The 144,179-nt window shown below is 44.9% G+C and overlaps 1 protein-coding gene across 2 annotated transcripts; it reads right to left on the bottom strand.

Moving 5' to 3' along the window:
* Nucleotides 1-56,696: 56,696 nt before the first annotated feature.
* On the bottom strand, nucleotides 56,697-142,490 carry COL6A3 (collagen type VI alpha 3 chain). Of its 2 annotated transcripts, XM_060151766.1 has the most exons (43): nucleotides 142,285-142,490; nucleotides 126,267-126,384; nucleotides 118,105-118,707; nucleotides 113,926-114,510; nucleotides 111,646-112,245; nucleotides 109,787-110,359; nucleotides 107,758-108,366; nucleotides 104,422-105,027; nucleotides 102,442-103,056; nucleotides 100,609-101,208; nucleotides 99,629-99,966; nucleotides 98,461-98,539; nucleotides 97,316-97,461; nucleotides 95,666-95,758; nucleotides 95,101-95,154; nucleotides 93,928-93,999; nucleotides 92,756-92,782; nucleotides 92,621-92,665; nucleotides 92,448-92,501; nucleotides 91,932-91,994; nucleotides 91,268-91,333; nucleotides 90,780-90,833; nucleotides 88,550-88,585; nucleotides 87,890-87,952; nucleotides 87,333-87,395; nucleotides 85,945-86,007; nucleotides 84,994-85,056; nucleotides 83,510-83,560; nucleotides 83,285-83,320; nucleotides 82,742-82,804; nucleotides 81,424-81,486; nucleotides 80,127-80,159; nucleotides 80,009-80,045; nucleotides 79,894-79,905; nucleotides 79,303-79,796; nucleotides 77,589-77,685; nucleotides 76,271-76,969; nucleotides 74,974-75,076; nucleotides 71,977-72,488; nucleotides 70,333-70,611; nucleotides 69,200-69,298; nucleotides 58,249-58,413; nucleotides 56,697-57,487 (listed from the first exon to the last, which is right to left on the bottom strand). In XM_060151766.1, exons 2-43 carry the CDS (start codon nucleotides 126,352-126,354, stop codon nucleotides 57,447-57,449), a joined length of 9,042 nt encoding a protein of 3,013 aa, XP_060007749.1. In that variant the 5' UTR covers nucleotides 126,355-126,384; nucleotides 142,285-142,490; the 3' UTR covers nucleotides 56,697-57,446. The 2 variants fall into 2 exon arrangements, with proteins under 2 accessions (XP_060007749.1, XP_060007750.1); XM_060151767.1 differs by lacking the exons at nucleotides 111,646-112,245; nucleotides 118,105-118,707 and having other exon boundaries at nucleotides 142,285-142,489.
* Nucleotides 142,491-144,179: the final 1,689 nt, after the last annotated feature.

Raw genomic sequence — 144,179 nt, 5'->3', positions numbered from 1 at the left:
TGTTGATTTTTCAGATTTTCAAGCTTGTATTTGTTTTTACTCAAAACACTATTGACTATTAAAAAAAAGTTTAAGTAACATCTGTGCCAGGCTATGTTCTTGGTACTACATTTATTATCTTATAATCATAATCTCACCTGACAGGTAGGTATTAAACTCCATATTTTGCAGAATACCAAAGGGTCTAAGATGAACTTCTTATTTCTGTAAGCATGGTTCCAAGTTGGAAAAATAAAATAAGAAAGGGAAAAGGGGTTAAATTTGACTATATGGCTTAACAGACTTCTGAAAGCACTTTTTTTTATGATTCAGGCAAGTGCTGGGACAATCATGTATTAGAGTTGCCTTCAGTGGGAGTGATTTTATTAGCAGGGAATTTGGTAAAACAGATGTGGGCCAGGCTTCCACAGCCATCACAGACCCCAGACACGTCTTATCTCCAAAGTCTAGAGAAAAGTGTTTTTCATTCTATTTCTTTTGGGGGATAAAGGAGGAGAATGTCAAGAAGGAAGGAAAGAGGAAGAAGGAAGGCAGGGAAAGTAATTCTTTGATGTTTGCTAAATGTAGGATATCTTCCTACATGTTGCTAAGGACTCTCATCTCTGAGAGACTGAAGCACTTTCTAGGAATGGTAGAGCTGTAAAGTTATAACCTCAAGTCTGTCAGAGACCAGAACCCACTTTAATCCGGCGGGTGGTTGCTTGCATGGTTCGTTGGTTGGTTTTCTGGCTCCACAGCCATAATTTACATGGGATTCTCCACGCAGAGCTCTGCAAGTTTGAATCTTTCAGGATGACTTTAAATACAATATTTTAAAGTGAATGTAAGGCGAAGTTAAACACAGTAAAGAATTTATGGTTTTGTGCCCTGTGGGACTCAGCAAGAAGGTGGCCTTCCGAAAGCTAGGGAGGGACTTCCCTGGTGGTCCAGTGGTTAAGAATCTGCCTTCCAGTACAGGGAACCTGGGTTCAATCCCTGGTCAGGGAGCTAAGATCCCACATGCTGCCGGGCAACTAAGCCCACCCATGTGCTGCAGCTACTGAGCCAGTGGGCCACAACTAGAGAGAAGCCTGCTCGCCGCAACTAGAGAAGCCCATGCACCACAACGAAGAGCATGTGTGCCGCAAGTAAGACCTGATGCAGCCAAACAAATAAATAAAATTTTTTAAAAGTAATAATAAAAGCTAGGGAAAGAGCTCTCACTAGAACCCGACCGTGATTGCAGACTTCCATTCTCCAGTAGTCTGAGAATATAAACGTCTGTTGTTTAAGCCAGTATTTTATCACACAGCAGCCTGAGCTAATACAACTGTCTTCACAACTTTTCTGTAAATCTAAAACTATTCTAAAATTAGAAGTTTCTATTTCAAAAAATGTATAACCTAATCAACCTATTTCATCAGCCAGGAGTTCAAGCATAGACATAACTCTGGTTTTTCAAATTAGTTGTTTGCCACTCCTTTACCCTTATTGTCAGAAAAGCAGCTCTATCCTAAAGTCTGCTTCCAAACTCCAGGAGGAGAGACCTGGAAAGGCCATGTACACCCAGACCATGCTCCCTGTCCTGAAGTCTTGCTGTCGGATGCTGGCAGGCATCGCTCACAGATGCTCATCACTTGTCAGGGTGCTTCTACTCAGCCATACCCCTTCCAAGGTCCCCCAGCCACTTTAGGGGTGCTCTCTTGGGTCCCAGGTTCACACCCATTCCTTCTGCCATTGTTTCCCAAACACCAACACCCACAGACTGGGGGCTCCTCAGGGCTTCTAGCTCCAGGGACCCTGAGCCAGAGGTCACGACCTTGGATGTCTCCATGGCCAGGCAGGAAGGTAAATATGTAAAGGGGCCGGTGGGTAAGCCTCTGCCAAAGAACAAATTAGAACTTTGACTTTGCTGAGCCAAACTGCAACCAGACGATAACGATTTTAAAGTCTAAAGTTAAAAAATACGACTAGAAAAAGAGAAATCATCTTTTATTCAGTTGTTTATTTGAAATTTATTACTCTTTAATTTGGAATTAAAATCCTGATTTTTTTTCTGTCCTAAATTGTCAACAACAGGCATTGCATTTGGCGTTGCTTCTGAACACTGTATACTCTTGGTAGCACGGGACCTCTACCAGTGGAGTGGTGGAATTCAGGTGTTCCAAAGTTATCCTGTGGGATCATCAAGCATCCTTTGGTTTTCTATGCTAAATGGAATGGCGGTTCAACAACTCCTATCTCTGGCTTTTATGCACACTGCCATACAAACGAGGGAGGCACGCTGAATGATGGCAGGTCACATTCAGAAAGCTTGAAATCAGAAAACCTTTCCTGGGTCTCTGTGTTCATCCCTGCAGTTTGAGGGCTGCCATTCAGGCTGAGCTAAGGAAAATGGGCCATATCGTTCTACATGAGTTGCCCAAAGAAATGTTGCTCCAATATACAAACTGAATCTCAGATTTGTGTAACAACCTTTATGTCCCAGCAGAGACCAAAAACCCAAGTGTGATGTAGATTTGTTGAGTTTATGAGAAAGCTGAGTCTTGATTCCAAGTTTGCTCTTGGTGATACGGATTTTTCCGTGTAAGATGCTACCTTTTGAGTTTAAAACACCTTCTTGGCACCACATCCAGGCTAAAGCCCCTTAGGGTCCTATAGCACAGCCAACAGTGACGTTGCACATCAGTTCTGCAGTCCCCGTGGACAGCTGCCAGCGGGCCCAGTGCAGGAAAGCATGATATTTACTGAGTTAACTCTATGTCCGAGACACATCCTGCTTTAGCACAAAGCGTCTCCCGGGGAATGATGTAATGGACTAATCAAGTTCTTTCTTGGGGAAAGCACTGCCAGCTTGGGTTGAACAGCTTGGACTGGGTCACAAGCCCGGCATTTGGAGCAACTATGGAAGGAGCCTAGTGTGTGGTCACATATGTTAATTTTGACTAGTCTGTGCTAAACTGTAAGACTTTTCTCAATATTTCAAACCAAGTCACTTCTCAGATATCCAGGCTTTTTTGCACAAGAGGTCCGAAAGTTCTGTACTCACAAAGATCCTCCCTAACACCTGGAATCCATGCGGCTTACTGGGGAGCAGTATTTATATCTGGACTCTCATCAGTTACAAGAAAATAAGGCTACAAAATAAGGCTGGGATTCCCTGGTGGCGCAGTGGTTGAGAGTCTGCCTGCCGATGCAGGGGACACGGGTTCGTGCCCCGGTCCGGGAAGATCCCACATGCCGCGGAGCGGCTGGGCCCGTGAGCCATGGCCGCTGAGCCTGTGCGTCCGGAGCCTGTGCTCCGCAACGGGAGAGGCCACAACAGTGAGAGGCCCGCGTACCGCTAAAAAAAAAAAAAAAAAAAAAAAAAAATTTACAAATCATTAAGAAAGCGATAAATATATACAAATTGAAAAAGAGACAAATTGAGGAATTGCAAAGAAATAACACAAGGAACCAAAAAATACATTTAAAAGGTTTGAATTTAGTTTATCAAAGATTGATTTTAAAATAATTAAGATTAACACTTTTAAAATTCTAAGTGAAAAAAGAAACGAAGATTAACAAAACTCCTTTGTTGGCAAAAATGTAGAGAAGTAGGCTTATGACTCTGCTCCTGGGGGACGACAACTTGGTTTAAGGTTTTTAGAGAACAATCTGGTCACAGACCCTCTGGCCACTTGAAGGGCTTTAGGAAATCCTACTAAGGGGCAGTTAGTCATGCAGATAAAGTTGTTAATCACCTCACTGTTGTAATAATGAAATATTGGGAGAACTCTACATGCCCCAAAATAAACAATTGAAAAGCCAAGTAATGAGATTCCATATAACCATTACATGAATCATGTTGCAGGACAGTGTCTGATGGCACAAGGAAATACTTCCCCTTTAACTTTAAGTTAAAAATTGGTCCATTCACATAAACATCCATATATGGACAAACATTTGAAGATTTTATACCGAATATTAATGATGGCTATGGTTAGGCGATAGGCTGTAGCAAATTTAATGACATGGGAAAACATGCATATATAAATGTTACAGGAAGAAAAATACAAATTTATGAATGATTGTAATTTAGTAATATTTTAACTTTGTTTAGAATTATATACTTATTTTAATTTTGTTCAAAAACAGAAATAAAGAGTAGGCATAATATTAATATCCAGGGTACAACCGTAAGAGAAGAAAAGCAAAAATATTATATAAATTATTACACATTTCTTTAAAAACACAGAATGAGGAATAAAAGGAGTGAATAAAAGAATGGCACCTAGAGTCAAGGATAGATGTGGAAATTAGGCTTTATTTTCTCTTTTATGTTCTTCCTTCTTCCAGTGTTCTTCAAGGAATATTTATTACTTTTATAATAAAAATATTGTTAGGGCTTCCCTGGTGGCGCAGTGGTTGAGGGTCCGCCTGCCGATGCAGGGGACACGGGTTCATGCCCTGGTCCGGGAAGATCCCATGTGCCGCGGAGCGGCTGGGCCTGTGAGCCATGGCCGCTGAGCCTGCGCGTCCGGAGCCTGTGCTCCGTAACGGGAGAGGCCACAACAGTGAGAGGCCCGCGTACCACAAAAAAAAAAATTGTTAAAAATAGTTTTTGCCTTCACTTCTTTATAAAAGAAATGAAATATCCTTTGAAAGGACCCAGACAACATTTGAGTTTCATGGGAAACAAATTCTGCTGTTCGTATGTTTACAGGTTTCCTTTTCATCAAACAAATGTTATATTGCAACCTATAAATCATGGATCTCATTTTTCTTTGATATTCGATCATTATATTTCATCTGCAGTAAAATGATTAACGACTTTCTTTGGGAAGATCATTCAGATACGTAAGTGTAATAAGAATTTTATATACATAAAGGCAGAGAATCTTTAATTCTCCTGTTGACTGAGAGGAACACCTAAAAGTCACTTTATTCTGGAACGAACAAGATGTTTCTATTTCTGTCCCAAGTGACCTCATGCCGTTTCTCTGGTAAAGAGTCTGTATCAATGGAAATAGCTCTTTCATAGAACACTCAGGCTGCCCAGGTTCAATGTCACATCTATACTTGGTGTCCTTTTTGGAATTGTCACCAATGGGTGATGGTGAGTTTGGACCATCTACCAAGTACCGTCTGTCAAGGAAAATAACTCAGAAGCTGCCACATTGGACCAGGTGTTTGCCTATTTTGGAAGTTTCCAGACCTTATCTCTTGTATATCAAAGACAGCTTTTGGAATGGCTTCAGTTCTGACACTGGTGAAACTTTAGTCTCAGGGTCCTTTGTGTGCACAGGCCTCCTCCAGGGCACGGTCCATCTGGTCCACCCTCCCTCATCCCAAGCCCCATCTCCTCTTCCCCCCGGAACAGCTCTACCCCCGGTGCCCAGAGGCACAGCTCTGCCTTCTCTTTTGGCAGGTCTTCACTCTGCCCTCTCTTTTGTCACACGTGTCCTTTCTCCTGTCCTTTCAGCAGGTGCAGGGGAGAATCTCACAGCTCACTAGGACACCTTGCTTGCACGAGCTCCCAAAGAAGCAAAGAGCTTGGACTCTGGATCCACACAGACTGGGTTCGAATCCCTGATCGGCCCTCACTGGCTGTGGGGTCCTGGGGAAGCCCCTCACCTGCCCTGGAAAGCGGAACAGTGAAGGCACCAGGCTCCACAGAATTTGTGGGGGAAGAGAAGAGCTAATGCTTTTTGTCAACTGAAAAAGAAAAAGCAGAATGTGAGAGCTGTGAGTTAAGGTTTATTTGGGGCAAAATGAGGACTACAGCCCAGGAGACAGCGTCTCAGAGAGCTCTGGGGAGCTGCTCCAAAGGGATCGGGGGGCAGTATTACTTGTGATTTTAGTGGACAGGGACGTGCAGTCAGGCACACATGTTGGCAGAGGCTGGCTGCCCGTCACGAGGAGCGGACGTCACTGTTAATAATTTCAGTGCTTTTCCAGATACGAAGAGATGCAAGGAATTGAGCTCAAAAAATCTTCTCTTCAAAGTACCTATCTGAAGGCCTGTTCTGCCAGTTTTTCCCAGAGCACAGAGGGCCTCAGTCCTGATCTCCACCCTGCACTCCTTTCAGGGTGTGTTGAATGACTGCGGTGGCTAATGACTCAATCCCTGCAGAGCCAGGTGGCAAGTGCCCATTTTGAGTTGGCATCTCCAAGTGCTGAGCGTGGGGTCGGCAGATCCCGCACGTGGTGAAAAGAAGTAGGTAGCATCATTTCCCGAGCACCTGCTTACAGGTGTTGTATGTACGTCTCAGTTCATTCTTAGAACAATCTTCTGAAATGTACATTATCGATATAGGACTGAGGCTTAGAGAGGTTCTGCAGCACGCCGGCACTCCCGGGTACCAGGACTAATGGAGTCCCAAGCATTCCTCACTCCTCTCTGCTTTCCCAGGCCTTTCAACTCAAACGGTAAAGGAGACTCCCTCAACAGAGCATCTGCCTGAGCACTTCACTCTGTTATTTATTTATATAAATAAATAAATGAACCATCAATTCATTGGGTGCAATTACTGTGTGATTAGGTACTTTGATCTGTAGTGTTTATTCACATGGCTAAAAAACAATCACAACTAAATGAAAAAAAAAAAAAAAAACCCAGGGCTTCCCTGGTGGCGCAGTGGTTGAGAGTCCGCCTGCCGATGAAGGGGACGCGGGTTCGTGCCCCGGTCTGGGAGAATCCCACATGCCGCGGAGCGGCTGGGCCCGTGAGCCATGGCCGCTGAGCCTGCGCGTCCGGAGCCTGTGCTCCGCAACGGGAGAGGCCACAACAGTGAGAGGCCCGCGTACCGCAAAAAAAAAAAATTAATGAATATGTAAATGCAGCCACCTAGGAAACACAACGTGGGCTTATGTTTGAATGGCTTGAATAAATATCAGTATTTCTGCCTATGAACATAGACAAAGAGGGCTACCGAGTTCCCTGTGGCTTTTCCCTTGCCCTTTCATTTGGCAAAGGTTGGTTTCAGAACTTGAAATTGGAGTTTGAATTTTTTTTCCATACTGGGCTGGTCACTGCCAACTGGGGAAAGGAGTTGGCCTCCCGATGCTGCCCGCCGGCAGAGGCCCTGGAGGCCAGGGTCCAGGCCGGGAGACGAGGGAGCACGCTCCGCCCTCCCCCGCTCCAGCAAGCTGGCAAGCGGGGCTCACGACCCGCTCTGTGTGTGTCGAGTCCAGGCAGCAGGCTCAGCCCCGCACGTGGGAGAGTGTGTGACGACTCCACGCAAGAGACAGGGCAGTCCTCGTCTTCCTTTCGAGTTTTCTGGAGCCAGGCAGGGAAGCAGCTGTGAGACTGCCCTGCGGATGAAGCCACAGACATCCACCCTGTGCCAGGCCTGACCCCCAGACTTTCGCCCAGTCCTCTGACTCTCCTGCAAGGGGGCTGCTGTTATATCTTCATATACCTTGATGTGATTATTCTCAAGTGGGATTAAGAGCTTTCCAGGGACGTGGCTTTGCAGAGTTCCAAGCCAAGGACCGCTCCCCACGCATCTTGTTTTCCTCCAGTACTGAGATGGCAGTTCGGCTGCCACGTCCAGCCTCATGGGTGTCAGGGTCCCTGGAGGAGCCCTGCATGTGCCCCACACTTGTTGCTTCCTCTGCTCTCTAGCAAGTGTCACACGAGTTTCCTGTCTAGGAGAGCCGGGGAGACTCCCTTTATCCCTCAGGGACGTGTTGGGGGACCCCTAAGCTGATCTGGTTAGAAAGGAAAGGCGGCAGTAGGCAGGGAATCTTCCTTCCGTTCAAGCCTGTGATGACAGTTACCTTAGTTTGGTGAACTACCCCAGTAGAGACTGCATGGATTTAGGGGACATAGGACTTTTATTGCCGTTACCAACTTTGTTCATAAGCTAGGGCCCAAGCACAGCAGCAGGTGATGGTACAAGAACCAGCCTATTTGCAGCCATTCCAGGCCTGGGTGACCCCGCTGCCCAGCATCCCACCACCTTGTAGCAAACTCCACTGAGATTCAATCCAAGTCCCCTGGGCCCTTGTGTCCTCGCAAACATGAACTCCTAGGACCACCGGGCTGATGACAATGGAGGGTCTTCTGACATCCAAAGGCAGTTTCTCAGGCTCCCCGGGGACCCCGCTCCCCTCACAGTGTGTCCCCCCCAGGGCGAGCACATCACTTGCAGAGCGACTGAGACCTTTATGTTGACTTGAGCCGAGCCCAGGAGAGGCCGCTCTGGCATCCAGCTATGCAGATCCCCGGGTTTCAAACTTCCATCCCCCACCCACTCACTCAGGGAAGGCAGGAGGCTCCCTCCACAACCCCGAGGGCCAGGGAAGTTTCCCAGAGAAGGCCGTGCTTAAGCTGAGGCTCAAAGCAGGGTAAACCCTGTGGGGGAAGAGCGTTCGCAGAGGGGAAGGAGGGTGAGCAGAGGTGAGGCAGTAGGCAGGGCCTGGCAGGACCAGGGGTGGCCAGCGGGCGTGATGGAGACAAGCTACAAAGCAGGGGTGGGAGGGGACACTGAGGACGGAGAGACTGTCAGAGCAGCAGTCCTGAGATGACCCCAGCGTCTAGGGTGGGAGGAGGGCATGGCAACCGTGACCATGACCTCTCCTGTCAGCCAGCCAGAGGTCGGACTCAGCCACTTTCTAGACCGTGTGACCACGGGTGGCTCACCGTCCTCTGTGAACCTCTGCTTCCTGTTGCAATAGAGGCCCCGGAGAAAAAGCAAAGGCATCTCAGCAAAGGATGGGGCCTGGGAGAAGGCAGAAGGGATCTTGGAAAAGGACAGGGACCCAGGAGAAGCCCTGCCTGTAGCAGTTTCTGATCTTTCTCTCTACCCATCTCTCCCTCCCTCCCTGGGCCATCTCCCTTCCTTCCACATTCCAGCACTCCTGGCCTCTCCTCCCAACTCCTTTCCCTTAAAAAAAAAAAAACAGTTTGCAAAGATAAACACCAGAATAGATTAAAACAAAAACTGAGTATGAGAGGGAAAAGAAAAATAATAACGATCCAGGAATAATAATAATAATGATAGAGAAAGAAAAATGATCAGGAGTGAAGTCAGCACCCAAGATGAAGCCTGTGAGGATCTCACACTCGATACAGTTGCGGTTAAACGTGGTTCTGCTCTTTCCAGCAGCAAGAGAGGAAAACTCGATTGAGTGCATGAATCAGAGTGTCCCTGAGGAGAAAATAAATGAAAAAGTTACTTTGACAGATGGGCAGTGATAGCTGGTTTTCCTCCTACAGTTCATCTTAGGTTTCATATCTATCTATCTATCCTTCTATCTACCATCTGTCCATTCAACCATTCATTCATTCATCTATCTATCTGTCATCTATCATCCATCTGTCCATCCCTCCCTCCCTCCGTCCATCCATCCAACATCCATCATCCCTCCCTTCCTCCCTCCATCCATCCATCATCCATCCATCCATCCATCCATCTATCATCTATCTGGATCTCTTGATTATCTATCCATCACACTTTCTATTTTCACAGAGAATGCAGGATCAGATTCAGTATACAGAAACTCCTACCCTTCCATACGTCCACCTTGGAAACTTTAATATCATGAAAAGACCTGTGACCTGAGCAGAAACTCCAGCTAGACCCTCCACCCACATGGGTAATGACAGTAATCTGTTTTGTGAGGCTCTGGACCCAAACACAACAGAACTTAAGGAAAGGAACCTGGATGTGTTTAGAAGACAGGACTGAATGCAAGCCTGAATTTCTAAGTCACAGTGCAGAACAGCCTGGTTTTAAAATTGTTCAGAACTTACACGGCTCAGCTTCTGGGAGCTGGAATGTTGACCTCCGTAGGGTGATTAGTATACAGTTATAGATCCTTAGACTTAAATGAAGCTGAACACATGAAATAATTGCCTATTTTTTTCCAGAAACTTACATTAGAGCATGAAAATGTTCGCAATCATTCCATAGGTTAGACAGATATTTGAAAACATACACTTTGACTCAGCTCTTATTTCGTCCAACTACTAGAAACACAGTAAGCAACAGGGAAGCTGCCACATGTTTGCTCTGTGTTCGGGGTAACAGTAGTTTGCTACTCCTTCGTGTTAATCATTTTAATAACTGATTAGTGGTGTACATCTCTCCTCCATCAGTCCTAATGAGGGATGAAATCTAGAATATCCTCTGTCTATATTTTTAGTAAGAAGAATCTAGCCAACAGAGAGAAAGGATGTTCTATCTTCCAACCATCGTTAGGACTGGTGGAGTCCGAGAGAAAGGATGTTCTATCTTCCATCCGTTGTTAGGACTGGGGAGTCCCACTTGTTCATTTCTGCTTTTGCTGCTTCTGCTTTTGGTATCATATTCAAGAAATCATCTCCAATCAAGAAGCAGAAGAGTTTTGTTTTTATAGGTGACCATGTGAAATATCACACAAATTTGACACATTGATCTTATCTGTTGAAATGAGTCACTTTTTTTTTTTTTGCAACTTGTTCAGTGGCCCAAATTACAAAGCCTTGCCCTAGACGTTTGATCTTTTTATTTTGTTTTGACAGCTCTCACTTGACTACCAGGCTTTCTGAGCCATGATGTGATCTGTAAAATCCCCTCACGGGACATGAATCTCATAGAAATTCATCACAATTGCTCACGGTTGGCCTGGCCTGATTTTAGTTAAATTAGTCCTGGTTACCAAATGAGGCCACTGCTTCCCGTTGCTCAGAAGTGTTACACCCAGCGATCACCAGAATGCCGACCAGTGATCCATTTTATGACCCACCTTGGAGAGAATGATTTTAAAGAAAAGAGATTGCCTACCCTGCTATCACTGTCAAAATAACCTCGTGACGTTGCTTTAGAATTGTTTAGCGGTGTATTTAAATATTGAATGAGCTTTAATTCATAGCCTAACCTACATTTGTAATCTGTATTTCCACACACGGAAGTCCTACTGCCTCTGCTAGGGCCTTGTTTACTTTAAATTGGAAGCAGTGACCCCTCTAATTTAACCTCTTACTGACTCTCAGATCCGAAGGCTGATTCCAGCTTGACCATCACCCCTCCCAAGGCCCCCGAATCACAACTATAGTGTGCACGCTCCTCTGTGTGTGTGATGCGGGGGAGGGGGGGGCGGTGGCAGGAAGCATTAGGGGGAGAACGAGAGGACACCAGAGACACAGACTCAGACCAGATCAGGCAGGACACTGCAGTGAATGGAAGGAAAACCAGGAGACAGTAGAGTCATGGCAGCTGAGGGAAGAAAGGTTTTCAAGGAGGTCAAGGTACTAAAAGCCCCAGCAGTTTAGGTAAGATGACAACAGAGTCATAGCCATGGAATTGGTAACATGGAGGGCACTGATGATCTGGGGAAAAGCCACTGCGGTGGGTACAGAAGCCTGGTTATAGTAGTTACATTATAGCCGATAGAAGGGGAGGCTTCACCGGGACATAGAGCTGAGAAGTGAGGCGGCTGGACAAGTTCGTGGAATGAAAAACAATGGACGATGTGGCTTGTTTTAGGCTCTACACACAGTAGACACTCAAAGCTATGCTTCTACTCAACTGTCAAATGAGACTGATAACATCTGTATCTGTATCACCAACCTCACCAGGTTATCGGGGGCACAAAGGAGAGACACTGCTGGGAGTCTTCGCAAACATGGACGTTCTCCAAAAGGTATATTGAGCCCTTTCTGAAATGTGTAACACCTCAAATAGGTTGGAAATAAGTTTCTAGTTGACTGAATTTGGGGGGTAATCAAATATTCTTTTTGTTTCAACCTATTTGGATGGGCCTAGAGTCTGTCATACAGAGTGAAGTGAGTCAGAAAGAGAAAAGCAAATATCGTCTATTAACGCAAATATGTGGAATCCAGGAAAATGGTACAGATGAACCTATTTCCAGGGCAGTAATAGAGACGCAGACATGGAGAACGGACATGTGGACACAGTGGGGGAAGGGGAGGAGGGGATGAATTGGGAGATTGGGATTGACATAAATACACTATCATGTGTAAAATAGATAGCTAGTGGGAACCTGTTGTATAGCACAGGGAGCTCAGCTCAGTGCTCTGTGATGACCTAGATGGGTGGGATGGAGGGTTGGGAAGGAGGTACAAGAGGGAGGGGATATATGTATACATATACCTGATTCACTTTGTTGTAGAGCAGAAACTGACACAACACTGTAAAGCAATTATACTCCAATAAAAAAAAGTTTCTAAAATGTATACATATACCTGATTCACTTTGTTGTAGAGCAGAAACTGACACAACACTGTAAAGCAATTATACTCCAATAAAAAAAAGTTTCTAAAATGTTTGTCCATGTTCATTCTTTAGTAACACCATCTGGGAGGCAAATTTTAGCCCCCTTGGCTGAGGGGTACAGGGTCAGGGGTGAAAGGTTGGAGCTGAACAGAAAGGATATTGGCCCCATTAGTATGTATGTTTCATTTCTAATCAATTTCCTGGCTGAGACAAGCTCCATGAAGACAGCAGTCATGTCTGCCTTGTTCACAACAGGATCCTTAGTAACCAACAAAGCATCTTACCTTCAGGAGGTGAACAATAGATATTTGTTACATGAAGAAGTTCCTGATATTAATCTTGTTTTTATTTCTTTTTCTTCCAAAGAGATAATAATTAATAAGATTGATGTTCTAATTGGTTGAAATAATTTAGGGTGTTACCATCTTCACAGAATAATAATTATCTTCAAATGGAAAATCAGAATGTTTAGAGAATGACCACTGATTGTTCTGTCTACATGTAATCAAAGCGTAAAGTGAATTAAGAACTTTGTAAAGCAACAATTCTAATGTCTATCATCCTGGTGGCAAAGCCCAGAGGCTCTCATTGGCTTGGGGCAGGACATAGGGTCCTGCAGGAGAGAGTAGGCAGAAGGATGAACATCAAGGAGATGGGTCAGGTTAATTATGAAGACTAGAAAAGTCCAGGACAAAAGAGGTTCCTCAGCAAGAAAAATTCTAGAGACCTAGACAAACGTGTCTACATCTCCTAATATCGTACAGACAAAATCACAATGAAATTACTGTAACTTTGAAACAACTTGAACCAAACAACAAAAATCTTGCCCTAAGTGTGCATGCGAAAAGGGTCCTGCCTTAGCTTCAGAGTTACTTCAATTTCCTTTTATTAACAAAGGTTCAGTGTAAAATATAATGTCATTTTTCTCCCAAAAGGATCTGACTCAATGGTAAGCGGTGATGGAGGTGGTAAGGCAGTGGATGAGTCTCTGACACTTGCCCTGGGGAGTAAATTGAATAGAGCTGGAGGCCTCTGTGACCACAGCCCAGGCAGAAACCCAGCCACTTCTCGATGGTAGGACTTCTCAGAAACAGGCTGGTTTGTGGGAGATCCCAGGAAAAGTGTTCCAAGTTCATTGACCTCAGTTTGGAAATCACTCATGTCTCGTCTCAAAGACAAAGGAGCCCACACACAGGGATATGGATGATAGGATTTACAAATCCAACCACAATTTAAATGCCAAAAGCTCTCTAGATCTGCAGTTTCAGTTATGTCTACAGGGATAATCATATATTAATGTGTGGAGCAGTGCATACCTTTGTGAAAAACACTTACTAGAGAAATGTTTGCAAGGGGAAATGGGGAGGGGACAAGAGGAGGCTGGGGAGCCGTCAGACCACGAGGAATGTTTGATGTTTTGTCAAGGAAAGAGGGCAGGAATGGAGGCCAGTGGAATAGTCAGAGACTGCAGTGCAGCTCAAGAAAGTTTGGTAAGGCCAATGGGGAGTTCCTGGGCCAAAATCAGCTTTCAGAAGAGTCAATCTCTCCTGGAACAGCATGCCTTAGAGTTCCTGCTCTGCCCACTTATGGAGAAGCATGGTTTCTGTAGGAACATGGTGTAGATTTCAGAGTGCAACAGCTAAGGCATCAGTTCACTAAGGTCCCCATCTTTGGAGATCTAAGAGGTACATTTTCAGTCTCCACAGCCTGCAGATCCTAAGGGAGACGTCCATACTAGCTCAAGACCCTACCTTAGAACTCCCATACCACCCAACACTCTTTCTTTATACAGCTCATTAGATATTTAATTGTTTACTTGTTTTAATATCTGTCTGCCCAGTCAGACTATAAGTTCCATGAGGGCAAGAATTACATCTGTTTGTTCTCTGGTAAATTCTCAGCACCCAGTAGAGAATCTGGACTAAGACGTCCTCAATGAAGATCTACCTTTTAATGAGTGAATAAATGGACAACAATACAAACACAGCCATAAAGAAAACAAATATCTGGGCTTGCCTGGTGGCGCAGTGGTTGAGACTCTTCCTGCCGATGCAGGGGACGTGGGTTCGTGCCTCAGTCCGGGAAGATCCCACATGCTGTGGAGCGGCTGGGCCTGTGGTCCATGGCCGCTAAGCCTGCATGTCCGGAGCCTGTGCTCTGCAGTGGGAGAGGCCACAACAGTGAGAGGCCCACATACCGCAAAAAAAAAAAAAAAGAAAAAGAATACAAACATCTCATAGGAATCCAGATCCCTGAAGTGCAGGCGGGACTCATAGATTTGACCAAGACAAGATTCAGGACTTTGTTGGATTTGGGGCAACTCCAGGAACTTGATCAAGCTGCTTCTTTGGCCTCTCAGTAGCAGAAGTCTACTCCACTCCTCCGTTTCCGCTTCTCTTTTGGGTGTGTTCCCTTCTCAAGGTTAACTTGTGAATTACCAAAATTTCTCAATTTAAATTCTGAGAGAAATGAGATGCTGCTTCAGCTTAGGATGGAGAAAGTAGGAAAGAGCACCAATCCCACCCTAACAACAAGAAAAGCCAGATAAATTACAAAGTCATAAACATCCTTCAACCAATCAGAGGGCTGAGGTTACAGGGAAATCAAGTGGCCTAAAATCCAAGGAAAAATTGGTCCCCCCCCCATAAAAGAAGCAGAATGCAAACACAGGAGGAAGACATTCCAGGTACAATGCAAGCAGATAAGAGGTATTCAGATAAATTTTGTAACACTTTTCTAAAGCAAAGTGTGGGGTGTGACAGTTAGGAGCTCCTGAGATTTCCAGATAAAAAGGGAGGTTGCCACCATCAGTGCTCTTATCCATGGACCTCCACCTGGTGTTCATTACTGAAACTGGGGGTGGGGGTGCATTACATCAACCACCTTGGGCTGATTCAGAACTGAAGGAAGGACTAGAACATGGTGCAAAAATTTTAAACCACTGTGGAAAGGGCAGAAACCACTGTCACCCTCAGGGTAAAGACCCATTGTACCTCTTGGAAGAGTAAGAAGAAATCCCTCTGTCCATGGGGAAGGTACAGAAAGAGTCCTGGTCCAGAATTCTATACCAATGTCATTAGATGTCTCCTGCTATTGGAGAAAGGGACAGGATACTAAAAAATTTGGCTGCCATGAGGAGGAGAAGAAGGACCACTGAGAAATACCCACCCCCAATACACACAGGGTCTGCTTAAGACTAAACCTGGACCAGGACAACAAAGAACTCCCATCATCTCCCCCACCAAGCTAGAAACCACCAAGAAATGAGAAATCGCAGTCTACAGCTTAGAGAAGGGCAAGGCCATGGACAGAGAGCCTGTCCAAGGATCAGTCTCACAGAGAAGGCTGAAAGCAGAGCAGGGATGTTGAGAAACACCCTTGAGCCCCACCTCTAAGCACAAAGGAATATTAGAGGAATTTGAAGCAGGAGGCTCACTGAAGGTAACCCAAGCAACAGCAAAGTCAAACTGTAGTTCAACTCCTGGCTAGACAGACTCAACTCCCAAACTAGTAGCCTATCTAAAGAAAAGGTATGCCCATTTCCAGGAATAAATAGTATTGACTCCACACTTTTCTGTTTTATACATGATATCTGGCATTTGATCAAAAATTACAAGATATAGATAAAAAAGCAAGACATAAACAACCCACCACCAAGAGACAAAATAATCAATAGAACCAGATTCAGAGATAACCCAGATGTTAAAACTATCAGAGAATTTAAAATAACTATGATTAACATATGAAAGGCTCTAGTGGAAAAAGTAGGCAGTATGCATGAGCAGATGAGCAATTTCAACAGAGAGATAGAAACTATAAAGAGTCAAGTGAAAATGCTGGAGAGGGAGGGAGGGACAGATTAGGAGTACGGCATTAACAGATACAGACTAGTATACATCAAATAGATAAGCAACAAGGATTTACTGTATAGCACAGGGAATTATATTCAAAATCTTGTAATAACCTATAACGGAATATAATCTGAAAAAAAACTGAATCACTATGCTGTACACCTGAAACTAACAAAATATTGTGAACCAACTCATCTTCCATTTTTTTAAAAAAGAAAATGCTGGAAACAAAAATATAATTGAAGAAAGTTTCCACAGGCTCTTCACTAGACTCAACACAACCAATGGAGGAAGACCTTCAAGATGGCGGAGGAGTAAGACATGGAGATCAGCTTCCTCCCCACAAATACATCAAAAAAACACCTACATGTGGAACAACTCCTACAGAACACCTACTGAATGCTGGTAGAAGAACTCAGACTTCCCAAAAGGCAAGAAGCTCCCTGGCTGACAGGGTCTTGGTGCTCTGACCGGGTGTCAGATCTGAGCCTCTGAGGTGGGAGAGCCGAATTCAGGACATTGGACCACGAGAGACCTCCTAACTCCACATAATATCAATTGACAAGAGCTCTCCCAGAGATCTCTGTCTCAACGCTAAGGTCCAGCTCCACACAATGACCAGCAAGCTCCAGTGCTGGACACCCCATGCCAAACAACTAGCAAGACAGGAACACAACCCCACCCATTAGCAGAGAGGCTGCCTAAAATCATACTAAGTTCAAAGATACCCCAAAACACACCACCAGATGCAATCCTGCCCACCAGAAAGACAAGAGTGAGCCTCATCCACCAGAGCACAGGCACCAGTCTCATCCACCAGGAAGCCTAAACAACCCACTGAACCAAACTTAGCCATTGGGGGCAGACACCAAAAACAATGGGAAGTATGAACGTGCAGCCTGTGAAAAGGACACCCCAAACACAGTAAGTTAAGCAAAATGAGAAGACAGAGAAATACGTAGCAGATGAAGGAGCAAAGTAAAAACCCACCAGACCAAACAAATGAAGAGGAAATAGGCAGTCTACCTGAAAAAGAATTCAGAGTAATGAGAGTAAAAATGATCCAAAATCTTGGAAATAGAATGGAGAAAATGCAAGAAACGTTTAACAAGGACCTAGAAGAACTAAAGAGCAAACAAACAATGATGAGCAACACAAGAAATGAAATTAAAATTTCTCTAGAAGGAATCAATAGCATAATAACTGAGGCAGAAGAATGGATAAGTGAGCTGGAAGATAAAATAGTGGAAATAAGTACCACAGAGCAAAAAAAGAAAAAAGAATGAAAAGAATTGAGGACAGTCTCAGAGACCTCTGGGACAACATTAAACCCACCAACATTTGAATTATAGGGGTCCCAGAAGAAGAAGACAAAAAAAAAAAGGGACTGAGAAAACGTTTGAAGAGATTATAGTTGAAAATTTCCCTAATATGGGAAAGGAAATAGTCAATCAAGTCCAGGAAGCACAGAGAATCCCAATCAGGATAAATCCAAGGAGAAACAGGCCAAGACACATATTAATCAAATATCAAAAATTAAATACAAAGAAAAAATATTAAAAGCCACAAGGGAAAAGCAACAAAAAATATACAAGGGAATCCCCATAAGGTTAACAGCTGATTTTTCAGTAGAAACTCTGCAAGCCAGAAGGGAGTGGCAGGACATATTTAAAGTGATGGAAGGGAAAAATCTACAACCAAGATTACTCAACCCAGCAGGATCACATTCAGATTCAGAGGAGGAATTAAAACCTTTACAGACAAGCAAAAGATAAGAGAATTCAACACCACCAAACCAGCTTTACAACACATGCTAAAGGAACTTCTCTAGGCAGGAAACACAAGAGAAGGAAAACACCTACAATAACAAACACAAAACAATTAAGAAAAGGTAATAGTAACATACATATCATAATTACCTTAAATGTGAATAGAATAAATGCTCCAACCAAAAGACATAGACTGGCTGAATGGATACAAAAACAAGACCCATATATAAGCCATCTACAAGAGACCCACTTCAGACCTAGGGGCACATACAGACTGAAAGTGAGGGGATGGAAAAAGATATGCCATGCAAATGGAAATCAAAAGAAAGCTGGAATAGCAATTCTCATATCAGACAAAATAGACTTTAAAATAAAGACTATTACAAGAGACAAAGAAGTACACTACATAGTGATCAAGGGATCAATCTAAGAAGATATAACAATTGTAAATATTTATGTATCCAACATAGGAGCACCTCAACACATAAGGCAAATGCTAACAGCTATAAAAGGGGAAATCGACAATAACACAATCATAGTAGGGGACTTTAACACCAGACTTTCACCAATGGACAGATCAACCAAAATGAAAATAGATAAGGAAACACAAGCTTTAAATGATACATTAAACAAGATGGACTTATGATATTTATAGGACATTTCATCCAAAAACAATGGAATACACTTGCTTCTCAAGTGCTCATGGAACATTCTCCAGGATAGATCATATCTTGGATCACAAATCAAGCATTGGTAAATTTAAGAAAATTGAAATCATATCAAGTATCTTTTCTGACTACAACACTATGAGACTAGATATCAATTACAGGAAAAAACTGTAGAAAATACAAAAACATGGAAGCTAAACAATACACTACTAAATAACCAAGAGATCACTAAAGAAATCAAAGAGGAAATCAAAAAATACCTAGGAACAAATGACAATGAAAACAGGACAGCCCAAAACCTATGGGATGCAGCAAAAGCAGTTCTAAGAGGGAAATTTATAGCAATACAATCCTACCTCAAGAAACAAGAAAAATCCCAAGTAAACAATCTAACCTTACACCTAAAGCAATTAGAGAAAGAAGAACAAAAATCTCCAAAATTAGCAGAAGGAAAGAAATCATAAACATCAGAGCAGAAATAAATGAAAAAGAAATGAAGGGAGCAATAACAAACATCAATAAAACTAAAAGCTGGTTCTTTGAGAAGATAAACAAAATTGATAAACCATTAGCCAGACTCATCAAGAAAAAAAGGGAGAAGACTGAAATCAACAGAATTAGAATTGAAAAAGGAGAAGTAACAACTGACACTGCAGAAATACAAAGGATCATGAGAGATTACTACAAGCAACTATATGCCAATAAAATGGACAACTTGGAAGAAATGGACAAATTCTTAGAAAAGCAAGACCTTCTGAGACTGAACCAGGAAGAAATAGAAAATATAAACAGACCAATCACAAGCACTGAAATTGAAATTGTGATTAAAACTCTTCTAACATACAAAAGCCCAGGACCAGATGGCTTCACAGGAGAATTCTCTCAAACATTTAAGGAAGAGCTAATATCTATCCTTCTCAAACTCTTCCAAAATATAGCAGAGGGAGGAACACTCCCAAAATCATTCTATGAGGCCACCATCACCCTGATACCAGACAAAGATGTCTCAAAAAAGTAAACTACATAGATGAGCATAGATGCAAAAATCCTCAACCAGATACTAGCAAACAGAATCCAACAGCACATTAAAAGGATCATACACCATGATCAAGTGGGGTTTAACCCAGGAATGCAAGAATTATTCAATATATGCAAATCAATCAATGTGATACACCATGTTAACAAATTGAAGGAGAAAAACCATACGATCATCTCAATAGATGCAGAAAAAGCTTTCAACAAAATTCAACACCGATTTATGATAAAAAAAAAAAACTCTCCAGAAAATAGGCATAGAGGGAATTACCTCAACATAATAAAGGCCATATATGACAAACCCACAGCCAGCATTGTTCTCAGTGGTGAAAAACTGAAACCATTTCCTCTATGATCAGGAACAACACAAGGTTGTCCACTCTCACCACTATTATTCAACATAGTTTTGGAAGTTTTAGCCACAGCAATCAGAGAAGAAAAATAAATAAAAGAATCCAAATCAGAAAAGAAGAAGTAAAGCTGTCACTGTTTGGAGGTGACATACTATACAGAGACTCCTAAAGATGCTACCAAAAAACTACTAGAGCTAATCAAAGAATTTGGTAAAGTAGCAGGATACAAACTTAATGCACAGAAATCTCTTGCATTCCTATACACAATGATGAGAAATCTGAAAGAAAAATTAAGGAAACATCCCATTTTCCATTGCAACAAAAAGAATAAAATAACTAGGAATACATCTACCTAAAGAGACAAAAGACGTGAATGCAGAAAATTATAAGACACTGATGAAAGAAATTAAAGGTGATACAAACAGATGGAGAGATATACCATGTTTTTGGATTGGAAGAATCAGCATTGTGAAAATGACTATACTCCCCAAAGCAATCTACAGATTAAATGCAATCCCTATCAAACTACCAATGGCATTTTTCACAGAACTAGAACAAAAAATTTCACAGTTTGTATGGAAACAGAAAAGGTCCTGAATAGCCAAAACAATCTTGGGAAAGAAAAACAGAGCTGGAGGAATCAGGCTCCCTGACTTCAGACTATACTACAAAGCTACAGTAATCAAGACAGTATGACATGGTACTGGCACAAAAACAGAAATATAGATCAATGGAACAAATAGAAAGTCCAGATATAAACCCATGCACATATGGTCACACTATCTTGATAAAGGAGGCAAGAATATACAATAGATAAAAGACAGCCTCTTCAATAGTGGTGCTGGGAAAACTGGAAAGCTACATGTAAAAGAGTGACATTAGAACACTCCCTAACACCATACACAAACATAAACTCAAAATGGATTAAAGACCTAAATGTAAGGCCAGACACTATAAAACTCTTAAAGGAAAACATAGGCAGAACACTCTATGACATAAATGACAGAAAGATCCTTTTTGACCCACTTCCTAGAGAAATGGAAATAAAAACAAAAATAAACAAATGGGGCCTAATGAAACTTAAAAGCTTTTGCACAGCAAAGGAAACCATAAACAAGATGAAAAGACAACCCTCAGAATAGGAGAAAATATTTGTCAATGAAGCAACTGACAAAGGATTTAATCTCCAAAATATACAAGCAGCTCAATATCAAAAATCAAACAATCAAAAAAAGGGAAGAGACCTAAATAGACATTTCTCCAGAGAAGATATACAGATTGCCAACAAACATATGAAAGGATGCTCAACATCACTAATCATTAGAGAAATGCAAATCAAAACTACAATGAGGTATCACCTCACACCAGTCAGAATGGCCATCAAAAAATCTGTAGACAATAAATGCCGGCGAGGGTGTGGAGAAAAGGGAACCCTCTTGCACTGTTGCTGGGAATGTAAATTGATACAGCCACTATGGAGAACAGTATGGAGGTTCCTTAAAAAACTAAAAATAGAACTACCATATGACCTAGCAATCCCACTACTGGGCATATACCCTGAGAAAACCATAATTCAAAAAGAGTCATATACCACAGTGTTCATTGCAGTGCCATTTACTATAGCCAGGACATGGAGGCAACCTAAGTGTCCATCAACAGATGAATGGATAAAGAAGATGTGGCACATATATACAATGGAATACTACTCAGCCATAAAAAGGAACGAAATTGAGTTATTTGCAGTGAGGTGGATGGACCTAGAGTCTGTCATACAGAATGAAGTAAGTCAGAAAGAGAAAAACAAATACTGTATGCTAACACATATATATGGAATCTAAAAAAACAACAAAAAGGTTATGATGAACCTAGGGACAGAACAGGAATAAAGATGCAGATGTAGAGAATGGACTTGAGGACACAGGGAGGGGGAAGGGTAACCTGGGACAAAATGACAGAGTGGCATTGACATATATACACTACCAAATGTAAAATAGATAGCTAGTGGGAACCAACCACACAGCACAGGGATATCAATTTGGGGTTTTGTGACCACCTAGAGGGGTGGGATAGGGAAGATGGGATGGAGACTCAAGAGGGAGGGGATATGGGGATATATGTATGTATATGTATAGCTGACTCACTTTGTTGTACAGCAGCATCTAACACAACCATGTAAAGAAATTATACTCCAATAAAGATGTTAAAAATAAATAAATAAATAAAATAAAATACCCACAGCCAATGAATCACTGAACATAATGGAAGCTCAATAGTAAATTACCAAATTAAAACACAAATAGAAAAATAATGGAAAAAATAGAGAGAACAGAGAACCCAAAAGCTTTGGGGCAATATCGAAAAGTCTAACATAAGTGTAATTGGCATCCCAGAAAGAAGAGAGAGGGAGAGAGAGAATCAGAAGAAATATTTGATGGAATAATGGATAAAGACTTATTGAAACAGTGAAAGAAAGACATTAGACCACAGATCCAAGAAACTGAAAGGATCCCACAGTGACAAGGAGAAAACACACATAGACACATCATATTCTAACCACCTAAAAATGAAAATAAAGAAAGAAACCTTGGAGACATCAGATACAGATACATGACCAACATAAGAACAGAGATGAGAATCAGGGGACTTCTTGTTGAAAACCATGCAAGGTAACTGCCACAGAGTGAGAGAAAGACTGATCTTGACTGTCGCAGCTGACTACTATCCTCTGAGCTCTGTGTGTCAAGCTGACTCATGGCTCTCACAGAGTGACCACCTTCACCCCTCCTCAAGCACGGAGTGACTCTCCCATGCAGGGCCTCTACTGAGAGGCACATGTGGGCTTTTGCACACTTATTTGATAAGGGAACATTCTGAAACAGTTACAGAAGAAAATGCTGTTGATAATTAAATTTCATTTCCAAGTGCAGTCAAGTCAAAATACATTATAGAGTCAGCTGACCTGGGCACCAAAGAATAGACTTTCCAGCAGGAAAAAAAGACAAAATCAGAGTATCCCAGAAGGAGAGGTATTCCAGTCCAGAATACTGAGGTTGGCCTAATGCAGCACATTTCAGACTCCATGGGAAATAAAATTTAGAATGAAATTTTGTGACCTCTCAATGATTAGAGTTTTATTATTGTGGTTTTTAAAAGAAAAGGGAAATAGAATATGGATAATAAAGATTTATTTTTCAGTTCCATTTGCACCCTGCATATTTGTATTCAAACACTTTACACTGAGCCTTTCTACATTTAAGAAGGAATAAGGTAGTGGTTAAGACTTCTCAGTCCATGGCTCTCCCTCTTAACAGCTTTGACTTTGGAAATGTTACTTTGACTCTGAGTCTGTTTCTTCATCTTCAGAAATTTATGATGAGGATTAAATATAATTCCAGGGAAGTGATTAGCAAAATGTCTGGCCCCTTATAAACCCAATAAATTGTAGTTGCCGTTAGCTTAACTATTATTTTTTTGTTTATTACATTATTATTTTCATTATTATTTGATCAGAGCCACTTTTATCTAAGCAAAGGTATAATCTGGTAACTGCTTCTCTTTGCCTTATTCCCTGGGTCTCTCCAAAGACCCGGGCACATTTTTCTGTGACTTTTCACACTCACTGCTCATTCTCCTTTCTGAGGTCTGAAAGGTGAGTGCCAGCTCTGACACTGGAAGCTGGACAACTCTGTGCAGACCCAGAGCGTCATGTGCTTTCCCTGCGATGCAGCCAGAGAGCCTTTCCGTCCCTGCCTTTCCGCCCATGTGTGCTGCCTGTTAGCTTTGCCCATTTTTGAGGATGGGGTACAGTGGGTTTGCATGAAGGGATCATATGAGCTTTAACCCAATCAGCACTGCGTAGGGCTATAAAAATATGTCTCCGATTGTTTTGTTTGTGGCAGTTATCATCAGGCTGACCTGTTATCTTATTTCCTGGCTTCACTTGCAATGACGTTGCATTTTAGATCCGGGGTTAGCAACTTTTCTGTAAAGGACTAGATGGCAAATATTGTGTGCCGTGTGGGCTACACACAGTCCTGTTTCATATTCTTTTTATTTTTTTTCACCACTCTTTAAAGATTTTTTTTTTTTAATTCTTAACCTGTGGGCTATACAGAAACAGTCTAGGGACCCAAACTGACCCAAAGGCTATAGTTTGCTGACCTTTCTTCTACTCTCTTATTTCCTTTGTATTAGACAGTTTGGCATCAAGAAGAATACACACTTAAACTTTTTTCTCTTTGCTCCCATTAAAAGGCAATCTTGTTTTTAGGTTTTCAGGAAACTGGGCTCTTTCAGAGATGTAATTGAAAGAGAAGAGGTATTTCATTGAAATAACTTTTGAGATACATTGTATATATTTACAGACACTCACACACATATGATCTCTGTACTCCAAGTTAACAAAAATGTCCAAACTTTCTCAGCTGGTTTCCAGGTTTCCATGGGAACACAGGTGAAAACAAAACGTATATCCTAAACAAGTACCAGGTTTTCTGGCTGATGAAACATTTTATGAGTTGACTTTGGGGGGGTGGGAGTTTCATTTCCATCATTGCCTGCCTGGCCACCCCTCCTCCCTCCCCTCTCCTCCTCTCTCCCACCCCCTCCTTCCTTTCCGTGTGCTCCCTTTGCCACATGTGTTCCCCATAGTCTCCCATCTGCTGGTCTCTCCCTTTCCTCCCTCCTTCGCCCTCTTCTTTATGCTGCCCTCGCTCTGTGAGCCTCTGAGATGAAGTTTAAACATCTGGTTTCCATCTCCCTGCACTGTTTAACTGAAGCCCAGCCGACCCAGATTTCCTGTTCATAAATCATGACTCATCTGGAACACACTCAGGACCACTTTGGGGACTGTTTACTCAGCGTATCTCCTTTTTTAGAAGAACTGCTTCCCTTCCACTTTGTTTCGAGTTGGCTGCCATCTTCTACGTTGGTAAGTTTCTCAATTTTTATTTTCGAAATGTAGACAAAAGGAGAATGAATTCTTTTGATAAGGTATTGAAATAAATTGTATCAAAACTCAAGTTCGACAGAACGTGAGATTTTATGATAATAAAAGTAGTGAAAAATTGGAGGTCCACGTATATTGTGTTAATAAAATAAGATATTTGATATCTTAAACTTTTCAGAAGTAGAGGTGTTCACACATGATCATAGCTATGTGCCAGGTGGTGCTTAGAATGTTAACTCATTTAACTCTCACAACATTACCTCAGAACAGGTACTATTAACCTCGTTTTACAGATGAGGAAACAGAGGCCCAGAAAAGTTAAATACCTTGCCCATACATTGAGTAAGTGGCAGTCGTGTGAAGAGACTCCAGACAGTCTGGCACCAGAACCTACTTTCTTAGACAGCTGATTCAACTGCATCTTATTTTCTTCAACTATAGACTTATCCCCCTTTCACAATTGGGGAAACCAAGGCACAGAGAAGTTCAGCAAATGAAACCATTGTAGCTATTTTCAACTTTTTCTAAACATTGTCTCTTTTCTTCATACTTCTGGTATATTTCAGTGCTGCACTCTCTGTCTAGGTTTACACTAAATTTCCAAGAAGTGTTTTAATTCTTCTTTATAGAATTAAAGTTTAAAAAACTATTTCCACTTTCATATTTTTCTCAGAAACAGGTGATGCATAGGTTTCTCTTAACCAACATCTCATAAGAGAAATAAAATGAATGTCAAAATATTTTTACCTAAAAATTGACCAAGTCAATCAGATGTTTCTCCTATGGTCATAATTATTTCAGAGGAAACTAATAAAATGAAAATGTGAATTAAGGTAAAGGGCAGTGAGTTGTGCTCTAGTTCTTGATTGGGAAGGACTTGGCCATATGTCCATACATAACTTTAAGGGTCATTGGAAAGCAGAGTTTTGGTGTGCGTCCAAAGAAGAGAAGACTGGATTTTGCTGAACAGCTTCCAATCTCTATAGAATGTTCTTCCACTAAAATGTAAGTTACTTGAAAACGGCAACTTTGTTTTGTTCACGGTTATATGCACAATGCCTAGGACAATGCCTAGAACATAGTAGACATTCGATAAATTCATTTTAAATGAAGGAAAATATGAACATAAGTAAATTTGATGTGAATGTAACCTGAGAAGGCTTGGGCTACAGTCCAGGGCATATTTGAGAACAAACTCCCCCAGACTCACACCCTGTTTATCTCCCCATGTGTACTTCCCGCAGATCATTAAATTCAAAACTAAGGAGATTCAAAAGCCACAGAGTTGCCCAAGTATGGGCAGTTCCCTTTAGGGGGCCGAATGAATAAAAATCATGATTATCCAAAATTTCTGGCATTAAAGATTTACAAGTGTATACCCCAAAAATAGAAGAGAAAGGAACCTTGGCAATATTTTAAGTACATAGGTCACTAGAAAACTCTCCAGCTTAGCTAAAAGAGTCTTGAGATTTTTCCATCAGTTTCCAGGATTCACGCCCATGTTTCCTGATCTTCCATGTACCCCGGGAATGGATTAGAATGAGTAGTTACACAACACACACACACACACACACACACCCCACTGGAAATCTGTCTTTTTAAGTCCACGTCCAGGGCAACGTCTCAGCCCAGGGCTGGGCTCCTTCCTGGGGTCTCAAGGAGAGAGTCTGGCCCCTTGGCCTCTCCTTCTTTGGAGGCTGCTAGCATTCCTTGGCTCATGGCCCCTTCCTCCACCTTCAAAGCCAGCCACACAGTATGGCTCTGACCTGTTTCCATTATCATGCCTCACTCTCTGATTATGATCTCCAGCCTCCCTCTTCCACTTTTAAGGACCCTTGTGATTATATTGGACCCACTGGGATAATCCAAAATAATCTCCCTATCTGCTGTTTAGCAAACTTATTCCATCCGCAAAAATCTCAATTCCCCTTCGCCATGTAATGGAGCATAGTCACGGGTTCCAGGGATTAGGACGTAGACATCCTTGGGGGTCCATCATTCTATCTGCATCAAGGTTGCACAGCTAACAAGTAGAAGAGTTTGCATTCAAATACGAGTCCAATTACAAAACTCATAGTCATAACCATGACATTCTCCAGCCTCTCATCTGGTTACCATGCTGCTGTTTCTGCCCCTTGAATGACTTCTTGGGACACTTCAAGCCTGCATCCAAGACGTCTTCATTCTTCAAAACTCAGCGTGACTTTCATCTCTGCCGTGGAGCATTTCCTGAGCACCAAAGCCATGGTCAAACCCCCATCTGTAATCTTCCCTTCCAAGTGTTTGCAGAGCCTGGGATAACTGGAACCCAGCCTTACGCAGGCCACTTCATCTTCTACCACCTACCCATCTGGTTTTAAACCTTAGGAGTGAAAAGAACGAGAATAATCTTTCTTCTATAGGAAAGCTTTTCACATATATGCAGGAAATAACCAATGACCTCTCACCCCACGTCTTCTCTTTGCCACGTAGAAGAGCCCTGTTTCCTCCAGGCATCCTCACAGGCCATGGACTGGTACCACCTGCACACCATGGGCATTCTCTCCTGCACATACAAGTTTACCAGTGGGCTCCTTATGGAGTAGCAATTCCTTTGGTGTGGTCTAACCAGACCTCCACCTAGACACCATATTTCTATAAACTCATGTGAGATCAAACTAGCTATTCAGTGGGTATTTCATAGTGTTTACTCAGATTTAACTGATAGTAACATTGATTAGAGTCCTTCAGATACTTGCAGCATGATATTACTATTATTCCTTTATCCTATATTGGAAGATAGTTTATTTGTGTGATTTGGATGAGCAGATCCAAACAGAAGTATTCACATGTATGCCTATTAAAGTGGATTTTTACAGATTCAGCCCCCTTCAGTCAAGGTCTCCCTCCCAGTTTCACGCTACCTATAAATGTAAAAATAGTGACTTCTGTTTCCGTCCATGGCACTGATAAAAATGCTCAATAGTCTAGAATTGGAGAGAGTTCTACAACACAAGGACCAAAAACCTTTGGGTGACTGAGTCAACAACTCTTTTGGACACCATTAGCCAGCTAGTAATTCACCTCATTATCCCAGACTCCACCCCATATTTCTTCAGCATGTCCACAAGAAGATCATAAAAACTGGTCAAATACCTTGACAAGGAAGAGATGATTTACTATGCTGACAACATTTCCCAGCTAAACTCTTATGAAAGAAAGAAATGAGATCTGGGTAGTGGACCCTGTACATCGAGTAGCTATTTTCCCCAGATCTTCCAGTGAATGAAATGCAGTTGTAGAAATATTTTCAAACCAGTCACCTTACACAAAATTACAAGTATCTTTTTTTAATATTGTGGAAATTATAGAATCAAAGAGCAGAGTCATATAACCAAGTCTCCCTTCGATGCCTTTGGACATGTCAGTGTTCTGTCAATGAAACGAACGTAGTATCTGCTGTGCCTGTCTCCCTGGGCTGTGGTGACTAACAATTTAGCCAAGATAATGAACCTGCACTGTGAAAGCCACAGCACTATGCATTTAAGGTGACCTTGACATCATCCGAGAACACCTTTCACGGCCCTGTCTCATTATCCTCAACCAGCTTGGGAACGCCATACATATGGGTGCAAACCTCAGGTGAATTGTAGTAGCAATAAGTTCCTTAAAAATGCATCTACTACGGACGGACAGTTTGGGAGTTAAGAACAATTCATGTATTTTATGTTTTATTATATGAATTGCTCTTAACTTCCAAACTGTTCATATGTAGTAGGTGCAGTTTTAAGGAACTTATTGAAACTAGAACTACTGTATATAAAATAGATAAACAACAAGGACACAGGGAACTCTATTCAATATCTTGTAATAACCTAAATGGATAAGAATTTGAAAAAGAATATATATATATATATATATCTCTGAATCACTTTGCTGTACACGTGAAACTAACACAACATTGTAAATTAACTATACATCAATTAAAAAAAAACAATTCATATAGCCAAAAACTTTAATAGTACTAATCCCAAGAGAAAGGTAATCCTTTTAATAGAACAATTTCTAATTCACAACCGAATTTGTATTTGTGAAAGTGCTTAAGCCATAGTTGTGGCATCCTTGGGTTGGTTTGTCCAAAGAAAAGAGTTAGCCAATCACATTGAAAGGATACCTTTCATACATGTGTGGTCACACCTGCTAGTTTAGCGCCATTCAATAACCAGAGAGATGACCAGCACAGAGGATGAAGGTGTGTTTTCTCCAACTCTAATCTAAACACACAGAGCAGGGACCTGAGGTGTGTGAAATGTGGTGAAACAAACATAATAGGCAAAAGACCAGCACTCTTCATTCATCAAGTGTGTGACCTTGACGGGGCCACTCCAAGTCTCAGAACTTAATTTCCTCATCTGTAAAATAGGTTCATTGTGCATTCTCCACACTGCACCTTCTTTATAGAGCTTTTGTGAGGGTTAAGTGAAATAATGTATATGAAATTGCCAACTCCAACGCCAGGCTAGACCACAGGATTTTCCAAGACTAACACGGCAACAAATGTTTTCCTTGAGATGAATCATGGCTAATTCATACAAGACCAACTTCCACAGACGACTTCCACAGATGAACATTGCCTTTGATCTCCATCTTAACATTCATGGTGGTGTCAGAGATTTCAGTCAATATACCACAGTCCCAGCATACCCACTTTGGGCTAAAATAAAACCTTGTTTTTATACTTGGAAGTATAAGCACTTCCAAATAAACTGACCTTGTCTGCATTTGCACTAACAAAATCCCAAATGTAAGAAGTCACTTAAAAGTAGGGAGCAGTGAGACCATTCACTCTTAACTAAGATCTGAAATAACAGAAATGCAAAGTAGCTTCCAGCTTCAATGGTAATATTTGTAATATACCTTTTTGAGTTTTATTTATTTCTCTATTTATTTTTTAAAAATTTTTATTGGAGTATAGTTGATTTACAATGCTGTGTTAGTTTCAGGTATACGGCAAAGTGAATCAGTTATACATATACATATATCCACTGTTTTATGGATTCTTTTCCCATATAGGTCATTACAGAGTACTGAGTAGAGTTCTCAGCAGGTTCTTATTAGTTATCTATTTTATACATAATAGTGTGTATAATATCTTTTGATAACGAAGAAAAATAGTGTTCTGTAGTAGAATAGTAAATACTAAAGATTTAAAACAAAAAAAATATATATTGATCTGTGCAATTTACTAAGAACATTCCACACACCTTAGCTCAGTGAACCCCTTCTGAAGATGAGAAAACGGAAGCTTAGAGAGGTTAGGAAGCTTCCTCAGTTCTACGCAGATGTTCAGTGCTCAAGCCGAAACCCGAATCCAATCTGTTCCACTCCAAAGCCCGTGCCTTTTTTCTCTGACAGCAGACACTTTCCTGTACACCAAGCTGCCTCCAAGCTCTTAAGTCACCTCTTGCCACTTTCTTCCCTATTACTTGATAAAAGCAATGTCCACGTATTGAGGTTTGGGGAAGTTGTTCTGGCTTACACACGAGCTAACTTGAATTTTATGCTAACTAAAACAATCTATCAAACGTACATTGTACATCTGCTTCAATCATTAAAGAAAAGGGTGCATTGATCAGAAGTAAAGAATGTCCATGTTAAAAATAAAGATGAAATGCCTCCCTTCCTGGGACGCCGATGCCGGTCCTCCTTCAGTGATAAGACTCCCTTCCCAGGGCCAAGGCCATGCTGACTCTCTGTGTACATGCTGGTCTGTTTTTCTGAAACCTTGAAGAAATGTATCCCTGACATTGTTTTTTCTTTCTTTTTTTTCATATTCTTTTCCATTATGGTTTATCACAGGATATTGGCTATAGTTCCCTGTGCTATACAGTAGGACCTTGTTGTTTATTTATTCTCTATGTAATAGTTTGCATCTGCTCATCCCAAACTCCCAATCCATCCCTCCCCCGCCCCCCTCCCCCTTGGCAACCACAAGCCTGTTCTCTAGGTCTGTGAGTCTGTGTCATAGATAAGTTCATTTGTGTCTTATTTTAGATTCCACTTACAAGTGATATCATATGGTATTTGTTTTTCTCTTTCTGACTTAGTATGATAATCTCTAGGTCCATCCAGGTAGCTGCAAATGACATTCTTTCTTTCTTTTTAATGGCTGAGTAGTATTCCATTGTATGTATATATGTGTGTGTGTGTGCCACATCTTCTTCATACATTCATCTGTCAGTGGACGTTTAGGTGGTTCCCTGACTGGTCTGATGCTCTCTGTTCTGACAAGGTATGCAACTATGCTGAAAACCGTGCTCTTCCAGAACAGCTCCTCAGAGTTATCTGGGAGGCTGGCTTCCGGGCTGTAGTCCTCAGCTTGGCTCAGATAAAAAACACTGCCCTACTTTTGTTATACACAGCTTCCGATTATTTTCATTGACTTTTACTGAAAATGCCTCCCTGAGCTCTCTCCACTGATGTTTCCCTGTCGGGTTACGATGAAGAGTACTCGGACGCGAGAGATGAGGATACGGGTCACACAGGCTGTGGAGTTAGGGGGGAATAGGACATGGCTGCGGGAAGCCAGGAAGCCCCATGGCTCGTGTCCAAATGGGGAAAATGCATTCAGAGGTATCCAAATGAGGCAAATGAGGCTACCAAGGAAGAGCCATCAGGTTGCTTTGCATGTGGGTCTGCTCACATCCCGAACAGGAGGATCTCGAGCTCCTTGTGCACTGGGCTCAGGTCATCTGCAGCCAGAGTCTGGAGCAGAGGGACCAAGACCCAGAGCTCCTGGAGGGGGCGGGGTCAGGCAGGAGTCAAGACCTCAGCCAAGACAGGGGTTGAGGCTGAGCTCCAGACTCAGGGTGAATGGCAACGTCAGGCAGGGAAACAGAGCAGCCACGGTCACTCCAAGTGCGTCACACTAGGGGCTGGGGAAGCAGGCATGGGATACCAGGCAGAAGAATAAGTCAGGATCCTGCCAGGTTAGGAGCCAAGGATGCTGACGTAGCCCCTGCCCTGGTCAGAACTGTCCCAGAAAGCATGAGAACTGATCCACCCAAGGGAGGAGGTCAAAGTGAGCCCAGCTAGGAAGGGTCAAGAAAGAAGGAACTCAGAACTCATCCAACCTGCATCACCTCTTCACCTCTGCCCTGTGACCACTGTGCCTTATTATTATTGCTGTTGTTGTTATATTATTAATATTATCACTGTTATTAAAGAATTATATGTCCATTGATCAATAATGATTCATTGAGTTCCTACAACAAGCTAAGGGTTGTACCAGGTGGTGTTTATACAATGGTAAGGGAAGCAGTCTGGTCTCTGCCACCACAGAAGTGTACAGGCCGTGAAAGGACATTGGTGATGGGCAGAGGGAGGATGAGATCAGGGTGGGGCAGATGAGTCACTCACTTTGGTCACAAAATTTAAGGGAGCACCAAAAACCTCAGCAATCAAGATAAATAATATTTAAAAACAAAATAAATGCAAGAAAATCCATGATTAACAATATATGAAAATATCAAATAAAACAGAATCTTCCAAGAGAAACACACAGGGAAGAAACGAAAATCCCCTACTTTCCTGAAACCAGGGACAGTACTGCAGTGAGCCTTTCCTTCCTGCTTTTAAGTATGTTTATTTGCATTTTCAAAGGGAGTCATGGCTCTACCCTTAATTTGATCCTTCAAGGTTGCATTTTAATCAGGATCTATCACTGGAAAGTGTTCTCAGTTTCGTAGTTTACTAGTTGAGCTTAAGTAGCAATTGATGCTTCCAAGCTGCAAATTAACTACAGCCACCATATTTCCTACTCATGCAATGTGTCCACCCAGGGAACTCTCCTAACCCTAGCCCTTGGGATCCAGGCTGATGGAGACCCATGTTGTATTTACTTCCTCAATTGTAGAGGCAGGAAAAAGGAGTCAGGCCATCACGCCCTCTTCCAACTTCTGCTTCAAAGTGAGCTTGCCGATTCCACCCACCTTATCGTTGGCCAAAGCCAATGATGTGGCGACTCCCAGCCTACAAGTGTCAAAGAAGGTCAACTGGACCATGGCTTGTGATGGGCTTTAGTGACATCACAGCCACCCTCTGACCAACCAGGACAGTGAGAAATTCTTGCCCCTTTTGGCCACCATGGAGGAAGGTGAGCACCAGGTTTGTTGTTCCAACAGCAAAGAAAGAAATGACCGTCTGGAAGAGCAGAGAATGCTGGGCAGTCCACAAACAACAACCATGCACTGCAGTAAGCGGTTCAGCTATGTACCGTCCATACACCCTCGACAGGGGCCTTCTGCAAAGAACAACACTCCCAGTTAATGTTTTCCTATTTGGATGTCATTTGGTTTGGGGTTTTGGTTTTTCTGTTTGTTTGGTTTTTTTTTAATTCGTAGACTTTATTTTTTAAAGCAGTTTTAGGTTTTAAAAAAATTGAGCAGAAAATATTGGGGAGAATTCTCTTGGATCCCTTCCCCAACACACACACACACACACACACACACACACACACACACACACACACACACACACACACACTTCCCTTATTATTAACATGGTGCATTTGTTATAATGATGAGCTCAGCTGGTTGAGGTTCTTAGCCAGGGAAGAGCCTTAGTTCTCTTGTCTGAGCCCTTGGTGGTCCTGCCTCCATGGAAGAGCAATCATCTTCAGTGGACCTCAATCACTGTACGTGGCGGTTCATTGAGGCACAGCAGAACATCCCGCGGGCTGCCTCCGTACTCTCCTCCACCTAATTTGTAGCAAACAGCTTTTACCCTTGAGGGTCAGGATCAATCACGTAGGCACTGTCACCCTTCTTTGCTTTAATCCAGTAGCATGAGGAGTCCTGAACGGCCAAGTGGCAGCACTATTTCCTACTCAGTGGATGTACCATTATTGAAAGAATGGAAATCTTACTCAGTCCTTCCTAGGGTACTGAAATCTCTAACCCAGAATATCCCAGAGTCATGTAACACAAAGGAAAAAAAAGGCAGTCAGGTTATCGGGGATACTTGTGGGAAACTGCACATCCCTTTTCACGTCATCGTTCTTAGATTCATATTTATTAACTGCAGAAGAAACAGCAGCATATATTGGTCTCTGGCTGAGAGAATTTAACACAGGCTGAAGGTCAGCTGTTCAAAATCACAAGCCAGGACAGATCTGATCTTCAGTAAGACATTTCTTTTAATCATTAGGTTGATCGCATATATTCTGGTTCTCCTCTCCTTCCCAAAACCTAGTAGGAAGGTCCTTCCTCACGCCCTGGGAGTCAAGTTTAACCTTGTAACTTGATTTGATCAATGACATATAATGGGAAGAGATAACTCATGCCAGGGTGTGAGTTGCCTTATCTTTTTTTTTCCTACCTCGGTAACTGTAGACACATTTGCCAAGATGAAACCTCTGTCAGCCTAAGTCCAGGTTGAGTTGAACCTGAACTGTGAGTGAGAAATAAACCATTGTTATGTTTGGGCTTGTTGATTATGTCACCATAACCTAACCCATTCTAATTGACTCACCATTTCCTCTCTACAGGCCAGTTGTTATGGGCCATGGGGTACATGATGAAAGTAGTGAAACTTCATTTGCTATAAAGAGATTCCCTTAATTTTTTAATTATTATTATCTTTTTCAGAGGGGGGCATGCTGCATGGCTTGTGGGATCTTACTTCCCTGACCAGGGATTGAACCCGTGCCCCCTGCAGTGACAACACGGAGCCCTAACCACTGGACTGCCAGGGAATTCCCAAGAGCTCCCCTTTAGAAGCAAGCCTGTGTGGCATCCTGTGACAATGAATAAGGTATTTGATAAGCCCATGGATGGTGGTGCTGGCAGAGCATGGTAACCAGGAAAAGCAAACCCAAATTCAGAACAAGTGTCTGTTCCTAGTAGGACAAATCACTGCTCCCTTGTGGTGGAGTGAGACAAGTGCTATCAACCCTCATGGAGTTGTTGGTTGGTCCCTCAAGATGCCACATCAGGAGATCGTCAGCCTTCATTGGTTGGCAAGTAGACCACACAACAGCAGCAATGGCCAGACTTGATGAAGTGGAACCCACACCACGGTTTCCACACGTAGGCTTTATCACAAGCTCCAGGGCCACTTGGTTTGTTCAGCCATTGATCGCTGGAGGAAAGAAGCTAACGAAGACGCCCCAGGGTCTTTGGGTGGGCTTTCAGACAGGATGTGAATAGTCTGAGCTTCTGGGCTCATCTCAAAGGGTCCAACCTTTCTCTCCAGGTGTCGTTGTCTCTAATCCTTCAGGCATGCTCATTTTGAGTCGATGACTCTCACACTATGGTCCATGGATCAGTGTAGAGCCTCATCTTTTGCCCTGTCTCCCCTCTGGTTACCACGAAAGAAGTAAATGTGAAGAGGACATGGTACCTAGCACATGTCTGGTGGTGGTTACCTTCCTCCCTGCTAGGGTGACTTCATGCTAAGTAGATAAGGGAATGGTTCAGAGTTCTGCCTGTAGGAAGGTTTCCCTTCTCTGCTGAGGACACCCCAAATAAGAGCTTAACACAGCATCCACCCACTGTCACATGGCATTGACACTTCTTGCAGAAACATCTATACACCATGTTCTATTTTTCCTCTCCGTAAACTGTTATCGGTGCGGGTTGAAGAGGTGGTGCCGTTGTAGCAGAAGTAGGAACGTGAGCTACTTGCTCACGCCAAGGTCCAGTGTCTGCAGACCTGCTTGTGTTGACCCAAATATTCCACTGAATGATGGAGTGATGCTGAGCACATCTGACTAGGTGGGTGGCTAGGTGGGCTGGGAAACAGCTGGTTCATGACTGGGGACCTAGGTGGCATTGTCACCTTGCACTTACTACTATGACAGGAGCTGTTTCCAAAGGAGAGTCTTTACAATCGTCAAGGGGATGGGGATGCCTCCAATCTCCATGGGATTCTGTGGTGACTCCATCCCCTGGGGGGTTGTCACTGGCTCTTCACAGTTCCCTCATGTCCACGGAGCGTTTGGGGAGGACAGGCTATGTTGGACCAAAGACACACATAAGGGCCTCACAGCTGGTCCCCATATGCTGGTTCCATGTGTTTGTATTATGATAAACTCAAAAGTCTTTAAAGAAAATAAGCGAATAGCTGTAAAAATAAATTTAAAAGATCCAAGGCCTGAAGTTTACAAAGTAAATTTTGGAAGACATGGAAAGAGTAAATAAACAACCTAAAAAGCTTTTACATTTGAAAAGGAAAAATGAAGCAGCATAAACTGAGATTATGAACAACAAAGATGCTATTAAAAAGGACTTAAAAATGACACAAAGTTTTGAAATGATTCAAGAGGATTAAAATAAAAATAATTGAAAGATGGAGGATTAGGGAATAAAGCTGAAAAGGGCAGAAAGACAGTAATGAAATAAGATGACAATTCAAACTTGAATGCTTTACTTGACAAAGATGAACCCACTGAAGGACCCTTCAAATGGTCTACATGGACCCTCTGACCTCCAGTTTAGAGGGGAGACCAGGCAATGTCCTCAAGTTGGCATCCAATCAAACACTTTGGCTCCCTGCCTTTGAATAAGCAAGGGTTTGGAAGCTGGAAGCCTTGGTGGTTGAGGCAGTTTTGCCCTCAGTGGGACATTGGCACATAGCCGCATGTGTCCCGAGAGATGTCCTAATAGCCTTCACTGCCAAGCAGCCAGCATGCACACATTCATTCTCCATTCCATGCATACGCGTTGAGTAAGAGGTCCTGTGGGTCACGAGGGACACACACATGAACTAATCCAAATCCTCACTCCCAAAGACTCATGGAATGATTAGGAACAAGAGTTATACACAAACATTCCTGGAACCCAAATGTCTGCTTTCTTCACCCCCACTGACCTCCGACCTTGAGCTTTTCCCATCTGCATGGGAAAAGGGTCTTTGCTTTGGGTCCACACCAACTTTGAACTGATATTCTTATGTTATAGTTTTACTCAAATGTTTTTGGCTCAGAAGAGGTAATGCATTACATACAGAGCATTTCACTGAAAAAGTCAGACACCTGCTCACCAGATCTCTTTCCTGGTACCCGACCACTGGGTGCTTCCTGACTGCCACAGGTCAGGGACACCAGACCTGTATCTGAGGTGGAGATTTGCCGGCAGAAAGGTTATTTATTGGGACATGCTCTGAGGATCAATTCTGCCATCTCTGAGAGTGGTCACAGTTATTAGGACGGAGGAGACTGTGGTGAAGACAGTGATAAAGAGGTGGGCAGATGACAACAAATCAGATGGAAGGGAGGCGTTCTCGTGAGGTTGGGGGCAGGGCAGTAACAGCCCCGGGAGGTGGTGATGGGGAGCAAAGACAGCAAACTCATCCTCCGGCACCGGCATCAATGGGATTCAAAAAAAAAAAAAAAACCCTTGAAAGAAAGGAAGCAGAGAGCATTCCCCAGAGCAGAAAACCAGTCTTCAAGTAAGGCAAATAGGAGAAAAAAAAAATCACTCTGAAAACTTTATTGACATTACAAGGGGAGTTTGCTGATGGTAGCCATGATTCAGAAGACACGGGAAAGGTTTGGGAAGCAGGGAAGAAGCGGAGGATGAAGAGTCTAATTGGACGATGTAAAGAGCGTGTGGGAGGAGACTGTGCGCAGTGATGAATGAGAAAACCTCTCATGAACAAGCGATAAGATATAGCCTCACACTAGCTAGTCCCGAGCTTCTTCAGAAAGGCTTCTGGGCTGCTTGTGAAACTTACAAGCAGCCATGCTCCTGCATGTTTCAACCAAGTAAGGCACTCTTCCAGACCCTACCAAAAGGAAAAGAAACCAACACTCTGAGGTGTCAGAGTCAAGAAACAGAAGACGGACGAGGCACCACTTCTGCCATGCCCTGCATTAAGCAAAGAGGAAGATGTGCTCCTGGTCTGGGCATCCTGCCAGGAGAGGGGGGAGGCTGGGTAGCCACGTGATGCCATGGTGCTGCTGCTGCTGTGGCCCCATTTCCAGAGGACTCTCTTTCTCCACATGCAGGCCACTTAGAGCTGGGGTCAGACACTTGGTTCTCGGGCCCAAGGATGACCGAGATGCTGAGCGACCTAAGGCCTCTGTTCATGAGCCCTGGGTTTTCCCTGGCTACAGACCCTTGGTGAGCTGCCTCTCAACTTCCGTTTGTGGTACCTGTGGTGTCTGTGCCACGGCAGGACATCTCTGAGCCAGCCATTCTTAAGCCTCTGACTGCCTAACGCAACGATCAAAACCACTTTGCTTCTACTGGTTAACAGTTGGTCTGGGGGTTTTTCCCTTTGCTGTGGTTCCTTGAGTGAGATATGGCTTCTGACCCTGCGGCTGGGGGGATCAGGTCACAGAGCAGTTGTCATAGAAGGGGCCCAGGGCCTGGGCAGATGGCCAAGCAGCATCTAACGCACAGTTTTATAACCTGAAATAGAGATTTCATTTATAAGTATGGTAGCAAAGATGAAGTTTATAAGGGAAAATAAAGATAGATATGAGTTCAGAAAAGTGTAGAGCCTCATAAATGAAAGGAAGATGGTGAGTACTTTAAAAACTGGCAGCATCTGTGAAAGTCACTTAATACGTAAAGAAATCTTTCGAATAGAACAATAAATAGGCCAAAAGGAAAACAGGCAAAGAGGACAAGAAGTCAAGACAGACTTTCAGACCATGTTGAATTCAAAAGCCAGTTTGTCCACTAGCAGCTGTGTGGCTAAGGGTGATCACAAAACCTCTCTGAGCCTCCATTGCACTGCCTACAAAATGAAGAGCTGTTAATAGGCTCCTTTCCTACCTCCCTGCTCCCCTTGACATAAACCTAACAGTTCTCAACAACAGAAAGTGGGAGGAGATTGTGCAGCTGTGCTGAGATATAATCGTGTCATTTCCCTGCTTACATTTCAAGACAGTGTCCTCTGCCTTCAGAGGACACTAAAGGTATGAAACACACACTCTTTTGAGTGACAGCAGGGCCCTTGAAGACTTACTAGCTGGCTTTCAGTCCAGCCTCATCTCTACCATCTCAGGAAGGTCCAGCAATAACAAAGTTCACGTCCCCTGAACACTTACTTCTCTCCAAAGCCATCAAGTGTTTGCACACACTCCCGGACACACAGCGTTCTTACCTCCATTGGAACAAATATCTTGTATCTTGTCTGTACATTGGCCTCTAAATGCTATTTAAGAGCCATGGCCAAGGTGTTTCTTTTTCTCGTCCTACCGCCTTTCTCAGGGCCCGATGGCAGCGGTGTGTCCATCGCGTGCATGCCTTTATCAAAGCTCTTGCCCACAGGGAATTCTACTCAGTGTTCTGTGGTGACCTCAATGGGAAGGAAACCCAAAACAGAGGGGATATATGTATATATATAACTGATTCACTTTGCTGTACAGTAAAAAAAAAAAAATCTTTTGCCATATTGCACTGAGAATATTTTGTTTTTAATTTTTATTGGGGTACAGTTGATTTATGTTAGTTATGTTTAACAAACTAATGTTGTGTTAGTTTCAGGTGTACAGGACAGTGAATCTGTTATACATAAACATATACCCACTCTTTCTTAGATTCTTTTCCCAAATAGGCCATTACAGAGTATTGAGTAGAGTTCCCTGTGCTATACGGTAGGTCCTTATTAGTTATCTGTTTTATACATAGTAGTGTGTATGTGTCAATCCCAATTTATCCCTCCCCGCCCTTACCGCCCGTAACCATAAGTTTATTTTCTACGTCTGTAACTCTACTTCTGCTTTGTAGATAAGTTCATTTGCACTGCGATTATTGTGTGCGTGTCTGTCTCCCTTACGTGACCAGACAGAAGACGACTCCAGCGTTTCCACTGCTGTCAACACAGAGTCCAGCTGAGCGACACACACACAGCCCCAGCCCTGAGGGTCTGACGGCACGCACCAAACCAGTTGTCAGACTCACACGTACCCCCATGCACGCCAGCATGACTGCTCTTAGAGCTGTTTGGATTTTGTAATTACTAGGTATGATGATGACCAAAAGGGGAAAAATCCCCAAGGCTGGAGTGAGAAGGAGGGGCAGGTCTGAGTTTCCCTTCCAGAAGCTTCTTCCTCCAGGCACTTCGTTTATGATAACATCTTAAGCATTTGGCTCATGTGACAGGTCGGCCTCCTCTTTCCTCGAGACCCTGAATGCCCTCCAGGACACTCCCTGCATTGTATCATGTACTCTGTTTGTTCTCTGTGAAAACAGCCTTGCTGAACATAAGGAATCTTCAGACAGTTCTGACAACTCTCACGGTCAGGCACGCATTTACCATTAGACCTGCAGACCTTGTCATCTGCTCTGTCCTCCTGTTGGGGTCACATCCAATGATTCTGAGGTCAAGTTGGGGTGTATTTCCAGGCCACAGCTCAACGTCTTGCATAGTCGTATACAGCAGAACAGACACAGCAACAATGAATTTTAACTCAGTGCCTCCAAACAGGAGATTGCCAAGTGGTGGCCCGAGTTGACTTGGTATAGCAGCGTATTAAAGCTATAAACCCGAATGCCCGTAAGGTGGACATTCCCCCCTCCACACCCCAAGCCCTAGCAGTCCCTCCCCTGGCCTTGCTCACCTGTGAAACCTGCCAGGCCTTGAAGGTATGTGTGTCCATGAGACCACCCACCCCACATACTGAATGAGCTCCAAACAGATATGGGGGCTGGGACTGAGGGTAGGTCTCTGATGCATCATGGTGGCTGCTTTGGCTGCTTTGAAAGGACACCTTTCCTCCTCACTGTCCCATTCTGTCCACTTTGAAGGGTAGGGACCCCAGGGCCCAGAAGCCTAGGAAGGCGTGAGCCTCACTGTCACGGCGATTACAAGAGGGCGTGGCCTGAGAGCCCCACGCTGGTGAAGCTCTTCTCTGAAAAGCAAAAATTAATTTGGGGTGGGGTTGGAGTAGCAACTTCTGCCAAACAAGGGAATCACAGAGTCCCAGCGAGACCCAGCAGTGGTTCCTATATTTTCACAACAGCTGAGAATGGCTGTCGCAGCGAAGCCTGCTTCACCCCGCCTGCTATTTTTAGCCTCCTCTCTGCCACGCTGGCGAGGCCGTGCTGCCACATGGCAGGGAATGGGATCCATGTGTGCAGACTGGACCACTTCCAGCGGCCGAGTGTTCCCTTAAAAGGCATGAGAATGTCAAATCCGACGGCTACAGGGACAGGAGCGTGGACTCCAAGCGGACGGCGAATTTCCATCTCAGAGAGCTCTTTGGGGACCAGGAAACTAACAAGAGCCTGCGTGTCAGCATCCTTTCAGTGAAGACGGGTTTTCATTTTGAAACTGAAATCAGGATGAGAATTTGAGCTGATATATATGTTGCATTCTGGTCGTCCAAGGAAAGACTGCCCCTGTGTGATTCATTTGTGGCAGGGACTTGAGAGCCGCTCATATAAATTCCCTTCAGACATTTACTTTACAAATCAAAGCTGTCTGGCCATTTGGTTAGAGCTGGATGCTAAACAGACCCAGTCTCAGCTCAAGCCTTTCCCAGGGCAATCCCACAGAAGGAAACAGTTTTCTGAATGTATTCTAATATAGAATAAAATGAATAGAATAAAGTAGAAGACAATAAAACAGAATTAGAATATATTCTAATTTAGGACCTTTATTCTGAATAGTATAAAGCGTGCATAAGTTTTTGTTTCTGGAAATGATTAATACTTATTTTTATTATCCTGAAGTTGTGTCTTATCATGAGTAGCATAAATTCCCTTGATGAGGTGGGAAATCTAACAAACTATTTATTGTATATAAATAAGGGCCAAACACTCTAACACCGAATCCCTCTTTTACCTCACTAAAGTAGAGAAAAACAACGATGGAGAAATGTTTGAAGTCTTTTTTCACCTACTGTTTTCCAAGCATTGCCATGGGTCACGAGCATTAGGTCTGGTGCAGGGATGAGTTAAGGCCACCAGAAAAATTCAGAAGGTGGGGAATTAGGCGTGGGGCACGGACCACTGACATCCACGGTGAGAGATGCAGCGAAGCAGCTGCCTTGCTGATACAGTTAAGTTGACAGTCATGACTTTTCCTGGGCCACAGTGAGGGAACCACAATAGACAGGAAATGTCAGGAAGCACCATTAGTTCAAGTGCTTTCCTTAATGAAAACTATATAACTTTGTTTCTGCTGTTCTGTTTTGCTTTGGAAACTATCAGGAGTTAATTTAGAAGAATAAAGATTACGGCATTGGGTGAAGTACACACGGTTTGTTAAATGACACATTGCTATGTCGTGGACACACACTCACAAACCTACGCACGCACAGCAATGAATACAGTCAGCCCCCATCCCCCTGACCAGAGCCCCACTGACCTTCATGTCATGGGTCTAAGGGAAGTGGGCTTGTTTGTCTGGGAGTAATGTCAGTCATCTTGCAAATGATTGGCTCAAGGAAGGCTACCTCAGCCAATTCTAAACACTGGAATTCGGGGTGGGGGGGGAGCTGCTGGGAAACACGCTGTCACTCCCGAGAGAGCCACAGAAAGAGATGGTCTTCCTTTTCCATTAAATATTGCCATGTCCAAGTGAGGGGACCATCTCATTACCAACCTGAGGGTGGAGCCCACACTGAAAATAGCACAGAGAGATGAATAGCAGCTGGTCTTTGATGACATCATTCAACCATCTAATTGACTGACCCTACAGCCCATGCTCTGGATTTCCTGTGAGGTGGGGATAAAAAATATCTTTATAGGCAAAGCTAATATGATATGGGGATTCTGTTCCTGGCTGCTGAGGCCACCTAATATGCATGTCAACATCTGCACGAATCTTCTCAAGATTTCCCCTGCCCTCATTTCAGCAGCATTCAACACAGCTGAACATGCTTATTTTCTTGAAATAGTTGCTTTTCATACTTTCCAAGATACCATATTCTCTCCTGGTTCTCTTCTATTTGTTCCAGATGTTCCTTCTCAGACTCTGCCTGGGCCCCTCTCCTCTGCTCACCATCTAACTGTCAGTGTGCTGAGAGGTCTATTCTAACCTCCTTTCCCTTCTCTGTGTACACTCGCAAGCTGGGTTATCTCCTTTGGACCCGTGGCTTAGAATATCCTATGCTCTCCCCAAGTGCCAGCTCTCTACCCTTAGCCCCAGTCGCTGCCCTGAACTTCAACTGCCTTCTTGACGTTTTGACTCAGAAGTTCAACTGGCATCCCAAATTATGATGCATGTGAGGGAATTCTTGATTTTACACCCGTTTCTAAAAAGAAGCAAATGGCACACCAAAAACACCATTCCTCCCTCATTTGCCCTCATCACAGTAAAAGGCATCTCATCAGCCATGTAACACCCTTTCCTTCCCCGTGTGTCTAATTCGTAAGCAAGTCTTATTGACTCTGCTCCCAAAATAAGTCCAAACCCACCCTCTCTTCTCCACGTCCTCTGTCTTCTCCAACCAGGGCTGCAATTCCGAATCACCCCTCCCCGGTGTGCTCCAGGCCCACTAGCCACCTTGCTCGTTCTCCAACGTGCCGGACTCAATGTGTCAGACTCAGAAGACCCAGCTCTACTCCAAACCCAGAACCTCCTTCCTCAGGTCTCCCTGTGCCTGGCTCCCTCTTGCCTTTGGGGTGTTAACTTATAAATCAACTCTTCAGGGGGCGGAATCAAGAGGGCATACTAGGAAGATGTGGAATTCACATCTCCTCACAACTAAGGCACCTACCAGGCACCAGTGGGGGACCATGGATGCCTAAGGGGACGGGAAGAACCCCCAGCAACCAGCTTGCGAGATCTTGGTTCCCAGGCTGGAGGTCGGGCCCAAGATCCTGTGGTGGGAGCTCTGAATCTAAACCGCTGGACTAACAGAGAACCTCAGACCCCAGAGAGTATCAATCAGAATGATTCATCCCAGCGGTCCTCATTTCAGCACCAAGACCCAGCTCTATCCAACTGCCTGCAAACTCCACTGCTGCACGTCTCAGGCCAAACAACCAGTAAGACAGGAATATAACACCACCCATCAAAAAAAAAAAAAGAAAGAAACAACAAAAAAATATATTACAGGCAAAGGAGCAAGGTAAAAACCTACAAGACTAAATAAATGAAGGTGAAATAGGCAACCTGCCTGAAAAAGAATTCAGAGTAATGATAGTAAAGATGATCCAAAATCTCAGACACAGAATGGAGAATATACAAGAAGCATTTAACAAGGATCTAGAAGAACTAAAGCGCAAACAAATAGTGATGAACAACACAATTACTGAAATTAAAAATACTCTAGAAGGAATTAATAGCAGAATAACTGAGGCAGAAGAATGGATAAGAGAGCTGGAAGATAAAATGGTGGATATAACTGCCAGGGAGCAGAATAAGAAAAAAGAATGAAAAGAATTGAGAACAGTCTCAGAGACCTTTAGGACAACATTAAATGCACCAAAATTCGAATTATAGGGGTCCCAGAAGAAGAAGAGAAAAAGAAAAAGTCTGAGAAAATATTTGAAGAGATTATAGTCAAAAACCTCCCTAACATGGGAAAGGAAATAGTCAAGTCCAGGAAGCACAGAGAGTACCATACAGGATAAATCCAAAGAGAAACATGCCGAGACACATATTAATCAAACTATCAAAATTAAATACAAAGAAAAAATATTAAAAACAGCAAGGGAAAAGCAACAAATAACATACAAGGGAATTGCCATAAGGTTAAAAGCTGATTTTTCAGTAGAAACCCTGCAAGCTAGAAGGGAGTGGCAGGACATATTTAAAGTGATGCAAGGGAAGAAACTACAACCAATATTATTCCACCCAGCAAGGATCTCATCCAGATTTGATGGAGATTACAACCATTACAGATAAGCAGAAGTTAAGAGAATTCAGCACCACCAAACCAGCTTTACAGCACATGCTAAAGGAACTTCTCTAGACAGGAAACACAAGAGAAGGAAAGACCTACAATAACAAACACAAAACAATTAAGAAAATGGTAATAGGAACATACATATCTATAATTACCTTAAATGTAATTGGATTAAATGCTCCAGCCAAAAGACATAGACTGGCTGAATGGACACAAAAACAAGACCCGTACATATGCTGTCTACAAGAGACCCACTTCAGACCTAGGGACACATACAGACTGAAAGTGAGGGGATGGAAAAAGATATGCCATGCAAATGGAAATCAAAAGAAAGCTGGAGTAGCAATTCTCATATCAGACAAAATAGACTTTAAAATAGGGCTTCCCTGGTGGCACGGTGGTTGAGAGTCCGCCTGCCAATGCAGGGGAAACAGGTTCGTGCCCTGGTCCGGGAAGATCCCACATGCCACAGAGTGGCTGGGCCCGTGAGCCATGGCCTCTGAGCCTGCGCGTCCAGAGCCTGTGCTCCACAACGGGAGAGGTCACAATGGTGAGAGGCCCGCGTACCACAAAAATAAATAAATAAATTAATTTAATTAAATTAAATAAAGACTATTACAAGAGAAAAAGAAGGGCACTACATAATGATCAAGGGATCAATCCAAGAAGAAGATATAACAATTGTAAATATTTATGCACCCAACATAGGAGCACCTCCATATATAAGGCAAATGCTAACAGCCATAAAATGGGAAATAAACAGTAACACAATAATAGTAGGGGACTTTAACACCCCACTTTCACCAATGGACAGATCATCCAAAATGAAAATAAATATGGAAACAAAAGCCTAAAATGACACATTAAACAAGAGGGACTTATGATATTTATAGGACATTCCATCCAAAAACAACAGAATACACTTTCTTCTCAAGTGCTCATGGAACATTCCCCAGGATAGACCATATCTTGGGTCACAAATCAAACCTTGGTAAATTTAAGACAATTGAAATCATATCAAGAATCTTTTCCAACCACAATGCTATCAGACTAGATATCAATTACAGGAAAAAAAACTGTAAAAAATACAAACACATGGAGGCTACACAATACGCTACTAAATAACCAAAAGATCACTGAAGAAATCAAAGAGGAAATCAAAAAATACCTAGGAACAAATGACAATGAAATCACGACGACCCAAAACCTATGGAAAGCAGCAAAAGCAGTTCTAAGGGGGAAGTTAATAGCAATCCAATCCTACCTCAAGAAACAAGAAAAATCTCAAATAAACAACCTAACCTTACACCTAAAGCAATTAGAGAAAAAAGAACAAAAGCACCCAAATGTCAGCAGAAGGAAAGAAATCATAAACATCAGAGCAGAAATAAATGAAAAAGAAATGAAGGAAGCAATAGCAAACATCAATAAAACTAAAAGCTTGTTATTTGAGAAGATAAACAAAATTGATAAACCATTAGCCAGACTCATCAAGAAAAAAAGGGAAAAGACTGAAATCAATAGAATTGAAATTCATTTCTAATAGAAATGAAAAAGGAGAAGTAACAACTGACACAGTGGAAGTACAAAGGATCATGAGAGATTACTACAAGCAACTATATGCCAATAAAATGGACAACCTGGAAGAAATGGACAAATTCTTAGAAGAGCAAAACCTTCTGAGACTGAACCAGGAAGAAATAGAAAATATAAACGGACCAATCACAAGCACTGAAATTGAAACTATGATTTAAAATCTTCCAATAAACAAAAATGCAGGACCAGATGACTTCACAGGCAAACTCTATCAAACATTTAGAGAGGAGCTAACACCTATCCTTCTCAAACTCTTCCAAAATATAGCAGAGGGAGGAACACTCCCAAACTCATTCTACAAGGCCACCATCACCCTGATACCAGACAAAGATGTCTCAAAAAAAGTAAACTACTGGCCAATGTCACTGATGAACATAGATGAAAAATCCTCAACAAAATACTAACAAACAGAATCCAACAGCACATTAAAGGATCATACACCATGATCAAGTGGGGTTTATCCCAGGAATGCAAGGATTCTTCAATATATGCAAATCAATCAATTTGATAAACCATATTAACAAACTGAAGGGAAAAATCATGATTATCTCAATAGATGCAGAAAAAGCTTTTGATAAAATTCAACACCTATTTATGACAAAAACCCTCCAGAAAGTAGGCATAGAGGGAACTTACTTCAGCATAATAAAGGCCTTATATGACAAACCCACAGCCAACATTGTTCTCAGTGGTGAAAAACTGAAACCATTTCCTCTAGATCAGGAACAACACAAGGTTGTCCACTCTCACCACTATTATTCACCATAGTTTTGGAAGTTTTAGCCACAGCAATCAGAGAAGAAAAATAAATAAAAGGAATCCAAATCGGAAAAGAAGAAGCAAAGCTGTCACTGTTTGCAGATGATATGATACTATACATAGAGAATCCTAAAGATGCAACCAGAAAACTACTAGAGCTAATCAATGAATTTGGTAAAGTAGCAGGATACAAAATTAATGCACAGAAATCTCTTGCATTCCTATACACTTATGATGAAAAATCTGAAAGAGAAATCAAGGAAACACTCACATTTACCACTGCAACAAAAAGAATAAAATACCTAGGAATAAACCTACCTAAGGAGAAGAAAGACCTGTATGCAGAAAACTATAAAACACTGATGAAAGGAATTAAAGATGATACAAACAGATGGAGAGACATACCGTGTTCTTGGATTGGAAGAATCAGCATTGTGAAAGTGCTACCCAAAGCAATCTACAGATTCAATACAATCCCTATCAAAATACCAATGGCATTTTTCACAGAATTAGAATAAAAAATTTCACAATTTGTATGGAAACACAAAAGACCCTGAATAGCCAAAGCAATCTTGAGAACGAAAAACGGAGCTGGAGGAATCAGGCTCCCTGACTTCAGACTATACTACAAAGCTGCAGTAATCAAGACAGTATGGTATGGTATGGTACTGGCACAAAAACAGAAAGATAGATCAATGGAACAGGATAGAAAGCCCAGAGATAAACCCATGCACATATGGTCACCTTATCTTTGATAAAGGAGGCAAGAATAAACAATGGATAAAAGACAGCCTCTTCAATAATTGGTGCTGGGAAAACTGGACAGCTACATGTAAAAGAATGAAATTAGAACACTCCCTAACACCATACAACATAAACTCAAAATGGATTAAAGACCTAAATGTAAGGCCAGACACTATAAAACTCTTAGAGGAAAACATAAGCAGAACACCCTTTGACATAAATCACAGCAAGATCCTTTCTGACCCACCTCCTAGAGAAATGGAAATAAAAACAAAAATAAACAAATGGGACCTAATGAAACTTAAAAGCTTTTGCACAGCAAAGGAAACCATAAACAAGACGAAAAGACAACCCTCAGAATGGGAGAAAATATTTGCAAATGAAGTAACTGACAAAGGGTTAATCTCCAAAATTTACAAGCACCTCATGCAGCTCAGCATCAAAAAAACAAACAACCGAATCCAAAATTGGGCAGAAGACCTAAATAGACGTTTCTCCAGAGAAGATATACAGACTGCCACAAACACATGAAAGGATGCTCAGCATCACCAATCATTAGAGAAATGAGAATCAAAACTACACCTGTCAAAAGGGCCATCATCAGAAAATCTACAAACAATAAATGCCGGCGAGGGTGTGGAGAAAAGGGAACCCTCTTGCACTGTTGGTGGGAATGTAAACTGATACAGCCACTATGGAGAACAGTATGGAGATTCCTTAAAAAACTAAAAATAGAACTACCATACTGCCAAGTAATCCCACTACTGGGCATATACCCTGAGAAAACCTTAATTCAAAAAGAGTCATGTACCACAGTGTTCATTGCAGCACTACTTACAATAGCCAGGACATGGAAGCAACCTAAGTGTCCATCAACAGATGAATGGATAAAGAAGATGTGGCACATATATGCAATGGAATATTACTCAGCCATAAAAAGGAATGAAACTGAGTTATTTGTAGTGAGGTGGATGGACCTAGAGACTGTCATACAGAGTGAAGTCAGAAAGAGAAAAATAAATACCATATGCTAACACATATATACGGACTCTAAAAAAAAAAGTGGTTCTGAAGAACCTAGGGGCAGGACAGGAATAAAGACACAGACGTAAAGAATGGGCTTGAGGACACAGGGAGGGGGAAGGGTAAGCTAGGACGAAGTGAGAGAGTGGCATGGACTTATATATACTACCAAAAGTAACATAGATAGCTAGTGGGAACCAGCCACATAGCACAGGGAGATCGGCTGGGTGTTTTGTGACCACCTAGAGAGGTGGGATAGGGAGGGTGGGAGGGAGATGCAAGAGGGAGGAGATATGGGGATATATGTATATGTATAGCGGATTCACTTTGTTATAAAGTAGAAACTAGCACACCATTGTAAAGCAATTATACTCCAATAAAGATGTTTTAAAAAAAACTTGTTTGAACTAATAAATAAATAGACTTTTTTTTCCCTCGAATGTATAGAGGCTCCACCAGTTTTTTCGTATTGTCTCACTATTTCTTTGTCTAACCTTTCCTGGAAAATTTGTGCAGGCACTGGAACTTCTGCATTCCTCTTGAATTCAAACATGCTTGGCTGGTTTTCTCTGCAGCTCCCCGATTCCCTTCCACTAGATGACTTTTTGTACCAGTAGCCTGAAGGTTTTCATAGGCACCTCTTATTTAAGGCAGGAAAATCGTATGTACTTTCCAGGTTGAGTCTTACTTGGAAAGTGTCACCCTTTTGCACAGAGTCCCTTTCTTCTTTGTTTCCCATTACCCTCTACCAGGTGTCTTTGGGCTGGAGCGACTGGGTTTTTAAACACTCCTTCTTCAGTGTTTCACTCTCAGGCAATTCTATGCCCACCACGTGAGTCGCAGAATCAGGAATAGTGCGGAAAGGGATCTCTGAACTTGTTCATGCTGGGCCTCGGGACCTCTGAAGGACTGTCCAATTCTGAAGTCCTGACTCCAAACAAACAGAAAGACCCCCCTGGGAATCCGATGGCACTAAGAATAGCACTTCAGCTCCAGGGAGAGACAGGAGGCACACGCAGCATCAAAGGTCAGAACCCTGAACTAAAATCGGAGAAGGAGCAGACCCCTGGGCAGCCCCTGGACCGGGGCCTAGCAGCTCAGCACCATCAGCAGACCCCAATTTCCCCAGAAGCCACACCCAGAAGGCCGGACTCCGAGAACCTGACCAACAGCCAGGTCCAACTGGAAATGTGACAACGAGGGAAATTTGGCAGTGAAATCTGAACAATTCCCTAAAAATGAATCACCGTGGGGGAGAAATCTCAAACTGATTTTGAGGGTTCAGGATATTGGCTTCCTACAGAAAGACTGGTGCCCATTCACACTCCTTGTGATTTTAAAAAAATTATGTAGAATGTTGTAAAGGGGGTGGGGGCAGGGGGGAGGAGTAGCAGGCGCTTATATTCACAGATCCAGCAAAGCTGACGAAAGGATCGAAATGTGCTGATAGTACAGTCCAAACAGATGTCTCAATGACCTGGCCTCGGAGAACCAGGCACAAGCCCAGAATGGCTAGCTTTTCTAAGTCCTCCCCTGAGCAGCTCCGGATAATGAAAAAGAGATGGGAAAACTGTCATTAAAGGAAAGGGAAAGGAGAGAGGGACTTTCTGCCCGCTGAGAGTTTCAGAAGGTCTTAGAAAGGGACTGGGTAGGCCGTGCTTTGTGCTGGAAGAAGATACGGAGCTTGAGATTAGATCCAACTTCCAGGGAAACAGCCCCTGGGGAATGACAGCGAGGATCCCGCAGGAACCAGTACACCTTTGGGAGCTCAGGGAGCGCTTCTGGGTCATGGTGACTTTCTCAGATACAGCCTCCATTAGGTCGTAACTGGGTGAACTGGAACACTCTGACCCTCTGTTTCATCATCTAAAGAACTAGTATAGTGACCGCTACCAGACAGCACTGCCTGAGATAATGTGGGTGAAGCAGTTAGTACAGTGCCTGACACACAACTGCTACTGGGTAGAGGTAAATTGTGTTAAGATTACACCGTCTTCTGGAACAACCCAAAAACTCAGTGCATTACCTGAGTAGAAGTTTAGTTTTGCTCACAAAATTCAAAACAGGTGTTCTTTTCTGGCAAGCCACCTCCATGCACACAGCCAGGCTGGAAGCTGTCCAAGGTTGCCCCATAAAGCACTGGGTGGACCCTCGGGTCAGGGGCACGCTACAGCGCAGGCAAGGATGTGGAGACCGTGGCACCGTCTGACAAAGAACAGGCCTCAGAAAGAGGTCCACAGCTGTCTCAGGTCGGGAGTGCAGCTCAGACCACGCTTTGCTGAACACAAAGTCAGCACAGATGATCTAACATCTGTTTGGTTCTAGTTCCTTTGTGGAAATAATGTGTAAAAAGCTGTACACAGACATTACCTCAATTCTTGCGCATTTGAGACCAAAATGTACCCAGAGTCCACACTTCATTTCCTCTGCTGTTGCTCTGGTCTTGGTCACCATCGCGTCTCACCTGAATTTCTTCCATGGCCTCACCACCAATGTCACCACCCCATCACTGGTGTCATCGCCTCATTGCTCTGAGGTCTTGTCCCCACAGAGCAGCTAGTGGATCCTGTGGAGTTCAAGGACGTTCCTGTCGGTCCCTTGATGGAGCTGCTGAATGACGGCTCCAGGTCACTGAGTAAAAGCCGGTAGATCGACCCGGGCCACCAGTGGCCCCTGGGCCCCCGCCCTCACTTGACAGAACCCAGCCCAGGGCCTTCTCCTCCATCTGAGGAACACGCTGCTGTAGGGGTCCCATCTGCCCTGAGCTCTCTCCTCAGTTACCCCCTTGACTCACCTTCTTCAGGTGTTTCTCAAAGTCTCCTTCTCAGCGAGGCCCACGGTGATTGCGCTACTGAAACACGGTGGCTGCCCCAGCACAGCACCGCCTGCCCCTTACCCCACCTTCCCTGCCCCAGAGCCTCGTCACCTCCTGCAAAAGCACTTCTACCATTTGCTTCTTCTTCATGGTCCTTGCATTCTCTCTGTCTCCCACCAGCAGCATGTAAGCCCCTCGGGGGCAGGGACCCTGTCTGGTTTGTTCAACACTTTATCCTAAAAGCCCAGAGGAACACATACAATGTGCTCAGGTGTCAAGTGAATTAGTGTAACCAACTGTCTCCACTGAACAAGGCAGAATTATGTGGAAATGGGATCTTAGTGTGAGATGCAAAATCAGCCTGATTTTCCAGGGGTGGAATGAACCCACTCATGACACTTCCACTCTATTTTATAACTAACATTGGGGTAAAATGCAACTTCAAGATGAGGGCCTAGACACTGGGAAGGGTAAGTGCTGTAGTTGGGTAGGGGACATGTCTGGTGGCCAAATGGGGTTTCTAGGACCACAGCCCTCCCTCCAGTGGTGTCTGATTCTGCACATCTGAGCACCCCTGGGTGTGGATGTAAGCTGGGGCCACAGGTGATGTGTGTGCCCTCAAGCTCTCCTAAAGTCCACGTTTTCTCTTCCTGGGGACCACATGCTAAATTGCACGAGGGCAGGGTAAGAAACCGAGGGAACTGGAAAGGCGGCTGCGGTTATTTTTCTCCTCAGCTCTTCCCACGTCTTCATGCTTTACAGATGCGTTTGTGTTGCCTGGTTCCCCTGGTAGGTCAGTTCCAGCGGAACTGCATTTCCAGTGCCTAGACCGGGATCTAGCGCGTGACACATGTTCAGTAAACACTTGTGGAACAAAGGAATGAAGGAAGGAAGGAAGGATGAGTGGTTAGGTACATCCACACAACACAGATTCTAAAACAATTAAAATTTATGAATAGTGCAATTCGTATATAAAAATATGTTCAAGTTGAAAATAACTGTTTGATAAGGGTAATGCATGGGTTTATTTTAGAAACAAATTTAAGTGTAGGAATATTTAAACAACACTTAAATCACCACGCCAGAAACAACCACTGCTTAAATTTTGTTGTATTTGCTTTTGTTATTTTCCTTCACAAAAGGGAAATATAGGTGTGTGCATGTGCACATATATATGAAACTATCATATTAAATATACAGATTTCTATCTTTTTAACATCATATTGTATATATCAACTGATTAATGGCATCGACCATTTACCAGCATCATGATGTATTTTTTAATTAAATTTTATTGGAGTATAATTGCTTTACAACTTTGTGTTAGTTTCTGCTGTACAACAAAGTGAATCAGCTATCTGTATACATATATCCCCTCTTTTTTAGTTTTCCTTCCCATTTAGGTCACCACCGAGCACTGAGCAGAGTTCTCCGTGCTATACAGTAGGTTCTCATTAGTTATCTATTTAATACATAGTAGTGTATATATACCAATCACATTAACGGCTATGTTTTTCTTTTGTTGGTGAAGCAGGATGTATGTAAGCATCCTTTTCTTGTTGGTCATTCTGATGATCTCGCATTCACTTTTGTCATTGCAAATAAAGCCATATCCTTAAACATAAATTTTTGTGCATCTCCGATTGTTTCCTTAGGATAAATTTACTGGGAGAAAAGTCATGATAACTTTAAATGCTGTTCACTCGCACACGCGGCTGGATGGGGCTAAGGGAATGATGGCCATCACGAGCATGGTGAGGGTTCTGTGCATGTATTCATTTGTCAAAACTCATCAAGCAGCACACAGAAGTGGATGCATTTTATTGTACGTAACGTTGATTTTTTTTTTTAATGTGATGTTGTGAACCGACCCCACGTGAACAGTGCAGGAAGCAAGATGCCCACCATTCCGCCCTCTCTTGGCCTTTGGTTTTCCCAGTTGAAGCGCCCCCACTGAGCAGAAGACCTGAAAACTGCTGTAAGGACGGAGGGGATTTCAAGCAGCAGGGGAAGGAAGAGGAAGGGAGACTTGAAGTCGTTGTTGGGCAGAGGAACTTTGGGGCTGAGAGAGCTTGTTAAAGGGTGTGTGTGAAGCCAAACCATGGACATGTGATGAGCCTTCTCCCTCATCCCCTCGAGGAGACTTCAGTCACTAACGTGTGGCGAGGCAGACTCACACACACTAGTGGGGTGCCTTGGGGTGCAGAGGCTCACTTCTAGGAAACCGAGGGGCAGAGGAGGAAAAGCAGTGTTCAGCCTGCACTAGAGATCTGGGGCTCAGAGCTCTCCACTCATCAAGTTCCTACAAGAGGCTGGTGGTGGGTGCCTGGTGGGTCCTGTTTTCCCAGAGTTGACGGCTAAGGGCCCCAGCTTAGAGCACAGTAACCAGTCACTAATGAGGTAAAACAAGGCTGAAGGAGAGGTGGTGGGGGCCTTTTGAGAGCAACAAAGCGCTTATGAAGAGGCCACACTCTTCCCTTACTCCCTGCGGCATCAGGAAGGGGCGTCCCCTGGACCCTGTCCCTGAAGACAAAGAAACACTCAAGAGTTGGAGATGATGGTCTGAATCATTCCTTCCCACCACCACCAAGTCAGGGGCTGGAGACCAGCTCTCAACTGACCATGTTCCTGACCCCTGAACCCGCAGGACCCCTGACCCCTGGTCAAGTGGAAAGACGGATGTGGCAGTTGATGTGGCAAGGTCATGAGCATTTCCTATGGATTAAGTGACCCGAGAAGGTGGCTGGACTTGAGCCAACTGGCTTACACTGCTCTCCAAGGGGATGCTCTCCTGCACAAAGACACCAGCACCGAGGGTCTGTGAAGAGGACGACCCCCAGTAAGGGGCGGAAGAGGTTCACAGAACTGCCAGGCTAGGGCCCCTCAGCTTCTGCCAGAGAACCGACATACACCCCGAGAGAGTCAGCACAGGACCCTACCACAGAAAGGAGTCAAGGAGAGAACAGAAGCCAACAGAGAGTCCGCTCCAAGTTCACCTAGGGAGCCTGGGAAGGAGCTCCAGACCAGAACTCCACAGGCTTGGGGAGAAAAAGGAAGGTGGGAGGGAACAAGCCATGGGCTTCTCCACTCTAATCATCCAGTACCTGCGCTGGTCTACAGGGAAAAGGGTCTGCACAGCATCTGGGATTTAAGTTTTGAAATGAATAGGACCCAGCCTGAAGATCCAATAGTGATGGTTTCAATAACCAATGCCAGTGAGGAAGTGACAGCATTCAACTGAAATCTCTTAACTACAGCTGCTACCTTGCTGTTAACAGTGGATCGACAGATCAGAGTTGGGAACTGGTATTGGAAACCCTAAAATTGTGTTATGGGTTGAATTGTGTCTCCCCCGAAAAAGATGTGCTGAAGTCTTAACCCCCAGGACCTCAGGATGTGACCTTATTTGGAAATAGGGTCATTGCAGATATAGTTAGATAAGATGAGGTTATACCAGAGCAGGGTGGATCCCTAATCCAGTTTGACTGGTGTCCTTATAAGAAGATGACCATGTGAAAACAGGCAGAGATTGGACTCACATGCCTATAAGTCAGGGAATCACGAGAAAGTAGGAAGAAGCAAGGAAGGACTGCCCTATGGGTTTCCGAGGCAGCATGGCACTGCCAACACCTTGATTTTGGACTTCCAGCCGCCTGAGCTGTGAGCGAATACATTTCTATTGTTTTAAGTCACCTGGATTGTGGCACTTGGTTATGGCAGCCCCAGGACAAATGCACACAGACTGTCCCATCCACTACACCAGTGAAGCTGCCTTTCCCAATCCCCCTGCAAATGTTTCTCTGCTCCAGTGGGATGGGATGCGCTTGGCTTGACTACCCACAGCCTGAGGGGAGGCACGCAGGCCTGTTTCTGTGGAAGGGGGCTGCTCCTGTGGGGCTGGAGAGAAAAATCTCTAAGAAAGTCATAGAAGGAACATTTCCCACCCAGGCTGAGTACCTGTTTGAAAGGGATTCATGGCCATCACGGGGCCCTTGGTAGTTCCATTGGCTTGGCCTCACGCTAAAAAGGGGGCCCTTCAAAGGTGGGGAGGCAGTCAGCATGGCCTAGAGGGCGGACGTGGTCCAGGGGCCCCCTGACTGTGAGAGCTTCTCAGGAGTCCTCAAAGCCATGCAATCTACCCCGGGCTACCCTGATATTCAACCAGGCTCTCTCTATCCCGACAAGGTGCCCAACGTCTTGGATTGTGAAGTGCTGAATCCTCCCCCAGATTCCTGCAGATTCCAGCAGAGGGGTCCTTTGCCCACAGCATCTTCCTTCCATCTCTGCCTTTGGCTGCATTCTCTGACACACCGACTCAGGGACAAAGCTCAGTTCTTCCTCCAATTGCTTTGCAGATGTGCTCACTTTGAGCGCATTTGTGAATTTAGAAATTGCACCCAAAGATCTGGGTGGAAATCACAAGGAGTGGTCTCTGTGACTTCCCAGCCTCTCCCCACCCATCTCCGTGGCTCTACACACCCTCTCTCTCTTCCTCCCTACCTCTGATCAATAGATTAACTGACAGATCCTTCCCCATCTTACATAAAACAGTTCTGTCCACACCCAAGTTCCCTAGAGCTCGGCCGGAAGCACTTGTCAGAGTAGATGTGTTTTATCAAACAAATTCAGTTTCTTCCCAAGTGGAGTTCAGGTATCACCTAAATATGTGTTTATTTGTTTCTTGTGTTATTTCTGAAGACAGGAGCAAAAGGGTCTTTAAAGAAAAAAGAAACTTTATGCTTCATCTTTGAGACTCCAGAAAGGGGACTGGGGATTCCTGGGCCAGTGACATCCCACCTCTCAGCCACTGTAGGCAGGAGCAAAGGGAACCCCCAGGAAACAATTATCTTAAAGGGGCAGGGAAGGAGGCCACATCTCTGGGACACAGCTAGAAGTTAAAGGAGAGCATGAAAGCCAGCCTTGTTCTTAAGACTAGGAAGACTCCAGGGGCCCTAAGCAAGGAACGTGACCCACCCGGCCATGGAGAGCTGGATCCACCGGGTTTCCCACTGTCAACAGAGCGCCCTTGCCCCTTCGCTGGAAATCAAAGGGTGGTACCCAAGACTGGGGGCTTGAACGAGTTCCAATTCCCCTGTCCTGGGGTGATTCTGACAACAGGTGCTAGGGAAACGACACAGCCAAGAACACCAAACCCACACCACTTTCAATATACTTTATTAAAAAGTTTCTTTGTATAAATTTCCTAAAAATTTTAAAATTAAAATTAACACCCCCCCCAAAAAAAAGCAACACAGACACAACATTAGAGGAATGCCAAAAAAATCTCTATTATGACTTTCTTTACATCCTTTAATTAAGGCATTGGTCCCACAACAGTGCACAAAGATTAGGGGATTTTGCTTCCCTCTAACTACATTGTTTGCTAGAAGCTCTAGAAAAAGGAAAGTCGCTCAAAATCTAATCCAGGAAACTGGGGGGGAAATGGAAAAGTTAGACTCTTGTTTTTTCTCCATACACAGGCTTTCCATCTAAAGTCATGCTTAATTAAGAGGGGAAAAAAATGAACCAAGCAGAAGTATATAGAGTAGCTGTGAAATTGGGGGTTATTTTCTAGATCTTACACTTGCCTGTAACAGGCATAACGTGAAACTCCAGAGGGAATTTGAATTTATAGGAATGTTCACATAAACACCAGCAGTGGATAACTATTACACAACGTTCAAAGTATACAATGTAATTGCCCGGAGACAAAGAGGGTTGACTCCACAGACACATTTAGCACCATATTGATAGGTCATGCAGCAGACATTTCCTCCCAAGTTCGAGTGTAAATCAAAGCATGAAATGGTACAGTGCAAGGGAATCTATACACAGAGCTTCTACAAAGACGACTGGCGATGGCGGACTCCTTCTTCTTCAAGAGGTATGTGTCACTGGTCGGCCGCGCTTAGGTCCCAATCGCAGCAATGACTCCGGGCTTGATGAGCACTGAGCATGTACGGTGGGGGCGGCGGGTGAGGGTGGAAAGGAAGAGGAGGGGAAAAGTCACATTACTGACCCAAAAGGACACTGTATTTCTCATGAAAATATCCACAGCCTCTGGCTTTCATCACCAATCTCACTTTTCAGTTCATTTCCTTCAGTGGCTCCCCTGGAGCTTCTTGGCCTGGGGTTTGGGGCTTTCTGTGCCACCTGAGCCCCTTCTCTCTCCTGGCATCACCTGCCTGGCCTTTAAGCAAACCCAGCGCTCCCATTCCGCACCGGCCCCAGAATCTCTGCGCAGCTGTTCTGATTTTATTACCAATCACGTTGCCCAGCATAATGGAGATATCGCATGGCCTGGCGGTCCACATTATCATTTAGAGGAAGCAAGATTATTTAAAGTTGAATAGACTATATAGCAGTTATTATTAATTGTTCATTATATTATTTTCCTAATAACCCTGTCTGTTACAGTATTTTATGAATAACAGAAACTTAGTAATATTTCTGAAGGGTGAGGCGTGGTCCACCGTATGTTTCCTCATCGGCAAAAATACAAGGATACAAGTATGTTTTTAGGAGACCATAATAACTCAGAAAATTAACCCCGTGTGTTTTATTTGTACACCTTCCTCATCTGAAAATCCAATTTATCTTCTTTTTCAAATCTATCATCATCATTATCATTCAAATATCTTTAAAAGGTGAATTATTGGCCTGGATCCCTTACCTGCAAAAACCACCAACACAAAAGAAGAATCACTTACCAGGAGGGCAAACCTTTTCACATTCATCCTGCGAATCAAATCTGTTTTCATTTCCACCACAGCCTCCATACCAGAACCTGGCGCAGCTTTCAGTAACGGAGTCATAGTACCATTTCAATATAAAGTCCCTGCAAGTTCCTTCTTCTTTTGGCAACTTACATATATCTTGAAGAACAAGATGGGGAAAGAGAATTAATGAGAACGTGTAAGTTACTGTGCTCCCAGCGTGAGGGGCTGAAGCTCTAATCACAGTGCTGTCAGAGAGAGAAAACAGAAAAGTTTCCAGAAGGAAAACTTCCTTTACCTCCCCAGTCTTCATTTTCCTCACTGTCAGGTGGACATAATAATCACCTACAGATCTGAGGGCAATAAATACAATCTTATCGATGAAAGGACTTCATAAACTACACTTGGAATCCCAAATGTTGGCAATTATTATTGGATGATTTCAGATTAAATGAACTGTGTTTTCCCCTTTCCAATCACTGGGTCACTTAGTCTCCGGTTCTTTCAATGCTCAACCCCCGGAGAAGAAACCTAACTTTAAAACCTTGGAGTTTTCTACTCCTTGCAAAATAACAATTAAGTCCTGTCAGAATGTCATTCAAAAACAAGACTCTCCATTTCACTACAAGCCAGGTAGATTAAAAACAAAAGTCAAAGTGCAAAAAGAAAATCCTTTATGAATATGTATGTAGGGACTTCCCTGGAGGCACAGTGGTCAAGAATCCACCTGCCAATGCAGGGGACATGGGTTTGAGCCCTGGTCTGGGAAGATCCCACATGCCACAGAGCAACTAAGCCCGTGCACCACAACTACTGAGCCTGCGCTCTAGAGCCCGCGAGCCACAGCTACTGAGCCCACGTTTCACAACTACTGAAGCCCGAGTGCCTAAAGCCCGCGCACCACAGCGAAGAGTAGCCCCCGCTTGTCGCAACTAGAGGAAGCCCACACACAGCAACAAAGACCCAATGCAGCCAAAAATAAATAAGTAAATAAAAATTTTAAATGTGTGTATATGCACACATGTGTTGTATCTGTGTGTGTGTAGCTACTACCTTTGTGACCAGTCAAATTTAACAAGCCAAAAGAAGAGCTAACACTGATGCAAAATTCACAGAAGCAAAAATGTCACATAGCAAAGCTATTCTGAAGACAGCATTCTTTTTCCAGTTAAGGAAGTTTGTGTTTTAAATGCATGCTTCTGATGCAGTCCAGCTGCAGAGTAAAAGCTACATTCTCCACCACGCCTGGAAAAAAAGAAAACTTTACAGTTCACACACAGTAAAACTTCTGTTTACAGTGTTTTCTGGCAAACTCTAGATCTGGCTGGAAAAGAGAAACATTAATATCAACTGTTATCTGAAAGTTTGAAAAACGTAAAACAAACCCCTGGAGTGGACAATGTTACATGTTTATGTGCGTAACTAACACCCGTGAATCACCGGCCCTCCCCACACAGGGCTGACATTTCCGGGGGCCTTTCCCCCAGCTCCATGGATGGCAGGGGTGGTAGGCATCTTCAGGGATGGTGGGTAACAAGAAGTAAAAGGAAAATCTAGGTCTTCAGGTAGAAAACGAAAGCTCAGGTCGAAAACCAAAGCTCAGGTCAAGCATAATGGACCAGACTTCCAGGCACAGGATTGAGGCTCAGAATTGGTCTAAGACGCTACCTGGTGACTCTGGGGAGGCTGTCACCCACGCCCCCAGGAGGAAAGTGGCCCCACACCTACAGCATCTCTGAGTTGCAGACACTTTCAGAGCCCCAGAAGGTCAGCAGTGCTACCAAGAGCTTTTGAAGACCCAAATGAGGCCAGGATAAAATGATGACAACTTACAAAAACAACTTGCTTCCTCTCAGATGTGCCAACACTAGAGGAGAAGGCCTGGTTTGAAGGAATGAGGGGACTGAGCCAGGCAAGATCGTTCAAGCACCAACACACATCCCTTGTTTGCCGGTGGGTCCCCTGTTAGTGTGGGAACTTGGCCAAATTGTCGCCTCATCCCCTCCCCTTTCTTCCCCAGAGCATCCCCCAGTGGCCCACGTTGGTTCCACTTTGTCCCAAGTGCGCCCAGTCCTGGCCATCTGTGTTTAGCTCTTTGGGTCCTACTCCCCTGTGCTCTTCTGAAGCAACAGAAGTCTTCCCAGACCCAAGGACACCCAGCCTGGAGGCAGCCCAGCAGCAGGACCCTGCTCCCTGACCAACTGGCTTTTCCAATTTCCCTTGATTTTCACCTTCAGTCTCCGGTACCAAACTACGGCTCTTGCATTCTACATCCTTTATTCCAGCAGGAGTCACTGCCAAGACCTTTAAGGTTTACTAATGGAATATGAGGATGCTACTACTCTGGACACGTAAATTCTTGGAGAACCAAGAGAAATATGTTAACATGGGCCTCAACTTTATGCAAAGACAAGAGCCTGGGGTTCTCCATTTTTAAAGCATGAAAATGGGAGGTTTTCTGTTCTTAAGAAGAGAAAGTTTTGAACTCCCGTCATTTGATCTCTGAGACCCATGCAGGCTGGACTCACCCAAGCTATGTCTGCATATGCTAGAACAACGGTGTCAAAGTCTACAACATTAAAGTGTCCTATAGTCCAAAGAAGGATGGTTGGATCTCATTGAGTTTTTCCCTAGAACAAGTCTTTGGACATGAGAGCTATGTATGTTTCCCTCCAGAAAGAGTTTTCCCCTTGGGGCCCAGCCCTGGGGGAGCCTGGGGTCCTTGATCCAAGAGAAGTGTCTGGCTACACATTCATTGATTTTCTCCTCCTCATACTGAGAACCCAACCAGAGCCTAAGAGACCATGGGGAGTGAGAATTATCACCAACCTTTCCTGGTTCACTTTTGCCTAGAATAACAATGTAAATAAGCTTCATTTTATTTATTTTTTATTTTTTTATAAGTTTCAGTTTAGGGCTTCCCTGGTGGCACAGTGGTTAAGAACCTGCCTGCCAACTCAGGGGACGCTGGTTCGAGCCCTGCTCCAGGAAGATCCCATATGCCGCGGAGCAACTAAGCCAGTGCGCCACAACTACTGAAGCCCGCGTGCCTAGAGCCAGTGCTCCAAAACAACAGAAGCCACTGCAATGAGAAGCCCGCGCACCGCAACAAAGAGTAGCCCCCGCTCGCCGTAACTAGAGAAAGCCCGCGCGCAGCAACGAAGACCCAACGCAGCCAAAAATAAATAAATAAATTTATAAAAAATAATAATAAGTTTCATTTTAAAAGAGAGACTTGAAAGGCTGCCTGATTCAGATCCCCATCTGGTGAAACTTCCTGGTGAAATAGTCAATGGTTACTGGGCTTCAGTGAGCTTCCAAACATGAGAGGAAACTGATGCAAGCGTGGTGCCTGGAGAAACCCTTTCCAAGGAATCCCACGCTCACAGAAACCACAGGAGCCAACCTACATTCTGGAACAACAGCCATGGGGTGGAAGGCACCCAAGGAAACACAGCCTACTTTTGTAATAAAGACGTGTGTGTGTGCACGTGTAATATTCATGGGAAAAACCAGGAAAGCTATGCATTGGATCATTAATGGTGGCCATAAATGGCCATCAGTGTTTGATTATGGGAATCATATTTTTCTTACATTTTTCTGTATGTCCTGAATTCTTCACAATGAATATCTATTATGTTATTACTAGAAAAAGTGTTTGAAACCAAAAACATGTTGAATTGGAAAATCTTGCCTTTTTTATCAGTTGAGATTTGTATAGTGTCTAAAAGCAGCATATATTTTTTTTAGTTCTGTCATTCTAAAATTATCATTATTTATTTCTTTAAACTTCTTTTTTTAATTGGGGTATAGTAGCTTTAAAATGTTGTGTTAGGTTCTACCATACAGCGAAGTGAAGTAGAGTTCCCTGTGCTATGTAGTAGGTTCTCATTGTTAACTATTTTACACATATTAGTTAGTGTATATATGTCAATCCCAATCTCCCAGTTCATCCCACCCCGCTTTCCCCCCTTGGTGTCCGTACGCTTATCCTCTATGTCTGTGTCTCTATTTCAAAGCAGCATTTTTAAAGGCATCAATTTGACATTTTCCAAACCAGCAAGTTATCAGTATTTATGTTCTTTCTTAAGCAAAATCGTCGGAGCTGAAAGGAGGGGAAAGGGTTTAGGCTGCAGTTGTGAATATGTGTAAATATGTTCCTCGTTAGTTTAATGGTTTCAAAACAAGAAGAAGGTTTAATTGCCTTAGGATCAGACATTGTTGACATGATATAAAGTGCTTCCAAACCTCTGAAGCAGATACAATTGGCAGGAATGAATAAAACTTTCCTGTGTCTACATTTTGAGCGTGGATTGGCTCAAAAAGTACCAAAGAAACTTTTTTTGTACTTTTAACTTTATTTTAAATGTAGCTGTAGTTGCATTTTAAATGTAGTTTCAGGTCTTGACCAATAGACTTTTATTTCATAAGACTTTTATAGCTCACAATAAAAAAATACCAAATGCCCTTGGAGACCCGTCATAACCCAAACATGGTAGCTGACTTAGCTACATTCTCATGCAGCAGTAAACACACAGCCCTGAAGACAGCTACGTCTCTTCAAAGTAGAGAAAATATTTGTAGCCATTGAATGTACCTCAACTTGTGGGGTTAAGTTAGTTCTTTAAATTATTATCAACATAAAGTCATATATTTTCCCCATCACATCGTTTTATGGCAGCCAACGCTGTATATTCATGGTGGAACACAGCCAAGCAAATACTGGATTTCATCAAATCTAAGACATCTTCATTTTATAATGTACTATTGTTTTATAATCCACTAAGTAAGAGAAAATGCTGCCAATAAGCCATGACATGTCATCAACGTCAAGTCACATTTCAATTTCAGAGGCACTACAATGGGGAAAATTACACATCTTAGAATCAACAAAGTAAGTAAAACATTGCTGAACTCATTTCCTCCAGAGCTGTGTAACTGACCCAGGAATGCCTGATCAGACGAAATATGGTCATTTCTACAGATTGCTAATTTCTAGGGTGAGTAGAAAAGAATGTTACACGTTGTGTTAGTTATTTTTATTCTCTTCTGCATTGAAACATTGCTTCACACATGGGTGGGCCAATAATTTAGGATTCATTCTTTTCTGAGTTAAATTTTTTTTTTTTTTTTTTTGCTGTTTAGAAACTTCAGAGTCTTAGCTTTACTAATCATATGCGTGTAAAATATTCATCCAAGTCTTCTTTGGCCAAAAATGAGAAGGAGAAAGAGAGAGATGGTAACAAAAACCTAAAACCAACATTAGCAACAACACAGCATCCTCAAAACTAGCAGCCACAAAACATACTGCAAAAACACCTAGCACGGTCAATACTTTTTTAAGACTGTGATAAGCACTGAAAGATCTGTTTAATTGCTGCTAACTGCCATTTTCAGGCAGCAAATGTATCTCAGAAAAGTGGATGTGCTGCCCTTAAGTGCTGAGGAAAGCAAAAAGTGGGGTGGGATTTTTCTTTTTGCAGGGCTTGTTTTGTTGAGGAAAATACAAGTATTAACCATTTAAAATGGAATCATGTAGTATTGCAAAGTCTGGAATCCTGAATGGTTAGTAATGATGCTATTGGTTTGCTGTTGTAATCAACCTTCATCTCAAGCTGAGGCCTTACTGCCACACCTCACACTCCAGGTGACACAGGGCCAGGCCTCAGATCGGGGACAAAGGATCCCCTCACTAGGCTATCCTCCCATTACACGCCTGTGTCAAATTTCTGGTGAAGAAGTACCTATTAAATGTGAATTTCAAAAGGGGCAAATATTAACATATGAAAACTCAAATATTAGTACTGCTCCATCTTCTCCCCCTTCATTGGATGCCATGGACCAAAAACCTTTTATTTCACAGGATTTTTGCCCACAAATTCCTGCATAGATTCAAACACTGGTCACCATGTTTCCTAAACCCCAAGTGGTAAACTATGACAAAATTCAGTTCCTAAAGATAGAATCAAAACCCAGTAAATCTTTTATTCATAGAGGTAAAAAAGCAAAGAAGAGTGTCTAGGGAATTCCCTGGTGGTCCAGTGGTTAGGACTCGGTGCTTTCACTGCTGTGGGCCCAGGTTCGATCCCCGGCTGGGGAACTAAGATCCCGCAAGCCGCATGCCGAGGTCAAAAAACAAAAATAGTATCTAGCATTTAAAATTAAGAAAGGAACACATCTCTGTAAGCACAAGCTGTGTTTGTGCTTACAGATATGAACTGTAATGAACTGGTGCTGGAATTAAACTGCATTCACGTCCACATATAAAAGCTAGTTTTAAAACTTATTTTTGCCTGAATTGTCTGGAAAATACATCTTTGGAGAAATAATGCATATTGTGGCCATTGATATTTAGATGTGAAATATACCTGAAACTACTGAGCAAAAATATAGTTAGTATATTTTTAAAGTTTCTTATAAACAATGATTTGTTGTTACTCCTTTTCTATCTGCAAAAATAGGAATATATTAAAATGTTTCACCCCCTGGAAAAAATTTCTAAGATGCCTTGATTATATGCGGGAGGGGTTGGTAGGGAGGAGGGAAAACAAGCTTCTATCTCCTAATCCTGTTTACCCATTTTCAATTTATACATTTTAAAGTAAATATCCAACTAATTTCATTGAAGAAGAGCATTCAAAATGGTGTGTGTGTGTGTGTACACCTACATATGTTCATTTAGCAGATGTTTATTAAGCGACTTCTCCAGGCAAAGTGCTGGGTTTTTTTTTTTTCCAAAGTGCTGGGTTTTTTTTTTTCCAAAAGCGCTGTTTTGTTACTTGCAGGCTAGAGATGAATTAGGCAGAAACTTGTTCTTAAGAAGAGCAAGTAAGGGACTTCCCTGGTAGCCCAGTGGTTAAGAATCCACCTTCCATGGGCTTGATCCCTGGTCAGGGAACTAAGATCCCACGTGCCGCCATAATTACTGAGCCCACACACCTCAACTAGCGAGAAGCCCGCATGCCAAAACTAAGACCCGATGCAGCCAAAAATAAAAATAAATAAAATAAACAAAAATTTAAAAAAAAAGAAGAGCAAGTAATTTATATTTTCAGGCTGACTTGAATCACTAGGGGGGAAATACACACACGTGTGTGCGCACACACACGTGAAAGGAAGGGTGAAAGAACATTCAAGTCCTGGGTTTGAGGGCTCTGTACTGATCAGAAGGAAGGAGAAAGGTTTTGGACTCATCTGTATGTAACTACCACCCATCGCCTTGAAGGACACAAAAGCCCCGGTCTCAAAATCTCTTTTCTGTCTGTCACATGAAGAGAGGAGACCTAAGTGTTGAAGGTCTAGATTGAAAACACCTTCCTACGTCTGAATCTGTGACTCAGTCTTAAAAAACAAGACAGCCCAGCCAGATTCTTGCTTAAAGATTGTGTTGTTTATATTAACTCAACACTGTTTATATATTCTTATTCCCTCTGGACCATACATTAGAGAACCAAAAACATCCCAAATCTCACTGTGTAATTTATTCCTAATCATTTTCTCTCAGTGAAGCACTGAATTTGCTAGAAGTTTTACTTTTCCCACACTCTGTGAGGGGTGAAGTTACCAGCAAGTGGCAAATAATATGCACAGATTTCAGGGACTTTGAAGTCAGAATGTCATCTGTCCTGACCCATATCTTTGGTGAAATCCTAGTAGGTCCATTGTGGCTTCTCTGAGCTCAAGCATCGTGTTGAGAGATGACTCAGGAAGGTAGCTGGGGTGCACTAGGGCCTGCAGGGAACCCTCAGTGCAGAGGACAAAGGCTTATCCATTGTCCCTTGATTATGAGCAGAAATCAGAGGAGTTGAGAAAACTCTAATTTAAAAAGATACATGCACCCATGTTCATAGCAGCACTATTTACAATAGCCAAGACATGGAAGCAACCTAAGTGTCCATCAACAGATGAATAGATAAGGAAGACATGGTACATATACATAATGGAATGCTCCTCAGCCATAAAAAAGAATGAAATAATGCCATGTGCAGCAACATGGATGGACCTGGAGATTATCGTACTAAATGAAGTAAGTCAGAGAAATACAAACACCCTATAATATCACTTATATGTGGAATCTAAAATGACACAAATGAACTTATTTACAAAACAGAAACAGACTCACTGACAGACATAGAAAACAAACCTACGGGTACCAAAGGGGAAAACGGGCAGGGGAGGGATAAATTAGGAGTTTGGGATTAGGAGATACAAACTACTATATACAAAACAGATAAACAGCAAAGTCCTCTGTATAGCACAGGGAACTATATTCAATATTCTGTAATAACCCGTAATGGAAAAGAAAATGAAAAAGAATATATATATATATATATATATATATATATACGTATAACTGAGTCACTTTGCTGTACACCAGAAACTAACACAACATTGTAAATTGACTATACTTCAATTAAAAAATAAGAAATCAAAGGGGTTGAGACTTGTTTTCTTCTCCATCCCAAACCACCATGCCACATCCATACTGGCATTTTTTTAGTTCGATTTAAAAATCATAGCATTAAAAGTTTTTATAAAATCTTTTTATACAACTCTTAAGTTAAAACTTAATTACCCAATCTACCATGAATTCTTGAACTGTTCCCATAAATTTATGTCAAGAGGAGAGAAGTTCTTGGTTTTCTGTCAATCTTTCCATTGGAAAGGCAAAAGGAGTCTGAAAAACACATGGCTGTCTCTAACACAGACCAATTCCTAAACTTGTTTCTAAAAGTAAACTATTTTAAAACATTTTGCAGCTCTATAAGTAGTTGGTTTTTTGACCCTTATCACACATCTGTGTATGTAATAGTTTCATAATTCCTGCATTGACTCATCATCTTCTTTCTAGTAACTCCTGATACCACATGTCAGTATGGGTTGTGGATGAATTAAAAGATAGATAGGTAGATAGATAAATGTAGATGTACAGATATAGATCAACCATGTATACATGGACACAGGGAAAGTCCATCAATGGAATAAAATACTATTCCAGCCACTATGGAGAACAGTATGGAGGTTCCTTAGAAAACTAAAAATAGAACTACCAGATGACCCAGCAATCCCACTACTGGGCATATACCCTGAGAAACCATAATTGAAAAAGAGTCATGTACCACAATGTTCATTGCAACACTATTCACAATAGCCAGGACATGGAAGCAACCTAAGTGTCCATCAGCAGATGAATGGATAAAGAAGATGTGGCACATATATACAATGGAATACTACTCAGCCATAAGAAGAAACGAAATTGAATTATTTGTAGTGAGGTGGATGGACCTAGAGTCTGTCATACAGAGTGAAGTAAGTCAGAAAGAGAAAAACAAATATCGTATGCTAACACATATATATGGAATCTAAAAAAAAAAAATTGTTCTGATGAGCCTGGGGCTGGACAGGAATAAAGATGCAGATGTAGGAAATGGACTTGAGGACACAGGGAGGGGGAAGGGTAAGCTGGAACAAAGTGAGAGAGTGGCCTTGACACATACACACTATCAAATGTAAAATAGATAGCTAATTGGAAGCAGCAGCATAGCACAGGGAGATCAGCTTGGTGCTTTGTGACCAGCTAGAGGGGTGGGATAAGGAGGGTGGGAGGGAGATGCAAGAGGGAGGGGATATGGGGATATATGTATATGTATAGCTGATTCACTTTGTTATACAGCAGCAACTCACACAACAATGTAAAGCAATTATACTCCAATAAAGATGTTAAAGAAAAATACTATTCTGGTAATAGAGAAGATTCCCTCTAGAAACAACTAAAAGAATTGAGAGCGCTGTATTTCCAAGTGGCCCGCCCCAAAGAGATGGGTGTGTGGAGTCAGAAACCACCCAACTTCATTTAAACACTGATGAGATACGATGCAAACTCTACAAAAAGGATGAGGTGGAGAAACAAGGGTCACTTTAAAACTTAAACTGGAAAGAGTAAAATAGGGAATCCTTGCCAACAGCTCAAAAAATAATTTGTTGCTGCTTCTGACAATGCAGGGCATATCGAGAAAGCACAGCTGCTTTTAAATCTAGCACTGTAGGAAAGCAGCTGGGCACTTGATATACGGCTTTTGTCATAATCCGTTGCAGAAATTAACATCGTAAAGAGATATGCCTTCCTCCTCCTGACTGTGGCCAATATATCGAAAACTAATGAACTGTCCCTATAACTAGTGGAAACCCTTTGCTTTGGGGTCTGTAAACAATAAGATATCTAAATACCCTTGACTGTGGAATTAGTACCAATATCTTTTGCAGAATACTCTTAAGCAAAGCATATCGGCTATTTCAATAACCAGTTTCCCACAGATGAACAATCATAGCTCATGTTCCCCTGAAGAAGAGGTTACGGGTCCCCCACTGCCCAGGACAAAAGCAAGTCACAACTGTCACTTCCAGAAACACATCTAACTCATCATGGATTTCACATAAAATGTGCACATGCTTGGGGTCAGACACATAGAGAATGGCAGGCTAGACTAAGCCAGGGCGTGTGCTTAGGAAATTGGGACCAGAACATTGATCCCATGGGTCACTTCCAAACCCATTTATTTCATGGATTCCAGTCTGAATTGTCTTGTATTCTTCTAAGCAGTTTTTTATTAGATTAAATCACCAAGCGGATGAAATCTCATGCTTCGCTGCATCACACACCACAAATCAACTCGAGTCCCAAGATGAGGCACCAGGGAAATGACTAAGGGACACATGAGTTCCTGGCTACGGCTCCCAAAGCAGCGCTCATTCAACTTTTTCTAAGATCCTGGGGACAGGCAACTTGGAATGTGCAGAATAAGCCCAGGAGGGGCCACACAGAGCCACTTTGAAACTTTCTCCATACAAGTCTCTCCTGGTCTGAGAATTAGAACCCCAGCAGATTAAACTGTTCAGAAGAATGCTTTCTTAGTGCTGCAGTGGACCTGATAGTTTCACAGCTCACCTGTTTTACTCCCAGCCAGCCGTTCTGCGCTCACCACTAGATTGATGGTTGAACTAGAAGCTGACCTCGCCGTTTGCGGAGATGGAGGCTGAATTTTCTCTATAAAAGAAAAAGATACACCACTAATAGGTAACTCAGAAAATGAAAGGCTTAGGAACCCTATGGGACTGAGGCAGGCTTGCCGTTCTGGGTCATGTCTTATGTAAGGAGGGGCCACTGAAACATAGAGACCCAAGAAGTCTCCACACACACTGCTTATGTCTGTTGTCTGCACGTTTGATTCATCTCAACAAGCAAACGGAGGAAATTTCTGAACCTGGAAGAGATTCTCGCATTTTTCCACATAACATCTTCTGCTTCCTTCCAAGGAAGTAGAGCCCTGGGGTTGAAGGGTCTTTGGACTCAAATCTTCATGGGTTGTATGGTAACTGATGGGAATTGCCTTTCCTCAATCATAGTTCCTTGATATGAATAACTCTGGCCCAAGAGAAAAGAATGGGAGCCTCCCCTCCACGTCCCAGGAACAGCAGGGGGTCGAGAAGAGTCAGGGGTGGGGGTGAGGGTCCAGGAGAACTTGGGGAGGGGGCTAGGAAATCATGCAGGCCAGGACTCGGGGCAGCAAAGGAGCCACAGGGCCAACACAGCAGAGGGCAGAGCCTGAGCACGATGAGACCAGGGGAGGGAAGCGCTGGTGCCCTTTCGACTGTGCCTGTGGACATCCCGTGGCCCCTGGGATGAGACTCCCTAAGGAGCCATGACTCAGTGGTGTTTTCTGTTCACTGACCATGGAAACATGCTTCCGACACGGGACATGGTGGGCAGCCGAGACCCAGCCAGGTTCCATGGCCGTATTTCTTCCTCCCTGGGAAGGGGCTGCACTCAGGCCACACGAATCTGACTTCCTGCATCAAGTAGCCCAGGACCCCCAAGGCAGGACAACAGTTCACAACGAACCCATTTTCCATTTCGTTAAGTTATCAAGTTGGGTGCAACCGAAACACACAGGATTTTGCTTTAACCTTGTTGCTGTTTCAGAAAAAGGTCAGTGAATAAGCACTGTTCCCTTTAGGGCGCCGTTGGATATCCCACGCAGAGATAGGTACCAACCTTCCTTAAACCGACAGTGCACTTACTTGTACTGAAACTGCCTTGGTAGATGGCTCTGACCTGAGACCTTAGGTAACAGATCACTGTGACATGGTACGTCTGCCCAGGGAGCAGGCCCCCGATGACGTGGTCTGTGACCGTGAGGTTCTGCTTCAGAACCGGGGACTGATCGTGGGCCGAGGTGATGGTGAGGTTGTATAAATAAGGGCTGGGGGGCTCGGGCCTCTCCCAGTGGAGTTTGACGCTGTTCTCTGTGATTTCAGACGCGTGGACCTCTCGGGGTGCCTTAACTGCAAGATGGAGTGCTGAGAGCAGGAGACAGAAAATAAAACCCTAAATGACTGTAACACACAGGCCGGAGATGAACTCTAAAAGAGATATACCAGTACACGGTCGATCTGAAATTTAGGTGAGGCAGACAACTAGCTTCTCTTTCAAGCTCCAGAGAAATACTGATCTTGTAACCCACCAGCATATGTGAAACGTGAAATTTACAGTAATCAAAAATCTCATTGTTCATCGGCCAGGTACACGATTACCTTTTTTTTCCTGTTGAAAATCTCTCTTATTAAGGAAATACTTTGAAACTGTGTGGTTCGGGGTGCTTAATCTGAAGCGTTCAAGACAGAACGAGGCCCCTAATTTAAAATATATTAAATATACATCATGGAACTTTAGGGCATGACATGAAATTCTTTCAAGGAATCCCTGCTTCTCTCTCTTCATAAAATGAAGACAATCTCCATTTTCTCAGGAGCACATACATCCTGCCTTCACTTTTCCATACAGTTTGTGACTCTATAGGAACTTCCAGCATCTTCTTTGTGGGAAAAATAACATAACACAGTCTGAGTCCCATTAAGCCCACCAACCCCCAACCCCCGTATCTAATCCAGCCTGGAATGCATTCTTCCCGGGGGCAGTACCAGCGCGTAGTTCGGTCTGCGGGGACAGAACAATCGTCTGGGCTCTAACTTTTCAATTTGCTAAACGCAACGCCCCAATGTCGCCACAGCACGAGGCTTGGGCCTCTTCTCTATGGGTACGTGCTTCCCAGCGGGGACAAGGCTCCTGCAATTACAAAGCTCCGTCCAGACCTTCGGGAGTCATACTCTAAGGGAGGCGGGTCTGACTCCAGAACTATAGCACAGAAGCATAAGCTTCACCACTTACGAGCTGACAACAGGCTCGCTCGCTCTCTCTCTCTCACTCCCTCGACGGGGTCTAAAACCCTACGTCTACTTAGCACTCATCCCTTTAACTGAAGACAGTTGCATTTCCAGGAGAGGTGGGTGGTGGCCGCCCACTGACACCCCTGAGAGAAGGAGCCGCTCCCATGCTTGCCCCGATGGGGGTTTGGGGCTGGGGTGGGGAGTGGGAAAATGGGCAGCAGAGGCGGCGGAGGGGTGGGTATTTCACCTGCTCTTTGCTTGGAACTCACCAGCCTCACGGCGGGCGGGGGGCGGGGTGGGGAGAGAAAGATTACTTTCTAATATAGATAAAAAGGGATGTTTTGGAAATTCCATGCTCAAACCAGCACCTTTCAAAATACATCATCTAGATGTCAGATTGCAGATCAAGGACCGTGTCTGGATTGCTTTGTAGACAGGCTTCAAGGGACAAGCCCTGGACACAGTAAATGAGACATCCCAGGTAGGTGGCTTTCTTACCCATGGGCTTACCAGTGGCTGGCCTGGTGGCGGCCAGTTTGGCTGCCTGGGGCCTGGGGGCCTCGGGCTTTGCGGCCATGGGCTTGGCAGCAGCAGGGGGTCTGGCAGGGGCCGGCTTTGCTGCTGCGGGCCTCGCGGCCAGTGCGGGTCTGACTGTGGCTGTCTTCGAAACCTCCGGCTTGGTGGCCTCAGGCTTGCTGGCCACGGGCTTGGCAACTTCGGGCTTGGTGGCCTCAGGCTTGGTGGCCACAAGCTTGGTGGTCACAGGCTTGGCGACCTCGGGCTTGGTGGCCACTGGCTTGGCCAAGGGCTTGGCGGCCTCGGGCTTGGCGGCCTCAGGCTTGGTGGCCATGGGTCTCCCAGCCACGGATCTCTCGGCCACAGGTCTCGTGGAAGCTGGCTTTGAGGTCGGCAGGTTTACCACTGTTATTGGTTTGGTGGTGGTGGTCACTGGCTTTGCTGTGGTCACTGGTTTAGATGTAGGACTTGAAGTAACATTATTCGGAACATTTCTGTTAAAACATATTAAATATTATTTCAACTCATACATCTTTTCTCCTGCTATCTAAAATAGACAAAGACATAACTCCATGCGCTATACAAAATTTGCTATCTCACCAAAATGCATGCAGTAGCTTTTACGTATTACATATAGCATTGCATATACTAAATTCCTTCCTTTTAGGATCTGTGCCACAGAAAGACATTGAACAGCATATAAAAAATAGAATTATTAAAAATGAAGCCTCTATTGTACTATAAATACACCTGAAATCTTATTTTCAATTTATAAAAGCTGGAAGAGAGCAAAGAAACAGAAATAAATATTGTCATAATAATAATACTTTTTGTTCATAATAAATAGTAAAGATAAAATATTTAAATAATGCTCTAATCATAAAAATTGGCCAACTGAAACACATACAGCAAAAACTAAGATCAGTTAATAGCTACACTCGTTATAAGAAAGTAGCCGCTCAACAAGATGCTGTGTTAAATGAAGCTATCTACGAAATAGACAGACATAGAGAACACACTTGTGGTTGCCCCCGGCTGGGGGGGCTGGCTGGGGGAGGGATGGAGTGGGAGGTTGGGGGTTATCAGATGTAAGCTATCATATACAGGATGGATACATAACAAGGTCCTGCTGTATAGCACAGAGAACCATATTCAATAACCTGTGATAAACCATAATGGAAAAGAATATTAAAAAATGTATATATGTATAAGTGAATCACTTTACTGTACAGCAGAAATTAACACAACATTGTAAATTAACTATACTTCCATTAAAAAGTTTAAATAAAAAAATAAGCAAGATGCTGTGTTGAGCTGGAAAATGATCAAATCGGCATACGCTTTCATTCCTAGGGCGTGTTGTATATTTTTGTTTGTATTAATTTTTGTGTATGTGGTTGTTTTTCTCACAATTTCTTGATTTACTATGAATCCCTAAAGAAAACAGCAATATAACCATCAGACATGCTAGCGCAGACCCAATTTTGTTCATTACTTGCCCTGAGATGAACATTCATTATTTTATAGAAATGTCATGCTATATGGCATAGGCAGTATACTTTCAAGTTGCTGTCATAAAACTTCAGATACTAGGTTGCTGTGTTCATTCTGTTTTCCTAAAGATAAAGTTGAGCCAACCTGATGGAATGTTCCAGGGAAATTATACAGATAATACAAGGCTAGAAAAACAGAACCTGTGAACCTAGATCAAGCAGAATGAGCATCACAGCACCAGAGAAGGGTCACCGCTGCCTTGGGAATGATTTTCAACTTACTAGGCTGAAATGTGAAGCGTTCCCTCTGAGGACAAAGACAAAAGCTGAAGGAGTTAAGGGGTGTAGGGAGAAGCATGGGCGGTTGGAAGAGGTCACCCTGGGGCTCAGCCAAGCGTAAGGCAGGCAGTCACTTTACAAGGATAATTCGAATCTGCATCTCATCTGAATGCAACAGACAAAACCTCCCCTTCTCCCAAAGCATGATCCTCTGTGGCCTTCTCTTGAGGGACACAATTGCTGGTACAGTGCCTGACCTCACTTCCTGCCACCACGTCCCCCTTGCCCAGCCCTCTGTCACACAGCCACAGTGCCCTCCTCTCTACTCCTGGAGTTGGCACCAACGATGGCACTGGACGTAAGGCCATGGAGCATATGCCGGGTAGCCAGCATCACCATGGGCACTGCAGCCCCACCCACCTCCCATCCATCTCATCGGTCTTCCTAGGAGACCATGCATGTCCCCTCCCTTTGCTAACACCATCACCTGTGTCATTACACCATTAATCATTTTGAGAGACAGCGAGTCCATTTCTTGCTTAATGTATCCAATCTTTCTCTATGAAATCATTGCACACCAGTTATAGTAGACTGTTGGGACATATGGCCCACGTGGCCCACTTTCTCTGTACCCACACCCTTTGCAATGTGATGTGGCAGGTTCCCCCAACAAGCCCAGCTCCCCACTCTTGAATCTAGCGAGGCCAGCTTTGGTCACGCTTTGGCCAGTAGGATAGGGCACAGGTAACAGTGCACCAGCTCTAGCCTAGACCTCAGGAGGCCTTGCTTACCTCCACCTTCTCTCACGGAACCCTCCCAGTCTCCTTGTGCACAAACCCACGATTGCCACATGAGACCACCCTAGACCACCAGTCCACAGCTGACCAGCAGCTGACCACAAACATGAAAATGAGCTCTGTAGAGGCCAGAAGAACTGCCCAGCTGAGCCCAAGCAAAACCCACCAGCCCATAGAATCTCAAACTACATAAACAGTTGTTATTGTAAGCCACTAAGTTTCAGGTAATTTGTCACAGTAAAAGCTAATGGATACAACAGACTCTTCCCCTGAAGTGCTCCACGTGACATTTGGGAAGTCACGTTTTCTGGATCTCTACATCCTCACCCCATAAAGTTAGGCGTTGGCTGAAGGACCTCTGCATTCTCTCTAGCGCTCTAATTTCTAAGACAGTTATTACAATCACTTACATTTGTTTGTAACCAAACTGCACAAGATTCTTTGCCGGTTGGTCCCCTTGGAACCAATCACACTGTTTCCTGATATCTGGGGACAGGTAAAAAGCATCTTTACCTAGAGAAAAAGAGAGAAGGAAATATTTAAGGGCATGTGAACCACATGCAAATTAAAATCAATCTGCTAAGGAGTTAAATGGATCACGTATAGGTAGTTTGTGAATATTTGTTGAATTAATTCATTCTTCCAGACAATCTAAGTCCAGTGATTCGAAACATGAAGCATAATGGTGCTTGATCCATAAAACGTCTCAAGCCAGTATCTCCTATTTGGCAATATTTGGGTGATTAAGTTAAAGGTAACACTTCCTCAATGTGAGGGAAGACAGGAATAGAAGAAAAATCAAGTGCAGAATGTACCAAGTTCCAAGCTCTTGGACATCACATTATAATAGAATTACTTTGAACATTTTCTCAGTGCTGTTTAACAAAACTTCTGTTTTAATTTTCCGAAGACGGTAATAGTGGCTCCTGGGTGAACTTGCTGGCCTACCCTTGCTTCACATTTTTCCCCTAAAACTTTAGGGAGACAGGTCATACTTTATAAATCTCCCTCATTTGTTAGATGCTTTTCTGCGCCTGACTCCATCAAGGCAGTGATGAATGACACACCTCCTCCAGGATGTGCAGTCTACTGGGACCACATACCCATAAATGAATGACCAACGGGCCATGTGATAGATGCGGTAAGTACAACATCCTGATTAACAATGCCCGAGCCTTGGGAGTGGGGACCATCACAGTGAGCAGGGGGTCTGGAGATAATTTTTGAAGATGAATGCGGGTTTGTCGCTGAAGCAAGGGTGGAGATCATTTAGCGGAGGGAGAGCCATATCGGGTAAAGGCTCAGAGGTATCCAAGTGTATGGTTGGGGGCTAAGCCCAGATCAGTGCTGCTCCTTCTAGAAGCTTCCCTGATCCCCATCAGGGCACACTCAGTGTGACATAACAGCGTATCATGTCATGCCTAATGAATGTGCACTTGACCCCTTCACCCACCTAGACTATAAACTCCCAGGGACACAGTCCATGGATGGGAGGGGTCTAGTCAAGTCTGGTTGAATAAACGAGTGAACAAGGGCAGGATTCCCGTCTGTGTCAACTGCTAACCCCAGGTCCTAACAGTGTGTCTAGGATGTGGTAGGTGCCAGTATATACTTGTTGAATGAATGGACGGGTCAACATGGGCACACTAGCTATCATTCCCATGCCTGAGGCCCCATCCCTGGGGGCCAAGTGTGCGCAGGACTTACTGCTGATGAAGGATGGCAACAGCCTCCCGAAGCGCATCAGAGGCTCTTCATTGAGCTCAGTAGACTTGTCCATGAGTTTGAAGAAGACGTCGTTTGGTTCACTGGCGAAGCTGTACAGCTCCTTGACGTTCACCTTCCTACCAATGCCCAGGATCACGAAGAAGTAACCCTTGCATTTGGCCTGCAGGATGGCTCTCTGGGCCTCCTGCAGCTGCTGGTTCTGCACCTCGCCCGTCAGCATCAGGACCACGAGCTTCAGGTCCCGTGGGTTGGGTGCACTTTCAAAGATGTTCTCAATGGTATAGTCGATGGCGCTGCCCAAAGCCCTGGTCCCCTGGAGCTGTGCCATCCTGCTGCCGAGGAAGGCCAGGAGCTTCTCCTTGGAGCCGTAGTCAGTCAGGGAGAATTCCACCTTCACGGGCGGCATGCTGGCGTTGCCCACGGACTCATAGGGTGCATGCTGCATGACCGCCACTCTGGCGAAGTGCTGGGAGGCCTTGGGGTCCGGGCTCATGTCCAGCTGTTGGACCAGGTACTGTATGTACTTCCTCATCTCATTGAACTGGAACGGAGTGGTGGACTCGGAGCTATCTAAGATGAAAGCCATGTCGATATCCACGTCGCTGCCCGCTGCTCTGCGGTCCCTGAAGGAAGGCCTCCAGTTGCCAAATCCACAGGATGGGTCGATGTTGCAGATGTCTAGAAAGAAGCATGGCAGCCCGTTTATTCTGTGACTCTCCTGGCGAGATACTGCACATCAGTCTGCAGGGAGTCTGGGGTCATTAAAATTGTCACATAATGTAGAAACCTATGTATACCTTGCTGACAATATCATGGCCAGATTTCAGTTTTCATCACCTAGCACTTACTAGAGGAAACAAATCAAGCCGAAATCCTTGTTAACATACTGTGGCCTTGGCACAATGAAAGAAAAGGAAAGAAAAGAAAACTATCTTGCTTCCTTGCCACTCCTTGAAGAAATGTGTTCCAGAAACACATTACCAGATAATAAAACAAAACCAGATAATAAAATTCTGGACTCCAAGGTCAAAATATAAGCAGAGCCCACTTCCTCCTTTGTTACCTATGGAACTAATCATTCTCTTCACAGAGAGAGGCTCTGTTTGGGGGCAGTCGGCTTTAAGGATGGAAACTACTCACGCAGCATAGACACTGGTAAATACAAGACTATGTGAATCTTCATTTCACTTAAGCTCTTTGTACAGATGATGGTTATTCACTCAAATGTCCCTCTGTAGATAGTGTGTTTTGCAATTGCAGCCGGACAGATTTTTTTTCTCTTAGAGAAGCACCTTACCCAAGCAGACGTGACACGTCAGGACTTTCTCCAAGAAGTCCGTGAGGTCTCCACTAGCTGGTAGGACGAGGGCATGACCCACCGCTGTGTTATTGATCTGGTTGAAACAAAAGGAAATCCTTAGTAGGAGTACACGGGGTAAGTTACCATTTGAAAATGCAGCCGAAGAACACACATCAATTAAATAAACACAATTATTTAATAAACACATCAATTAAATAATTATTAAATAATTAAATTAAATAATTATTTAATAAACACATCAGTTAAATAAACCCCCCAATAGATCAATAGCTTCTCTTTCTTGGGAAGTGGGGTTAGGAAGGAAGGCACTGATTACGATAGGAAAACAGGTTTTCTCCCAATGAGATGAACCGGAGTTCAAATCCCACTCCTGCTGGACCTGAAGCACAATTATTTAACTTCTCTGGAATTCAGTTTCCTTAGCTGCAAAGTGGAGATAATGGTAAATTCCCACGAAGTTATTTGGAAGATTAAATTGGATAATGTATATAAAGTACCTGGTATAGCCTCTACCAAAGAGCAGGGACCTAAATGTCATTGTTATCTAGCAATAATACTAGCGACTAACAAATATTCAGTCCGTCCCTCTCCCATGGGCCCAGGTCTAGAAAGGGATTTAACAACAAAGCGGGTTATGAAATCACTTCCAGAAGACTCAGAACGTCCTGCCCATCACAGCCCCTGGCACATCATCATTAAATTGAATAAATGAATGAATATTTGACTTTTTGAACTTGCTGAAACTATGCTTTTTAGGAAACATGCGTGGTTCTGGATCACTCAGCCCTCACAAGGGGAGATGTATACATGATCCCCTAATAGGAACGTAAGGCTGGTAGCCCAAGCCAGAGCCGAAAGCCCAATACTATGTTCTCCAATTGGCCTGGAGTTCGGCAGAATAAACCCTAAGAGATGGTGCCAGTGACCCAACTGTCTCTTGCTGACATGGCAGTGATAAAACCGTAGGACATCCAGTTTGGAAAGGAAGACGCTAGGGACCATCTCATCCACCAGCCTCTGTTACAGGTGAGAAATCTGAGGCACAGAGAGCATAAGCGACAGGGCCATGTTACTTTTGGTGACTTAAAGCTAGAAGGTGGTTGGACCGGCACTAGAGCCAAGACCTCCTCACTCCTGGTCCCGCTGCGTCCCTTCCTACCCATCATCCACCCATCCTGGACTGCAAAGCCACAATCAGCACTGAGTAAATATTAATTGACTAATTAATCTTTATATATATATATATATATATATTAGTAGTATAACAATTATACAAGTCATTTAAGCAAAGAATAAGGAAACACTTAGCTGCTTCATAGGCTGAAGCTAATGCTTCCTCGTCCTATGCTTAAATAACTTGTTTCCTTGTTAGATGCCAGCCTGGCTGAGAAATATTTGAACAGGGATGCAGCTTGGGTGTTGGGCTGGCTGATGTCTGGAGAACCTCCCAAGGAGACTGTAGGCCTCCAGGGTCAGCCTGGGAGAGCCTCATCCAAGAAGCAAAGAGGGACCTAGTGGGAATAAGTCATGGGCATTTGGATGTCCATCTAGTGCCAGAGCCATCAGGATGTTCTGGAAGTCTCGCAAGTGAGACCAGCCTCATCTAGAAGCTAAGGGGTGCAAACCCATCAGGGAGGGTACAGTTGCACCCAAGCACCTTCTCAGAGCCAGAGATGCCCAGAGCACAGACCTGCAGGGCGTTGACCAGCTGCCGGTCCTCCTGGCTCGTGAGGAACAATGGTGTGATCCCAGCATCCGAGAGCTTGAGCACGGCCTCCCTGAGCTGTGGGGACTCCCTCGTGGGTTTATTGCTGAAGAAAACCGCCACCTTCCTCATCAGGAATCCATTCCGCACCCGCTTAAACGTGTTTCTGGCCACGAAGGACATGGCAGTTTCCAGACTCTGCTGCTTGGACGTCAGAGCCACCTGAAGGTTCTTGATCTTGTCCTGGAGAACGGACTTCTTCTTGGAGTCAGCAAAGCGGATCTCCGTGGTGACCTCATTGTTGTAGGTGACCACGGCCACGCGGGCGCCCCGCGGGCAGTTGCTCTCAGCGATGGTCAGGTCATCCACGATCTTCAGGACCACATCCCTCATCCGGCTGAATGCGTCCTGGGTGACTCCCTCAGAGGTGTCCAAGGCGAAGGCCAGCTCCGTCGGGAAGACAGGGCATTCCAGGGGCCCTGTGGGAAGGGGGAGGGTTTTCACAGACAAACTACTTCCTGGAAAAGGGATCTTCTGCTTTCCTTGGAAGGAAGTTCAATTACTGAAATGACTTACCGTAGCAGCAAGCTAGAAGAGAACAGAGAAGAGAGTGAAAGCCTGGCCCACCAGGTGCGAATTTCACACATAAGGATAAAAATGAGGCACAGACAGCAGAAAATCGTGTACTTACGACATTTATCTTTGATGCTCTGGACCAGGGCACATTGCTGGAAAAGGAAAGAAGATGTAAGAGAACAGACAGAGAAAGCTCACAGGGCAAGGGCTCGCGAGGCACACATGCAACTTACGTCCATCGAGTCGCCTCTGCTGCCTTTGTAACCCTGCAAAACAAGGACGGGGGCTGAGACCTCGCAGACGTGAGGGCTGTGGAGCTTCCCACCAAGGAACAGCCCGGGGCCCACAGACGCATGACAGAGAGAACAAGGTGGGCCCTGACTGACCTTGATCATTTACAGGCTCTCCCTATAAATTTGATTTAACTGCTCGAAGAGCAAAGGAGAGACTTTGAGGACAGAAGTGTTTCCCCTGTAAGATCAATAGCTCCATGCCCTGGAATCCAGGATACTCATTGCAAATCAACGTAAATCACACATTTGAACTTGAGTCTAAACGCTGCTTCTCCAGAGAGAAGAGCTGCCTTTCCCCTGCTGGCTTCCTACATCCTGTCAGAGGAGGGACACCCAGGAGTCACTTAGCTACCCTGAGGCTCCAGGTCTAAGCATCCCGGGATTCCACCCCAGGGATACATTCATGGCTGCCCTTGGCATCTCATCCCAATGTGTGGCCACCGAGGGTCAAGCTGTCACCTCATGGGCTAGCCAGCGTCTTTCCATCCGGTTGCCCCGCTCATCTGTCCCCCGCTGCAACTGGACTAACCATCTCCCGTTAAAGGCTCCTCTCCAGATTCAACACCTGACTCTACCATCTTCTCCTGGGTTCAACCAATCCAACCCTCTAACCTTTCTTTCTAAGGATGATTTTTCCACTTCCTGAGTTATCTTTTCCATTCTTCTGTGAACCTCATCAATTTCAATGTCAGGAGACAGTACAGGAAGAAATTCAAGCAAGGAAAAAAAGACATTCATGATGAAGGATATGGAAGGGTTGGAGAAAGGTGCCCTCCTGGCTCTAGGTCACTAGTGGGGTTTCAACCACAAATCAGTAGCTCCCTTGGGGATTTTATAGACCAAAGGGAATCTTCCCCAAACCGAGGTCTATACTATACTCCTTCCACAAGATGCAATCAAAAGGTATTCAAATGTGTTCTCTTTAGTTTGTCCTCAGCACAAACCTCAAGCAAACCTACACCAGGAAATTGTAAAGGCAAATTACGATACACCCTAGATTATAGAGTTCCATGTGAAACTTGCTTTAAAATTTTCTTGGTACACTAAAGCTCAAAGGCTCTTTTCTCCACTGTGGTATCAGAAGGGAAGTGGTTAAAAAACAAACAAAGAAACCACAACAACAAAAATGCAGACAGCTCTTTTGTGAGGAAAAGAGATAGTGGAAAGTTTTCAAGGAGGACCATGTGTAAGGCACCCAGCCCTCGGGCAGCCTGATTGGAAATGGGTAGGTACTCACAGCTGGTCCTGCGTAACCAGGGTCTCCCTTCTGTCCAGCTATCCCTGGAGGTCCTGAATTTCCCTAGAAGCAGAACAAACATTGCTCAATTGTGGCAGAAGATGGAGACTTCTCAGCTTCTGCAGTTGGAAGGGGTGGTGGAGATGATCTTGTCTAATATCCCCCATCACCACAAGGAATCTCTCACTTTAAGAGACGTTAAGTGTCTCCAAAATTCAGGTACAGGGACAAGTGGCCCTGACAAAACTGATGTGCATCTCCCACAACTCTGTTCTCTGGCAGGTCAAGGTGAGATAGATGCTTGCCTGAGAGCCTTTAATAAGACCACTATGGACGCATAAGAAAGCAGTAACTGACAATTAATTAGCTCACTTTTCGATGTAGATAACCAATCCAATGTTTTAAAACTCTACCGTGAGTAAGAAATGATCTAGTTTGAATGTCCTCACTGAGAAAATTAACAGGATAATGACAATGAATTTCACTATATTTTAAGCTAAACATAACTGTTAGAAGCCTTTACCCGATTCTAGGCCACAAGTTGCTAATTCAAGACTCAGGGCAATCTTAAAAGGATGAGTGAACATCCACTACGGAGAATAATCCAGAATGAAAAGTAGCTTAAGAAAGAGGAGTCTGGGCTTTCCCTGGTGGCGCAGTGGTTGGGAGTCCGCCTGCCAATGCAGGGGACACGGGTTCGTGCCCCGGTCTGGGAAGATCCCACATGCTGCAGAGCGGCTGGGCCCATGAGCCATGGCCACTGAGCCTGAGCGTCCGGAGCCTGTGCTCCACAACGGGAGAGGCCTGCATACCGCAAAAAAAAAAAAAAAAAAAAAAAAAGAAAGAAAAAGAAAGAGGAGTCTTTTCATGGTGGGGAGGCGAGAGAATACACGGTCTCAGCCTGGCTCGTCCCTGAACTTGGAACCCTAGTAAGCACTTCGTGCAGCTCATGAGATCCTGTCTCCGCACCATCTGGCGGGCATGACCAAATAATGTGTGCGCAGACTTCTGATGTCATTCATTGTGAGACTTGAGTCCCCCGGCACCATGCGCGGAGTGGACCATGGGCTAGTGACCTTTGAGACGTATGAGACGAGGGGGCCCTCCAGACCTCCCTCTAAAGGGAGCATGACCAAAGGAAGACAGCACAGACACAACCGCAGGGTGTCCTGAGTACATCCCGTCTAAGGCTAGGATTCCTCTACTCCTACCCCATACTATCTCTGGCCAGGTTGCAAGTGAAAAAGGGTAACTTTCAAAGAAGCAACGGAGTCTTCAGTGCTCACACCTGCTACCAGGAAGGTGCAGGCAAACTTACCCTTCGGCCTCTGATGCCTTTGGGTCCCAGGGCTCCGTCTGTCCCCGGCTCACCAGGGTTGCCCTGGGAAGAGAGCCAGGAAGCAGCACATTAAGCTCTGAGAGGCAGGTCTAGCTGAGGGTGCCTAGGGGCCTCAGGACCACACTTCCCAGAGTGGCCAAATGGCTAATTTTGATGGATTTTTCACCAAGTTACCGGCGCAGCTGTGGCATTTGCAGACTCAGTCTAAGCTTACTGAACTTGGACTTAGAAGTTACATTAATGATAACATCATACAGATTATACTAGAATCTTAAGGTTTATAAAGTATGTTATTGCAGTGCCACTTCATTTAATCCTCACGAGCACCATGACAAGGGCATATTGTCATCTCCATGTGACTGATGAGGGAGTGTCTTGGAGAGGGTGGGCCTTTCCCAAGGTCACTTGATTAGTAAGTGTCTGACTGAAGACTAGACCCAAGCTATGGTGACCTTCAGTCCATGGTCACATCAGACTCATCCTAAAACAATGATGCTGTTTACCCACTAGGGGAATATTTACCTTTGGTCCTGGGTATCCGGGAAATCCTCTTTCTCCCTATAAAAAATAAACGACTCAATATTTGATCCCAACTTAAAATCATCTAACAAATTATTCTCGAGCAGAAAAAATATATCCGTAGCATCGCCAAGAGAAAAAATTCGCTACATTACAATTCAATTTTGAGAGATAATTCTTTAAAAATACAGCATGTCAGAAGTTCAAGAATCCTCGGCAGACACATACTTTTTTGCCTCTGCGTCCTTCACTGCCAACTCCATCTCGTCCGTCATCTCCCTAAGAGTGGAAAGACAGCGTTACTGCAGGTGCCCCTGTCAGGCACACCATGACCTTCTTTTTCTAAAGCCCTGAGCAGTGGGTCTTTGTGTCCCTGGAATGTTCCCAGATCAAGGTACAGCTCAAGGAAGAGGTCCTAGTCTTATCCTACCCTCCAGTGCAAATAAGACCGTGTCTATACTAAAGAACTACTACAAGCTATTGGTAAAGATGCTGTTTGGGTGTAGAATGAAAGACGCATGGAACCAGGGAATCTTAGAGTTGATAGGACTCTTTGATCTATGCATATATGAGTCTTTGATTCTACTTCAAAGCAAGAACGCAAGACTCAGTCTCGCGCCCTCCTGAGTCTTCTGTGCTCAGCCCTTGCTCCCCTCTCCCCGGTGCACCTTCCCTTCCTTCCAGGTCATGCCTCTAGACTGCCTTCCTTCCCCAAACCCACTTCCCTGTACTCGGAGATCTGCCCCTATCACTCTCTCCTGGGGGGCTTTCCAAACTGGACACTGTTGATCATTTCAAAAGAATTTGCATGAAATATACATTAATATCTCTAAAACGTGCACAGAACATGCTCCTTAGTTAATTTACAGTTTTAAACAGCTAAAGAACTGTTGGCCCAAATTTATAGAAACAGAATCAGGAAGAGATTTCATTCAATGGTTTGAGTAGATTTTAAAGTCTGTTTTTTTTTTCCCCTCCGCTTCTGAGACAGTAATAGCCATGGATTTTTAAATTTCAGTTAGCTGTAGGGAAATTACAAACACAAGAAAAGTATTTTCAAGCTTTGGGGTTGTGAATCAGATCAACCTGGTCCACTTAATGTAGTTTTTAGGTGTAATGACTCATTTTACAGAAAAATTCCCAATGTACTGGAGATTTCTTTTTCCCGGATAGAAACGTATGTTACAACGTTATTGCAAGACAGCAGTTAGGGTGTTTTTAAATAACTTTTTAAAATGAATTCTCAAAGTTAGAATTTCCATTGCTGGGATGTCTCATTCAAAACAAACCGTTTCAACCTGAATTGAGATCTTATCAAAGCCCATTCCACTTTAAACCAAGGACGTTTATTTCTTTGCAGAAAAGCCCCATCTAGTTGAGCTCCAAAAGCATTTGCAAGACCTGAAATGAAGGTGGTTCAAGGGTCAGTAAACCACCACATTCACTTCTCAGAAAGAAATCAAGAAAAAATGTCTCTATTCACTCCTTCTCCAGTGAAATAAAAATTAGTTTGAAACTTATAAGCAGCAGGTCTCACTATTTTCAATCACATCCCCAGTAATATAAGAAGCAGCTACCAAGCTGTCTCTTTGTGGAACCAACCCAAGTTGCAATGACAAAGCCCAGCCCAGCACAAGGCCACATCCCCCTGCTTCCTGAGCACCTCAGCGGAGTCAGCGGCAGCCTGGGCCCCGTGCCCGTGTTGATCTTACCGTCTCCCCACGAGGACCCCGGTTCCCGATGCTTCCTTTAGGTCCTGGATCTCCGGGCTCGCCCTAGACATAAGAAACAGGGCTGAGACACCTGTGGGTCTGGGACGATTTAAAATGTGATTCCAAGCCCTGCACTTGTTCTGGGTGACATCATCGGTAGGGCTGCCACAAGCTGCTAACTTCACCTTTTAGATTTTGATGTTAATGATTTTTTAAACTGCAACGTCCACGTGTGGACTCCTGGAAGAGAATCCAGGAAGGCTTCTGTTTGTTCTTTTCATCATCATGGCACGGGGATGTGCCAACGGGGAGGAGAGAGAGAGACGGGATAGAGGAAGGCATGGAGTCAGCAGTGAAAGCCAGTGGCCCCACGAGGGGCGGAGAGGCAAGGCTGGAGTCACATGAACACACTGCTTTCCCCAAGAAAATGCTGCCTCTCAGACTGGTTATGCTGAATAGTCGTTCTCAAGGCTCACAGAAAGGCAGCCTGCATATAGCAAGCTGCTGTTATCCAGAGCAGCCGGGCTCTGGGACCCTTGGATTAGCTGCACGTGGCCAGCGGGGCTGCTATGCACAGCATCAATATCTGGAGAATATTCAGTGCAATACGGAAGTGGTCCTAGTGCCGCTGGTGTGCTCCAAGGGCCCTGGGGATGCTGAGCTGTCCTCACAAGCCTGTGCTCGAAAAGATAGGGCAGTTCAGCAGCGGCTGGCAGTTCTGGTTATGAGAACGCAGGCCGACCCACTGCACACAGCCCATGGGTGCCCTCAAGGCGGGGACAGTGATCCCACTGGCGCAGCCACTGTCAACAGGGGAGGGCTGGTGGAAAAGACCAGAGGGGAGGAGAAGGGATATGCAAGCCAAGCAGCTGGACAGACTGACAAACGAGGGAGCGGTGACATGGTGTCTGGCCAGGCCCAGGCCTGGGGAAACACGAGCTCCAGACAAACCTTTCTTCCCAGGGGCCCGGTTCTGCCACGTTCTCCAGGAACACCTGAGGTCCCCCCGCTTCCCTGGAGCATGAGGAGAGGAGAGAGTCAGTGAAACATTCACCCTCGGAGCCAAAGCGGTGGAAGCCCGCCTCCCGCAAGCCCCACCCCACCCCCTGCTGCTCCTGTGTGGAGGTCAGATCCTGCAGCTCTCTGCCACTCTCAGCCCTGGAGACCCCAGTGCAAACGTGCATGGAGATGGCTTGTGCAAACCTAAAATGTGAGCGTGACCAGTTTTCACAGGTGTGCACATGTCTCAGTAATTAACGTTCACCTCCTAAGTTACCGACTAGGGGACAAACACCCGGATTTATACGGCTTTACCTCCTCTCCCTTTCCACACCTCCACAACGAGCACCTGACTTTACAGGTTTGGAAACCTATACACACGTTCTCATCGAGTGAATGAATAAATCAACAAAGGAACATAGCTCTTCAAAAGCAGTGCAGCCTGCAGAGCCCAGAAATGACCCAGACAGATGCGGCAGATCCAGGTGGTGGCAGCTGTTTGTACTGTTAACTATTTGAAGAGCTTCAACTCACCCCTGCACCACCTTAAAGTCGTGACTAATCAGAGCGTAAATAAATATTTAAAACAAAATAGGTATTTATCAGATTTCAAACTTGGGAAGGACTTTCCAAGCAAATAGGGGCTCTCACAAAGTTCCTACTTCCCCTGTAAAGCATTTTTGCGTGTCTATGTCGCCCCAGGCCAGTTCATTGCCAGTTTATTAGTCATTTACTAATTTCTGTAACAAATTATAAGATGGCTCCCTGTTCCTAGTAGACCCAAGGGACACCAGAGCGTGGGCACCTGGTCCTAGCTCAGCTACACCATGTTTCTGCTCATCATGGATAACAGCCAAGATAGATGTTGATGTTTGCATTGACAGCAAGTTTAAGGGACATCTTCCATGTCGAACTTGAGGATGGGGAGCTCCTTACACAAATACCAAACTGCAGGGGCAATTTCCAGGGGCCAAATATGAAATAACACAGAGTAATCTGAGAATTTGGGTCGATTCATCTGATTTTCTGCAGATCCACCCTAAGACTTCTGCAAGGAGGCCCCTCCTTCCTTTGCTCACCTCCCAGGTGGCCTATGTTTGGAAGGGGCAGCACTGGGACTTAGCCCCCGGAGCATCAAGAAAAACGCCCTCTAACTTCCTCAGGGTGAACGAGCCAGTTGCTCCGAGGACTGAGGTTGGCCCCAGGTCTGTGCTGCCAAAGAGCGGGGCTGAGGGGCCTGTCTCCTGTTCCTCCCTTCGCGAAACATGGAACTCTCACCCTGCTGGGGCAACATGCTACCCGTTTAGCTAAAGAGAGGGGTGGGATCAAGACAGACTTACCCGAGGTCCGAGAATGCCTTGTTCACCGATCAGGCCTGGAGGACCGATGGGACCAGGAGGACCCTGAAAAAGTAAAATGCCAATGGAAGTGCCGTGTGGAGGTGACACACCGTGACTGCCATAGTGTCTACACAACAGAATATCATTCCACCATGGAAAGGAACCAAACACTGACACCGGCTACAGCATAGATAAACCTCAAAAACCTGGTGCTGAGCGAGAAAGCCAGACACAAAACCTATTACATGATTCCATTCATATGAAAGGCCCAGAATATGCAAATCCACAAAGACTGAAAGGAAGTTAGTTGGTTCTCAGGAGCTGGGGGAGGGGCATGACTGCCTAATGGGTACAGGGTCTCCATTGGGGGACGATGAAAATGTTTCGAAACTAGATAGAGATGATAGTCTTGCAACATTGGGAATGTGCTAAACGCCACCTTAAAAGATGAATTTTGTGCTCAATTTTGTAAAAGCAATGGTCACCTCAATTTTTTAAAAATGGTAGGGCATCTGGGAACATGTCACAAGGCACGCAACCACACCGGGGGTACTGACCTGTGCACCTCTGGTCCCCTGCTCTCCCACAGAGCCCTGCTGGCCGGGACCGCCCTTGTTGCCCTTTGAAACAAGAGAAGATGGAGGGAAGGGTCAGCCCTCTGTTCTACAGTCACATCTGCACAAGGGTGCAGGGAGGCAGTCACAGCTGTACCAGGGGTCAGAAGCGAGAGCGCCATAACTCCAGGGAGAGACATTCAGTACTTGGAGCCACTTTGCACTCTTAGGATCGATTCTCACTCTTCCCTCACCTTTTCCTCAAGATGTCTTCATGACATGAAGCTATTTGGGACCCAAACCTGTCTTGCACAGGTGAGAGGACAGAGCCACCAAGACAGGTGACTTGCTGATGACCAGGTAAGTGGGCACATCGCGGGCAAGAGGTCCCCAGAACGCTGCCTCCCCAATCATCTCCTTTCCCTTCTCCCCTCCCCACTGTCACTTTCATTTTGATAATCATTTCCACCGCCATCATCATTTCTGCAAGTCTTATAGAAGAGGCTACATTTAAGGAGATGGTAGAAAAGATGGGAGCTACAAGCTTTGATGGTGAAGGAGAGAGTAATTTTTAACTTGTGGGTGGGGTGGGGACCCTCTCCAGAGAGCACACAGTGACTGACATTGTGATGACAGCAAAGAGATGGTGACTTTGAGGCTTACCTTAGCCCCTGCCGGTCCCCTTCGGCCAAAGCCGCCCTGAGGAAGAAATCACACCAATGGTGAAAGGGAGGCGGGGAGGCTGGGGGAGGCCAGGCTCCCTGGGACCTAATGCACACCTTCACGACACCTGCTGGGCCCCAGACACTGTGCCTACCCAGCCCAGAGGAAACTCTTGTGAAGGGACACCTTTCCTCCTGCACTCCCCTCCTGCCCAGCCCTTCCACGCTGCCCTTGTCAATCCTCCACATGGAAGGTTTGAGGACGACTTCAGACCTGCCAACCAAAATAAGGACCCCTCGGGCTGCACGGCCCCAGACAGTTTCAAGTAAGGAATGTGAATCAGGAAGGTCGACCTGTCTATTTTTCTTCCATTTTCCTAACTGGAGGGAGAGGTAAGACGTTAATTATAATGGAAGGGAGTCCCAGGCTCTCCACACTGTCCCGGCCAAATATAACACACACTCGGCTAAGTAAAGTATTCAGCGTGGGCGTATGTGAACCTGAAAGCCTGGCTGTACTTGGTCTGGGCTCATGACTTGGCAGTATCTCCCCCGATGCTCCAGAAGTGAACCTTAGTTCAAATAAACGTGGGCTCGCTCTTAAGTGATCCATGAGTTCCCACCTCAAGACGGCCTCCCCTTCAGTGGAAAGGTTTGGGGTGGGAATCCATCCTGGATATATCTTCGCAAGGTTAGGGTTGAATTCTGGAGTCTGTAAGGCACCAGCCTGTTACAGGCCTGGCCTATCTTCTGCATCAACCCAGGAACCACCTTCTCTTCACCCAGTGAAAAGCCCCATGATCTTCCGGGGCCACCCTTCTGCCCTGCTTCACTGTAATGGCAGCTTCTTTAATGGAAGACCTTGGCCTCCTTCCAGGGATGACACATGGACGAGAGGGGGAGGGGCGCGGCCAGGCCACGCTCCACAGAGTAGCAGTCTGCCTGCCGCTTCCAAAGGGGACCTCACCGAGTGTGACCAGAGGCCACCTGTGCTCAGGCCACGTGAGGAGTGAGGTAGCCCAGGGGAAGGATGCCTTTCATCTGGGCGTGAGCCTGGCTTAGTGATATCCTAAGGGAAGACAGCCCTAACTTGACCACACTGATTTCAAACCCAAACTGGTACCCTGTGCGTAGAATTAACACAAACTGTATGCCTGACTGTATTTTAAGTCTCTTCATGGAAACAGGCTCTGGCTCTACTCACGAACTAAGTTGTTCAGCACATAATAACAATGGAGTGTTTTCCTCATGTTTTTCTTTTTCATTGCAGAAATCAACAGCATTATTCAAAAATAATACTCAAAAGCTTTTAAGATAGTATTTTCAAAATTTACGTTTTCTTCTGAATTTTCAAAGCAAGGTTATGCCCATAGTATATCATTTGCCTAGGGCCGAGAGTCATTGCTTTTAAAAGCCCTTGTCAGCACTCACCCTCTGATCGTCCACTGCAGATCCCTAACCATGTGACTGCCATGGGGGAAAGGGTTGAGGGGGCCCCGATCTGGCCCCCGTCCCCAGCCGGATGCTGAGCAGATACCTTTCTGAGGCACCCACCAGCGCCCTGAACCAGCCGTGAGAATTTACAGACTCCTAGACACATCTTCTCCCAGCTAGGAGGTCTGAGCTCCGTGTAACCCTGGGCCCTGGAAGCACTCAAACAGCTTCCCAAAGATCATTCATCTCCCTTTGGCTTCAGCAGTTCTTCAACAAGACACAAAGACGAAGCGTGCACTGAGCGGTCTACAACAGGCATTTCTGAAACGTCTTGAAAAAGCAATTGCGAAATGCAATTCACTAGAAAATTGACTGGTTTCACTGCTGGAGTTACAGCAGTACGAGAAAAACAACTATCAAACAAAACAAACATACACCCCATCAGCCTCCCCGCCCTTTATCCCCTCACTCCCTCTGTATTTGTGTTTCTGTTTAGATTTTTTTAAACATTCAGTGGGATAAAGCCCGGCCAAATATTAGAAAGCAGCAAAGATATTACTTTTAAAAGCGTCTATTCAGTATGTTTTGGAAGGGGAGGGAAGCAGGCTGGGGGAGTCCAGAGTGAACGATAAGAATGAAGGGTCTGCAGAAGCAGCAACACGTGGGGGACAATGGTTTCCGAAATGGCCTTAAATTCCCTAAATAAAACGTTGCTGAGCAGCTCTGCCCCAAAGGGTGTCTAGCAGAGTTAAGTAAATATCACCACAGAGCCCCCGCAAACCCCAAGAGGCACTCACGCTTTTCCCGGGTTCTCCAGGCGCGCCAGACACCCCATCTGTCCCAGGGAGACCCTGTCATGGGAAAGAAAATTAACGTAAGATTCTCATCTGCAAAGAAGAACTTGTAGCTCAAATATCACACAAGACGCTGGGGAAAAGGAATGGATACACACAGGGCCAGTCGCACACTCTGGGGGTGCCTTAGACCCAGGTGCACTCTGCCCCCCACAAGGCTCAGGCTTGATGAGCACTTTCTGGAAATATCTATGGGGCACAACTCTGCCGAGAGGAAGCCCCTTTTGGGAGGGGCTGTTGCTGTTCCTCTTGGAGACCGCTTTGCGCGTGTGCACACTGGCTTCCCGGGGCTTTCTGCTCCCAACCTCAGCCTTGTACATCCACAGCCTTAAAGACCACGTTGTGGCCTCCGGGGCTGGCAGTGAACCAGCTTGACTTTAGTTTCTCGGGCTCTCGGCACAGGGGGAGTTTAGGTACACAGAGTACTGTACCATGGGGCCGATGTCTCCGGTTTCTCCTTTGGGTCCTCTCTGCTGGCTGTCCTGTCCTGGGTTACCCTGAAAAGAGAACAGGTCGGGGAATAAGCCACGTGTGCAGGGAAAGCCACTGCTGCTGGGTCAGTGACTAGGAAAATATTAGTGGTGGTCTGAATGCCACTCGCTTTGGCCACATCCCATCTCCAGATAACGCCTGCCGTGGGGTCAGCAATCACTCTGAGCCCCAAACTGGGGGGGAGATGGCTCTTCCTCCCCCCGGGAGGATGGTGGCCAGGCTCCCTCTTGCCTTGTCCTGGTCTGGACCAGAAGAGGCTGGCCCAGCGATGGTCACTTGTTGACAGGTTTTATAGACCCATAAAGCAAGAAAAACTGAAAACTCTTCCCTTTTCCTAAAGTGAACTTAAAGTGTCCTGAGACCACATTTTAGGGAACCTTCTCGGGTCTTCACATAAGAGGCTTTGCGAAGACTTATCTTTGCAGCGAGAGGGCAAAGACATCTCCAGCCACCCCAAAATTCTAAGAAAAGGGCAAACCACATATTTTGCCAACATGTTTTAAAGCAATTTCAAGAGTAAAATTCTTCCTTTCAACCCACTTCTCCCCACAAACCCTTTCCCCGGACTCAAGTCTCAAATCGGTGACAAGGATTTCCCCTTACCGGGTCACCTCTGATCCCAACATCCCCTCTTTCTCCTTTGTCTCCTTTGGGTCCTTTGTCACCCTAAACAAAAACCACAAGCAGAGACTGAGAATTAGATGAGTTTCACATAGTTATCTCACCCTCAAAATTGCGTTCTTCCAATCACAAATCTTAAAAAGAACAGTGTTTCAGCATTTGCATTTACTCATTTTCCATGAAGGTAAAATTATTTCCAGATACTTCAGGTAACCCACAAGTATTTATTGGGGACCCACTCTATGCCAGGCGCTGGGGATCTATTTCAACAAAACACACTCAGTCCTTGCCCAATGGGACTCTCCAAACAAGAAAAATATAATGTAAATATGTCACAGCTGACAAGGGACATAGGAGATGCCGAGGATGCACCCCAGGAGGAGGTCAGGGAAGGCTGCCTGGAGGAAGCGGTCTTAACATACACAAGTAAAAGAAATAATCCCTAAGTGAAATGTTCATAGTTTTTCCATGACAGTAACAATGCAGAAATATACTTACCCTTCTTCCTGCATTCCCTTTCTCTCCAGAAATACCAGGCAATCCTTTGTCTCCCTGCCAAAGACAATGATAAAATGTCATTCCTGGCACAACTTCTACCACAGACTGAGGTGTTAGTCACTGGAATCTTCAGGACCAAAAGTAATTTGCACTCAGAGTCCAAAATCACTTACATCTTCACCGTCAAGACCATCCAGTCCAATTTCTCCTAATTCACCCTGTGAAGGGACAAGACACACAGGTGAGTGTAAAATATGGCAAAACACTGGGAAAGTTTTAAATATAAAAATAAAAGCAAGCTTAAGTACCTTCTCTCCTGGGAATCCACGAGAGCCCTAAAAGGGAAGGGAAAGAGGAAACATTAGCTCCTTCCCGGAGGCTGAATAGAATAGGCTAGAATAGGCTAAGGGCTCCCCTCTCCCCGTCCCCAACTTAAAAGTCAGTGCCTAGGGCTTCCCTCTGGCTCACTGGTTAAGAATCCGCCTGCCAATGCAGGGGACACGTGTTCGATCCCCGGTCCAGGAAGATCCCACGTGCCGTGGAGCAACTAAGCCCGTGTACCACAACTACTGAGCCTGAGCTCTAGAGCCTGCGAGCCACAACTACTGAGCCCGTGTGCCGCAACTACTGAAGCATGCACGCCTAGAGCCCGTGCTCTGCAACGAGAGAAGCCACCGCAGTGAGAAGCCCACGCACCGCATCGGAGAGTAGCCCCGCGAACCACAACAAGAGAAAAGCCTGCACACAGCAGCAGAAACCCAACGCAGCCAAAAATAAAATCAATAAAATAAATTTATATTAAAGAAAAGTCAGTGTCTGAAAATTCAGTGTTAGAGATTCGTCTGTTTGGCTAGCTCTCTCTCTATCATGAGGGGATCATAAAACTAACTTGCCTGGACCTGAGCACTTGGGTAGTGTTGGCTCTCTGGCAGGAGGGCTGGGCCGTGAAGGCCCGGAACAGGAGCTCCGAGGAGGCCCCTTTATAACATTGCAGTGGCCTGTCTCTCAAACGGCAGCAAATTGAGGAGAAAGTTCATCAGCCCTTGACTCCAAGTATGTCACACACAGAACCTTCCAGCACATGAGTCCTTTCCCTCTGTCTCTGGCCCCCTCCAATTCCCTCACTCCTCCCAGGTCCAGGGGCTGAAGCTGCCGGGCACCGGCCTTCTCTCTGCCCTGGCCCACATCCTGTCTGTGCTCATCAGTGTGTCCTGACTGCTTCACACTGCCATACGAAACTGTTTCTCCAACCTCAGGCTCCCTTCCCGGCACGGTGTGCGCTCCTGAACCCGCCAGGCCCTGGGCTGCCTCTGTGAGAGGCCACTGGCTGCCAGCGCTGAGCAGAGAAGCTGGGGCAGGCATCTTCCTTCCCCAGGAGGCACTGGAGAAAGTGTCCCCCTTCTGTACGCGCCACCGACCGCCCTCTCCCCGCTGGGGCCCGGTGCCATGGTCCCCTCCCCACACATGGGGGTCACTGTACCTTTATGCCCCTCTGCCCGGGGCAGCCCTGGAAACCTTGAGTGCCGTTCACACCAGGCGGGCCGCGCTCACCCTGTCAGGAGAAACAGAGGCATTTTGCGAGTTGGGGCTTCTTGTCACGTGTCTCCACTGAGTAGGGAGCTCTGTGAAAGGCGTGCATTAGGAAGCAGTCCACTGGCTGGCGGGCTGATGTGCCAGGCGGGGCCTCCAGCATCCCCGCCCGCGGGCCCCGCAGGCCGACCTCTGCACCGGGCCTCGAACCTGCAGTTCCCTCCCCTGGAGGGAGTGGGGTCTGGGGCACCTCCTGGTGGGCGGAGGATAAGCAGGCCTCAGGGTACTGGGTCTGGGTGGGGGCTGGGCCCGTGGAGAACCCTCGGGCTGGCTGCTTCTCCATATGGTCCTGGGCTTCCAGCTCTCCAGTGGGGTCCAGGCTCAGCCCTGACACCCAGCACTGCCGGACGGGACCTTGGGGGCTTCAACTCTTCCCCCTGGGGCCCTCTCTCCCCACCCCAGGGCTGGCCATGGTCCTGGGTTCCCAGCTCTTCTATGGGGTCCAGGCTCAACCCTGACACCTGGCACTGCCGGACGGGACCTTGGGGGCTTCAACTCCTCCCGCTGGGGCCCTCTCTCCCCACCCCAGGGCTGGGCCTTGTTCTAGTGTCTCAAAAGTTCTCAAACCACTTCTGGGCAGGATTCTGCTTCCCGAAGGCCCCACTTCAGGCTCTACCCACCCTCAAATGGACCCCTTGGTGACTGATAACCCGTACTGGCAACTGCCCTCTGGGAGGCTGCCCTCAAAGGGCGTCACCGCTGCAATCCTGACTGGGTTTCCCCTGCACCCCGGCTCCAGCGGCCTCTCATCTCTGCCTGGATGTCTGAATTTGGTAGATGCTGGGTTTGCCATCCTCAGTGGTCCTCTGTCTCAGGAGCCATTTAGCCCCTCCCTCTGAGATGGAACACGTAAAAACCTGCACTTCCTACCCACACTTGTCATCCTCAGATTCTCAGACTAGTCTCCATCGTGTAGAAATCTGAGTCAAGTTGTTTAGAAAGTAATTTTTTTCTGACGGAAACGACTGGAAACGGAACAGATGAGGAGCCCCACAATTCAATCCCAACATGTAAAGAACAAGGAGGGAATAAAGATTTAAGGAATAAAACAACCTTTACTTACAGGTCCACCCTCGTCACCAGGATAACCTCGATAGCCATCTTCTCCAGAAATACCCTAGAAGAAAGTCAATCGTTTCCTTGGTTAAATGCTGTGGTTTTCTCTGTTTCCTATTTAAGCATCTCTTCACCCCCCTTCATTTGGTAGAGCGGTGCTTTCGGTGTCCCTGGAACGTGACGGTTTCCTACTCATTATTTCAGTGCAATTGTTCTATCAGGATCTTTAAGGCTCTTGATCTACCAAGAAATCCTGTGCATTTCCTATAACTTAGAGGCAAATGGGAAGCATTCCTGCTGGCCGTCCTAGTGAGGCTGCCAGTCAATGATACCACTGGTCTTAACATAATTTTATAAAATGAAGAACCAATGCATAAAAGAACCCAGTGGAAAGGGAGGAGGGAGCAGACACAGGGACAAGGTCTGCACCTCAGATCTGTCCTACAGCACAGCTAGTTCCTTCTCCTCCCTTTTCCATCTCCCCACCATCATAGCAGAGAAATTCCCCAGCCAAAGTAATGACGGCTCTGAAATCTAGTCTCAGGCGTAAGAAAAGGGTAATACCACCGTACCTTCGGCCCAATGCTGCCAATGGGCCCGCGGTCTCCTCTTTGTCCAGAGCATTTGCAGGGAACCCCACAGCAGGCTTTCTCGGCAATGTTGTCCTACCAAGACAAAAAACGAAGTTCAGATCTCAATAAATGTCTAGAAAAAAGGCATAAATGTGCCGTCTGAGGACTGCGGCCTCCACAGCAAGAGATAGTCACCTCCTACGGCAACTCCCTTGAAGGCTTAGCCATGGGTGGGTGATACAGTGTCACAAATGGACTCTGAAGAACCACCAAAGATAATGCATCTTATTCACAATGTCACCTCAGGCTGGGCCTTATTTCTAGAAGTTTCCAACATAGATATTCAAGCTTCAGATGTTAAGTATAGCTTACATATTTTTTTTTTTTTTTTTTTTGCGGTACGCAGGCCTCTCACTGCTGTGGCCTCTCCCGTTGTGGGGCACAGGCTCCAGACGCGCAGGCTCAGCGGCCATGGCTCACGGGCCCAGCCGCTCCGCGGCGTGTGGGATCTTCCCAGACCGGGGCACGAACCTGCGTCCCCTGCATTGGCAGGCGGACTCTCAACCACTGCACCACCAGGGAAGCCCAGCTTACATATTTTTAAGCTCCAGAAAGCAAAACCTGACAAACCATTGCAGACGGCCAGGATGGAAGGTGGTTTCAGAGCAGAGACCGTATGCCCTTCCCCAGAACCCTGGTCAGAGTCACGGAACATGGCGTCAGCCTGGAGGAAGCCTGGGAGCAGCTGCGGGGTGGGATCCCTGCCTCTGAGCCACAAGCACCGCACCGCCAGTCACCAATGACTCCAGCGCCCATCAGACACCCCGGACATTCCCTCCCATCCCAGCCCCCGGCCTTATGCGGGAAAGCGCACACCCAAAGTACATTCCTACCTGCCAAACTCATGATGGTCAATGCCTTTTCTGGCAGTGAATTTCCTAGAGCTTTCACTTTCTCCCATGCCCTAGGTTTGTCAATTAACTCAAGTTCCTTCCACTCAATAAAAAAATCCGAATTGCAGCCCTGGGAAGAAGGTTGGAGGGCCGGAGGGAGTCAGCTTGTCCCACAGGGCACCGCTGCCTCCTCCAAAGAACCTCTGAGTTGAACGCTCAGCCCCTCACGTCCCAAAAGCCCCCAGCCTCACCCCCAAACCCAGGCGTTAACCCCACCTGCTGAGAGGCTGAACCCAAGAGAATTAGGAAGCCTATGGGGAGCCCTCATTTGCTCCAAAGGAAACTAGAAGAGAAGGCAACGGAAGCCCCTTTCCACCCAGAAATGGTCTTTCATTTCCTGCATATTCTTGTTTTCCCTGTTTCCTGTTTACAGAGGGAAGGGTCAAATCTCAATGTTATGGCTTCTCAACAATCTTATAAATGAAAAGAAGTCTCTTTAAAGGGAGCAGAGGAAACTCTAAGGCGACAGCTGCCTCGACACCCATGCCCCGGTGGCCGTCTTTCCAGTTCTCAGATAGCTCCATTTCCAGGACTCATGTTATGGCAACAAAGTAGGTCCCAAGTAAATTACATGAATTAAATTGCCCACCCAGCGGTCTCTCCTCCATTTGCCTGGTGATGACGGACTGCGTTATCCTGAGATGCCCACTATTGTGCTATCTAAACCAGTTTGTGTGTAGATACATAAAACACTCACAAGTTGCTCCGCTAGTTCATAGTCTAGGTCCAGCAAGTTCAGTCTCAGGGGCCGGTTGTACGTGAATCCTCGCCCAAACTCCAGCTGCATCAGCTGCTCCAAGTTGGCGACACGTTCAAGGCCCACCAAGATCAGAGCTCGGACGCCTGGGGGGACAGGTACACTTAAGGAGCCTCACCTAGCCATTCAAGAGCCTCAGTGCTTTTCCTCCTGACTCTCTTTTATTTTTTAAAGAAAACTTCAGTATAAAATTTGGCCTTTAACTGAAACTTGCTTAATCACACAGATTAGCTGCTCCGAAGAGTTGAAATACTGGAACTCTGGACTCCTCTGAGCAATTGCTTCTGATTTGTCAGTAAGTAAATGGATTCATGTAACTCTAGGAAACACCACCATGAAGTTTATTCATCCATAAATTCTCAAGCTCTGGTCTTACGTAACACAGGTATGCTGTGGGAAGAATTGAAATCCCACATCTCCCAAGTCAGATGATAGCAGTCTCATCTCCATTGCTCTGGAAAAGCAAGCTAATAAATAGAACATTCTTATGATAAATTTGCTTCAACAAATTCTCCTTAAACCTCTAGTGCTGACATCCACTTTTTTGATAGCCAGTGCTACCAAATTCCAAAGCAGATGAACAAATAGTACATCTGATAACAGGTATCACTGCAAACCAGTCACCTTAAATTTGGAAAGTATGCTTTCCAAATTTTATGTGAAAGTGTATCTTTTCTTAACGTTGGAGTATTTTTGAGCTGTGATAACTGCAAATGGAAAATACAGCAAGATTTTTTGCTATAAAATTAATTCCTAGCTTATATAATACAGCCAAATGAATCCAAACTTCATGTTCTTTTACAAAAGCATCATGCTTTCTAGATGTCCTACCACAGGAATGAGCCTGAGACCCCATGGGGTCTGTGCCAGGACTTGGTAATAGAGCTGTCTGTGTAAGTACGGATCCCTGCTGCCCCATCCTGTAGCCCCAGGCAGGCGACAGAAGACCAAGATGCCGGGATGAGGTGTCCTCCAAGAGAAGCCGCTCTCCCAGAGGGTCCCTTGGTGGAGTTGTTTCTCTCTAGCCCAGCAGTGCGCCTGCCTCACCCAGGTTTCCTTCTCCCATAGAAAGCCCCAGAACCCACCTTCTTGTCGGAGTTTCTCTGATGCTCTTTGTAAATCAGCCAGATCTCCATCCACCCCATCAGTAAAATGAATGACCACCTGAAGATAAAAGATACGTCAAGCGCCAGCCAAAAGTAAAAGAAACCTCACAGACCCTTGAGAGAAGGATTAGCCAGTTCAAAGCCTCCACTTTACAGCAGAGGAAACTGGGGGCCAAGGTTGAGAAACAATCACTCCATGTTCATAGTTCCTTGATACTGTGCAATAAATGAGGTATAAAGTAAATGGGTATAGGGTAGGACTTGATTTATTAAAAAGCACAGTCAACAATGGAAATTAAAAGTTTATCTCATTCTCTTATTTAGGAGATGTAGTTTCTAGAAATTATGCGTATGCGTGGGTGTGTACATGCGTGCGTGTGTGTTTGTGTAGCCCATGCTCCAAAATTCATATTTTGAAGTCCTAACCCTCAGTGCCTCAGAGTGTGACCATGTTTGGCAATAGGACTTTTAAAGAGGCCAATAAGTTAACTGAGGTCATTAGAGTGGGTCCTCATCCAATACGACTGGTGTCCTTCTAAGATGAGGCGATTAGGACACAGAGGGAAAAACACGTGGTGACAGAAGGAGAAGATGCCGTTTCCAAGCCAAGTTGAGAGACCTCCAGGAAAACAACCCTGACGCCGCTCTGATCTCAGACTTCCAGCCTCCAGGACTGTGAGAGAATAAATTCCTGTTGTTTAAGCCACCCAACCTGTGGAACTTTGCTATGGCAGCCCTAGCAAACTGATTGTGCGTGCGTGCGTGCGTGTGTGTGTGGGTGTGTGTGTGTGTATGAACCAATACAGAGAAAGAGAGAGATAAAAGTAAATACAAATAGAGAACATAATGCATTTAATGGTCAGGACTATGATTAAACATGAATTACTCACAAATTCAATGCATTCGAGCTTAATTACTGATTTCCAAGATTTTTTTTAGAGCTTTAGTAAAACTAGAAGAAGATATTCCATTTCAGCCCAGTTGATAATAAAGGACTCTTACATACAGGCATCACCAACCCCATCAAACATGAAGAGCATCTATAGAAGAACCGTTTGGGGAGGGGGCTTCCGGGCATCGAGGTTTGCCCCTGCCCAGTAAAACCCAGAGATGGCCCAGGAAGCGGAAACGAGGCAGCCGTCCTCACCTTCACACTGTCTGGCGAGGCCTGCCGGAACTTGTTCTGGTAGAGCTTCAGCGTGTCCGCAGTGAGGACGTAGGGGTGCTGGGTGCGCATGTTCTGGAACTTCTCAAACAGCTCTGGCTGGTACTCGGCAAAGTCAAAGGCCTCCACGGGGCCTGAGGGCATGTTGGCCACCACGGACACCCGCACCGTGGGCAGCTGGCTGCCGCTGCAGCTGATCCTTTGCATTTGGCTAATTCTATTCAGGATGGTGTCCACCTTGGACTCAAAGCCCCTCTGAGCCACAAATATGTTCTGATCTCTTGAACCATCAAAGCCCAGAATCACATCCAGGTCACAGACTGTAAAGGGAAAAGCAGGCCGTGAGCTCGAAGTCGAGCTGCCGAGATGTGTTCAACCTACAGGCACAGCTCGGGGCGTGGACCAGGACGCCACGCTCATGTGCAAAATGGGACCTTCTGTGCGTGAGCTCTGAGAAGCAATTAGATCTGCCTCTCTCACTGGGAGAACTCACACTGACTCTTCGGAGCCAAAATTGTTTGCCATTCAGTACGTTTGCTTTCCTGATATTAATCAACTTTGGCAACGTATACAGTCAGTGTCTATCTAGGTGCATCCCGAGTTTGTGCTTTAGACTAAACACACTTGAGAACACAAACCCTCTGATCTCAAATAATTGATCTGATAAACCTACAAACAGAAACAGGCATCAATCAGTCTGAATTATTTAGGGGATTAAAGAGTAGGGGATGGGGAGTAAATCTGGTAAGAGCAAGAAAAGACAGACATCCACTCCTATCCTGGAACCACATCCGATCACAGTGGTAGATGACAACCAGGACCCAACCCACGTGGATGTAAGTCAATGCCTGACACACCAGATGCTATAGGAGCCCAGAGGCCAGCGCTGGGGATCTGGGTAAACAGGTAACTCACCAACATCGACAGGACATGGTTGAAAATATGCACCTAAAGGGCATTACCTTTGGAAACATCAGGCACACCAGGACATAAGGTTTCATGCATTGCATCATGCAGAGTTTCCAAAACCTGCTCGCTCAATTCCGACAGCTCCTGGACGCTCCCCACTCGGAACGCCGTGGCACTATTGGACGCGATCTTCCCAACCTCCTCTGAGTCGATGTTCTTCACGCCCACCGCGAACACTTTGACGCCTCTCTGGGTGAGTGCCAGGCTCGCCTCCTGGGCGTCCTCCACCGACCTTCCTCCGGTGATCACAAAGGCAATCTGCGGGACTCTCTGATCCAGGCGACTGCCTGCCTCTGGTATGAAGTGATTCAGCCGCAGGTGCTCCAGGCCCACGTTGGTGTTTGCGTGTCTCCCCCCTTTGTAGACCACCTTGTTGATGGCATCAATAATCTGCTCCTTGGTGGAAAAGTCCTTCAGGAAGAATTCGTCGGTGGGGTCAGAGTTGTACTGGACCAGCCCCACTTGGATGGAGTCTCCCCCTTCATAAACCGTGTCCACAATTTCAGACACGAAACGGAGCACTTCCTGGAAACTGTCCCTCCGGAAATTGATGGAACCATCCAACAGGAACACGATGTCTGCTTTCTTTTTCTCTAAAGACGATTACAATGAAAAAAAAAAAGGAGAAATTTGGTTTCTATATCCAGAGCAAAAACACAAAACATAAAATGATTAAAATAAGGCATTCCTGTAATTCATTCACAGTGGACACCTTGGACTCTGTTCCATGACTCTAGAGTTCCTGAATTCACAGTCCTCAAAACACGTTTAGGTGATAAATGATAAATCACCTAAACAAAAGGAAAGGAGACATGAAAACTCAGCGGAACTGAGTCCCAGTTATCCCGTGCAAAATGAGATTATGCCATGGATTCAACAGTCCGTGATATCAGGGGTTTTAGGAAATGCCACTACACACTTTCCTCCTGGTCAAAAATAAATGATAGTGTCTGGAAGGAGTTGGGGGAGTTGTGCTAGAGACGGGGAAAGGGAGGGCTGGGAGAAACAGATTGGAAAATGGGAAGCAGACTCCATGCACCTTTGGAGGATCACCAGCCAGCATGCCAAGAGCTTTGCTGGAGCCTGTGACACTCAATGACATTTGGAGATAATTCCCTGGTTCCAATCAAGGGATTAAGACTGGAGTAGAGAGAAGGGAATCCGGAGCACTGTGAGATATTCCACCACCAGCGCAGAAGGAAGACAAGAAAGAGCTAAGTGGAGTGCAGATGCCCCATGGAAAACCAGCCCTAATCATTTGCTCCAGATGTCTGAGGGGCTATCACCTGGGGTAGGAGCTAAGAAAGACGTGGGTTGGTGGAGGGACTCCGTTTGCTCTTGGCAGCCCCAAAGGTCAGACCCAGGAGCATGAGGTCAAAGCTATAGGTGGACAGCTCTAAATTCCCGATGATACCAGTCCAAAGAAAGAGGGTTGACTGGACCAGGACCCCACCAAGGAGAGAGGCTGACTTCCAATCATGTTCGGAGGGGCGTAGATTGAACAACTTCAAAGATGCCATTTTATTCTGAGAGCCAATGAGTCTGTGGCTAACCCTCAATGCACTTTTATAGAACCTTTCAATGGGGCTATGATTAGCCTCGTGGAAGCTCATGGAAGAATCAATGACCATATGCTTTCTGAGATGCGTTTCCTTCTATTCCTCCTACAATTTCAACTCAATTATTTTTCCCGTATTTAGTTTCTAATTGTATGGCAGCCATGACCCTCAGAGAAGAAAATTATTAAAATGAATGCTAACTGCTTTTTTTCAATTAAAAAAAAAATTGGTGTCCCGCTCTGCCGTCACGGGTACCACAGCTCATACCTGGCCGTGAGGGAGAGGGCATGTCCACTCCTGGAGGTGCAGGGGTGACCTTGGAGGGTCCAAAGGAGTTCACGACCCTTTCTTCTATGTTGGGGAGCTCTCTGAACTCCCGAACCGTGAAGACTAGTCTGGAGTCATTGGTGATGGTCTGCAGCTCCGTTCTGTCGATGTTTCGGTCTCCTATCCCTAAACTCACAATCCCCGAGGAGCTTATCACCTGGGAATACCTGGAAATATCGTCCTGGGATTTGCCACCCAGAAACAGAACCAGGTGTTGGGGCACCCCGTCTTCTATCCGGCTCCCGGCAGACTTGACAAAGAAATTCCTTGCCACGAATTCCAGAGCTTTGCCAGTGTTCAGCGGAGACCCCCCTTTGAACCTCAAGCGACGTATGGCATCCAGCACGCTGGCCTGGGATTTATAGGTCTTCAGGTAAAACTCTGGGAAGACATCATTGCTGAACTGCACGACCCCAATTCTCACTTTATTAGGGCCAATGTTAAGTCTCCGCACGACCCCGCTAACAAAGTCCCGAATGTGTGCAATGCCATCTGGCCTCACACTGTCAGAGCTGTCGATTAGGAAGACGATGTCTGCAGCATCACTCTCCACGGCTGTGGATGAAAAGGAAAAAGGAAAACTCAGTACAAGACTGGCACGCATCTGGTTTCGTTTCTGAACTTTGCTCTATGTTGCACCAAAATATCAATTGACATGAAAATTATAAGCCGATGTGCATGTGTTTATCTCTTTGGCTTTTTTTAATCAATCATTACAAATTGGGCCTTTTGCATCAAAACAATTTCTGCTTCTTGAAATATTTTAAGTTCTCCAAAACTTTCTCTTTCTGGGTTTACTCAATTTTAATTTTGGCTTTGGCGTCTGGGTTACAACTCATTTCAAAAATATAAACAGCACTTAGAAACGAATCCTGGGTTACCATAATCTATGAATCACGAACTGTTACTACCAGAAGGGATTGAGATCACCAGCATCAACATCTTTGTTGTGCAAGAAAAGAGACAGCTGAGGACAAAGGCCCTCACTTCATCCAAGGCCACCACTTAGCTAGTGACAGCCCAGAGAATCCCAACTCGCTCCAGCAGGCCACGCCATCATTCCTGGTGTTTGATTCATAGTATTTCTTTTTCTCACATATCTCTAGCATTTATACGAAGTTTTTATTTTCACTATTATGCCCCTATTTTCTTTGCATGAATCCATTTTTAACTATAAACTTTAACTATAAAATTAATCAAAAGTCCTAGGAAAGATGAGCCATGGCTTCCTATTGATTAGAATTCTAGGTACTTCTTGGATGCCATTTATTAAATAGCTCATATCTTGCCTCTCAACAAATTCAACATTTGCCTCATAAATCACTGGCTACTTATAGTGGAAACATAGCACAGCAAAAGCTGAGCAGGTCATGGAATTGAACCATCTATCTTGAGAGAGAGAAAAGCTGGCCAGGCATACACAGCCAGGACTTGGATTCTCCAGTGGCACATAAAAGATTTCACAGAACATCAGTATCAGAGACAGCCATGCCCTGATCATATCTGAACACTGACAAAAAGGAAACAAAAATCACCGGACACTCCCCATCCTGGATCATAGGTGTGACCACTGCTTCTGTATCAATTTCAGCGTTAGCCGTGAGATTTGGTAAGATATCCAATCATAAAATTACTCCTTCTCGACAGCATTCGATCCGGGGCAAAGTCCCATTTCCTCAAGCCATCTATGATGAGTTCAAGTCCTATCATAAGCCCTTCCTAACACCCTCCCGCTGAGATGCCCTGTGGCTCACCAGCGTGTGTGTCCTTCCTCCCTGCCACAAGCAATAGACCCAGCTGGTTCAATCTCAGGTGTCCCGTTATTTTAATTTTACTTGTGAGCACCATGGCCTTAGAGCCTGTTATTTTTTATATTTTTTTGAAAAGACACAACAAAGAACAAGAAACGCCCAACCTTACCTGGAGGAAGGTAGGGCGTGCTGGCCAGGAGCTGCTGAATCTGCTCGGAGGTTAGGGTTGTGATGGGTGTCAGCAGTTTCTGCTCCAGGCTGGGCAGCTCCCGGAAGGTGCTCACTGAGAACACGTATTCAGGGCTCAGGGAGATCTTCAGCAACTGCTCCTGGTCTGCGTTCCTTGCGATGGTAAGTGACGCCACACCGAACTGCTTGAGCTCTACTGCCGATTCGTCTACCTCATCATCAGACTTCCCGGAAGAAATGAGGACCAGGAACTGAGGGACACCCTCTTCAATCCGGCTCCCCAGAGGCCTCTTGAAGATATTCTTTGACACGTACTCCAGGGCGCCCCCAATGTTGATCTGCTTCCTGCCCTTGGGCCGCAGCCGCCTCACCGCGTTCTGCACCTCGTCCTTGCTGGAGTGGGCGTTCAGCAGGAACTCCACCCTGGGGTCCTCGCTGAACTGGATGACGGCCACCCGGGTCATGTCGAAGCCCACGTCCAGGTAGTCAACCAGCCTCTCGATGAGGGTACGGATGTACTGAAACTCGGGGCCGGCGCTTTGGGACCCATCGATGAGGAAGACCACGTCCCTCTTGCCGCCGACACCTGTGAATCAAACGTTACCATAGGGCTTCAGCTTCACCGACACCAAATTCTTAGTGTTAATGAACAGCCTCCCAATTTGTCAGAGAATTGCCACCTGACCGGTAAGGTATCCTAATTCAGACTATTTGAGTTAGAATACCAGTCCCAGGAGAGAGTCCTGGGCATTTCAGTGATTAAAAGTCAGAGGGAAGAGGAGGAAGCAGCAAACGGCAAGGAAAAGTAAGTCAGCAGGAGGAAGAACCTAGACACGCAGGAGCCAGGTCTAGACCGAGTGGGGATGGGGTTTGGGGAAGGAGGGGATCGAACCTGTGACAGATGACACTCATAGGTCAAGTGGGACAGTGCCCAACAACTGACTACTGGGATTTGCCAGATGGAGGGACCTTGACCAGAGCACCTTCTGTGGAGCAGAGAGAGCAAACGACAGGTTAGGGTGTGTCCAGAGAAGAATTGTAGACAGCAGCACTTTATAAAGGAGCCTGGAGCACTGCTGCAGGTGGGAGCAGGGCATCAAGGGAGAGTTTTTACGAGAAAAGAAAAGGCATTGCATTTGTATCATGAAAGGAATCACCCAGTACGTCAGAGAACTGATGATGCAGGAGAGAGGAGGAGAGTTGCAGGTGACACCCTTGAGTAGGGAAGTGGTGAGGCTGCCCAGGGAAGCAGTGACAGTTCACCCAAGTAACGAGAGGAAGCTGAGACATGGACACTGATGCTGGGACAGACAGTAAGGCTTCTGGAAGTTCTTTTCCAATTTACTTATATTTTCTCAGTGAAATGGGAATCAGGATCACCAGCTCAGAGTAAGCTGAGGGAAGAGAAGTGTAGAAGAAGCAGGAGAAGGAGAAGGTAGAAAACAGTCATCTTGAAGAGTGGGAGAGCCGATAGACCAGGAGTCGTACTGTTGTAGAAACATAGGCTTTTGTGTATAAGTGAGCTGCACACACACAATGACAGCATTTCTGAAGTGCCTTCCTGGGAGTACCAGTACCTCCAATGCACCGTAAAAAAAGATGGCGGGGGGCATAAATTGGGAGTTTGGGATTGACATAGACACGCTACTATATTTAAAATAGATAACCAACAAGGACCTACTGTACAGCACAGGGAACTCTACTCAATATTCTGTAATAACCTAAATGGGAAAAGAATTTTAAAAATAATAGATATATGTGCATGTATAACTGAATCACTTTGCTGCACACCTGAAACAAACACAACATTGTAAATCAACTAGACTCCAGTATAAAGTAAAAACAAAAAAAAAAAAAAAAAGAAAAAGGACTGCTGCAGCCAAACAAGTTTGGGAAATGCTGTGTTCCCTTATTGTACTGGGGATACACAACACATATCAATGAGGGCCCAACCAAAACCAAAAAGACCCTCACTTCATTTATCCCACTGCCTTCCCAAATTTATTTGATGGCAAGCCCTCTAGAACATTCCAGGGAAGGCTTGCAGGGCGAGCTGCACTCTGCGTGGACATCAGCGAGGGAAGCAATCCCTCTCTGCAGCACCGTGCCAGTCACCCTCCCTCCCTCACCCACCCAAACAGCACTGTGTCCTACATCGACTTTCCTCTCACTTGCTTTTACTCTTCCCTCCCCCTTCCCCGCGAGCCCTTCCTAGTTTCCCCTCCCCAAGCCTTGATGTGGACGGTTCTGTAGAATGTGAACCACACGGGAGTGAGGATGCATGTGCCTGTTCACCACTGTGCCCTCCCCACCCGAGTGTCCAGGGAGGGCAGGTGCTCTGTGGGCATTTTGGGAAGGGTGGGTCTATCTGAGCCCCCTTCCTTCTGACAAGTAAGGTTCCCTCCACTTTCCAGTTCATTGTATCAGGCCTAGGAAAGGGGAACAGGAAGGAGGAGATAGAATAAGCCGAGGTCATAACAGCCAGGTGGCCTTTCTGTCAGTTAAGACACTTACTTCTCTGCACCAAGCAAAGACACAGACCTACTAGAGAATGGACTTGAGGATATGGGGAGGGGGAAGGGTGAGCTGTGGCAAAGTGAGAGAGTGGCATGGACATATACACACTACCAAACGTAAAATAGCTAGCTAGTGGGAAGAAGCCGCATAGCACAGGGAGATCAGCTCGGTGCTTTGTGACCACCTAGAGGGGTGGGGTAAGGAGGGTGGGAGGGAGGGAGACGCAAGAGGGAAGAGATATGGGAACATATGTATATGTACAACTGATTCGCTTTGTTATAAAGCAGAAGCTAACACACCATTGTAAAGCAATTATAGTCTAATAAAGATGTAAAACAAAAAAGCAATCTTGACACATTGGGTCTGGAAATAACAATGTTTCAGAGACTGTGCTCTAGCCTGATAGGCCACCTGTGGTCAAACTCCCTCCTCGATCACAGGAGGCGGCCAGCTGGACCGACCAGGGGAAGCCGGGACCCGGCATTGAACTGGAACTATCAATTAGATGGCCTCTCTTTTCGGTTGGTTATACAGAGCCTTTATGCAGAATTAGGGGTCTGAGCTGAAAGCCAAGCCTACGCCCATCTTTGAGACTTGAATTTGGCCAAAAACATGAATCTTAGCATCTTCCCAAGCCATTTCTGGCACCAAGCCCACGTGGTTCCTGATTCTTCGCGTAACTCTGGTTTTCACTCCCTACAGCTGAGGAAACAAAACTGAGAATACTTTGTAACACACAGTCCAAACAAGTAGCCCCAGATATTTCAAGGAATGAAGAGCCAAAGAATCCGCTCCGTACCCGGGCTCGTTACAGGGACCACAGATGCCCGCAGCCTGCTCAGCTCCTCGCGGCTGAGCTGGGTCACCCTTTCGGAGATGACCTGTTGGATGGTCCCCAGCTGCCGGAAGGTGGGAATGGCCACCGCGAAGTCCGGGATGAGGGAGATGGTCTGCATCTCGGTGATGTCAGCGTTCCCGATGCCGATGCCGATGGGCACGGCCCCTCCCCTCTTCAGGACCACCGAGGGGCCTCTCACATCATCCCCAGACCTGCTGGCCGCAAGGACGACCAGGAGCTGGGGGATGCCTTCTGCTATGCGGCTCCCAGCGGAGCCAATCAGGATGTTCCTCAGGACGAAGTCCAGGGCGGCCCCGGTGTTGGGGGTTGGCCCGCCCAGCAGCGTCAGCCCGCGGATAGCACTGACGACGCTCTGCTGGTCCATGTAGGAATTCAGGTAGAACTCGGGCCTGGTCCGGTCGCTGTACTGCACCACAGCTACGCGCACCCGGTCCGCACCCACGTCCAGGCTCTCCACCACTCTCTGGACAAACTCTTTCAACAGCGGGAAGCCGTTCCTGACACCGTCGGAGCCGTCGATCAGAAACACCACATCCTTCTCACCTGAAACTAGAAGGAAGACAGCCTCTGTGACTCACACGGGACACAATAGGGATAATTTCATACCAATCTGTGGTGGACCGAGTAACTCCTAAGATGTCCAACTCCTAATCCCTGGAATTTATATGGAAGAAAATCTGCAGGTGTGATTAAATTAAGGATTAGCGGCACGGGGAGATTGTCCTGGATTATCCAGGTAGATCCAGTGTGATCAGTCTCGTGTCCTTATAAAAGGGAGATAAGAGGATTAGAGTTAGAGGGAGAAGAGGTAAGGATGGAAACAAGAGGCCAGAGATATGAGAAGATCTGCTTTGAAGATGGAGGAGGGGGCCGTGGACCAAGGATGCAGGCAGCCCCTAGACACTGGAAAAGATAAGGAAGTGGGTAATTGGCCAGAAACTGCAGAAGGAAAGCAATGCTGACCCCTTGATCTTAGCCCAGTAGAACAGGTTTTGGATTTCCGACCGCTAAAACTTAAGATAGTAAATTCATTCTGCTTTAAGCCACTAAATTTATCGTAATTTATTAAGGCAGGATTAGGAAACTGATGCACCAATACATACAGATATAGCCCTTTTACTTTAGAACTTTTCCACGTTTGAACAGTATTGTTAAGTTTCAACGTTGTCCTCAAGAAGAAATGTTGGGAGCAGGGAGAGAGACATGGTCGGTGGAGTCTGCACAATCGTTAGCACTTTATAGATGAGAGGTTTCAAATGATGTACTGCAAGTCACAGCGGATAAATGGGGGAAAATGTAACCCAGATGTCCAGGTTACAACCCGAAACCCACAGCGAACGTGCTCAACAGTCAATGTAGAGAAGCTCTAGGTGCTCTATTTTCAATCAAAGGGATTATATGTGAAATTAATTACTCTTTTTGCTGCAGTTTTATCACCAAATGCAAAGTGGTTAAGCATGAAGTCATGGTAACAAAGATGAGTACTGAGAAACTTTAATGCAGCGTTTGTAATGGGAATGTGCCTGCCTCTCTTCATGCTTTATGGTTTTCATGAATGCAGAGAATGAATTATGACACAGGGATACCCACTTAAAATAAGAAATGGGGGAACTACATGAAGATGAAAACCGTGTTAGCTCTAATGTGACCGTGTTATATGGCTTTTATTATATATATAGTAAAAATTGTGTTTTTTTTAAAAAAAGGATTTTTTTTAACCACTGATATAGCTAAATTTTATAATGTCCTTAAAAATAATCACCCTGATTCTCCTGTTTTGCCCTAGAGAGCAGTTAGAGAGTCACCTCGGGGAAAGAAAAGCCATATTCCATTGTTCCTGCAGAAATCACCTATCTTTCTTGGAAACCCAAGGAGGGCTTCTACCCGGAGACCAGGAGCCAGCCGCCTACCATCGACTCAAGCATGGGACAACTGGGCTGCAGAAGCAACCAGAAGTTCTATGCCTTACCTGGTGCTGGCGCCCCATTTTGCACCGATTTTAAGAGGTTTACAATCTGTGGTTGAAGGTCTCCAATCTTGGGAAGAGACTCCGCAGCCAGGATAAAGGCAGGGGATGGTACCATCTGCTCCAACTCGGCAGGGTCTGCGTTCTTGGCCTGGAGGATGAAGGGCACCACACCGCTCTGTTTCAGGTTGAGAGCTGGCCCGTCCACACGATCGGATGACCTTCCTGCCACCAGCAGCACCAGGAACTGAAGCACTCCGTCCTCGACCCGGCTTCCAGTGGACTTCACAAAGATGTACCTCTGCGCGTAGTCCAGGGCATAGCCCAGGTTGAGGGCTTTGCCCGTCTTGATTTTCATTCTCTTCACGAGATTCAGGATCTCGGGCTTGTTCTGGTGCTCATCAAAACGAGACTCCACCCTGACATCGTCGCTGTACTGAGCCACCGCAATCCGGGTCCTGTCAGGCTTCACGTCCAGCTCATCAATGACCTTGTAGAGGAAGTCGCGGACGGCAGGGAACTGGCCCACGAGATTGGCTGAGCCATCAAAGAGGAACAGGACATCTCGCTTGCTCTCTACGAGGAAGGAGAGTTAGGACACAGTGAGGGACAAGAACACAACAGGCACCAAACTGACCTGAGCCCAGAACCACCAGCTTTTGGTAATGGGAGTTCACAAAATTCATCTGGTATCACTGCACCAGCAAGGGAAGAGAAAACCCACACCAGGTGCCTTTCAAATGCCCCCTTTCATCTATGCACAGGATTAGGACAACTAGATCGGTCTGCCCAACCTAACATCATGCTTCCTCAACAAAGCAGGCCAAGGAAAAGCGCAGAGGGTCCTGTTCTTATATCAGGTGGCAACCACTCTAGGAGAACAGACAGTGTTTTCAAATTGTTATAAACAGAACTACTGAAAATATGGTCCTGTTGTTCTTCTGCTTAAAAATGGATCTGTCTCTAGTGACAAAGGCTGATATGGGATATCCACCTGACACATAGACATGCTCTAATTAGATTCTCTTTTCATTAAATTTGAGCTTATGGGTTAGAACCCAAAATAGTGTCCAGTATCGGTCTGTGGGTCAGGATCTCTGTCAGTGATTTCCAATCTGCTGTGATCAGACAACAGAAAACACGGACATAGGAGGCTATGGCATGTCATGTGAACATTATTTTCAGCACACACGGTTCTTAGAACTATTTTGATTATGTTTCAGTGGGATCTACCTTGCTACCCATCTGTGATGTCAGCGACTGGTGGATCTAAGAGTCTGTATCTCATCACCCTAGTAATTTGCAGTCATCATCATCACCCAGACTTCCTTTGGAAACCATTTTCCATTTTGTCATCACATAAAGATACAGCCTTCATTGGGTTTATGACAAATAATTTTCTAGATACAGCAGATTTGGAACATAAAAATATCATATCAGGAAAATCCTTTCCATCTTTAAATGCTCCCAATGCAGACTCATGTGTGAAAGGGAATCCATCTCTCTCTCTTTCTCTGTTTTTCTCCCATTTCCACCTGGATTTGCTCACCAGAATCTTCAGAGGTATTGGGGCAAAATAAATAAATAAGTAAAGCTTCTGAATCAAGAGTGGGACAACCAGGACAGAACGTAAACTGGATTTTCTAGACTTTCTTTCATGGGCAAACATCCTTTAGACAGAGCACCTAAGCTTGCTGGTAGAGTGTCTCAAGCCCCCCCCCCCTTCAAAATCCTTCAACTAAAGAGAGCCCATCATCTTTCTATAGCTTATTGCCACACTCTGGAGTTCAGATCGGGCCATCTGCCTGCCAAAGTGGTGTCAGGGGGGGAAGAGGGAGCCCGGAACAGTCGGAGAGCGTTACCTGGCTGGGCGAGCGGTACTTCTTCCACACCTCCACTAACATAAGTGGTTAGGGGCTGAATCAGCTGCTGAGGCAAAGCAGGCAGGGAGCTGAAATCATCCATGAGATACACCAGGCTCGGGTTAAAAGCTATCTGCTCAAGCTCTGCCTTATTGGCCTGGCTAGCGCCCACACAAAAGGTCAGGATGCCTGCGCGTGCTAGGGCGTTGGCAGCTTGCAAATAAGAGTCCTCAGACTGCCCGGCTGTGAACAAGAGCAGGAGTTGCGGCACTCGGTCCCGGATCCTGCTGCCGCCAGCTTCGGTGAAGTGGTTGTCATGGACATAGCTTAGGGCTGCGCCCGTGTTCAGGCCCAAACCCCCCTTGAGCTGCAGCTGCCTCAGGTGAGCTAGCAATTCTGACTTGGTCTGGTAGGTGTTTAGAGAGAACTCCGTCACCGGAGTGTCACTAAATTGCACTAAACCGACACGAATATTGTCGCTTCCAACATCAAGGCTGTTAACTACATTCATGACAAAGTCCCGCACGTAAGGGAAATTGGTCTTTCCAACGTTGAACGATCCATCCAAAAGAAAGATGATATCCCTTTTGTTTACGTGAACTGCAGTGGAGCACAGAAAACAAAGTGAGACATACACAACCGCAGAGGGCTTCCTCATGTGTGCCCACAGCCCAGGTACACATGCCAACATGTAGAACACAGAGAACATCAGTGAGGCCAAGCACGTCAATCTCGTAAAATGTGGCATAAAGCTGCTTATTTCCCTCCAGTGGGGGCTAGTGTTTGTGAGGAGAATTGATAGCCGACATTACGAAACAAAGTTGGCTCACAGAGAGATGCGGTGCCAAAAGCTAGAATGTTTACAACCAACAAAAGTGATCAGAACCCTTGAAACAGAACACTCCTTCCCTGGAAATGAATTCTGCAAGGGTGTTGCTCCTTCTGCATCACTCGGCTTATGACCACGGTCAGAGCCAGGTTTACCTGGGCGAGACTGGGTCCCCCTGGGTTTCCCTCTACACATTTACAGATAAATTTCCACTTACAGATCGATTAGAAGGGTGAGCCCAAGTTAACCTGAGAACATGAGTTCCCTAAGGCTAAAAAAAAAATCAGCAAAATTAGGCTGTTCTCATCTTGAAATATTCCTAGGGAGGCCCACTTGTCATTCTCTACTGACTCTCCCATAGAAGAGTCACGGCATTGGCGGGCAATAATCCAACCAGTGCCCACGGGGATTCCTCCTGAGTGAGATCACAGGGTCACGGAAACACATTAAAATGCAAAGAGACTCCTTGCTATGCTTGGCTGAGGTTATGCTCATGAAGAATCGAAAGTACAATTCTCAGATCAGTGTTTTCCCCAACACATGCTACCAAGTTCTTTCCCATCTCTTCCCTGACGTTTCACTAAAATGGAAGCCTAACAACTACTTATATCCTACGTTCTGTCAAATTGAACTTTGGCTCTGAAAGTGTGGATTAGAAGTCTTAAGGAAATAAAGGAGAGAGAGAGAGTGGATTTTAGAAGACCAGAGAGCTTGAGGAGAAAGCATGCATCCATGCACCGTGGGACATGCACCGAACATCCTTCCAGGGGTGAAGCTTGTGAGGCAGAAAAGCTTGTTTCTGTGATATCCATCTTCTTTAAGGACGGTGAATTGCACTGATTCAATTCGTAAGCTCATTGACTGTTATCCTGTCTTTAAAAATAACTGTTCAGTGATAACCGTAATAAATGAGGGGTTTGGAGGACCACTGGGTTTTTATCTGCACACGCATCCCCTCACTATGCTTCCCCATTGAAGGAAATCCCTTAAAGAGAGAGGACAGAGGATGAATGCTCAGGTTTGGACCGTTTAGAAGTAAACTGTCTACTTGGGAAAGGAAGAGCCAGGCTTCATCTTGGTGGAGGCGGGAGGGGGCTGGACAGGAGTCACCAGTAGAGACAGAACACTAGGACCTCAAGAGGGATCAGAACAGAGAGGTGATCTCTCGGCCAGAAGCTTCAAAGACAGGCAGTCTCTGGTCCTAGAGCCTAAGTCACACGATTCTTATTTTATGACATTTTAAGACATACAGTTGTATCACATGGTGTTTTAAGTCATATATTTCTCAAGTCAGGGTAAAAGGAAACCCGAAATAAATCTTGGTTGCTATGGTTTCCATCATTTAAAAGGTGTCTCTCAGCTGAACACAAATAAAACCTGGGTTTGCTTTTTCCCCAGAGACTCTGCCTGGAGACAGCCCTCTCACGTGTCTGACACCCTCCCCACCGCACCTTCAGTGGTTCCAGTGAGGGTCCTGAGAGGCGCCAGCAAGCCAGGCAGCACACCCTGCAACGGGGCGGCTCGGAACTCGGCAGGAATGAACACCAGGGAGGAATCGAAAGCGATCTCTTCCAGCTCAGCCCGGTCGGCCACCTTGCTCCCGACGGCAAAGGCCATGATGCCGCTTCTCTTCAGCTCCTGGGCAGGCTGGCTGACTTCATCTAAGGACTTACCACCTGTAATCAGCACCAAAAGCTTAGGGACCCCCTCGGCGGCCCGATAGCCGGCCGCCTCCGTGAACAGGTTGTTCCGAACAAAGTCCAGAGCAGAGCCTGTGTACGAGGCCGAGCCATCCATGGACTTCATCTTCCTCACGGCGGTTATGACCTCCCTCTTGGTGGGGTAGGTATTGAAATAAAACTCCGGCCTCACTGTGTCTGCATACTGAGCCACTGCCACTTGGATATAATCCTGTCCGATCTCCAGCCTCTGGATGACCTTGGCAACGAAGTCGCGGATTGCATTGAAGCTGACCAGTCCCAGTGCAGAAGAGCCATCCACCAGGAAAACTATGTCCCTCTTGTTGATTTCAATGACTGTAGGTAGCAACGTGACAAGGTGAGTAGAATAGCCTTACGCATCACATTCAGTATGACTCTCTACACAGCTAACACCACCCAAGGGGAGTTCCCTTTGCCCTGGCCAATGTCAAGTCCACGGGAGCCCCTGAGGAATTTGTCCTAACACACACATTAGTTATAGCTGCGCTAGTTATAGCTTCCCTACGGCTGTCAAGTGGGGCTCCCCAAACCCCCACCCTCTCTTAGTACTTTTTACAAAACAGTTGCACAAAAATCAACGTAGATTTATTCAACACTTATTTACCCTATTGTCACTAAAAATGTCAGCAAGCTCTTTTCTACCATAAATCCATAGCTTGGGTTTTCGAGGTGAGAACGAAGCCATAGCTCAAATAATTAAAGAAGCAGTCAGTGTCTGCTCGGAGAGCCCTGTGCTTCACAATCCTGATTTCATGAACACCTACTGCCAAGTGCAAAACTTGAACAAGCATAAGCACCTCTATTCCTTTTGGTACCCTTGTCCCTGCCTTGATTTTTTCAGGCAAGGGAAAAAAAACACCAATTATTTGGCATCCTAAACTTATAAAAAGGAAATCAATGTCAAAACTAGGAAGTGGCCCGGAAGTATTTGCATTTAAGAGAGAGGCGTTGTGCAGGTCCCACGTTACATGTTAAGGTTATGACAATCCAAAGACAACTCACAAAGCAAAAACACCTTAACAAGATCCCTGCCTCCAAGTGACTATGAACTTGTGTCCACCTGCTGTATCGACACCCAGGCAGCACACCTGAGTCTCGGGAACCGAGGCTCGTATCGGACCACAGCACCCCATCCAGAAAACGGAGAAGGCTTCCAAGACTCGTAAGATCGTAAATGGTTCAAGCAGAGGCAGGAGTGTTTGCAATTTATTAAACGGAGGCCTCGTTACCCCCTGCAGATGGATGGCACGTAACACTTTAGTTCACTTGACGTTTGATTATATTGACAGCACTGGTCCGAACTCTCCTCTTTAAGAGAAAACATGTTAATGTACCGTAGATACAAAGCATTCAGGGACAGGCGCGTGGGGACCACTGCTTTGGCATTGAGTCGTGGTGTAAACAGTGAATTCCAAGTCCTCCAGCTCTCCATCGAAGGCTGCAGACACGTGGATTCTCCCTACCCGGGGGCTGCTGAGAGACCCTGAGGGCCACACCCCCTGCTTCCTCCCTCTCCCTCTCTCCATATACACCTAAAAGCCATATACACAGCTGTGCAGCTAACCACATGTGTGCTTTCTAGACACATACAAGGAGAGCGAGCTCACCTGGAAACACCCACTCTCACAACGCGCCTTCCATACCGTGGATGTAGGAGTTGAAACGATAAATGCAGAGCTTCCTGAATTCAATAAGGTGCATGCAACACATGGATAGATGGAGAGGAAGGCAGATCCCTTTCACCCCCCGGTCTCTGGGCTGACTCACCCCCACCTCGTCTCCTCCCTCCCCCTCCAGTAAGAGTTCTCCTCTTCCTGCTGCGAGATGCCAACAGAGCCGTCTTCCCTCTTTCACACGGTTCTGCTGGGGCTGGGTGTGAACGCCCTTACCACGGTGACCCTGAAGGTCCTGTAACCAGTCGACTGCAGCCCTCACCTCCCTATTGACCCAAGGATGCCAAGCCCCTGCAAGCCCAGGACAGGTGGCAGTCCTCACTCTCCCACGCTCCTGTTCCCAAGCAAAATCTCCTCCGGCAAACGTCCAGCCCCCATCGCCCTTCCTCGCCGCTGTCTTCCTCTGCACCCTCCTCTTAGGGTGACTCAAGGCTACTCCTAGGTGATTCTTCTCAGTGACTTGGGGACCCTGACCTCCAATAAAGCAGGTCCTCCTGTCCCCCCCAGCTTCACTGAAAAAGATAGAAGCCACTGGAGGACTTCACCCAAGCTGGTGATGCACGCGCCCTAACCCAGAGGCTTCTCCAGGCTTCCAGGCACCAGTGAGCTCCAGCCCCGCCTCCCCCTGACAGTCCTGGGTGTGGCCAGGTTTCCTCGTGCTGCACGACTGACCGCCACACCTGGCACCTTGTTCCTTCTGCTTCTGTCCTGCAGCTCCTCACAGCAGCCTTCCCTGGCCACTTGACCTACAGCTCTCTTTCCCCCTTCTTTCCCTGACAGCCCCCTTTAGTGTCCTCATCTGTCACACTCTGGGAGTAGTTTTCTGGTCATTGGTTTACGTTTTCGTGATCTATCTCCCCATTATACTGCAACGAGCCAGCGGCCACATCAGTCTGGGTCCCCAGTGCTTGGCCTGGTGTTCAGCACATACCTGAGAGCTAAGAATATCTGTTGAATATTTACAGATGAAGCACAAAGATTAAAGACGGTTTTGTAAGTGAGGAGTGAAAGTCAGCTAGGGAAAACTGAAATAAGGGCCTGGACTGCCATAGATAAAAATGCACTTGAAACTTCTCCTGGAACAGAAATATCCTTTCATCCTCTGTCATCAATTCAAAAAAACTGGAGCCCAGAAAGTCTGTGTGGGCTGCCCAGGATCACACAGCTCGTTAACATAAGACCTGGGACCAAAGGCCCACTCTTCGGACAGCAGCCATGGCGCTCTCTGAGTGTCTACAAAACCTATGGAAGTCATTCTTTTGTTTCCAAAACCATGCAAGCCCAGAGAAACTTTAATATTGATAGATTGTATTCCAATCAGAGGGAAGTCTGGAAATATCAAGAGAATTTTCTGGATGTAATTTTGCATCAATTCTTAATTTACCCCACCCAGCAATATGCCTAAAACCATTAATAATAAAATCCCTGACGGATGGGTGAGATCACCAGTGATGTAACCTGGTCCACCTGGATCTGCCAGATTTTTACCTGCCGCAGCATCAAGCACCACTGGGTTCTTACTGAAATTTTTAAATACACTTCCCACCTCCCACGTCCGTGAAATGTATTTTCTCATGTGACTTGATCAGCTGTATATGTTATTTTAAAATGACTCCAGTCGGGCTCTTTTGCCAAAGGCCTCCCATCTGAGTGTATAATCTCTCCGTCAACAGAGCTACTCTACAACTCAGTAAACACAGGAAAAACGGTTTTCATAAACATCCCCCCAAGCGAGTGCTTTGTTATTTCTTACCTCCAGAAATGCCACTCCTGCTACGCATCACAAAACTGACTTTGGGGAGACAGTTCTCACATGTCAGCACACTCTAACGGGCTGACTTTTAGAGCTCAATGCCATTATCCTGGAGTAACTGTCTCAGAACCATAATGACCCCCAGAGATCCATTTTTAGGATGACTGCATTATAAGTAGATCATACGACGATGTTTAATAACCAACGTAACAGGTTTGTCGAATTAGCCCTAAAAGCACACTTTCTTGACAACTCATGCTCTAAAAAGATCTTTCCACTCAATCACAGATCTCTGTTTTTTTTTGGAACACTGCAACGGTCACAGACACCACATCCAAGAACTAGCTCATCGTGGAAGGACTCGGCTGTGGGTACTTACAGGTTCTCCCGAGGCGAATCATTCTGCAAGGTGCCCACCTGACTTCTACAAAAACACACACAGACAGCCCACTACCACACAGATGGTGAGAAAAGCATACGTACCTTGGGTGACAATGGTTGGCGGTTGCAAGACAATGTGCCTTTGGGCCACGCCAACAATGTACGGCAGTAATTGCTCCTGGACGAGCCCAAAGCTACGGAATTCCGGGACAGTAAACACCAAGTTGTCATTGGTAGCTATGTGCTGAAGCTGTGCCTTGGAGGCGGCCTGGGCTCCGAGGCCAAACGAGAAAATGCTAGCCTGCTTCAGTGCTATGACCGCGTCTCGGATTTCATCACTAGAAGGCCCAGCACTTATGAGGACCAGCACCTGGGGAACCCCTTCCTCCACTCGGCTGCCCCCTGCCCGGGTGAAGTGATTCTCCAGCACAAAATCAAGGGCCAGGCCGACATTGGCCAACTCCCCACCGATGAACCCCAGGGCTTTCACTGCGTCCAGAACCTGAGCCTTGGTGGAATAGCTGTTTAAGGAGAACAGCGTTCTGGGCTCATCGCTATACTGGACCACCCCCACTTGGATCTGCTGAGTTCCAACTGAGAGTCTCTCAAGGAGATTTACAAGGAAGTCGCGAATGACTGCGAAATTGACACTTCCGGTGTTGTTTGATCCATCAATTAGGAAAATAATGTCAGCAGAGTCTTGTGCTTTAAAAGAGAGAAATGCAAAAAATGTGAAAGCATTAGAACAAGTGACCACATGCATCGTTCAGTGTTCTGACATGTTTCTTGGGAAACCAATAAGAAACACGAAATATGGACAAACAAAACACACGTTGATTAAGGAATGTGAAATTCTCTTTTAGTTCTGCATTCTGAATGGATAAGAGGCAACTTCTTAACATCATTTCTTAACAGAAATGATGGTGTTTAGTAGGGCATTTGATATCAAATTTTCTTCTGTGCCATCTTTGTAGTCAGATTTCAACACATATTCAATTTCTGGGTATATTCTGAAATTTTCTACTGAATTTGGAGGGAACTGTAGCTGCATGGAATTATGCATTACCATACCTACAGGAGAAAGTAAAGGAGTATATTAACAAAGGTCCAAAGATGATTTCTAATTTGAGGACATTTCTCTTATAATCCTCAAGTCATTATAAGAATTTTCTTTGTCCAAATCCACAGCACAAGACAGAATCCCAGATTTAGGGTTTGGTGATTCATCATCCCAGTATGTTAAACACTTGATTCCTTGAGCAACTGTTGTTCCTTCTTTTTTACTTTAAAAACCAAAGTGGCTGTGTACCTACCACTTTGGGAATACGAAAAGGAGAACTCAAACAACATTTACGGTTTTGATTCAAAAATGCTCTGATACATTTTGGTTTGATTTTTGTTTCTCAAATGATGTTTAGTTGCGTGAAACTCAAGTGCAAGTCTGGGATTCAGCTAAGTGTTCTCTTCATTTATTTTTGCCATTGCCTCTATATTCAATCACATAATGCAGAACAATGTTAAGCAGAGTGATATGAAACCAGTCATGACATAATTATCCAACCTTATTTTTATGACATCGTAGACCGAGTGCCTGGCAAGCCCATGGGCATCTAGTAAACCCTGAATCAGAATTAGCTCTGGAGTTATACAAATGGACATAAAAAGGCTGACCAAGATCTCTTTGCTCCCCACAATGGCAAACATGACACTTCCATTCTGTTACTGAGAATGGGGGTTTCACAGAAGCACTGAGCAAGGAATAGCAATCAATAAACTATGAACCTGGGTGGAATATTTCAAAGGCTCATCTGCTAGAATGTTTAAATCTGGCTGAGTTAAACGATATGAAAAGTAAAATTATTCTAGCAAATATATTTTAATAACCTAAGTAGATGTTAGGAATAGGAAGAGATTTTATGTGAGCATATATGGTATTTATATTCTGGATTTTAGGAAGCTATGTTTGGAGTATAATTGTAATATTATATGTACAATCATTCATTCTGATATTTTTAATGACAGTGAACATTTTATACATAAAATTAATTTTTCCTGGTACCAACAAAATTGCTTTTATTTCCACAATGGAAACAGGATACAAATCTTGTCTTATGGAATTAAGGAATTTTGCTATAGTGAAATGATGTTCTTACCCAAGCTCTCCCCTTGGGGAATCTTAGCCAAGGATGGCTGCAGTTGGGATTACTGGAATCAGAACTGCTCTCTTTCTCCCCTTACATACGTGAAACCCCTAACAGCAATTTTGTAGAGGGATTCCTTTCATAGGGAAAGATACTAATGTGAAAATATCTTGTAAGGTTTTATAAGATATTAACTTAGCGTTTGCTAAGAATTGCAAAGCAGTTGCTACTCTTTAACCAAACCGTAAGGTTCCTGAAGGATCTTATGGGATGGTGCGGTGTCAGCAGTGTGAATTATGTTGCAAGCCATAGAAATGGCCCACATGGTGCCGGGAGCTCCAGGTTCAGCAAACCACACCACAAAATTCCTCAACACTTCCCAGGCCTAAACCAATGACCCTGAGGGACAAAGGAAGATTTGCCCCTTACTCAGCAAACCGAGACCTTTAAAGGAAGGACTAACTCTGAACCTAAGATCAATAAAAGAAGAACGATCCCTAAATCACAGATGACTCATTCCTTACTAATTTATTACTTACTTTTTGATTGCGGTTCACAATAGAATAAATAAAATAAACAAACATTGAGGGAAAACCCTTGATTACTGCTCTTCTAAAAAGCTGAACCACAGCAGGTCATAGAAAAATGTTGGATAATTTGTCATCACTGAAAAAACCACGTTGTCCTCTTATGCACACAATGATGGGACACACAAGGGCATGCTGTTATCCAGGAGAGCCGAAGCCTCAGACAGACACAAGAGAGACCGGTTCCTGTGTACAGCAAGGCATACCAGGGATCGATATTAACTCTAAGAGGAATCAGGTCTTTCTAAAATTCAAAATGTGAAGTTGTCTGGTTTTCTGCTTTTATGGCTCATGTATCACACCATCTGTGGCATTTTCTATGGAAAAGTTTCGAAACAGCCATGGAAAAATCATAGGCTCCTTCAACATCGTCGGAAACACTACTTTCCTGAGCACACTGGTGTGGGCACAATGCTTTCCTTAGCTCATGGGATGCTTCCTTTTTCCAAGCAAAATTTAAAAGATCACATTTGTATTTCCTATGCAAACACAAAACTGCAGATAGGTTTTGCGAGTTTTCTAAATCTTTATATTTTGCAAAGAAAAGAAAGTTCATCCTCGTGGATACATAGGTCACCTTTAGCTCTTGCTTTAGAAAAGCTTTTGTATTTTATATCCATTGATAAAAGGGATTTAAAAAAACACAACTTTCAGTGATTACTTGAGTACAGTTCATTTAGAACAGCGCCATCATATATATATTCATGGGGAAAAGTTACCTACCTAGTGGGCAGGAAACGGAAAGAAATGGCCCTAACTTATTAGCAATCTCCATAATGCCTTCCTGACTACCTTTCCCAAAAACTATAAGCAGAGAATTTTTATTATTATTATTATTATTTTGCTATGGAACATGCAGTGGGACATGATACTGGCAGAATTGCAGAGTGAAGTTAATTAGAAAAGACAACATAAAGGGATTAATATCCCACCCCGGTGCTGCTAGCGGCTTGGACACTAGAAGACAGAGATGCTTTCTTGGCATAAAAACAAAGGTTTTGTCATTTGTGTGGAAACAGACTATGTTGACAGGCTCATTTAGCATTCATATGGTAATCTAATCGTTTATCCATTTATATAATGGTTAAACATAATGGCAAACTCATCCACCCTTTTTCCTGAATTGGCCAAAACACCAATAAAGAGAAGATGTTCCATTTCTCACCTGATCCCTTTCATTGTTTTTGACATGGATGAGTTATTATCCCTATATTCAGAAAAGCAATGATTAGTGAATTATTGATGCTGAGCACATTGTAGCAAATGGAAAAGGTCATTAGAGCTGCCATCTTGTAACCTCCTTGTAACCTGCAGTGCTTGGTTTGGGGTGCTCTCAGGGTCCACCTTCTTTTCCTGTAATCTGGCAGGATCGACACTAGTGTCATAATGCAGAGGTGAGACACATCATTTGAAGTAGGGAATGCTATTCAGGTTTAATGCAAATGATCCAGACTGTGCGTCACCCCTCTCTTAGAAGTAGACCCACTGGTAGGGTCATGAGCCCTCCCACCCCTATCAAAGCTGAAATCACGGATAACCATTGGGGAAACCATTTTAATCTCCTGAAACGCCTCGGGGTTGGTTAGTTCTGTAACCCTTCTCTTAACCACGATCTGCCTGCCCGGCTCCTATCTAATGACATCTACCCATCTTGCTCCCCACTCCCTGTTTCCAGAATCTCTCTTATGAAAAACTGATGTCTAGTACTATTTGCCTAAAAACACCATTTTTCTGATCATAATCCAGAAAGCCTTTCTCTGGACTCCTCCTCAACTGCCTCTAGGTCTCTTCTGCCTCATCCTGGCCCCTGCTCCTCTGGCTTTCCAGAAGTCTCCCAGCCCCTTCCAGCTCTCATCTGCTTCCCCACCCAGCCAGGTCCCCAAGGCGGGCTATTTCAGGAATTTACTAGCTACCGTCTTAGCAATGATAAATTTCCTTCCCAAGAAGATCTTCTTGCCCCTCTATCATCCTCTCTTTGCAAGCTCCAACCTGGTAGCTTTTTTCTTCCAAGAGTGCCTGAGATATCTTCAGAACACCAGGGAGCCACGCTCATGGACAAGACCCCAGGCTCTGGTCTCTGATGACAACTGAACATCACTGCAAGTCAGCAGTTTCTTCTTGATCCTTTTTTGTGATCCTTTCCTCCTAGCCCTGTTGCAGCTGTTCAAAAATAACTTCGATTCCTCCAAGCTCCCAAGCACCACTGCTTCTCTCCCTCTGCCATCTTCTCTTATTGGATGATTGATGCCAACTCAACCTGAACACTCTCAACGTCTCCCCTTTCCACCTCAGTATCTTAGAAATATGATACCCTTCTCCTCCTTTCCCTTCATCTTGTGGGACACACATCTCTCCTTCTGGAGCTCATCTCTCGCTTGAGCTCTCCCACCCTAGCTTTCTGCCCATTCTCCTAGAATTCTCTCCTACCCACAGTCAGTTGGCGACATGGACTCATTTGGGGACACAGGGAGTTCCCTCTGTCCTACTCGTCGCTGATGAGGAAGCCTAGCCCTGGTCAGAATTGCTGTGGTGCAATACATTGGAAATTTACCTGTGGAATTCCTTCCCTATCAGTCTTTAGGCACTTAGCACTGGCAAGAGAGCTAATAGGTGTGACTGGTTAAGTGACTTGCCGGACAATTAGTTCCATGCACATCACCATGCATGAACACATCCATGTAAAGTCGCTGCATCATCGGTACTTCCAGAGTGTCACTGATGAGGACCATTGGAATCTCAGAAGCATCTCTATGGGCACAGCCATGGTGACAGCGTGGAGGAGAAGTGGGAAAACCCACTCCAGAGCCAACATGTAAGGGCCTCCAGCTCTAAAACTCAATTTCTTCAAAATAGATTTGGACTGGATCATCTCTAAGGCCTCTCACAATTCTAATTCCATCAAATCTCTGAAATAAATCCCATTGAGTCAAAGAGAGGAGCTCTGCGTGTTGCTTCACTGGACCCACAGTGGACCCCCCGCCTTCCCCCTCCACTCAAACTCTTTCAGACACGGAGCTTTCTATAAAGGAAACAGGCTCTCTATCCCAGGAACAATGAAGGGATTTTTGTTAGATACCTGCCCAGCCACGCTGAGTCTGTCTTGTCCAAGGAAGGTAGAAGCAACCTCTTGTGGGGTCATAATATCAGGATGTGCTTTTTTAGAGTTAGAATATTAATTGTCTCAAAAGCAAAGAATTCCTCTTGAAGGTAGATGAATTGCTCTGTTTTGGAAGGAGACTACAGAGAATATTCAAACCTTTGTTTTTAGACCTGTGAACAGGCATCTCTTCCCTAATCCGCCCACCATCTTTTAGCCGTAATATTGCCTTAATGCCAGCGGTTGCCAAGCTTATCTCCAAAGAAGAGCAAGGCAGGCAGCAGCTTGGCGATGTTGCCATTACCTGTGATGTCTTTAAGGGTCTCTGTGCCTCCAGCCCTTTCTGGAGTCATGGATGAATGCACACAGGCCACTAAGTTTCCTACTATGTCATGAAGTGAGGTAAAATTCTCTAGGTTGAAAATATGCATATTGAGCGGTTCACTTGCTGTTTCTTTTAACGCTCCTTCATCTGCATCCTCAACTCCAATTGCAAACACATTAACATCAGCAGATTTAAGTTCCGCTGAAGGCAGAGCAAGGGCATCCTTCGAGTGTCCATCAGTTAACATTACGATAACCTGAGGGACTCCATCACTGGCCCGGCTTCCGGCAGCCTCAGTGAGGTGATTTTGCATTACGTATTCTAATCCTTTTCCAGTCTGATTGCTTCCCCCAGTATAAGACATGTTGGAAACATGGGAGAGGACTTCTTGTTTAGAACGATACGTATTTAACAGGAACTCGGTATCTGGGCTGCCGTTGAACCAGACCAGAGCAAAACGGAAATCGTTTTCTCCCACAGCTAAAGATTTTATAACATCATATAGAAACTCTTGAACAAGTTGGAAATGTTCCTTTCCAATGCTCCAAAAGGAATCCACTAGAAATATTATATCGGCAGCAGCACCATTTTTGACATCTTTAAAAAAAGACATTGGTTTAGATGTTTCTCCTGTTCAAGAAATGACTTCCCATCAGTGCAAAGCCTTCCTCAACTCATTCAGTTTCCACTCTGCTGTTACTAAATAATTTACACCTCATGTGTGAAACAGGCGGGGACGCTGACTTACCTGAGAAACAGGGACCTGGACACATGGACCCAACAGCTGCCGGTGCCCAGTCATTGACCCAAGTTCCATATGCAATGACTGCCATACATGGACCAGTAGCAGGTTCCACAATGGGGAAAAACATTCCCTGGCATGTCCTTTAACTCTAGATGATTCTTTGTGGTAGTTTGAACCCCAAGACCCACCTGCTCAGGTGGGAAGGATATCCTATCACAGGTAACCAAACATCATCTTGGAAATTCCTTCCTCAGCTTTGGGTCTGAAACTGGGCCCCGACAAGATAGAACACTGAAATCTACTACAGTTTTACCTCCCATGCTTTGGGTAATTTGCCAGAAAAATAAGTATTATAAATACCTCTTAAGAAGACTTGTATAACTGTAGGGAAGGGCAAAGTCTCATTTTTTCAGACTTTTTAGCATGAAGAAAGGTACCCTAACTCATCACTACATCTTCAGAGCCATCAAGCCCTCTTAGATGCTGAACAGTATTCATCTTTTTCAAAGATGAATCCAGTTCTCTCTTAAAAGTAGGAGCAAGAGGCTCCAGGTGCCAGGCTATGGGTGGCTGGGAAGTGCCCTGCTGCACTGGGCCAGGCTGGCTGTGCACAGCAGGCCCCTGGACTCTACTCACCTGGGGCTGACCCGATGCCCCAAGCCATGCTCCCCTGGCACTGAGGTGGTCCTCACCAGGCCTCCATCTAAGAACTACCAGGTCCAGAGGGAGAATCCCCATCAGAAGCTCAGCTCTCCAAGCAAAGGAGAGGGACCCAAGTCACTCCTTCCCAGCTCATAATACATGAACCATTTCTCATTTTTCTAGAACTCTGCAAGCAAGTTCTTAATAGGATGAGTTGGGATCCATTTTTAAGTAGTTTAGGGAAACTGATATTTAAAGATTTGATGATTCTGGATGAAAAACGTCTTTTCCTGTCCAGACTGAGAAAGAAATGGCGACATTTGTGTTTGTTTTTGTTGTTTTTTCAGGGAAAATAATTTTTTGCTCTCAACCATTGTCTTCCCTGGGTTTTATGTGCTCAGACATCAACCAGTGCCAGAAATGTGGGAAAGCTCTTCAGACGGTAAAATATTCTCGACACAAACTTTCTGCTCACACCCAAGGTAAAAACAAACCACTTGCAAACCACTGCCAAGATATCAAACCCAAGTTTCAGTAAAAAGAACCTCTCTCTCACTGGATAAAGAGGAGCAGAAAGTCTGTAAAATAAATGAACATCCTGTAGTCAATGGCTTGGCTATCTCTTCAAAGCTTATCTAAGCTCTATATTCAGCACATGATGCCTAAGATCTAAAATCAGAGAATACTGTTCCTTTTAATGAAATGAAGAGATGTTTCTGGATCTTACCTGCTTGTTGTTGCGCACGAGTAAAGGAAAAGCCTGAGAAAAAAAGGCAAAAGATGGCCACTAAAGGCAAATGCCGATGCTTCCTCATTTTGATTTTGTCTAAGCACCAAGTGAGAACCTACGAGAGAAAACAGGATAAAGGAGAATGATCAGGTATTGACTCCCCGATTACTAACGAATGAATCAAGGATTTGTCCCTTTTATGAAAAATAGTTTTGACCAAACATAGACATGAGAATTTTTGAATCTAGTGATTGTAGGACTTTGGCCATAGCTAAAAATTGTGCAGTTCAACTTTTTTTCCTCTCAAATTGAGGCAGGCAAAAATAGTATATCACGAAACAAATGGCAGGATGAAAAAGGGTCAGGAGAAAAGGTGCTCAGAGGCACAAAGGGGCAGTTTGGTGACGCCCAGCCCAACTGTCAATCGTGTCTAAAGGAATCCCGCGGGGAAGCTTCCGTTCAGGGAGGGAACAGGCTTCATCCAAATCACAACGTGTGCCAACACAACCATGGCAGCTGGAACCATTTCGAATCTTGCCCTCATTCTCTGTTAATATTTAGCAGTTTTCCTCCACCAAAAACCTGCTGTGTGTCCAACGCCAATCACAGGATGGAGCACACCCTGGGGTACTGAATTAGCAAGATTGAAGCCAGTCATGAGGGCTGACGGCCACATAGCGTGGTCTCCCATGCAAATTTAACTGCCAGCCAGCCGGGCTCAAATCTGGATGGGCGCAGTGGGCTGTGTCACCATCACTTTTCCCTTCAAGCAAACACCACCTTCTCCCCATGCCACATCTGAAAGCACCCTGACCCACACTAAACCTTCAGGTCAGCATCTTCACCCTCCAATCTCCAGTGACAGCAGCTTGAGGGTCTGCGCTCTTCCTTATGACCCTCCAGAGAGCCAGCCTAGGTCTTCTCCACCTGGGCTTAGGTCCCCTTGCAGAACATCACCTCTTTTCTCTTCCCCTTGATCCAAGGCTCTGGTTTCCCCCAACTCTTTCTTAGGTCTTGGGTATATGACCTGTGCAGACCCACTAGACCCCATGCTTGATTTAATGATTTGTTGTTGCTGTCTTAACATTCTTAATAACTTTTGGACAAGGATGCTTCATGTTCATTTTGCATCGAGCCCACAGATTCTGGAGCTGGTCCTGGCTACAGCTGTGCATGTGTATCGATGACTCTTCTTACCCTCACCCAGACTTGGCAGGGGTTCCCTGGTCAGAGCCTTGGGTAACAGCATCAGAGAGGAGGGGCGTGCCGGTCAAAATTATTGGTTATTTTTTCTTGTCCTTAGTTTCAAGCAGTACTATTTAATATTGAAAATTATGTGGTATAGACTACAGTCAAGCGAGAAGTCCCATTTGGTTTAAGAAACCTAAATATTTTCATCTGGAGAGATTGGGTTACCATCATAATTTACAGTTCATTGTTAGGGTTTGAAGATTAAGAAGGTGGCCTTGGGAATTACAGCATGAAAAGGTAATCATCATCAGTATAAATAAAAATCAAAAACCTCTCACTCTGGGGCATTTTTTGGTAGAAACAGAAAAACAAATCCTAAAATGCATACGGAATTTCAAAGGACCCAGAAGAGCCAAAGCAAACTTGAGAAAGGAAAAATAGAGCTGGAGACCTCATATTTCCTGATTTCAAATCATATTACAAAGCTACTGTAATCAAAACAATATGGGACTGGAATAAAGACAAACATGTCAACCAATGGAATAAAATAAAGATCCGAGAAACAAACCCTCAAGTATATGGTCAAATAAGCTTCTATAACAGTACCAAGGTTACACAATGGGGTCAGGATAGTCTCTTCAACAAATGATGCTGGAAAAACTGTATATCCACATGCAAAAAATGAAGTTGGACCCTTACCTTACACCACTTACAAAGAACTAACTCAAAATGGATTATAAATGTAAATGTAAGACCTGAAACTACTATACATTTAGAAGAAAATATAGGAGAAAATCTTCATAATATTGGATTTGGTAATGATTTCTTCCATATGACACCAAAAACACAGACAACAAAAGCAAGGACAGACAAATGGTACTATATCAAACTTAAAAACTTTTACACAGCAAGGGAAACAATCAACAGAGTGAAGAGGCAAGCTACAGAATGGGAGAAAATATTCACAAACCATATATCTGATAAGGGGTTCATATCAGAACACATAAAGAACTCCCACAACTTTACAACAAGATCTGATTTAAAAATAGGTAAAGGACTTGAATAGACATTTCTCCAGAGAAGACATACGAATGGCCAATAAGCATATGAAAAAACACTCAGCATCAGAGAAATGAAAATCAAAACCACAATGAGATAATTCAAAAAGAGTCACGTACCACAATGTTCATTGCAGCTCTATTTACAAAAGCCGGGACATGGAAGCAACTTAAGTGTCCATCGACAGATGAATGGATAAAGAAGAGGTGGCACATATATACAATGGAATACTACTCAGCCATAAAAAGAACCGAAATTGAGTTATTTGTAGTGAGGCAGATGGACCTAGAGTCTGTCATACAGAGTGAAGTAAGTCAGAAAGAGAAAAACAAATACCGTATGCTAACACATATATATGGAATCTAAAAAAAAAAAAGTGGTTCTGAAGAAACTAGGGGCAGGACAGGAATAAAGACACAAACGTAGAGAATGGACTTGAGGACATGGGGAAGGGGAACGGAAAGCTGAGATGAAGTGAGAGAGTGGCATGGACATATATACACTACCAAATGTAAAATAGATGGCTAGTGGGAAGCAGCCACATGGCACAGGGAGATCAGCTCGGTGCTTTGTGTCCACCTAGAGGAGTGGGGTAGGGAGGGTGGGAGGGAGGGAGATGCAAGAGGGAGGGGATATGGGGATATATGTATATGTATACCTGATTCACTTTGTTATACAGCAGAAACTAACACACCATTGTAAAGCAATTATATTCCAATAAAAATGTAAAAACAAACAAAAAAACAAAAACCACAATGAGATATTGCCTCACATCCACTGAGATGGCCACTATCAAACAAACAGTAAACAAGAAGTGCTAATGAGGATGTAGAAATATTGGTACTCTTAGGCACTGTCGGTGTGAATGTAAAACACTGCAACCACTTAGAAAACTGTATGGAGGTTCCTCCAAAAATTAAAAATAGAATGACTATATAAGCCAGCAATCCAGCTTCTGGGTACATATCCAAAATAATTGAAAACAAGATTTTGAAGATATATATATATACACCCAAGTTTAATGCAGCATTATTCATAATAGCCAAGACGTGGAAACAACATAAATGCCCATCAATGGATGAATGGATAAAGAAAATGTGGTATATACATATAATGAAATATTATTCAGCCTGAAATAAAAGAAAGAAATTCTGTCATAGGCTACAACATGAATGAACCTTGAGGACATCATGATAAGTGAAATGAGCCAGTCGCAAAGAGACACGTACCGCAAGATTCAACTTACATGGGGCATCTGAAATAGACAAACTATTAGAAACAGAAAATAGAATGGTAGTCGCTAGAGGGACGGGGAGGTGGGAAGGAGAGTTAGTGTCCAAAGGGTACAGAGGTTCAGTTCTGCAAGATGAAAAAGTTCTAGAGATCAGTTACACAACAAGGTACATGTAGATAACACTACTGTACTATTCACTTAAAAATGATTAAATTTGCTCACTTGCTCTACTCTGGGAATCTTCCAGGCCTTTCTATCCAGTCATACCTTTCTTCCCCACACTCTGCTAGACCTATTCCTGAGTTTGTCCTTTGAAAAAAAAAAAAAAAAAAAAAAAAGCACATGCAATATTTGTGGTCTTTGTAAGTTTTCTTAATTGAGGATATACAGTTTAGAATCGTGTAAATTCTATGTCATGTGTGTTTTACTACAATCTTTCAAAGGATAAGAAAAGTTACCTGAGATTTTTTAAAGTGTGGATTACTCCATACATCTAAAATGTGGCCATCAGTTTAACAGGAATGGTATAAATGTGGCATCTGTTTTTTGAGGCATGAGTCTTTAAGAGCTAAAACGGGAAAACAATACAACAGCACATATCTTCTTAAAGCATATGTATGTGCCCCTATAATTAAATAACACAACATTTGTCCTTGCTCCTAAATAATATTTGGAAAGGAAGAAGAAAAGAAGTATTTGGCAGCAAAATACTAAGGTTTGGGGAAGAGGACTTCAGTCCCAGGAAACTGAAAAGAATCTGATATGAACACTGAGATGTGGTACAAAAGTTATTTCTACCCCAACCAGTGTCATCAGAGCTACAAAATCAGGTCCGCCTAAGGCCTAGGCTTTTGTACCTGCTTGACCTTCCTACCTTGACCTTCCTCTCACCATAGGCCTTCCATGGGCCTGGTGATTCTATTTGTGGTTGTCCGTTGTATATATAATTCAGGAATCCCATTTTCCCCTCATTGCTAAGGAAGACAATGTTAAGGGTGGTCTAAGGTTCTCAACCTTTCCATCTAGAGCAACAGAAATAATGACAGCAAAGGAAAAATCTGTCTGGTTAATTAGCGACCTGGCCTTGGCAGGGGACTCGTGTCTGGATGGACTTCTTAGCAAGATGCACAGAGGGCCAAGGAGCCCCTTATCGAAGGTGTCACCCAAGGACGTGGATGAAGTGGGCTCAGTCCCATGATTTTTCCTGCCAGAGATCAGGCCCGGAGGGAGGAGCTGGGGTCCAGATCCTGTGGCCCAGCTGTGAGGAACAGCAAGACAACAGAGTGTGGGCCCCAGGCCAGCCCAGTCAGCCAAATTGGTGGGATAGAAAAAGACAAAACCATAAACAAGAGAATGGATTCCAAGACCCACTGTTGCTTTGGATTTTCCAGGGAGGTCAAACCGAAAGTATCACCTGTGATAAAACAAATTTACCCTGTGATTCAAATTCTGAAAGCTTGAAGATACAACCCCAGCACCTAATACAAAACCACCTGTCAATACAACTTTCTCTTGGAAATGTATCAACAGGGAGAAGGAAAGGTTTTTCTGATGTTCAGAAGGTCAGTCATCAAGAGAACGTATTTCTTTCTACAGTGTAGTGACAGCCAGTGGTGATAATGGTGCATTCCAAAAACACAGCCCAATCTTCTTGGCTTGAAACGGTCAACACGTGCTAGGCACGGATCTGCACGATACAGGAGGCAGTCCTCAGCTCGCCGTGCTTTGGTTCCCCAGCGTCCCCAAGTCCTGGCCAGTGCTCAGGGGAGTCCCCTCAGGCAGTATAGAAACCCACGCTTGGCTGGTTGGTCTGTTTTCTTCACTGAGGATGAATGCCCAAGCCACGGCCCCCATGTTGCCCCACTGCTCTCTAGAAATCCTGCAAGACCATGCTCTACTCTAGGAGTCTTCTAGGCCTTTCCATCCGGTCATACCTTTCTTCCCCACACTCTGCTAGACCTGTTCCTGAGTTTGCCTTTTGAAGAAAAAAAAAGCACATGCAGTATTTGTGGTCTTTGTAAGTGTTCTTAATTGAGGATATACACTTTAGAGTAATGTAAAAGTACATCATACGTATGTTATTCTTGATTCTTTCCATTAAAATTGAACATCAGGTTTCTTTACCAGCAATAAGCATCCTACTAGAAAACTCTTTTGTGGGAAAATTGTCAGCCCACATTATTTAAATTTTACTGGATTCTTTCCAGGAATATATACTGTCCTTTCCAAGACAGCCTGTAATATTCTAATTGGTCGAGAACTTTTTTTAAAATGTGGGATCCACAGATTTTTTTTTAATATGGGATCCACAGATTTCAAAGGATCTGCCAACCTCCCCCAAAAGTGTACAACATTGTTTCTGTGTATGTGGGAGTCTCTGGGGATAGCATCCAAGTTCACATGTGATTCTAACCGCCTCTATTCTAACTCCCCACTAAAGTTCAAGCACCACTCCTTTGAGAAAAAGATTTGATGCAGTTCTTCCGGGAGGTCCAGTTCAATTGTTTTAAACATTGGATCCGTGCACAAGAGGCAGGATTTAAAGTAGCATTTTTGTTTTGGAATGAGGGCAAAAAAATAGTATAGGACCTCACTGCAAAGCATTGGACAATGTAATCCATGTGGAAAAAATAGGACATGACCACTGCTGAGTGTGGGATGGGACGAGCTTCAGGCTTCTCTGCAGACAACCTTGACAGAGAACATGGGTGAATTGTGCACTGAGTAGGTTTCACTGGTTTTGGTTTTGTTTTGTTTTTACTACCCCTATACTGTCCCTATACTATCCCTATACTGTCCCTATACTATCCCTATACTATCCCTATATCCCTGTGTGGGATCTCTATTAACAAATTCCAAAGTTTGGTAGTCTTTGGTAGAGCTCAATAAAATCAAAATCATGATAGAACAAAGTCTTAATGTCTTTCTGAGGCACTAATGAGTTACTTCAACTATTCTCTAAGGAAAATGAATTTTAAATTGGTTGAAAATTATATGTAAAGATTTTTATTTCCAAGATCTTAATCTTATAAAAGAGTAGACCCCTAAATGAATTCCTTCTCATTGGGACACAAAGTAATGAAAAAACATTCAGTGCACTGGAATTATCTTTTCTAAAACCTATCCAGATGTTGAGGAAAGGGAAAGAGGGGAGAGGGGAAGTGGGGGAGGGGAGGAGAAGGCAGAGGGGGGCGCAGGAGGGCAGAGGGGAGAAGCTCTTCCAACCCTGAAAGTGAAGGACAGAAAATGATGTTTGTTGGATGATGAGTTATCCAGGCTCCACTGATGGTTAATGGACTCACGTGTTCAGTTGAGCTGAATTCCCAGGTGGGGAAAAGGCCTTTAGATCCACACACTTTTCTTGCCACAGGGCTTAGGAGCCAGTCATGGGGCTCAAGCGTTCCTAGACCAGCTGGTGAATATTTGTTAATGTTTTTGTTTGCAATTAAATCTCTCCTAGTGTTTACCATGCCATGGCATCCCACTTTTTAAAACTGCAGTTCCTGGCAACAAAGCTTGGAGAATTTTTTTCATTTAGATTTAAAAGACGTCAAATGATCACCCAGTTTGTCCATTTTAATAAGGGGGAACAAGTCACCCTCCCATTACCCTTCCTTAACTCTCCCTCCCACCCCCAAGAAATAGAGACAAAAGAGCACAAGTCATATTTTCTGGGCCCCTGTCTCGTGGGTGGGATTTCACGCCCTTCTCCCAGGAGCCCAATGGCTGCACTGTCCCCCATCTTATAGCTGGGAAACTGAAAGCAGGTGAGGTATAGCGTTTTGCCCACTGCCACATTAAAAAAAAAATTGAACCAGAATCCTAATGAAAGTTTGTGTTTCCAAAGCCCAAGGGAAGAACCCCAGGAAACCCCAAGAGGATGTGCCGGATTTGGCCTCAATCTCAAGGAAACTCCCGACATCTTTCGGGGTAAAAATACACTAAATTTCTTTGGTGGTGACACACCACAGATTCTGTATCAACAGACGCCATTTGTCTGCTGCTGATCTTTCAAATATGAAAACAGTCAAAATTGGCTGCTTGAGACCCTCGTGTTGGGTGGGGTGTCAAGCTGCTTTGTGTCACAGATTCTGTCCTAAAGGCAATAGATTCAACCAGAGAAGTTCATTAAATTCTTATCTTTCTATTGAGCATTAGTCATTCCTTTTTTTACTCAGCCTCATTCTGAAAAGGATTTGAGATGCCTTTTTCCTTTCTGTAGCTGTCCACTTGAAACTTAAAAAGATATCTCTTATTATGAAGACTGCTCTACATGGGCCTTCAACTCAAAATTGTATTCAGAGTCCAGTGACATTCCCCAGCCATTGTGCAATTCCATGAAATTAGTTTTCATTAAGTCTCCTCAGAAGCTTTTTCATTTTCCATGTCTGGAAATCTTTTTTAAGACAGACACACACATGCACACAAGGCAATCTTTTTCAAACAAAGACTTAAATACATCCAGAGCTCCCATTTTGAAGTCATTTATTCGGTCTTCTCCAAGCACTGCTTTTTAGAATCAGGCTGGTCCTCCTAACAAGTTCTAGGACTTCTGTTAACTCCTAACTGTCCCATTTTAAGTGGGAGCTGCAGAAATAGTGGAAGACTGCAGCGACAGAACTATGCCCACCTGCCGTGAAATGAAAAGTCACATTTCAGTAAACCCTAGGGGTCTCTAGCTTGCAGCCACCCTAGTTCTCTCTCTTTTTCTTACCCTTCTTCTCTTTCCTGCCTGAATCCTGGGAAAAGAGCCCCCATTCTTGTCCCCAGAGAGGAAGCTATGAGAGGGAGGACTTAATCTTCTCCGGTTAGCGAAGGAGGAGAGCGGAATTTAACATGTTATTGCTACTTGACAGAGCTTTGGGGGAATCCTCAAAAGCAATCCATTTGGAACAACTCTAAGAAGATTCCTCCAAATAAATGCATCGGAAGCTGCTCTTCCACAGTTTATTTTACAACTTGAATCTCGCATTTCCATTCTATGAAATTGTGCTAGAGAAGAAAATAGCAGCCACGTGTACACATCTGTAAACAATTATCTGCTCGACCCAGGCTCTGAAGGTGTGTTCTGTGAGAGTGATCCTGTGTATCGACTTGGTCTCACTGCCACCTACTGGTATCCTTGTTAGACACTCAGAACTGGGCCCAAGATCTTTGGCTCAAGTAACACAGTGTCTGTTCATGTCTGGGCTATTATAGATAGTGCTGCTCTGAACACTGGGTGCAGGTATCTTTTCAAATTAGAGTCTTCATCTTTTCTGGATATATGCCGAGGTGTGGGATTGCTGGGTCATGTAGTAGTTCTATTTTTAGTTTTTTTTGGGGGGTTGGGGTTTTTTTTTGCGGTACGCGGGCCTCTCACTGTTGTGGCCTCTCCCGTTGCAGAGCACAGGCTCCGGATGCGCAGGCTCAGCAGCCGTGGCTCACGGGCCCAGCCGCTCTGCGGCATGTGGGATCTTCCCGGACCGGGGCACAAACCCGCGTCCCCTGCATAGGCAGGGGGACTCTCAACCAATGCGCCACCAGGGAAGCCCTATTTTTAGTTTTTTAAGGACCTTCCACACTGTTCCCCATAGAGGCTGTACCAATTTGTATTCCCACCAAGAGTATAGGAGGGGTCCCTTTTCTCCACACCTTTTCCAGCATTTATTATTTGTAGACTTTTGGTATCCATCAACAGATGAATGAATAAAGAAGTTGTGGTGTGTGTGTGTGTGTGTATATATATATATATATATATATATATATATACACACACACACACACACACACACACACAATGGAATATTACTCAGTCATAAAAAGAATGAAATAATGCCATTTGTAGCAGCACGAATGGACCTAGAGATTGTCATACTGAGTGAAGTAAGTCAGACAGAGAAAGACAAATACCATATGATATCACTTATATATAGAATCTTAAAAAATGATACAAATGAACTTATTTACAAAACAGAAACAGACGCACAGACATAAAAAACAAACTTATGGTTACCAGGGGAAAGGGGATAAATTAGGAGCTTGGGATTAACAGATACACACCACTATACATAAAATAGATAACCAACAAGGATTTACTGTATAGCACAGGGAACTATATTCAATATCTTGTAATAACTTATAATGGAAAAGAATCTGAAAAAGAATATACATATGTATGCATATGTATAACTGAATCACTTTGCCGTACAACTGAAACTAACACAATATTTTAAATCAACTATACTTCCATTTTTTTTAAGCGTCTATCTTGTTTATAAACAATGACTGTTCAACAGCTCACGCAGTAGAACAGAGCAATCCAGAAAGGGAGGGTTTGACTGAGCCTTGACAAGTTAGCCTCCTCCCGGAATGAGGTCACGTGAGGATGTGCGGAGCACCATCTGGGGTTACCTTCCTTCTCCCCATAAAGGCAACTTGAAGAACCTCCAGATTAACTGCCCAGATATTTGGAAATTTATTTAAAGACGTATTCCTAGGGTCCAAGATAATAAACATGAAGGAGAAAGTTCCATATCTGCTATAGTTGGAAAAGCTAGACATCACGATGCACATGTAAAGGACATTTCACCCTCTTAAATATAAGGCAGCCCCACGGAGCACTTCCTCCATTTTTCCTGCTAATTATAAACATTAGGCAGAGATTAGTTCAGATTTAATGTTAGGGCAGAGAATGCCTTAGAAGACGCTTCAGAAGGAATTGCACAAACACCCATTCCATTCCTGCCCCATGACACACACAGGGCCGTCGGCTCCAGGGTAGATCCCAGCGCTAGCCTCCCTTCCTGCCTTGGCCATGGACTTTTGGGGCTACTGGCCTCTCCAAAACCATGGTGTTCCATTGTAGAACTGTTCAAACACAGCGGCTAAAGTGTCCTCCTTTCGTAAGGAAAAACTAAACATCTCGTTTTCTAGTCTGATTCGTGATCAAGTCTAGAAGAGAAAATTATTTAAAAGAGACTTTTTAAAAAATGACATTGAAACCTCAGATAACGTATCACCCGCACTGTATTTAGTGTAATATCTGGGGAAAATTCTGCTTAGTTCCTGTCTCTATCAGGAAAGGTCAGTTAATCTCTCCCAGACTCACTAATTTTACGTGTAAAATGAGGCTGATTGCCTGATGCTCTAACCGGCAGTGATTCTGTGACCGCTTTCTTTCATCTATTACCCTAGGCTCTGACCACCGGTGGGTTTCCTGCTGTCCCCACAAGAAACGGAGAGGCCCGCAGTGCGCGGCGGGGCAGCTTGTGGGCTTAGCTGGGCTGGCTCTGGGTGCTAGCACTGAACTGCTGAATCAAATGATGAGGATTCCAGAAGAGAAAAACCAGCTTCCTGGAATGGCTTCTCTTGAGACCTGAGTCATCTCCAGCTGCTGTTCAGTTCTTAATTTTGAAATGCAACCAACCCACGAGCTCTTCCATCTAGCGGCCAATTCTCGATGCTCTGGGTCCATGAAAACTGAAGGTATGGGTCAAACCAGGGGGATTTGACAGAAACATTTGCCATTGTACCTTTCCCCAGCCATTCCTACCTCGCAAATGTTTCTCTGTACTTCGTGAGGCTTAAAATTCAGGAGAACAGCAGGACTACGCTATGCAAAACGCAGCCAGACCCCTACGAAAGACTAACAACCTGCCTCTGGGAGAGGGTTTGGCAGAACGTTTCCTATTTGTCCTACTTTTCTGCTTTGCTTTCTCCTTCCAGATTTTTTGAAACAACAATTACCTCTCTGCTAAACAAACTTAAAATATGCTACTCTATACAAGACTGGCCGATGGCAAAAACTGCCTTTCTTCACGTGAAACTCCAAGATATACTCTTGAAGACTTGTACTCCCTTGATATTCCTGGCCTTAGACACCTACCTGGGAGAACACGTGAGCGTGTGCCGGGGCGCCCAGGAAATGCTGATTTTGCTTTCCTTCTAGTACTGGGACCTCAAACCAGCAATTCACCTCCCTGTGTTCCATTTCTTCATCTGAGGTGTCAAGGGCGTGGGGAGACCATCCACCAAGGTAGTAATTTGGGGATATTTCCAGTAGCCAAACGAAAATCATATATTTGCCGACCAGAGGGCAGGGCCTAAGTCTTAGTCATTTTTGTCCCCTCCCTCGAGCCAGAGCTCCACGCCCTGGAGCACAATGGCGTTTATTAAGCTTAAAGGAATATGAGACACATAGACCAAGGGCAGGTAAGGAAAATTTGGGAGTTACTGGATTAGTTCATCTTAACAACACCTCTTCCAGTTGTAAACTTCAAAACTCCTACAGGGATACAGCATTGCACGAATAGGCAGCCTTGATCTGGTTCTGAAACACCTTTGTGTTCATTCAATTTAAACTTTTTTCTCAGTAGATATCAGTAAAATGTTTCCTTTCAAAGTTCTTACTTGGTTCATGCCCTTGTCATGAATGTATTTTAGAAAGCAGAATGCTTCATTGCAAGCAGAAGTTCACCTCAATACATGCATACCTGAGCATAAGGAAAAAATAAAATTCTAAATGTACATTTGCTTCAGATATTACAGTCACATTTTTTAAAATTCTGTATTGGAGCGGTCTCCAGGTGAGTCCCAAAGTGACCCACAAGCTCTGCTGAGATGTGTATCAACAGATTCCCTGCGGTCCCGGAAGCCCCACCCCAGGGACTCCCTACAATGCACGGAGATTTTTCTGGAGCTCAGCGGGATGCATCGTCCTCTAGAGGACGATGCATCTTTCCTCTACACTTTCGGGAAGGACTACACCAGGACAAAGGTGCTACTTCACAATTTCATCTGCTTCCTAAAATAGTCTGATGAGACCAGAAGGTACTAAAATTATGTTTTCAAAAATTAATATAACGAATTCCTGAAAAGAACCCCTCTTTGTAAATCAGGGTGCCGCAGGTGCTCCCTGAGTGTGACACGGCCATCACCCATGGTTTAGAGGGGACAGGCAGTGTCTTTTCTTGAAAGGGTAGGATTATCTCCTACCAGATTTTTGGAAAGAGGGAATCCATATCTAGAAATGTGGGTGAAAAGAACCTTTCCTTGTCTCGCTCAAGGCTGTCTGAAGAAGCAGGAAATTTTTAAAGCTTCCCTACTTAAAAACCTGAATCATTTTGAGCTTTCCTTTCCTCAGTGAGAGCTACTAATAGGATTTTTTAAAATGCCAGGTCACTCCTCAAATCGTCAACTATTTATGCAGCAGTGGTGTGGTTTTTACAGCCTGCTTTCCACAGCTAAGACACCAAGAAAAGTTTGCTCCTGTGGGTTTCCGTGGAAAGGCTGCCCGGGACACAAAGTCCCCTTCAGATGGGAACCAGCCCACTATTCTTCTCCAAGAGATAACAAATCCTCAGTTTCTTCCAAAAAGAACAAGTGACAAGAACAAAGTGACAAGAACTAATTTTCAAATAAAACTTTTGCCTAAAGTGATTCGCATACCTGCAAGACAGTCTCATGCAACAGAATTCGTGACCTGCCAGTGTATTTTAAACCCTAAATGTGGAATTTCACATAAAAGTGGGTAATGAGGGCTTCCCTGGTGGCACAGTGGTTAACAATCCACCTGCCAATGCAAGGGCCACAGGTTCGAGCCCTGGTCCAGGAAGATCCCACATGCCGTGGAGCAACTAAGCCTGTGCGCCACAACTACTGAGCCTGCGCTCTAGAGCCCACGAGCCACAACTACTGAGCCCGTGTGCCTAGAGCCTGTGCTCCGCAACAAAGAAAAGCCACCGCAATGAGAAGCCCGCGCACCGCAAAGAGTAGCCCCCACTGGCCGCAACTAGAGAAAGCCCACGCGCAGCAACGAAGACCCAACACAGTCCAAAAATTAATTAATTAATTAAAATTTTTTTTAAAAAGGTGTGTAATGACAAAGACCCCTGTAACCAGTTGTCTAAATACTCTGAGCAACAGCACAGATGAAGCCTCCATGGCAAAAGTCTACTAACTTTCAAAAGGGAAGGAGGTCTGATTTCAAGCTGGCTTTAGCGGCAGCATCTGTAACCTCCTAACCTAAAACTAAGGTCAGGTGGGGAGCCTCCCTTGAGTCATGAATCCATCATCAATCATCAGTGGAAGAGAGGGGTTTCTTCCTACTTTATCATCAGTGTTGTATCAGGTTCTAAGGCACGAAATCACAGAAAGCACTTACGATGACAGAATGAGCTGCAGTGAATCCTCAACACTTTGAAAATAGAGGGAGGTGCAGAAATAAAAACAATTCTATTCAGAAAGATAGGAATTCTTCTTGCCTTGAAGTATCCTTAAGACCCCAAGTTTGGACGTTCACCATACATCCTGTCACCTAAGGACCACAAAGCATGGTGGGGTGAGGCACACACCCTCCCAAGGGCTGGAAGAGCCTGGGCCAAGGGCTAACATTCTAGAGACTTCCCCAGCTGCCTCCCAGGAAGGTGGGAGTAGCTACACCTTCCAATTCCCCCACTGGAAAAGGGCAGGACACCCACGCTTACCACCCTGCTATGGGATTCTTCCCCAAGTTCTCCTCTCCACCAAGTATCTTCTCAACGGCTTCCTCACTGCCGTGAGCGAGGAAAGAGAAAAATAAACCTTATGGTGATGGAAAACCCATGCCTCCTCCAAGAAGAGACGAAGACCACAAGACCATAATTCGTATAGCTTGAATTCCTACAAAACCCCTCACCTCCCCACCCTTCTGCCTTTACCCTCAGCAAAGCCCACACAAGATTGGGACTGACATACATACACTAATATGTATAAAACAGATAACTAATAAGAACCTGCTGTATAAAAAATAATTAAATTAAATTTTAAAAAAAAGAATGAAGCAAAACGCTGGTGCCGTCCCTCCAGGCCCCCATCTCCAGAGGTGGCCTGGATGAGGGATGCCTGCTCAGCTGCTCTGGTCACAAAGCCAGTGTCGGTCCCTGGGGACCAGCTCTCTTCTCTGGCATGTCTTTCCCCGTTAGTTGGTGGAGGCCCCGGGAAGCATAATCCAATTTCCCCATCACTTTTAATAGAATATGATAGGAGGACACTGTCTTCTGGGAGAACAAATCAAACAGTATGTTCCAAATCTAGATGTAAATTAGCTCAGGATCCTCCAGTGCTGGGCCATCTGCTTTCCTGAAATGGTAAAGATTTGACTGCTGTCTGAGTCTACTGGTGCTGTGGCCTCAGCAAGTAATTGAGCATCTCAGAGCCCCTAAGCCTTCATCTTTAAAGCCAGGGAACCACACCTCAGTGCCTCCTAACCAAGAATCTCTTCCTTTATCTTTAGCCCAGCAAAGAACTCAGAAGTTTCAATAATGTCCAACAGCCAACTGGTGGTTTTCAACATCATTTTGTTTAGGAACAAAAAATACCTGATTTTAAAGCCACTTCAGTTTTTTGAAGTATTAAGAATGGGTCCCCTGGGAAGTTGGGGGACCCCAGTGTGAGAATAGTCTATCTGCATGAGCTCTGAGCAGCCCTGCAGCTCTAGGACCCTGCAGTTCTCGTGCGGAGGCAGCTGTGTGTAGGCTGGCATGGGCCAGCCCCTCTGAGTCCCCACTGGGGGGGACACTCCCCTCCGCCTACAGCAGCTTGTTCTTGGGGTCCAGACCAGCCTTTCAATTCGCTCCTTGGGCAGGCTGTGAAATGCCAGTTTCTGTTTACACCCCCCAGTACCCCTCTGGGGCCTCCTAGGGACCCCACCCCTGCTTCAGTCCTAATTTTCTAACACAGTAGCCCCTGAAACAGGTCCCCAGAGTAGACTGGCAACTGTCAGATAACACTTTCCATCCTGGGCGAGAGGGCCGGAGCCCCACCCTCCTGGCTGGGGAACAGGCTCCCGGCCTCCGGACTTGGTGCGTGCTCCACTCTGGGCAACACAGGCCAGCCCGTGGCCCTAGGGGCCCTGCCCTATCCACTGGGCGTGCTGCCCAAACACCAAATTCCTTCTCCTCCTCTGACCCCTGCAGCTCCTTTAAGCAACCCCAGAGGACTGAGCCTCCAGCAGTAACTTCAGATTCCTGAAAAGATGGAGCCCCGATGGTAATAGCTGAGTAACTCTTGACTTGGTCCTGTTCCTGGACACCAAGGTCACCGCAATCCCCCGGAGGTGACAGATATACCCAACCAGCCCACGCCCCGGGGACGTGGGAGAACTCAGAGTCTCCCCAAGGTAGCTCTCGAATCCTCGGAAAGACACTTCTGCGAACAAAGCAGATTCTCAGATTCCAGCTGAGCTGCAGTTTATTTATGTCCAATAAATAAACCATGAGCCGAAAAGCACCGCAGTCAGGAGAGCAGAGGGTGATGGGGGTGGGGGGGAGGTAGCGGGGGACCCGGCACGACTCGTGGGCAGCCGGGGCCTCGGCCCAGCTAAGGAAACCCAGGTGGCACAAACTGAGAAAGAAAAGTCGGCTGGATCTTCCAGAGACCAGCGGCGTGTACAGAAAACAGACTCTACGGGAGCGAACCTGAGAGCCATCGAGAAATGGTCAGCGGGGTTTAAAGCATTTCCCTCTGGCCACAAACCCAACACAGGGGGAACAGGGGCGAAGCGGCACTTACCCTGAGCAAACCTGGAGAAGCGTGTGTCCCTGGGCTTCGATATTCAATTATGTGCGAATCTGACACATGTTTTCCCCACTTGGCTGCGTCTCCTTTTCCTTCTGCAGGAGAGGGGACCCCGAGCAGGCAGAGAACTCCCCCTGTGGTCCTTGCAGGGGGCTGCTGAGCGGGAGAGCTGAGCGGCCTTTGGTGGAAGACTGAGCTCCAAACTGGACCGTGTCCAGGGATACAGTCAAGGCTCCCTCCAGCCCCTCCTCTCCCCCTCCCCACTCGGGCCTGCCCCACACTGTAAATGAAAACCAGACTCTCACTCTGTTGCTTCTGGCCCAGCCACGGGCTGATGTCACCTCGGAAGGCTGTCTTCACCCTACGAGCCCGTAGCTGGATGCCTGCAACTCTTAAAAAAAAAATCCACCCCTTCTACTCATCACTTTAAAACTCTTAAAAAAAACTCTTAAAAAAAAAATCCACCCCTTCTACTCATCACCTTTGGGGCTGGGTCCCTGGCCACAAAGAGAATGAATTTTGGAATGTTTCTGTGGGTCTCCATGGTTTTGCTGCAGTGTTTTCCAACACCATCTGAAAGGAAAACAGGAAATGCAGTCTCCCGCCTCCCCCCTCACCACGCCCTCCCATTTCTTCTTGAAGTTTCTGAATTGAGACTTCTCCTAATAACCTCCCCTTTCAAATATAAAAAACCAGCCGTTAAAATCACCTTGGCGTTCTGCTAACCAAAGTTCTGTTTGCCGGTGAGAAGACAAGGAAAAAAGACTACTTTTTTTTTTTTTTTTTTTTTTTTGGTAATTCTGTATATAATGATTCTGATCATGAAGCTAATGGTCCCAATTCCAGGACACCTACGAGAGGAGCAAGAATGGTTATCGTGCTCAGAGTTACAGGAAAATTCTTGAGAAAGAATTCGTGTTTCCTCAAGGCTTTGTACCTTTCCCAGCACTTTGATAGGCGTTATCTCTTGTACCAGGAACGTCTCCACCTGTTAAAGAGATATGTGTCATGTTTTCTTAAGTGAGATTATGATCTCATTTTACAGATGAGAAGAATCTGGGTTCGTAGCAGAGCTCAGATCAGAACCCTGACCGTAGACACCCCCAAACTGCTCACTGGTCACCCATCGCACGGCCCCCCCTTGAAAATTCGGTTCATGTGAGATATCAAGAGACATCTGAAGAAACAAACTTATGGTTACAGGGGGTAAGGGGGAGGGAGGGATAAATTGGGAGACTGGGACTGACCTACACACATTACTATATATAAAATAGATGAATAACAAGGAGCTACTGTACAGCACAGGGAACTCTTCCCGATACTCTATAATGATCTATATGGGAAAAGAATCTAAAAAAGAGTGGATATATGTATATGTATAACTGATTCACTTTGGTGTGCAGCAGAAACTAACACAACATTGTAACTCAACTAGACCCCAATAAAAATTTTAAAAAAGAGAGAGAGAGAGAGACAGCTGAAGGATACTTTTGACTTGGAGATCCTTCCAAAGCCAAGTTTGAGGAGTAAAGGTATCATTAACTCCTTTGCACAGATGATGTCCTTCCAATTTAGGGAGGAAGGGGAGATGGTACAGGAGAGACAGTGCCTGCTCCCCTCCTGCAGCTCCAGGGTCCCCTTACTCATCCACAGGAAGACTCAACCCCTCTCTACACCCTGGGGGTTCAGCTCAAAGAATGTCAGAATGGGGATGGAGACCTGGATTGAGGGTTTTCCTGTCCATCACCTGTAGAGGAAGAAGAAATGAGCAGAGGCTCTGAGTAGGAGCCACATTGCCCGTGTGACGTGTGGGAAGACAATGTCCTCATGCAGGGCAGCCCATCTCCCACCAGAGTCCCCACTCCACGTGGCAGGCGTGGACTCGGACC

Source organism: Lagenorhynchus albirostris, chromosome 6 (assembly GCF_949774975.1).
Source record: "Lagenorhynchus albirostris chromosome 6, mLagAlb1.1, whole genome shotgun sequence".
NCBI classification, from domain to species: domain Eukaryota; kingdom Metazoa; phylum Chordata; class Mammalia; order Artiodactyla; family Delphinidae; genus Lagenorhynchus; species Lagenorhynchus albirostris.
This window is presented reverse-complemented; position numbering and strand designations above follow the sequence as displayed.

Bases quoted from the DNA above. Each gene is read 5' to 3' on its own strand.
- COL6A3 (XM_060151766.1), bottom strand. From the start codon at position 126,354: ATGAGGAAGCATCGGCATTTGCCTTTAGTGGCCATCTTTTGCCTTTTT. The intron at 88,586-90,779 runs GTGAGTGCCTCT...TTTCTTCCTCAG, and splicing joins CTGGAGAACCCGGGAAAAGC to GGCGGCTTTGGCCGAAGGGG. The intron at 76,970-77,588 runs GTAAGGTGCTTC...GCTTCTTTCTAG, and splicing joins GACGTGTCACGTCTGCTTGG to ACATCTGCAACATCGACCCA.